General features: G+C 42.3%; 1 protein-coding gene across 7 annotated transcripts; it reads left to right on the plus strand.

The window, feature by feature from the left end:
• The first annotated feature begins 20,596 nt into the window (after positions 1-20,596).
• WASF2 (WASP family member 2) lies at positions 20,597-95,521 on the plus strand. Of its 7 annotated transcripts, none has more exons than XM_074217983.1 (10): positions 20,597-20,694; positions 33,666-33,793; positions 71,968-72,140; positions 76,954-77,088; positions 77,597-77,750; positions 80,822-80,939; positions 81,815-81,945; positions 85,301-85,456; positions 89,795-90,309; positions 91,397-95,521. In XM_074217983.1, exons 3-10 carry the CDS (start codon positions 72,011-72,013, stop codon positions 91,552-91,554), a joined length of 1,497 nt encoding a protein of 498 aa, XP_074074084.1. In that variant the 5' UTR covers positions 20,597-20,694; positions 33,666-33,793; positions 71,968-72,010; the 3' UTR covers positions 91,555-95,521. The 7 variants fall into 7 exon arrangements, with proteins under 7 accessions (XP_074074084.1, XP_074074088.1, XP_074074089.1 ...); XM_074217987.1 differs by having other exon boundaries at positions 33,666-33,710; XM_074217982.1 differs by having other exon boundaries at positions 20,604-20,694; positions 22,041-33,793.
• The last annotated feature ends 34,992 nt before the right edge of the window (positions 95,522-130,513 follow it).

A 130,513-nucleotide genomic window follows, 5' to 3' on the forward strand; every position in this document is an offset into this window, starting at 1 on the left:
GGGGCTTCCTTAGCTCCTTGGGCCAAGGGACCCAGCTCGAGGGCCCCTCCCAGTCAGGCTCAGCATTCTCCCTGCACCACTTGGCTCCAAGAAAGAAAGGCCTGAGTCAGGAGTGGGAAGGCCAGGGAGGCCTCCGGGGAGAAGCTGGCAGGGTGTGGCTGCCAGAGAAATCCAAGAGACTCGAGAATTAGATAAACTTCCAAGGCCCCTCCCAGTTCTGACATCCCAAAAGTTCTAAGGGCCCTCCCAGCTAAGAGCCCTCCCAGCTCTGTCATTCTGGGTTCTAGGGATCCTCTCAGCTCTGACATTCTATGTTCTAAGGACCTCCCCAGCTTTGACATTCATGTTCTAAGGACCCTCCTACTTCTGACATTCTGTGTTCTAAGAACCCTCCCAGCTCTGGCATTCTGTGTTTTAGGGACCCTCCCAGCTCTGACATCCTGTGTTCTAAAAGTCCTCCCACTTCTGACATCATCTTTTCTTTGGACCCTTCCAGTACTGACATCCTATATTCTAAGGGCCCCCCCCCCAACTCTGATATTCTATAGTATAAAGTCCCCTCTTGGCTCTGACATTCCATGTTCTAAAATCTCCAAACTATGACATTCCATGTTCTAAGGACCCTTCCATGTTTCCAGTGTTGACGTCAAATTCAATGTGCTAAGGTCTCTTGCTATTATAACAGTATCAGTCAATTGGGTTCCCCCCTCTTGCTTCTACAGGGCCAGATCAAGGGACCTCAGATTCGGAGCTTTTAGAGACCTCAGACTAGCTTGACTAGCTGAGTGACTCTGGACAAGTCATTTTCTACCATTTAAGCCCACTTACCTCATCTGTGAAAGGAGAATAACATCACTGGTAGCTCACAGTTGTTGAGAACAGTAAATGAAACTATGCTTAGAAAACATTTTGTAAACTTTGAGGAGCTAGACAAATGTCAGCTGTTAACATCAGCATTTCAGGGCAGCTAGGTGGCGCAGTGGATAGAGCACCGGCCTTGGAGTCAGGAGGACCTGAGTTCAAATCCGACCTCAGACACTTAATACCTAGCTGTGTGATCTTGGGCAAGCCACTTAACTCCATTTTGCCTTGCAAAAACCTAAAAAAACCCAAAAAACCAAACATCAGCATCCGTTCCTCTTGCAAGGAAGGACTAGAGCCCAGAGAGAGGACCATGAAAGATGGACCTGTGGGAGATCCAGCAAGTAGAAAGCAACAGAGGTGGGATTTGAATTCAGGTTCCTGTGAGGGCTCTCTGTTCATATATTACATAGACCTGATCATACATCCCCTTACCTCACCACACTCCTATCCCCCAAGTCAGAGCTCATTGAAAGGAAGAAAACAAAGACATTTATTAATCATCTACTATATGCACTTTTTACTTTGATCTTTATAAAAACCCTGGGAGGTAGGTGCTATTATGATTCCATTTTACAGTTGAGGAAACTGAGGTAGGCATAGGTAAAGTGACTTTCTCATGATCACACAACTAGGACATATCTGAGGCTGGATTTGAACTTGGGTCTTTCATACTTCAGGTCCAGAACTCTTATTTTCTAAACTATCTAGCTGCCTCCAGCTGTAACTTCCTAGATCATAAATTTAGAACTAGAATTTTTTTTTGGGGGGGGGATTATAATGCAATGGGGTTAAGTGCTTGCCCAAGGTCAAACAGCTAGGTAAATATTATGTGTCTGAGGCCAAATTTGAACTCAGTTCCTCCTAATTCCAGGACCGGTGCTCTATCCATTGTACTGCCTAGCTGCCCCTAGAACTAGAATCTTTAAGGCCATATATTCCAGTTCCCTCATTTTACAGAGTTAGGTAGCTAGATGGTAACTTCACCCTGTTTGCCTCAATTTCCTCATCTGTAAAATGAGCTGGAGAAGGAAATGGCAAACACTACAATATTTCTGTTAAGAAAACCCCAAATGGAGTCATAGAGAGTTGGAAACAACCCCCCACACACACACACTTTCAGGCAAAGAAACGACCCCGCCATGAAGATTAAGTGACTTGCTTAAGGTCATATAGATAATAAATGACAACATCAGGATATAGCCCCAGGTCCTCCACCTCCTTCCACTCCAGTCTTCCCAGATTCCCTGACCAGATCATGAGTTGTTTGAGGACAAGAGATTATGGTTTCACCTTCATTGTTACCTTCTTCCTCCCCTCTCCCCACCCCAACTCCTGGCAAAAGGCCATGCACCAAGGAGAAGTTTGGCATCTGTTGATTTTTTTTTTCTGAGTACCTTTCTGGATAGGCTAGATTAGTAAGCAACTTGTGCCCACTTGCTGTCTTGGAAGAAAAACACCATGGTCAAGGCAAAAAGGTCACTATTGGAAAAGGCAAAGTGGCCCTGAGTGCAGATATCCACCCCTGGCTCACTCTGCTCTGGGACTTTCAGGCAAGTCACTGATGTTTCTGTTCCTCAATTTTTTCATCCATAAAAATAAGGGGGAGGAACTGAATGAGCAGGAGGGTCTCTCATAATCGTCAGCACATAGTGTTAAATGGACAACTCATTACTGAACCCAGTTTTTGGTGCCATTCAGCCATGCCCAACTCTTTGTCATCCCTTTTGTGGTTTTCTTGGCAAAGACACTGGAGTGATTTGCTATTTCCTTCTCCTGTTCATTTAGGAAATTGAGCCCCCTAGGCCTGTATTAAAATAATAGTGGCTCACACTTCTGAAGCTTTAGGGTTAATAAGACATATTCTTCCAAATAACCTTGTGAAGTAATTTGGGCAAGGATTATTAGCCCCATTTCACAGATAAAGAAACTGATTCTCAGAAAGGTTAAAAATCTCACGCATGTTAACACCATGAAGAGACACTGGCACCAAGATTCAAACCCAGATCTCTCCTGATTAAGAACTCCACTGTTCTTCCTCCTACACTGTACTTTCTCTACATGACTCAAAACCAATTTCTCACCTGTTTAACTGGGTTTTCATGACAACCCCTATGTGTTCATTAATAATAATAGCTAGCATTTTTATATTACTTTAAGGTTTACAAAGCTCTTTACAAATATGATGTCATTTATCTTCACAACCCTAGTAGGTAGGTGCTATTATTATCACTTTTGCAGATGGGGAAACTGAGACAAAGGTTAAAGTGACTTGTCCAGGATCATACAGCTAGGCTGGATTTGAACCCAGATCTTGGCTATTCATTCTATTCGAGTTACCCACTTGTTTCATTAGTGCCTCATTCTAAAGATGAGAAAACTGAGGGTCAAAAAGAGGGAAGTGACTTTGCTGAGGTCATACAGAAGTTTTGGGATTTCCAACTCTTAAGTCCCAGTAGTCTTTAGGAAGAGCCTCCTAGGGACTGGAGCCCTTGGGTACTCCTGAGAGGATAAGGCAGGTGTCACTTGGTACTTGGAATGGCCTTATGGGTCTAGGAGGCCAAAGATCCATTGTGGCACCAAGTGGATGGTGTGGAAGGGGTCCAGGCTCTGGTAAAGGAAGGTTACCATGATGGAGTTCCACCAAGAGTGAAACCAGGTGAGCCTTGTCCCTGGGATAGGTGAAGCAGGCCCTCCTGGGCAGGCAGGCAGGCCAGCCAGGGCAACATTCTTCTGCCATTGGAACTAGTACAGGCCTGTCACTAGGGTTGGGGCACTTTCTTTTGTCTGGGGAGAAAACCATGTGGTTGAATGGAGATTATGCAATCATCTGGCCAGGCACATTGGGTATGGGGCTCCAAAGGTTCTCCCCCTCCCCAAATCCCTGCATTCACACTCATCCAATAGCCCAGCTCTGGGGCTCAGCTTCTCAGAGGAAAGCAAGGCTCTTGACACCAGTGGTGCATGCATGGGGGAGGGAGGAGGGAAACTCAGTGAGCGAAGGCAGCCAGCTTCCTCCCTCCTTCCCCTTTTTTCCTTGTTCACCCAGGGAAGTGATGGCCCCTGGGGGATCAAGGAACAGAAACCAGTTTGCCTTTGGGTCCTTGGAGTTGGCCAAAGCTAAAGCCATATTCTGGGCTTTTTATCCACCAGCCTGTCTGTTGTTCCTCCCACCCACACCTGAAACTTCTCCCCCTTTCCTTCCCACCCCCCCCCAGCTTCAGTTTAATGAGGATGCTCTGGGTCACAGAGCCTTGAAATGGTGGCCTTGAAAAGGCATAGAATGTCAGAGCTGGGAGGGGCCTTGGAATATAAAACCTTGTAGCTGTCAATATCTTCCTTAGAATGAAGATTGCTGAGATTCTCCTAAACTGTAGTGCTAATGCTACCCCCTCCCTAGGAGTAGAGCTCATTTATATGTCATTATATGTCGTATATATGTCGTTCCCATGTTGTCTCTCCCATTAGACAGAGAAGGCTGTCTGTTCCTGCCTTCCTTTGTATCTCTTGTGCTTAACACAATGTGTAGGTCCTTAAGAAATGATTCTTCACCCACTGATTATTAGAACCTAGAATGTCATATCTAGAAGGTTACCTTATTAATATAGTATGGTAGAGCAGAGACATCAAGGTGGAAGGGAATCTTAGAACATAAAATGTGAATGTCAGAATCAGGAGGGGTTTTAGAATATAGAATGGCAGAATGTATAGGGCCCATTATACAGAAAGTTAGATATGGAAAGAAGTCTATAATTGGGAATATTAAGAATTGGGAGGGACCTGAGAATATGGAATATTAGAATTGGAGGGTACCTTAGTCCAGCTGCCCATTATATAGATAAGGAAAATGGGGTTCAAGAGGTCATGAGACTTTGCTGAGCTCTCCTAGACCAGAAGCTCCCTTAGGAATTTTCTGGTGACATCTAGCTTTTTTCCTTTCCTTCCTTCACATTGACTTGTTTTTCCATTTCTTGAACAGCCGCCTGCCTTCTGCAAAAGCCTCTGGGTGCAAGTACAGAAACATTTCTTCTTAAGAAAAAAAAAAGGAGAGAGGGGAGGAGAGGGAGAGAGAGAAGAGCATGAGTGAGAGAGAGAGAGAGAGAGAGAGAGAGAGAGAGAGAGAGAGAGAAGAGTGTGTATGTGTGAGTCGTGGGGGGGGGGAGAGAGAAAGAGAGAGCGTGAGAGAGAAACACAACCCCATTTGGCTGGAATCTACCAACTCCCTAATCACAGCCCTTCTAACCTCTGGCTCTCTGAGTCCTTCAGCCTGGGAGAAGGGATAAGCTTTGCCATGCGCCCCTGAGGTCCATTGACTCAGAGAGCTAGGGAGGAAGAAAGCTTTAGGGACAGAAGGGGTCTGTGCTTAGCTCTCCCCCAGTCCCCCCCCTCCTTCCCACCCCCTGCCTTAAGCTCCCTTCAGGGCCCAGCTCAGGATTCTGGGAGGAGCAGCTTTTGGCTCGTGTCTCTGCAGAGCCCAGCAGGGTGATAGGCTGTTGGATAACGGGGATGAGAGCCTTCATTATCATTCCAGATTTGCCAGGAGCTCACAGCACACAGACGAGAAGCTGTTGGCTCTCATTCTCGCAGTTTGCCTGCTAAGGAGACAAGATGGACAGCTCTCCCCTCCCCCCTCTCTCCTGGATCCCCCATTTTATCTCCAAGACCATCATGCCTCTTTCCCAGCCAGTTCCTAGGAGACACTGGTCCCTGGGATCCCACTCCTTGTGGCTTAGGGGAAAACTAGTAATGGTTTTCTGGGAAAAAGGAGTTTGGGGTTTTTTTGAGTTTATTGGTTTTGTTTTAATTTGGGAGTCAGACTTACAGACAGGTTCTAAGTACTGTCCCACTAGGGCCTTGCACAATCAGTCAGTATGGTATCATGGAAAGAACATTCCACTTGGCTTCAGAGGAACTAAGTGGGTATAAAAGACTCTATGACCTTACACAAGTCATCTGATCTCTCTAAGCCTCAGGTTATTCATCTATAAAATAAGGGGAACTTGGACAAGGTGACTTTAAAGTTCCTTCCCAGCTCAAAATCCAGGCTAATCTGATAGACTCTAGGACTGGACTTTGGATCAGCTAAGAATTTCCCTTGCCTGTGCAATCTCAACTCAAAGCCTCCCCTTGCATAGAATTTGGGAATTCAGGAAAATGGGACTATTTGCCTGAGGTACCTGCCTCTGAGTCTCTTTGCTTTTGTTATATTTATAAACAGTTTGTTGGGGATGTGGGTAGAAAGGATTCATTTTTAGGTGAAGATTGAGTCAGATGCCCTTTGAAATCCCTTCCAAGCCTGAGATTCTATGATTCTAATGTCCACTCTGTCTCGGCTTGTCAAAATCCTAGCATCCTGGGGTAATTAGGTGGCACAGTGGTTAGGGCACCAGTCCTGGAGTCTGGAGGACCTGAGTTCAAATCCAGCCTCAGAGACACTTAATAATTACCTAGCTGTGTGGCCTTAGGCAAGTCATTTAACCTATCATCCTTCAAAATCCTCAAATGCCATCTCTTCCAGGATTCCCTAGGATTCCCAAGGATTCCCACAAATGATCTCTCTCTCTCTCTCTCTCTCTCTCTCTCTCTCTCTCTCTCTCTCTTTCTGAATTTACTGTTACACTACATGTTTATATTATTCTATCCATAGGTTTGTTTATAAGATTTAAAGATAGGAGGTTCAGAGCTGGCAATGACCTCAAGATAGCAGCTGGTTCAACTCCTTTATTTCACAGATAAGGAGACTAAGGCCCTCTGAGGGGAAATAACAGTGTCAATAGCTAATATTTATATAGGATTTTATAGTTTACAAAGTACTTAGCATTTTGTATTTTATTCGTTTCTTACAACAGTTTTGCAAAATAGATAGACAGTTCAGGTATTACAGTCCCATTTTACAGATGAGGAAAGTGAGTAAAAGTAGAAGTATTATTGTTTCTATTTTACAGATGGAGAAACTGAGGAAAGTCATATATAAGTATTACTGTTTCTATTTGACAGATGAGGAAATTGAGAGAAACTATACTATTGTTTCTATTTTACAGATGAGCAAACCTATAAGTATTACTGTTTCTATTTTACAGATGAGGAAACTATAAGCATTATTGTTTCTATTTTACAGATGAAGAAACTGAGGGAAATGCTAAGTATTATTGTTTCTATTTTACGAATGAGGAAACAATTCTAGAGAAGTGACATTATTTGCCCAGGGACATCCCAGTTCTCCTTCAGAGCTTCAGCACCCTTCTGATGGACTATTGCAATAGCTTCCTAACAAATCCCTCTAATTCTGTCTTTCCTGTCATTCATTCATTCATTCATTCATTCATTCAACAAGCATTTTATTAAGAACCTATTAAGAGGTCCTGTTCTAGGGGCTGAACATACAAATATGAATACCTGCTCTCATGACATTTGCATTTTATTGCAGGGAAACAATATGCATACATATAGGTAAATACAAAATTTATAAACAGCAGCTAGGTGACACCATATTAAATGGAGGGCTAGGCCTGGAGTCAGGAAGGCTCATCTTCCCTGAATTCAAATCCAGCTTCACACACTTACTAGCTGTGTGACCCTGGACAAGTCACTTCACTACAACTGCCTCAGTTTTCTCATCTATAAAATGAAATGGAGAAGGAAATGGTAAACTATTCTGGTATCTTTGCCAAGAAAACCCCAAATGGGGTCACAAAAAAAATTGAACAACAACAAATGCACTAATTATGGGGAGGGCAAAAACAGGTGGTGGATGTGTAGGGGTGAATTAAGAAAAACCTTGAATTAGCAGGTGACACACTTGAGCTGAGGGGTTTGAAGAGTCCCAGATGAGGACAGAAAGCATTACAGGTGAGGGGGATGGCCCTGGCACAAATAGGAGATGGTCTGGAATAGAGCCAGCATGAAGGGAAGTAAACAACTCAGAAACAAAGGCTGGAGCCAGAGTGGGAAGAATTTATATTTCATACTCAAGGCAATAGGAAGCCCCTCTGGTTTCTAAAGCAAAGGTATGATACATTTAGACCTGTGCATTTGGAGGATCCACTCAATCTTATTTATTTATTTATTTGTTTGTTTGTTTGTTTGCCTACTAATTAATTTATTTATTTATTTATTTATTTATGGCAATGGGGTTAAGTAACTTTCCCAAGGTCACACAACTAGTCAATTATTATGGGTCTGAGGTCACATTTGAACTCAGGTCCTCCTGACTCCAGGACCAGTGCTCTATCCACTGCACCATCTAGCTGCCCTGATCTACTCACTTATAATGGCCCTGTGTGAAATATGGGCTGCAATGGGCAGACTCAGGGCAGGGAGACCAATGAACCTGTTATTATAATTGCCCAGGTGAGAGGCTTGAATTTGGGCAACGTTGGTGAGTGGAGAGGAGACAAGTGTGAGAAGTGGGTTCCACTTCATTTTACAGTTGAAGAATCTGAGGCAGAGTGGAAATGACTTGCCCAAGGTCATATAATTAGTAAATATTTGAGGATGGATCTGAATTCAGGTCTTCCTGACTCCAGGCCACTGGGTCTTTTAGCCGCACATGTGTCCTAGAAGCTTTGGTTCCCAGTAGTTAGCTGTGTCCCCCTTTAGGTTTCCAAGGATGGTGGGGTTTTGTTGTTATTGTTGTTTCTTGTACTAGAAGATCAGTACATCAGGGAGGCGATGTCATGACAAGGACATGAATTGGATTTGAATGAGGGGGGGCTGTGCTAAGGTCACTAGTCTCACTTTCTCCTCTGGATCCAGTGGCCAGATAGGAATCAGGACAACTAAAGATAGTCTTGTATTTGAGGCAATCAGAGTGAAGTTGAGAGGCAAAGAAGTTCTCCTGATGCTAACAGCTCAAGCTCCCATTCTAGTGTGTGTACTCCCAGTGTCAATCTTAGGGATTATTACCCCAATAACATAACAGAGTAGTCTGTAATACCCAGGCCCCCTGATGGAGAGACAAGAGTCAGAATGGACCTGTTAAGTTAATTTCCTGTCTCTGATAGATACAGCCTAAGAATCTTGGAAATAGCAGCTCCCCCAAACCACCAGTCCTCCTTTCATAACAGCCCCCACAGTCCTCAATGGAGACATCCTTGTGTAGAAGAGACCCACTTTCCTCATCACTACCTAACTGCAAAGATTGCTGACCACCAACAGGAGGCTTTGAACAAGAACCTGGGAGTGGGGGGAGGCAGCACCCTTCAGGTAACAGAGTTGGCTTCCAGACTAGCACTTGAAGTGATTTTCCAAGGAAGCAACTCCTGTGGAGGGAGTAGAGGCCAGCCATCCCTAACACCTGCCAAGGCAAGTCAAACCACCACACTACCAATTTGCCTGCCATCTTACCCAGGGAGACAACCTAGTCCCTTGAACCTAAGAACTTAGGGGAACAGCAGTGCTTCCAAGCTCAGCCCCTGCAGTCATCATCCTGAGGAGCCACCTCTGTACAGAAGCAGCCTGGATTGTCCTTGCCACAGCCACAGCTACTGAAGACCCAGAAAAGAAAGTTCTTATTATCAAAGTCCTTGACTTTCTCAAATATTTGACATTAGAAGCTGATAGGATTTTATCAGTGGAAAGGATGGTTAAAGGAGCACCATTACAATCTGCTTTGCCACTGTACCCTAAGGATCATGGAACTTTTTCATCCAGTTTGCTGCTGAAACTTTCTAGTTATTTGTTCTCCCCCATTTAGAATGTGCAATCCTGGAGAACAGGGGTTGTCCTAATCTTTTATTCATATCAACTTTAGCACAGAATAGTGCTTAATACATGTTTTATTTATCCATTTTTTCATCTAGTCAATAGCAATTAGTTTTTGCAAAGGAATATTGATGGTAGCGATACAGCAAGAACCAAAATACAAGAAATATCTACTGAGAACCAGGATAAACTTTTTTTGCTAATGCTTTGATCACTGGGGAGAGTGGGCTCCAACTTAACATGTTGGTTACAAAAAACCTGGCCCACCAATTTTCCTTCTGGGTATAGCATAGATGAAGGATGACACTCTCCCTTGAGCCACTGTTGGGTTGGATCTACAAGCCAGCTTCATAGGGAAGATTCTTTCCCAGGTATAGCTATATTTCTCTGGAGACTTACAAGGAGCAAAAAGATGGTGGCTCTAGTTCACTTGGTTGGGGGATAAGACAAACCCCTTTTCCCAGAGCTCAAATCTCACGTCCAATGGCAAGGAAACGGAACTTTCATTGAGGTTTTGTGTTCACTCTATGCAGTCAACCCAAAGGCCCATTCCTTACCATGCAATAAATAAATAAATAGTTAATAGTCACAGAATACCTGTGCATCCTAGGGATCTTGTCAGGGCCCCTCTGTTTGAAATGATCGGTTTCAGAATCAGCTTCATCCCTTGGTGCACACTCTCAGGACTAGGTCCTTCTTGGGTCAGTTCCATTTTATACTGAATTTGAAAAGAACAAATATATAAAAATATATAAATATATAAAACTAAAAGACAATTTGTGAAGGATGACATAGCTAAAGGTGGTGGCTGAGCTTTGCCCTGAAGAAAAAGACTATCTTTGAGGTGGAAGGGGGGAAAAGGTATAATCCAAGAAAGGGGATGACCAGTCCAAAGACACAAGAAAGGAGACAGAATGTGAGGAACAGAGAGAAGGCCCATCTGGCTGGATCACAGTGTGCAAGAAGGCAAGTGATGTCCAATGGGGCCAGGTCTGGTTGGGCTTTACAGGCTAAACTGAAGGGTTTAAAGCTGATTGAGTAGGGGAGTGACTCAGACAGATCTTCACTTAAGGAAAATTACTTTGGCAACCGTGTGTGGGATGGAATTAGGAAAATAATCTTCCTAAAGCTCAGGGCTGACCATGTCACTCCCCAGCTCAGAGAGCTGCAGCAGAAAGGGTGGGATCAGATCAGTAGCTGCTCCAAACTTTTTGTACAATAGAAGGGACCTCTTTTTTTTTTTAACTTTAAACATTTCACAGAACCTCACAATGGTTGCTGTATTCTTGATATATATATATATATATATATATATATGATAATTTAGAAAATACATGACTAAATGAGCTAGGCCACTTTGCAGTAATTTCCAAGGTCCCTTCCAGAGCTGACATCTTCTGTTCTGAGGTCCATTCCAACTCTAATGGTCTATGATTATAATAATATCCATCTCAAGCTCTATGCTTGCAGAGGGAAGACTGGAGGGACTAGGCAACCAGAGGCAGGCGTGATTAGGCTGGAAAGACCTTCTCCAGGAGGTAAGCCTTTCAGCAGGCTCTGGAGTGGGGGCCCAGACAGTGGGGAGTTGGAGAGCACAAAAGCAGTGGGAAGGCAAGGAGAGAATTGGTATCATGGGAAAGGTAGGGCTGGAGCTGGGGTGGAAAGAGGCGAATCACAATTCCCTGTCCTTTGGGAAGGCTTTTATTTCATTCCTACCTCTCCCGAGCAGGTGCAAACCATTACAGAGAGCTCTTCACATCTCCACCCGGCCTTCTTTCTCTCTTCAGGGAATGGAGGAGTGTAGTTAGGAGAGTGTGTGTTTGGGGAGGGGGCACTGAGGGAAGAAGGAAGAGAGCCATTTCAGGTCCTCCCTCACTTAAGCCCTGAAGAAGGAGGGAGAGCGTTCCGGGTGAAAGAAATGGCCACAAAAGAGACTTTGAAGTCAGAGTCAGGTCAGGTATGGAGGAGGGGAAGCTGGTTTATTTGGCTGCAACTGAGATTCGAAGCCCCCTGAGATAACATGCTGGATAAGACCTTAGAATCACACAACTGTAGAATGTGAAAGCTGGAAAGGGATTGGTAAAGAGGATATCAGAACTGGACAGGCCCTTGGAACACAGAATATCAGAGTTGGGTGGGTCCTTAGAACAGAGGATATCAGAGCTGAGAGGGTTCTTAGTACACAAGATGTCAGAGCTGGGAGGGCCCTTAGAACACAAGATGTCAGCTGGGAGGAACTTTAAAACACAGGATGTCAGAGCTGGGAGGGCCCTTAGTACACAAGATATCAGGGGTGGGAAGGGCCTTAGAATACAAAATGCCAGACCTGGAAGGACCCTTGGATCAGAGAATGTTAGAGCTAGGAGGGACCTTAGAACATAAGATGTCAGAGGTGGGGGAACTTAAAACACTGAATGGTAGAGCTGGGAGGGCCCTTGGATCTTAAAATGTCAGAGTTGAGAAGACCCTTAGAACATAGAATGCCAGACCTGGGAGGGCTCTTAAAATACAAATTATCAAAACTGGGAGGGGTCTTAGAACAGAGAATGTCAGAGTTGAGAGGGTTCTCAGAACACAGAATGTCTGAGCTGCAAGGGACCTTAGAATACAAAATGTCAGAACTGGAAAAAGTCTTAGAATACAGAATATCAGAGCTGGAAGGGCCCTTGGTACATAGAATCTCAGAGGTAGGAGGGCCCTTAGAACACAGAATATAAGACCTCAGAAGGCCCTTAGAACACAGGGAGTCAGTCTAAAGCCCTAAGGAGGGCCCTTAGAAGACAGAATGCCAGAACTGGGAGGGGTCTTAGAATAGGGAATGCCAGACCTGGAAGGGTACTTAGAACAAAGGATGCCAGAGCTGGGAGGGCCTTGAAATATAGAATGTCAGAGCTTGGAAAGATCTCAGAGCAAAGACTACAGAAACTGAAAGGGACCTTCAAAGTATCTCTGTCTAGATAGGAAAGAGAGTTTGGAATCAGAGGGAGAGCTGGAAATAGAGGGGAGTAAAAACTTTACATTTCTGTGCTCTTGTGCTCTAAAAAGTTTTATCTGCTTTGGGGTGGGTGGTGAGAGGGGAAAGGTAAGAGGTGGGCGGTAGCTTCAAGGTTGGGAGATTCCTCTTGGAAGTGTCTCTGACCTGTATCCTCCCACTCCCTGCCTTCACCAGGCTCCCTGCCACACCAGTTATTTTTATGCCAAAGACTTAGAAGTTTGTCCCAACTTTCTAATCAGGAGGAAGATTATGTGTATTAAACTGCTACTGTATTCTGCAGAAATGGGGAAGGAGATCTGTATGATAGGCAGCAGAGGGACCAACTGGGGAAGCCAATGAAACTTGGGGAATAAGATTCTTTGACCCATAGCTCTTTCAGGTGGTGAGAATAACATCTTGGATTTATGTGGTCTCTCTTACAGGTAAGAAAAGGGGAGTAGATTGTAACACCTCCCCCCCTTCCCTGAGGGGTTCATTAGCCTTTCAGAAAAGAAGACTTCTTCAAGGTTAGAGGCTGATTATGGTGGATTATGGTGTCAGGGGCCATTATCCAAAAAGAACCCTGGAGTTCTCTGTCCTAGTCCAGAATCTATAGGTAGTCACCTCTCTTGTGACTTTCTTTGAGGTAAGTGCTTAGGTCTGGGGAATTCAATATCCTTGTACTCTTTTACAGGATTAGACAGCATCTAGTCTCAACCTCTTCATTTTACATATGGGGAAGCAGAGGCCTATGGGGAAAGTGTAACAACTTCAAGGTTAAGCTAAGACTGGAATCCAAATCTCCTGACTCCAGTGTTGATCTAGAAATCATCACCTGAAGAACTAATAAGCAAAATGACTGACAGAAAGGCTGTCCAGTATCTTCCAGCTCCTGTGAGGGTTTCCTTTCTTTCTCTGATCTTAGGAGAGATGTTTAGCCTTTTAATAGTCTAGCAAGGAGAACCCTAACTAAAAATTTTGGAGCCATCCAAGATAAATATAAAATCAACTTTTAAAGACAAATTCAATAAAGCATATGGGGGGATGAAGGTGGAGAGTCCCTAAAGATATAAGACCATTTGGAGAAAGTGTTATCAATGCCCTCTAAATTTTGAAACTCTGGGAAAAAACCCAGGTGACACCATCCTAGATGCAGCTATTCTAGGGGATCTATTCTGACTTTGAGTCCTGGTCTGACTAGCTGGATATCTGGATCCAGATCTGTTGTCTGGAAAACCTAAGGTACATCTGACTTGCTCCCATTCCTGTTTCCCACTGGTCCTCTGAAATATTGGGGCAAGGATGTGCCCCCTTGTCAATAAAAAACTGATCATATCACTTCTTTACTCTAATTTTCATAAATTTCCACTATCTACTGAAAAGTATCAATTTCTGATCTTGGCATTCATGACCTTACACCTCCTGGCTTATGGCTCCTTATCTCAGACTGTGGTTCCTTCATATATACTGCATTCTAGCCTAACTAGATCATTCTATGTCTCTGTTCTCACCATATGCAGAACTATCCTGCTTGCTTGGAATGGACTCCTCTCTCCCTAAATCTCTATCTTTTCCAAGATCCTGTCTTCTACAAAGACCCAACTTAGGGGGTCTCTTCCCTCCTGCCCCTAAAAAACACTTTATCTGGACCTTTCCTTTGTACTTATTCCAGTTTTCAATTCAACAAATATTTACTTGTTATGATATCATTAATAGAAGGTTCTCTGGAGTCAGGAAGACCTAGGTTCAGGTCATTCCTCTGAAAACAATTTCATCTTTCCTCCCCTTTCTCCTCTGTCACTGCCACCCTTCTAGGGTAACCCTTGTTACCTCAGGCTATTGCAGCAGATGGTAATGGGTCAGTCAGCCTCAGGTCTCTCCCTACTCCAATCCATTCTCCATTCAATCCCTAAAATGATTTTTTCTGAAGCTCAGGTATGATCATGTCACTGCCCTATTCAATAAACCCCAGTGGCTCCCTATTATCTCTAGGATCAAATACAAGATCCTCTGGCATTCCACATCCTTCATAACCTAGTCCCCTCCTACCTTTCCAGTCTTCTTACACTTTGCTCCCCTAACCACATACCCTTCGATCCAATGATGCTGATCTCCTGGCTATGTCTTGAACAAAAGCCTCCATTTCTCAGCTCTGGGGCATTTTCCTCTGGCTGTCTCCCATGTCTGCAATGCTCTCCCCATCCTTATCTCCAGTCATCCTGATCCATATCTAATCACTGGACCCAGATGGCTCCAGAGGAGAAAGTGAGGCTGGTGACTTAGCACAGCTCCCCCTCACTCAAATTAATTCACTTGCATCGCCTCTCTGATGTCATGGTCTTCTTCAAGAATGAAGGACAAATATCAATCAGTTTACCTGGCTTCCTTTAAATCTCAACTAAATTTTTTTTTCTACACAGAGACATCAAATAGAGAGGCAAATAGGTCCATAACACTCTTGAAAAACCAGATTAAGATGTATGGGGGGGGGATAAGGGGAGTGAGGGAGGAAGGGATAGAATTTGAAACTCAAAGCTTTAAAACATTGTTAAAAATTGTTCTATATGTAATTGGGAAAATATTAAGAATTTAGTTGAGAAATATTTAACAAAGTAACAAAAATACAATGGAACACAGATAATGTTAATATGTGGTTTTCTAAGTCAACATAGGAATCTCTTATGTATGATTCAGTGGCCCTGTTTCTATTTGAGTCTGACACTGCTGTTCTACAGGAAGCCTTTCCTACCCCCTTTTAATTCTAGTGCCTCTTTTTTTCTGAATTGTTTCCCTTTTTTATCTTGTGATGCTGTTTGTTCTTTGTTCTCAAAGAAAAAAATGAAATCAGGGAGGTGATACCATGCCACGCAAGTGAATTGGATTTGAGTGAGGGGGTGCTATGCTAAGTCACCAGTCTTACTTGCTCCTCCAGAGCCATTTGGGTTCAGTGGATAGATATGGATCAGGACAACTGGGGAGGACCCTAGATGCCAGAGATTCAGGGCTAAGGGACTTGCTCAAGGTCACACAGCTAATAAGTGTCAAATGTCTGCGGTCATATTTGAACTCTGGTCCAACTGACCCCAAGGTGGTGTCCTATTCACGATACCCTATCCTCTCTCTCTATATATATCTTATATATTTGTTTGCCAATAAACTGCCCTTGGTAGATTATGAGCTCCTTGAGGGTAGGGACTTTCTTTTGCCTCTTATGGATGCTTCCTAATTCTTTATTGACTGACACTAGCCTGTCACCCTGGGAAAATCATTCAGTGCCTCAGGCTGGCAGAGCAGATGCTAATCAGTGTTGTCAGGGGGAGTCCTTCCCTAGTAACTCCCCAAACTGATGAAACTGTCAGATAAAAAAAAAAATTCAGGCACTGAGGCTATAAAGACAAAACAAAAAAGAGACAGTCCCTGTCTTAAAGAAGCTTCCATTCTACAGAGAGAACACATCCTATCATATGCACAGATAAATGTCTTAAATTTGTTGGAATGGAGGACAATGAGCACTAAAGGTGTCTAGTGTTCTTCCTTGTTCTTCCTCCTTCCGTTGCCAGTTATGTCACTGTGTGATGTCTTGATTTTCAAATGAATTGCATTTCAGGGTGGCAGACAGGCACAAAGTCATCAGTTTCACTTTCTCTTTTCCAGGGTCAGTGATGGCCCAGGATGCAGAGGATGACCTTGGTGACTTTGATGTCTGACTGAGTTCTAAGCCCCCCACAGCCTGCTCCAGCTGCCTTCAAGGTCCTTGGAACAAATTGTTCTCATCTGCCCATTCTTCTGGGGAAGTCTTCACATACATGGGATGGACATCCTAATAACTCATCATCAGTTTGAGGTCATCAGTTATCCTCATCCTGGTTTATCCCAACCGCCAAGACAGTTTGTGACCACTGCTCATACTACAGCTTCTTGGGGCCACAGGTAAGAGGCAGGAGAAGATGGTGAATAAACAATCTTGAAAAGGGCTTGACTTGACACTTGAACACCCTATAAATCAATGATAGGGTAGTTAGGTGGCACAGTGGATAGATCACTGGGCTTGGAATCAGGAAGACTCATCTGAGTTCAAATCTAGCTTTAGTCACTGACTAGGGCAAGTCCTTGAACCTTGTTTACCTCAGTTTCCTCATCTGTAAAATGAGCTGCAAAAGGAAATGGTAAACCACTGCAGTAACTTTGCCAAGAAAACCTCAAATGGGGTCACAGAGAGTCATACAGGACTAAAACGACAGAACACCACCAAAAAAACAGAAAAACACAAAGTCAAAAATGAAAATCTTTCCCCTCAAGGAGATTAGAATTCTTTCTTCCTGAGAGAAATTATGAAAGGTTTAATAGGAGGTAATATCTGTGCTGAGCCTTGAAGGGACAGAGGTTGGGAGGTATTCCCAAGGGGCTAAGGCACAAGTCAAATAATTTATTAAGTACTTAACTATATGCTATATATATATGTATATGTATATAATGACTTGCCCAAGGTCACACAGCTAATAAGTGTCAAATGTCTGAGGCTACATTGCACTCTGGTCCTACTGACCCCAAGGTGGTGTCCTATTCATGACACCACATGGCTCCCCCTATCTTCTTGATATTATATATATATATATATATATATATATATATATATATATATATGCGCCAGACTCTGCTAAAGTGCTAGAAATAGAAATAAAAGTAGAAGTAGAACACTTAGCCTGGAGTCAGGAAGACCAATCCAGTCTCAGACTGTATGAGTCCAGCTGTATGATCCTGGGCAAGTTCACTTCCATTTGCCTCAGTTTCTTCATCTATAAAATGCGGACAATAACAGCCCCTACCTCCTGGGGTTGATGGGAGGCTCAAATGAAATGCTTATGCCTACAATAAAATAAACGCTTATATGTCAGTCATTATTATCACCAGAAGGAAAGACAGTGGTAAGAGTGGAGAAAAGGGGAGGAAATGAAGACAGAGATATGAAGTGGAATGTGATATCCCTGGAATCATGTAGGCCATTTTCAACATGTATAAAGTCCCTACTGTGTGCCACTGGGCTAAACCCCAGTGATACAAAGAAAGGGGGAACCCCCTCATCTAATATATTTCCTTGCATATCCAAACCTTTTCAACAGTACTCGTAGACAGTAGATGCTTAATAAATGTTTTGACTTCAGACAGCCTGCAATTCTGGAATAAGTATGGACAGGACAAACTGGAGGTAATCTCAGAAGGAGGAGTGAAGTAATGATTAATCAGCTTCAGGAGAAGCAGGTGGGAATCAGCCTGGGAAGGGCTTTAAATGCCAAAGCAGTCTGTCATATCCCAGACTTCTCTCTACAGTGTCCTAAGGTCAATTCAGTCCTGTAGCTTACCTTCCACTTGGGGGACCCCGTCTTGAAATGTAGAGTGGAGGGTGAAGGGAACCTTCCAGAACCTCTGTTTAAGCATGTCTAGGCCCCCCTCATCCTCATTTCATTTCTATGGGCGCATGCACGTGTGTGTGTGTTCTATTAGCATGTGAGGGACCTAGACCCACTACATCCTCATTTCATTTCTCATTCTGTTAGAATGTGAGGGGCCTAGACCTGCTACATCCTCATTTTATTTCTCATGTGTATGTGTGTGTGTCACTGTGAGTTCCCTGTGTGTGTATGTCAGACTGTGAGCACCCTGTGTGTGTGTTGTTAGACTGTGAGCTCCCTGTGTATCAGACTGTGAGGTCCCTGTGTGTTAGACTGTGAACTCTGTGTTGTGTGTGTTAGACTGTGAGCTCTGTGTGTGGTGTGTGACTGTGAGCTCCCTGTGTGTTGTGTGTCAGGCTGTGAGCTCCTTGTGTGTTGTGTGTCAGACTGTGAGCTCCCTGTATGTTGTGTGTATGTAAGACTGTGAGCTCCCTGTGTGTTGTGTGTCAGGCTGTGAGCTCCATGTGTGGTGTGTGTGTGTCAGGCTGTGAGCTCCCTGTATGTTGTGTGTGTGTCAGACTGTGAGCTCCCTGTGTGTTGTGTGTCAGACTGTGAGCTCCGTGTGTGGTGTGTGCATGTCAGATTGTGAGCTCCCTGTGTGTTGTATGTCAGGCTGTGAGCTCCCTGTGTGTTGTGTGTCAGACTGTGAGCTCCCTGTGTGTTGTGTGTCAGGCTGTGAGCTCCCTGTGTGTTGTGTGTCAGGCTGTGAGCTCTGTGTGTGGTGTGTACATGTCAGGCTGTGAGCTCCCTGTATGTTGTGTGTGTGTCACACTGTGAGCTCCCTGTGTGTTGTATGTCAGGCTGTGAGCTCCCTGTGTGTTGTGTGTCAGGCTGTGAGCTCCGTGTGTTGTGTGTCAGGCTGTGAGCTCCGTGCGTGGTGTGTGCATGTCAGACTGTGAGCTCCCTGTGTGTTGTGTGTCAGGCTGTGAGCTCTGTGCGTGGTGTGTGTGTGTCAGACTGTGAGCTCCATGCGTGGTGTGTGTGTGTCAGACTGTGAGCTCCATGCGTGGTGTGTGTCAGGCTGTGAGCTCCCTGAGTGTTGTGTGTCAGACTGTGAGCTCCCTGTGTGTTGTGTGTCAGGCTGTGAGCTCCGTGCATGGTGTGTGTGTGTCAGACTGTGAGCTCCCTGTGTGTTGTGTGTCAGACTGTGAGCTCCCTGTGTGTTGTGTGTCAGGCTGTGAGCTCCGTGCGTGGTGTGTGTGTGTCAGACTGTGAGCTCCATGCGTGGTGTGTGTCAGACTGTGAGCTCCCTGTGTGTTGTGTGTCAGGCTGTGAGCTCCCTGTGTGTTGTGTGTCAGGCTGTGAGCTCCGTGCGTGGTGTGTGTGTCAGACTGTGAGCTCCATGCGTGAGCTCCGTGTGTGGTGTGTGCATGTCAGATTGTGAGCTCCCTGTGTGTTATGTGTCAGGCTGTGAGCTCCATGTGTGTTGTGTGTCAGGCTGTGAGCTCCCTGTGTGTTGTGTGTCAGGCTGTGAGCTCCTGTGTGTTGTGTGTCAGGCTGTGAGCTCCATGTGTGGTGTGTGTCAGGCTGTGAGCTCCGTGCGTGGTGTGTGTGTGTCGTCAGACTGTGAGCTCCCTGTGTGTTGTGTGTCAGACTGTGAGCTCCCTGTGTGTTGTGTGTCAGGCTGTGAGCTCCATGCGTGGTGTGTGTCAGGCTGTGAGCTCCCTGTGTGGTGTGTGTCAGGCTGTGAGCTCCCTGTGTGGTGTGTGTCAGGCTGTGAGCTCCCTGTGTGTTGTGTGTCAGGCTGTGAGCTCCCTGCAGGCAGGCGCTGCCTCTCCGGCTGCACCCCCCCCACACACTGTCACCTGCCCGCTGCCCCTTTCCCTGCAGCGGGCCAGGCTCCAGCGCATGCGCGCCCTCCTCCTGGGGGGGGGCGGGCACTTTGGGGTGTCCCTTTCCGAGCCCCGGACCCAACAGGGGAAACTTCATCAGACTCCACCGAATTGACGCGGACGGGCCGAGGGGGCCCGGGGGCCCGGCGCATGTGGGGAGGTGGCAGCCCGCTCCCCGCCACGTGGGCCCGGCCCGGCCCGCCCTTGGGCGTGCCGCACTCCGGCCCGGGACCCAGTCAATGACTCAACTTTCCAGGTGCCGCCAGCCCCGTCGGAAGCCGGGGGGAGGACCTGGGGCGAAACCAACTGCAGCCGGAGGGCTCCCAAGAGGAAGCTCCCGGGCTCAGCTCGCTCTTTCGCTTCCTCCGCCCCTCTTTCCAGAAGTTTCTCCAAGAGGCCGCGGCCCGGAGGCTTCTGCCCGGCAGTTGCCCTGTCAGGGCGGTACTTTCCGCCTTTCATTTACTTGGTTGACTTTCTCGGCCCCCGCCGGCAACTTTGCTTGGTCTCCTCTGCCCTGTTTACTCCATTTGCGGAAGTCTTTCGGGTGGAGCTCCCGGGGCAGTGCCTGCGGAGTACGGCTTTTGCGGATCAGCTTGACGGGCGCTCCACGAGGGCCAATGGGAGGGCAGGAAGCGCCGGGCGGGCGGGGCCGGGAGCCAATCAGCTCCGGCGTCGGGGTGGGGCTACGTCTCCGGGAGGGGAGCGCGTAATGGCGGACGCGGTTCTGGCGAGCGCGGCCGGGGGCGTAGCGAGCTGAGGGAGGGGCCGCCGGCGGGAGCGGCGGCGGCGGCCGGGGGGCGAGGCGACCCCGCGCACCGGGGCAGCGGCGGAGAGGGGCCCCGGGCCCGCCGCGGCGGCCTTGTGGCGAGGCCAGGTGAGCAACAAGTCCCGCCGCCCCGGCGCGGCCCGGCCCGGCCCTGCCGGCGGCCCGGGGTCCGACGACTCCCCCGGGTCCCAGGCCGCTGCGCGGGGAGCGAGCCGAGGGGCGTGAGCGGGGGGTCCCGGGCGGCCCCGCCGGGGAGTGGGCGGGAAGTGCCAGGAGGTGGCTCGGGGGGCTGGACAGGGCGGGGGTTCCGTCCTGCAGGACAGGGGCCGTCCCAGGCCGGCCCCGGGCAGTGAGCCGGCCCGGCTGCCCGCCGCAGCGGCCCGGGCGGCCCGAGCGTAGTCCGGGCCCCCGGCCCGTGTCCGGGCAGTGCCCGGGCGGCTGTGGGGCAGTGAGCAGGGTAACGGAGGGGCCCGGGGCCGCCCCACGGGGAGTAGCCGCGAGGGAAAGTGAGCCAGGGGCGCCCATCGTGGAGTTAGCAGGAGTCCCGGGCCGGGCTGCCCCGGAGGAGGGTGCAGAGGGTGGACCTTCCTTGTGGAAGCGGAGAGGCCGGTACCGGGCCTGGCCCCTAAGGGAACCGAAGAGCCTGGGCCTCTTTAAATGTGAAAAGGAGTGCTCGGGGTGTTCCACAGAGAGAAACGAATTTTGGAGGGCACTAGGTCTCTACAGTCAGACGAAGGTGGGTCTACATGGGATGGGTGGGTGCCCGGGCCATAGAGAAGCACACAGGAGTCCGACCCTGGCCACCTTAAAGACTGACATATACGGGGAAGTGCAAGGTTGGTCCTACAGCTAGGTAACAGTTCCCAAGGCCACCTCATAGGGAAATGAGGGCTTATCAGGGCTGCCCCAGACTAATGGGGTAGTGGAGTACTTGGGCCAACCCATAAAATAATGGGCGTGGGCACACTGCAGCCACCCCATGGGGAAGTGAGTAGTATATATCCGGAGGAGGCTACAGGGACCAGGCAAACACTTATGGGGGGAGGAGGAAGACAAGGATTGTCCCGTTCTCAGGTGGATGGGGGGAGTAACAAGGCCTGCCCTCAGTTGAGAATGAGGGGTGGTAGATGAAACAGGGATTGCCCACAGAGGAAGTGAGATGAAGTGATGCATTGTAAAGACTAACTCATAGAGAGACCGGCCTGGGGAAAACAAGGGATAGTCCATAAAAGAGGTAGGTAGGGGGAGTAATAATAAGATTAACCCATAGGGAAGTGAGAATGGAATGAGGGGTCCAAGGGCTGCCCCAAAGTGATATATAAGATGATGGTGTTGACAATGTCAGTTGTAGCCAAAAAAAAGTAAATATGGGAGAATCCAAGGCGGCCCCATTTACAGATGTAGGGGTGTGTGTGTGTTGTTCTGTTCATGTGTATGTGTTCGTGTTTTCCAAGGCTGTCCTATGCAAAGGGAAATGAAAGAATAGAGACTACCAAGATGGGTCCTTGGAGAAGTGTGCATCTGGGAGTGTCCAAGGCTTTTCCATAAGGAGGTGAGAGTTGGGTGGAGCTAGGCTAGTTACTCTTAATGGGGATGTGGAAAGTTCTAGGTCCTGACCCATAGTTAAGTGGAAGGAATACATGTATGTGAAAGGAGTACTCCATAATTCAAAAGTCATCTTTCACTCAGGGACTTTGGGGATGGTGGAATAAAACCAGATGCTCCATTGAAAGGTGGGAAATTGGACCATCGTGTTTGGAGGCGTGTGAGAGGTTCCAATTCCAGTTCCCCATAGGTAGGGAAGTAAGAGTTAGTAGTATAACAAAATGTTATAGAAAGATGTGGGATTGAGTGGGACAGATTGTCAGTTCTGTCTGATAGGGAGGTAAGGCAGGGTTATCAGGGCTGTCCAATGAGAGAAGAATGTGTAAGGAGTCGTGTGGCTCCTTAGGGATCTAAGAAAGCCTGAAACTGCAGGTGCTTCCAAGTCTTTATGCAAAGAGGTGGGTGGGGGATTTACTGTATTAACCCAAAAGCAGGTGAGGGACAGCACCCCTCCTGGAGTAATGGGGCTGTGGGACAGTATGGTGACCATCTCTCTCATGGGAGAGGATTGAGACATAGGGTCTCCAGGGCTACCTTGCATGTGAAGGGGTAAAGGATGGGAGGGTGATAAGGCCTGCCTTAGCAGTACTATACTATCACTCAGTGAGACTGCCTGTAAGAGTGATAAAGGGGCTCAAAGGAAACCTTGGAGACGCTTGGGTCAGTGTGACTCTGACCTGGCGGAGGATGATTGCCTTGGAGGGAACCTGGAGGAAAGGTGCTCTGAAGGACTTGGAAGGAGGTGATGGGGCTCACTTGAGACTGAAACAGAGTACTGTGTGTTTTCTGTTCAGTTTTATTAGCAAATGCTCATTAAGTATTTTCCATACACAAGACATTGAGGATATATTGAAGCCACACTTGTAGCCCTGTAAGTTGACCACATGTTATCTGTCTGGATAGCTCTCTTCCTCAGATAGTGTCCCTCACCTTATCATCCTGTGCAAGTGTGGCCTCCTGTTAGTCCCGGGTGGGGGCTTTTTCATCAATTCATAGATCTGGGGGTCCTGGGGACTGACTCTGGCTCGTGTTTTTCCACCAGAGTACTTTATGAAACTAGTTCTCTCCTTTAATGCTTAATAGCAACTGAGGGAAGTGGGTGGTGGTGTTATTTACACCATTTGTGACTGAGGACTAGACTGTAATAAAAGGGACTGCCCAAGGTCATGCAGTTGGTAAATGTGATCAGAGTCTAATTTAGTGTGCCTTTTGATTCTAAATCCATTTTCCTTTTTACTGTACTTTTTTGCCTGTAGATCCCCCCCCTGCACATACATGCCATTTCACTCATTGATTTCACATACATTTTCTAATGGGAAGATGTTGTCTTAGTAAGAAAAAAAACATTAAGGAGAGTGTCACCTACTTCTTGGACCTAGTCGGGGTCCTGAGGAGGGCTTGTTCTCTGGCACTTCTGGCTGCCCCTGACTTAAAATCAGGTACACAGAGTTGCTAGGTAGCCATTTGGTGATTAGGGACTGGGGAAGTTTGGGAGGACAGGGTCCTGGCTTTGGGGGCTAGATCCCATCATTTAGGCCTGTTGGTATCTCCTGACTTGTAATAAATACCAGTTCACAACTCCTAAGTTCTAGAGCCTGCAACTTCAGCTATGGTTAGGGGAGTTGCCATTAATTAGGAAAGAGTTATTCCAACTATGGAAGTGAAGGCTTCCTGTCCTGCAGCTTTCTTTTCTCCCTCCCCATGGCTGCATTTTACTGGTGTTGAGTCCCAATGAAACTTCTCTGTTTATACAGTTTGGAGTCCTTGGGATGAAAGCCTATCTATAAGCCAGAGTGTTTTTTTGTGCTCTGGTATCTGACTTTCAGAAGGTTGAGTGCCTTCTCAGGGATCAGTTTGGCCTCATAATCTGCAACTTTCCTTCTCTAGATCTCAGAACTTCTGATTAATCTAGGCAGATTGACAGTACTAGTCTGGGGAGGGTTCTCATGTTAGTTTGGGGTGGGAAGGAGGCCCTTTTGGAGAAGGGGCAAGAAAGAAGGAAACTGCTGAGAAAGGGAATGCCTATTAGTAAGAGCTACCACATTTTTCTTTGTTTGAAAAACCAGAAAAAGAAGCTGATAGCTAAAAGAGGAAGGAAAGCATGTGAAACTTATTCCTGTTTAAATGTCTTCTGAGTTGTCCCTGTCAGAGACTGCTGTCATGGAAAAAGTCAATTGTAATTTGTTCAGTGGAAATTACATTATAAGATCAAATAATTTTTTTCCTAAGCCCCCAAGACAATTAAAAAAAACAATTCAGAATATTTCATTGTACAGGTGATTTATCAGTAAGATAACTCTTTCTCTTGACATAATTACCAAGTCAGTCTTGTAGTATGTTTTAACTCTGATTCTAGTTAGTGGTTTCAACTTCAGAGGAATTAATCTTGATCTAAATCCAGGATAGGGCAAAAAGCACTTTACAGTTGAACAACACTATAATGTGTTCAATTTATGTCTGTTGTCAAAAGAAATTGCTTATTTTATATTTTATGTTATATAGTGACTTTTGGTAAGTGAAAGAATTGCTCAGCATTCATTTGCCTGTTCGTATTGGAGGAAAGCTTAATTCTTGAATTCTCAAGAGCAAAACCAGGAGATCCCTGGATTTTTTAGAATTTTTAGAGTTGATTTGCAAATAAAATGGGTCTTTAGTTATAATTTCATTACTCCTGTCATTCTGTATGTGAAATTTGTTTTAGAAAGTTGCTTAAATCTATCTTCTGGTAGAGCCTAAGATGAGAGTTTTACAGCCAGAAGGAACCTTGGAGGCTAACCTTTCCTTGTTTTATACATAGGAAATTGAGATCCAGAGAAGTGGCTTATCCTAAGTGTAAAAGGCCTCTTCATCATCCTTACTTAGACCCTTTTTAATTTGATGGGACCTGCCATAGCTTGTACCCTACAGTTTTAACCTTTAGGAACTCAGGGTCTCCTTCACATCTCTGATGAGGCTCTAGAGAAGAATGTGCTAAAATGTGGAAGAAAAATTATGCTATAATATATTTTTAATTTAAAGTATTGAGGTACTTTTTTTTTTTGGCAAAGCAATGGGGTTAAAGTGGCTTGCCCAAGGCCACACAGTTAGGTAATTAAGTGTCTGAGGCTGCATTTGAACTCAGGTACTCCTGACTCCAGGGCCAGTGCTCTATCCACTGCTCCACCTAGCTGCCCCAGTACTTCATTCTTATATGGACCTAATATGAAAATCTAGATTTACAAAACATAAATTAAGGAGAATTATTTGCTTTGCAAAAGAATTCACTGCCTAATTTATTTAAATTGAAAAATCTCCTATAGGCTTGGTGTTTACTAAAGTTCAATTTATAGTCATTCATTCAGCAAGCATTTGTTAAATAGTTACTATGGATCAAGTACAGTGCTTGGCACACAGAGGTAAAAATGAAATGTTCCCGCCCTTCAAATAATCAGATAAGTAAATATAAAATTTATACAAAGTGATTTCTAGGGAGGGATTAGGAAATGCTTCTTGTAAGATCTGACAAATGGGGCTGAGAAGAAAAAGGATTTTGGTGACATTCTATCCCCCATGTCCCCTCACTTTGCTCAGGGACAGCCCCAGCAAAGTTGTGGAGACAGGAAATGAAATATCCTCTAGGATATTTCCTGTAGGAGGAACAGCAAAGTAGAACATTTTGGCTGGAATGGAGATTTGCATGAAGAGTGATGTTCAGTCAACCTGGAATGGTAGGGTAGAGCTATATTAAGTGCCCCACAGGGGAATTGCTGTTTTATCCTAGAGATACTTTTCCAAGGGCACACAAAGTTTATAAAGTGAATTCCACCTGTATCACTAGAACTCAAAAGATTACTTAGCTAAAGCCATATCAATGGATCAAGTCCCATAAAATCCTGTCTTTAGTGCCTACATACCACGTGGTCAGTTTTTATTATTTTTACTATTATGAGAAACTTTTTTTGAGTACTGAAATCTGTCCCACCACTTGAATTGCCCTAAAGCATCCAAAAAGGTATTTGTACCCTTTTTCTCTTCCTTTATAGGAGTAGGTCTTGATTAAACTATCCCAGACTTCTCTACTCCTTCCCAACACATTTCTAATATTTAAGAAATGTTATTCAGAGGTAGAATTGGTCAGGAATATCATTTTAGCCTGACTATAAATTTGTATCTTGTACAATTATGTATCTTATGAACGGAATGTTCAAGCTATCCCCGGGATGAGCAAGTTCTGTCTTTTCTTTTTTATCCAATAATATTTGACATCAAGTATTGGCTGATTTGTTACTGTTCTTTAATGTGTGGGGTAGAATGAGTAAAAGAAATCTAAGTTTATTATGAGGTGGTAGAACTGTCTTTGTGTTGCAGTTCATTCTTAGAATTGGCATGGTATTTCACTTGATAACTGCTTTTGGAGACCTAGTTCATTACCAGAAGAAAACTGTCAAATTGAGATCTGTTAAAGCCTTTAGTTTAAAATAGCCAGTCTCCCATTGCATCCAAGGCCATCACCAGTTTTCCTCATCTATACCTTGCCACTGTACCCAGATGACTCGAGAAAAAAGTGAGACTGGTGATTCTGTATAACCCTCCCTTACCTAAATCAATTCACTTCCATGTTACAGCATCATCTCTCTGTTGTGGTCCGCTTTCCACTTTAGCCTTTTGACCAATGGTCTAAGACAAATTAAGAGGATAGTACATAGATGCAGAATCATAGAGCAGTGAAAGAGGTTATCTAGGTTAACCCATTTGTTTTATTTTTGATTTTCTTTGAAATTTAAAAAATTGTATTCTAAACTTAAAACACTCCCCAAAAGGAAAATTCATACATACTACAGAACACAAAAACGTACCCTTTATGAAACTGTGAATCTCCCCTGCTCACTTTTGTTTTGGTTTTTGTTCTTTTTGCAAGGCAGTGAATGGGGTTAAGTGACTTGTTCACGGTCACACAGCTAGGTGATTATTAAGTGTCTGAGGTCAGATTTGAACTCCAGGGCTAGTGCTGTATCCACAGAACCACCTAACTGCTTTCTCATGTTTCTTTTCTTTTTTTGAAATAGAAACTTCTTTTATTATTTTATTTTATTTTTTGAGTTTTGCAAGGCAGTGGGGTTAAGTGACCTGTCCAAAGTCACACAGCTAGGTAATTATTAAGTGTCTGAGCCTGGATTTGAACTCAGCTCCTCCTGACTCCAGGGGCAGTGCTCTATCCACTGTGCCATCCAGCTGTCCCTGTCATGTTTCTTTTAAAACCTACTTACTTCTCTGTGCTTTCTTTTGAACTTTGGTTCACTTTTGTGCATTTAAAAAATGTTTGAATTGCCCTCTTTTTAAAATCCCTGTTGCTAATCTTTCGTCCATTAAAAACTGAGAGAAAGAGGAGAAAAACATACTTTAATAAATAAACACTTAAAAAAATTACTCAGTGATCATGTACAAACTATAAGTTTTTGCACCTTGTGCTCATCACCTTTCTCTCAGGAGGAGGTAACATGCTTCATCATAGTTAGCAATGATCAGAATTCTTAAGTCTTCCAGAGTTGTTGTTTTTTTAATAACCTTGCTATCTTTATATAAGTTGTTCTCCTGGTTTTGTTTATTTTACTCAGCATCAGTTCATATTACTCAGGATCCTGTGAAATTGTCTTTCATCATTTCTTATGGTAAAGCAATATTCTATTACATCACATACCATAATTTGTCCAGCTATTCCTCAGTTGTCTAAGAGACATTTAGCTCTTTTCTTTTTCTTTCTTCTTTTTTTTTAATCCCCACTTCAGGAACCAGAAGTTTTGTTTGCAGTTATGCTCTCCTGGTATTATGCTCCCTCTTAACTCATTCCCCTTCCCTATGTCTACTCATTTCCTTTTGAGTTTATGAATCTTTGCATGAAACTGTTATATGTTTATGTTCAAACCTCCTTTTCCCATTTAAGATAAATGAGATTTATTTGATATCCCAATTCTTCCACCCTTTCCTCTGTATTTGGATATATATTTCTTTTTTTGTCCTCCTTTCCCACTTAAACTTTCTAAAGATTCAATCTATCCCTAGTACCTCTGTTTTTCCTATTTAACTCCCTCAGGACATTCTGAAATCTTTAAGGTTCTGTTTCTTTTCCCTTCAAGAATGTTAGTGTCACATCTTTATATAACTCTTTCCAGTTGGTCAGATAACTTTACCCCTTTAGGTTTCTCTGGATTCTTATATTTGTATTTTAGAGTTCCTTCTACTTTTTGCATCAGAAATGCTTGAAAGTCTCTATTCTGTTAAAGGTCAAATTGTTTCCCTATGGGATTATACTCAGCTTTGCTGGGTAAGCTATTCTTGGTTATAAGCCTGTCTATCTCTCTCTTTTGCCTTTTGTAGTATTTTTTTTTCCAAGATCTTCTCTCAGTTATAGTAGAGATTACTAGATCTTGTATTATCCTTAATCCCTTGATATTTGAACTGCTTTCTGGATTATTGCAGTCTTTTTCCTTTGATTTGGAAGCTCTGGAGTTTGACTTTGATATTCCTGGAACTTTTGGAGTGTTTTTTTCCCCAAGTAAATCCTTTTTTAACATTTTTAATAAGTTTTTACTTATTCTTTTGTTTTTATTAGATTGCCATAATTCCCCCGAATATCCCTCTTCTCACAGTCTTCCCATATAGCAGTATTTTTTTGAGTTAAGAAAAGGTAAAAATCAGTGTAATTGATCAATACATTAAAAAAAGGAAATATTTGCAATGTACAACACTTGTGAAATTCTTACCTCTACAGAGGAAGAGGAAGGAGTGTTGTCTAAAGTCTCTGCTTTTGAGTATATTTTTTCTGTATGATTTTGCAACATTCACTTTTGATTTTTTTTGTGGTTTTATTATTTCCATTGTTAAAGTCATTGTATATGCTGTTTTCTTTACTCAGTCTCACTCTGCATTGGTTCATATAGATCTTTCTACATGAATTTATCTCATTTGTCACTTCTTAAACACAATAATAGTCATACTTTATGTACTATATTTTGTTTAGCCATTTGCTTAAGTAATCTAATTCTTTGTGATCACAAGTGGTATTGCTATGTATGAGAACTTTTTCCTTATCAATGAACTACTTGGGGAGTCACATTATTTTGCATAATTCCAAATTTCTTTCCAAAATAGTTATACTTCTGTAATCTCATCAACACTGAATATTCTCATCCTTTGTTATCTTTCCTAATTTATGGGGTTCAAGGTGTAATTTTAGAGTTTTTTTAATTTGTAATTCTCTTAGTGGTGATTTGAAGCATTCTTTCATATAGTTATTAATAACTGACAATTCTTTTGAGAACTGTTTGCTCATTGCCTTTGTCCATTTTTATATGAGGAATAGTGTTTGATCTTTTATATCTATATCTGTATCTGTTTTAATTATTTGTATATCTTGTATAACAAACTTTTTTTAGAGGTTTCTCTGTTATAGGGAAATTCTTGGATTCTCCCTATCTTTACTTTACCCTCTGGTTCAGGACTGTCTGGGCTATTTTTGTTTGTGGTTTCTTGAAATTTCATAGTTTTCAGGCAGTTTACACATTCTTAAGTGATCTTACTTTAACCTATTTTCCAGGTCAATTATGTTATATTTTCTTATATTTTTTCAATCTTGATTTTATTTCTTATCATTTTATAGTTATTAATTTCTGTCTATTATGGTTTTCTGGGAATTGGTAAAGATTAAATACTTTCTCTACTAAATTTCCCATTCTCAATTCCTTTCCTCTAAAGTTTTTATTTTATTATTTATCTCTTGCATTCTTTTTTCTAGATATTCATTTAATTCTCGTGGAAAATCCTTTTTTCCTATTGAGTCTCTACTTTCAGTTGTTGTAGGCACTTTTCTCCCATCGAGGAATCTTTAGATTTGTAATAATTTTTGATTTTAATGCTTTCTTTATATACTTTTTTCCAGTTTTAGTGAAGGACAAGGATCATGCTTTTCCCCCACTACTCCATTTTTTGGGGGAGGAATGGGAAGGTTGACTCTACTTGGTCTTCCCCTGTCTTTCCTGGCTTCTTCCACTGATCTCTACCTCCCAGGATTAGACTCCCCTGAATTTTTGAGACTGAGTGCTGGATTTTTAGAACCCATTCTGGCCATCTTAGGACAGAATATTAATGACCTAAAATCCTATTGTTTGGGCTGTTCCTGGTCTGAGAGATTTGTAACAATATGCTGGTAGCTGATCTTTGTCCCCTTTTCCCTGGAACTTCCAATATCCTTACTCTGGAGTTTTCTGATGATGCCCCCTCATCCCCTAACTCCCTTTGTGCAGTGGGTAGAGTGCCAGGCCTGAAATCAGGAAGACTTGGCCTCCCACACTTAACTAATTGTGTGATCCTGGGCAAGTCACTTTACCTTCTTGCCTCAGTTTCCTCATCTGTAAGAGGAACTGGAGAAGGAAATGACAAACCATATTCCACTATTTCTGCCAAGAAAATCCCAAATAGATCATGAAGTGTCAGTAAAACTGAAACGACTGAACAACTACCACCCCCTGCAGGATTCTGTTTCCTGTGGGCTTCTGGTTGACTGTTTTTACCCAGTTCTGGGGTGGAAGATGTCTTTTATTGTCATTTCTCATCGGAGTTCTTCCTTTTTTTTTTTATTGAAATTTTATTTTATTTTTCCAATTACATGCATTGGTAGTTTTTCAGCATTCATCCATTTGCAAATTTATGAGTTCCACATTTTTTTTACCATCCTCCCTTTCCTCCTCTATCCCTTTGGTGACAAGCAATCTGGTAAGAGTTGTACATTCATGTTTAATATATTTATATATTACTTATGTTATGAAAGAGGAATTAGAACTAAGGGAAAGGAAAAAAACCATGAGAAAGAAAGGAAAATCATAAAAAGTTTTTTCAAAGTGAACATAGTATGCTTTGCTCTGCATTCTGACTCCATAGTTTTTTCTTCTGGATGTGGATGGCATTGTCTATAGCAGGTCTCTAAAGGGTGTCCATATTGGATTTCCTGACCACAGTTCACATTGGTTTATATTGGGCTGTTTTGTTGAAGTGGGTATGCCAGGAGGGTTTGCCTCTTGATCAGACAGCCACATTCACCTTCACATTTGACAAATGGGAAATCTGAAGCCTAGTTTGCCTAGTTTGCCACCAGTCACACTGAAGAGGACAGGAAGAAGCAGAACAGGAGACAAAGGAAGGATTGAAAGAGTCTGGGACAGAGGAAATGGTGCAGAATTTAGGGTGGGACCATTGGAAATTCGTGCTTTGCAGGGTCTGAACTTGTGACAGCATTGTAATTAAGCTCTGACCCCTGCATACTCTCTTATGGCTTTGTACAAAGTATATACTTTACAAGGTTGCTTGAAATATTTGTTGAATGCTTTATAAGCCTATGTAAATGGGAGTTATTATAATTATGGTGACTCATTCTCTTTCTTGTTCCATGACTCCTGTTTTAGTTACCTTTTTTCCTCTTCTCTATGTTAGGACTGAGATAGTTGGATTAAGTTGGGGGGAAGAGGTCAGTAAAAAGCAATAAATGCAGACTCAGCAATGTAGTGTAGTAGAAAGACTTTTGAATTTTGTAGTTGGGAGCTCAGTCTAATAAGCATTTATTCAATGTTTACTGTATATATATAAGATACTGAGCTAAGTTTCAGAAAATGGCAAAAAAAGAATCCTTAGTCTTTGCCTTTAAGAAATGGACAGTATAATGAGACTGATAATATGTGTATAAAATTGAGTCCATAGAAGATGTTTACAGGATAGATAATGTTAGATTCTGAAGGGCTAGGGGGTGGTTTCCAAATGCCAGCTATCAACTCCAATCATTATCAGTTCATTATGGTCCATACTGACCCAAGGGCCACTGCCACTTCCTTTGACTAGTTTCACCTACGGTGAAAAATGTGAAGATTATGAAACATGCCTATTAAATAAATAAACTTTACAGAGTTATAAAGTATCTGGATAGAGTGCCATCACAATAGTAAAATATTTTACCAAATAATCTCAGAATAGAAATTAGCAAGGAAGCAACCTTTTAACCAAAACTCAATTAACAGCTGCTCTCCAGGCACTGATGTTTTTAGCTAAGAATATGAGGACAGATAGATAATCTGGAAAGCAAAGAGGGGGTACATTAGTGCAACTGAAAATGGTATTGGGGAAAGGCCTCCTAGGGAGGACTGAGTTCTCAAGGAAGTCAAGACACTGAGGTGAGAGAGAGCCCAGTCTGGAGATAGATGGATGAGGGAGGGGCATGTTGGGAGAGTTAACAGTGGGCCAATACAGCAAAATAACAGGGTGCGGGAAAGACTTGAATTCCAGTTTTGGCTCAAGTATTGGCTTTGTAACTTGGGCAAACTCTTAATGTTTCTAAGTCTTAGGTTCCTCATCAGTAAAATGGGAATAATATTTATATTACCTATCTCACAGCTTTCTTTTGTGAGGAAAGTTCTTTATAAGCCATAAAGAGCTATATAAATGTCAGTTGTTATCCAAGTGTTCAGGATAGAGTCTTTCCTCTCTTGTTCTTTCCTGCCATATTTGGATCTGTTTGGTAGGGAGAATAGGGGTAAAAGGAAGAAATCAAGATATGACAACTTTAAAGATAGCCAAGTTATTTTTATTCAGTTTAAATTTTATTTTATTAAGTTTTTATTAAGTTTAAATGTATGAGAGAAGCATAGACAATTGAATAATTTATGCAGATCTGTGTAAATTCAATTTCTACCACTGATTAAAACTAGATAGGAGTAAAGAACTACTATTTCCTTAAATTTATATTCCCTCCCAAGAGCTCATATTCTTAGCTAAAAAAAATCATTTCCTAGAGAGCAGCTGTTATTGAGTTTTGGTTAAAAGGTTGTTTCTTTGCTAATTTCTATTCTGAGATTATTTGGTAAAATATTTTACTATTGTGATGGCACTCTATCCAGATACTTTATAACTCTGTAAAACCTATTTATTTAATAGGCATGTTTCATAATCTTCACATTTTTCACCGTAGGTGAAATTGGTCAAAGGAAGTGGCAGTGGCCCTTGGGTCAGTATGGACCATAATGAACTGATAATGATTGGAGTTGATAGCTGGCATTTGGAGACCACCCCCTAGCCCTTCAGAATCTAACATTATAATCATTTATGTGTTAGTCACCATTAAAGTGAAACTGAATGAGTATTTTTTTCCTGCTCCATTTGAAGTATGAATGATACTCTAGAGAATTTAAATGTATAGTTATGAATGGTAAAGCCCACCCCCTTATCTCAGAATAGTTACCATTTATGCAAATGAAACACACTTCTTAACTTAGAAACCAAACAGAATTGAATGAGAAAAGAGTAGAATAGATACTAAAATTATTGGATTCGTAAGAGGAATTCTCAGACATGGAAGTCTCTATGAGAAATTTGCTTTTCATACTTATTTCTACATTCCAATAAGGGCTAAATGTTGAGAATAGTGATTAACTTTTTTCTTTTCTTTTTGCTTTCAGAACTCCAGACCTCTTCTGTACAGTTAAACTATGAAGGACTTTAAGGCAGGTTCTTCTAGTTACTGGATTATCTTCAATGTAGCCCAGGATCCTTCTTTTTAGTACAGTTGCTCTGGGCCAAGGATATAGTAAGTACTTAACAAATGCTTTCATTTGATTTTTTCAGGAAACAGAACTAGTAGAAATAGTTGATGTGGGATTTCTATTTGAAAAATAGGGATACAGACCTTAACTCATCTCAAAACACATTGGATAAAGTTCTGGCATCAGAGGTGGGAAAGTTTTGACAGAAGACCTGTCTCTACCATGCACTGTCTGCAATGAGCTTTTGAGAAGGTCAGCCACTGGTTATAGAAAGGTGAAAGACAGTTCTGAAGGAGTTCTCAAGGCACTAATGTAGAATCGGGGGAGACAATTCATAAATACCTAAAGCCATAGAAGATAAGTTGAGCTAGATTCATGGAAGGCATAAGCAACCAAGGGCCCCAGAAAGGGAGGTTGGAGCTGAGCCATGAAGGCTGACAGAGACATGAAGAGCTAGCAATGAGGAAGTAGAGCATTTTTAGGCACAGGATTAGCCAGTGTCTCAGACAGCTTTTTAAGAGCACAAGTTGTAGAACAGTGCATTGGGTGCATTGATAGTAAAAGTTTCTTCACCTGCACTTCTTTATACCAAAGCATTCAGACCTAGACAAAAAAAAAATGGAACCGTAAATCTTATGAGAATATTTCTCACTCTTCATTTCTAGTTTTTGAGATAATATATATTCTAGAGAATAAAACAAAGAGAGACGAATTACATTTAGTATTGTACCTTGTTTCTAAGTTGTTTTCCTAACTTTGATAGAATTTTGATGGTCTTCAGAGGGTAATGCCCACTGTCACAGAGAACTGGGAAGGAACCACCAGTAAAATTCCTCTGTTGGGTTTTAAACTGTACAGGCTTTTGCTTTGACATCTGTGTTTAACTTTTCTTTCTTCAATTAGAACATAAAATGCTAGTTCTGTAAGGTACTTGGATAGTATTATCTGTTCCTGCCCCTTTGTTGTACTTGTACCAAGGAGAAACTAAAGTTCTGAGAATTTGACTTGGCCATGGTCAGACCCCTGACTGGTGACAGAATCTGTATTAGAAGCCAAACTTTCTGGTCTTAGTATTCTTCCTACTCTGTGTCTTCCTTCTTTTCATGGGACTTTAATTTCCACGTGATTGTATGACTTCTTTAGCCACAGTTGATCCTTTATCTTGAACATCTTGAAAACTACCTACTTTTCCAGCTCTAGACAACTATACTTTATCATTGAGAATCATGTCAGGTGATTTGGGCCTGTCTTCCAAATTTTTCTTGGGTAATTACTGTGTTATTAGTTTAAGTGTCTGAGACTGTATTTGAACCCAGGTACTCCTGACTCCAGGGCCGGTGCTTTATCCACTGCGCCACTTAGCCGCCCCTATCTGCTTATATCATAAGAACATAAATGTCAGACTAGGTCAAGCCCATGGTCCTTCTAGGTCAGTATTTTGCCACAAACATTTATCATTTGTCTTAAATTAACAACCTCAGTAGGCTAGCTGCTCAACATACCTCCTTTCCTCCTAATGATATTTATATCATCCTTTTTTTTAAAAGAAAATCAGCACTGATTTCATTGGTATAGGGAACACGGCCTGAACTATCCCTTGTGATAATCAGTTGTACAAATTTGCCACACATTTTAGTGAGCAAAGTCCTTTTTATTTGTCCTATAGTGTGTAGCTTCTGGGACTTGGGAATCAACTCTGCATTTGCCCTCACCACTCTTACTTGAGAGCAACTGGGGCACAGTAGAAAGAGTGCTGGGCCCTGAGTTCACATCTAGCCTCAGACCCTGTGTGATCCTGAGCAAGTCATTTAGCCTCTGTGCCTCAGTTTCCACATCTGTAAAGTAGGAATAATAACATATTAACCTCCCAGAGTTATTAGAAAATAAGCACCTAACAGCACCTGCCCCATCAATCTGAGCTATTATCATTATTAGTAGTTTATCACATCCATTGTTTCCTGTGCTTTCCCACTTGAAGATATTTTGATAATTGTTTTCTGTACTTTTCTTTTGGAAATGGAATGACTGACACTGCCCAGACACTATGCCATGTCTGCAGAGGCTTTAGTTTTGTGCCCGGGTAGGATAGTATACTCTAGTTTTCTGGTTGAGGTTGCTGTGGTGCCTGGCTCAGGAGGCCTGAGAGAGACAGCCTTGCAGGAGAGGCCTGCCTTCTTACTCTGGCACTCCTCTGTCTCTTCTATCAGAACACTCATCCTGTCTCAGTGTCCCCATGCATGGTCAGAGTTGGCACTGCCCCCCTCTAGGCTATAGTGAAGAAAGCCCTTTGCTGATGACTCCAGGCCTGAGTCATAGCTTAGAATTGGAACTGTAACTTTTTAAATATAGCTTAGATATTTTTTTCTTAAATGCTCCAATCTGACATTTGCCCCATGGATGATCTTTTGCCACTTTTCTACTCAGTTGCCTACCTTTGCAATATCTTAATTAACATTTTATTCCTGTCACTTTAGCATTTCATTGGGGAGGTAGCTAACAAGCATTTATTAAGTGCTTACTGTGTACCAGGCTCTGTGCTACAGATTAGAGATACAAATACAAACAAAAGAGAGTCCCTGTCCTCAAGGAGTTAACATTCTAATAGGACAAAACACATCAAAGGAGGAATAAAAGGTCCAAGTGTGGGAGCATGATGGCCAAAGTCCTTAGAGTCCAATAGAGAAGAGGGCTGTTCTGGTAGAGTGAGAAAATCCCAGGCTTTGAGGAAAGTTCCAGCTGAATCATTGTAGCAGAGTTCTTAGTCAGAAACCCAACCCAGAGAGTGCACCTGTAATCTTGGGATAGTTCCAGGTCATTTGTGAACATTTTAAATATAATAGTATTTAGTGGCAATCTGTGGAACCCTACGGTTCAAATTGAATTCCTATAAAATTACCTTACTGAACTGTAGGGTACGAAGGACCTTCCAGAGTCACCTAACCTAACTCATACCTGAAGCATAAGTTCCATCTCTAGTCTCTTTCTAGGGGCCATTCACTTGCCACTTTAGCAACAGATCAAAGAACAATTTTGAGCTATTTGTTGCATAGAGCTCTGCTCTGGAGGAGTTACAAACTTGAGATAAGACTTGGACTTTGCCCTCATGGAGCTTTTGGTTTTCTATGACCTGTGTACAGATAACACATGGTGAGTGAAAGAAGTGGAAAACAAAGTTCGATGGAAGATCCAAGGGAGGCAAGATAAGTAACTAGTGTACTAAGAAAGATTTTATGGAGAAGGCAGTGTACGAGTTGATCTTTAATGGATGGGTAGGAATTCAGAAAATGAAGAGGCGAAGGGAAGACATTGCTGGAAGAAAGAATGAACAAAAGAATGAAGGCCAAAAGTACAGGTGTTTTGGGGACCACAATTATCCAATTGGCTAGAAGGTGTCCTACCTCATAGGGAGGATGAGAGAGGTTTAGAAAGTTGGCAAATGTAGATGGCAATGAATACAGTTTTATTGGGTAGTTGGTAGGAGCAATTGGAGATTTTTCAGTAGACAAATAACACTTTACAAATAAAGAACATTAGTCTGGTAAAGGCATGAAGGATGGTTTAGAGGGAGGAGATTGAGGTGGCGAGAACTGTTAAAAAAACTGCTGAGACTATAATAATAAAAATGGATATAATAATTACCACAAAACAATAAAAATTAAATGTTGCAAATTACAGATAACAAGGCAAGTCCTAAGGAAGAGCTATGAAAAGATGCCTCCTCTGTTCCTTTGTGATGTGGGAGGTCCATGGAATTGGAACATTGCGAGTATTTTCAGGTTGTTTTCAATGTATCAATCAGTTATGCTGACTTTTCTCCCCTTTTTTCTTTTAAAAAATTCTTTGTTATATAAGGTTGCTCTTTGGGAAAGAAAAGAGAGGACTAGAGGGGACTGAGTAAAAAATGTAAATGTGATATATAAAAAAATAAAAGATAAATTAAAACTTTCTAAAAAAGGCTTTTGTAATTTTGGGTAATAAATAGAGCCTCTACTTGGGTGTTTTCAGTGAAAAACAGAGAAAAGAAAAGGAATATGACTTGCTAACAAGTTACTTAGTAACTAGTGTTAAGAATGACCATAGGTATATGTACTTCCTTTTCCCTGCCTAAGAAGAAACTGGTACTCTTCTTATCAAACTTCTCTTTATTTGTTTTTTCTTCTTCATGATTGTCCTCCCCACAAAAGGCCCATTCTCCACCCTCTGACAATGGGTTCATGGTTATTTACAATGTTTGTATGAACAGGTAGTCAGTCATCAGCTACAGTCCTTGTTGTAAGTTGGATGACCACTGGGCTTTGTCGTTCTCTGAGCATTGATTGCCATTGCAATCTAAGGACTCCCAGGCCTTGCCCTCTACCCTACAGCTATACTTTTAGGACTATTGCTCTCCTTCATCTGCCCAGGGATTGAACACTTCTATGTATATTATTTCCCCCAATAACAATGTGAGTCCTAGAGAACTGGGACTGGCTTACTTTTTAATATCCCCAATGATTAACACAGTGCTTGATACAGAGTAAGCTTACATGTCTCTTAATTAATTAATTGACTCTGATGTGGGAATCACCTGTTTTCACAAAGCTATGCCAGAGATCCTACCAGAAAGACTTTTGAGGATAGCCTGGTGACAGGCTAATCATTGTGTCCTATGGAGAAATCCATCCAAATTTGGAGAAATAATTTATTTGATAGTCAATAAGGAACTGTAAAAGATTGTTTTTAGTAAATAAATGATGTTTTACATAGTATTAACTGCAAGGTGATGAGTTTTTTGACCACAGTAATATGTTACATAGTAAGATCATAGATATGCATTGGTGGAGGAAATCCTTACACCAAAAAAATCATAGGTCCTTGAAATATGGAAGAGATCTAATTGTTATGAAATCCCTATGTAAAATTGAAATCTGTCTCTCTCTAACTTCTTTTTGTTCGTTGGTCCTACTTTTGCTTTCCGGGTCTAATCTTGATACAGGGTAAAAGAGCATTAGACTGGGAATCAGACACGCATGTTTGATCTGGAACCAGTGCAGCAGCAGTGACTTCTTGAGTAGGACTGCTCTTATGGGCCTCAGTTTCTCCATCTGTAAAAGAAGTGTATTGGACTCATCATTAAGTTCCTGTAGCACTGACATTTTCTGGTTCTAATTTTTGTTTTATTTAGTCCTCCCACCTTGAATTTGAAGACAACAATCTTGTCTCCTCTTTCCTGCCTGCCCTCCAGAGTATTTTCTTCAGACTAACCTCTAATTTCTGTGGCTAGTGGGTCAGCAGCTTCACTATCAATACTATATTTGGCCAAGTCATGTATGAAATGATGTATATTTATGTCTGATGTGACATTCCCTTTTATTGTGTTGTCCTAAAGGGAAGATTTATTCTTTCTGACCCTCTCTAGAGATCTTTTCTTAGATGATGAACATAATCTAGTCCACTGTATTCTACCCTGGTTTTAATGGCAGATCAGCTAATGACATTTTGCCCCCTTGAGACTCCTTTTTTTGTTTTGTGCCCTTTTTGTTTGTGCCCTTTGGGGGAAGAGAATAAAAAGCAGAGAATATTAGAGGTGACTTGGTTGGGTCTGAATCCTTTGGCTGAGATACAGCCTTCATTTGGGTTCAACATAACTCTTAAACTGAAATGGGTTTGCTAGAATAAACTACCATCTCTTAGGTGCTACAGAGAAGTGTAGGGTGACCCATTGAGGTCTCTGCCAGCTTCCTGAAGCAGTCTGTTCCAGAATGGGAGGCTTAGCTGCATTGCTGTTTGTACTATCTATGGGAAAATAGATTTTTTCTACTTTTGTGTTGTTGGATGTATAATCTTAGGAATTTGAATTTAAGTGTTTAAAAAATATGATCTCCATATCAGTAATTTTATAAAACCAAATTGATTACTTTGTACAAAGAAATAAATACAGAACTAAGCTAATAGAATGGGATCAGATCATTTTGCTAGGTTGAGGTCCTTCTATCTGCCTTAATGACTAAGTGATGGAAAGCTAACATTGTGATAAAATCATAATGGCTCACACTACTTTATTTTTTGTTTTTGTTTTGTTTTTTTAGGTTTTTGCAAGGCAAATGGGATTAAGTGGCTTGCCCAAGGCCACACAGCTAGGTAATTATTAAGTGTCTGAGACTGGATTTGAACCCAGGTACTCGTGACTCCAGGGTCTGTGCTTTATCCACTGAGCCACCTAGCCACCCCAATATTCTTATCTTTTATTTTTTTTGTTTTTAGGTATTTTGCAAGGCAAATGGGGTTAAGTGGCTTGCCCAAGGCCACACAGCTAGGTAATTATCAAGTGTCTGAGGCTAGATTTGAACCCAGGTACTCCTGACTCCAGGGCCGGTGCTTTATCCACTGGGCCACCTAGCCGCCCCCCCCCCCCACTACTTTATATAGATCTCCTTTGATTCTTGTAATATAGTCCAAGTATGAGCTCCATTTTATAAATGAGGGTATGGAAACTTTAAAAAGTTCATTGAATTCAGGATTACACAACTGAGAATTGACAGCCGAGGATCTCTGATTGCAGATCCACTGCTCTTTCCAGTATAGTATATCTTGTTGCCTCTTCTATGTCAGCGATTTCTTTCCAAAGTGTAGAATAGAACAGTATAGTGTTTTCCTTCTTCCCTCCCCCAATGAAGATTGTTTATACCATTAATTTTCCAAGTTTCCCCCTGGATGTTGTCTTTACTCTTGGCTTTCCTACTACCTCTCTGAGTGCTCCTTCTCCTTCTCCTTTGCTGTTTAATCTCTCATATTTAGTAACTGTCTTGTTACCTATAAAAACTCTCACAGGACATATACATGAAACTTTCCATATACCCCTCCAGAAATTAGTGCCTTCCCCTTCAAAAAATCTGACATATTTTGTACCTATTTTGTGCATATTTATATGTACATATGTACAGATATATAATTTATGAACAGTGATATTTATTTATATGTTATCCCCCCAGTAGAATGTAAGCTTATAGAGGACCAAGTTATGTTTCATTTTTAGTCTTTGTAACTTGATTGATTAGCACATGGTAGGTACCTGTTAAGTGCTTATTGGTAATATGGAAATGAAATATGACTAAGAATTCATCAGAAAGAATACAAAGGTATACTTGAGCCCCAAAAATCCAAGTTATATTTAAGATTTTTAGAGTCCAAAGTGCTCATATTTGCCACCCAAAAGAGAGGACTTTTAACGAAAAGTACTGGGCAGTATAAAGGAACATTCTCCCATGTATAGTAATTTCTTGCAACTTTAGCCGTAACATATATATTCTTAAAGTCAGAAAAAAATGAAAATGTTTTCTACCAGGTCAATAGCTCTTAATACAGTCCATGCACTTTACCTCAGAGAGGAGGGAGTGTCACCCACACTCTTCTCTAGGCAAATGTGTGTAAAATAGGCTGCAGATTTAGAAGCAGCAGGAAATATGGCCATAGAAGTGACAGCTGGCAGCAGAGGGAAGGGCCAGAAGAACTAAAAAGATTACAGAAGAGTTGTTAAAGCATTGGGGCAGGGGAAAGGTGTGTGTGTGTGGGGGGGGTAGGAGTAAATAACTCCATAAACCTCAATATAGTATAGTCATTTGTTTTTCTAATAATGATCCTGACTTTTCAAGAAAAGTTTAAATTTCATTTACTATGTTCTCTTTAAGAAAGGAACATTTGTAATATGTTTTGAAAATAAGTCTATGAAAAAATGGCTAAAACGAACAGTTTAGCATTTAAAGGGCTAAGTTTGTAGTATCTGGAAAAGACATGTAATTAGAGCAGTTCATTTATCTATGCTTTATGTTCTAAGTATTCAAAACAGTGGAAAGAAAGTTTTCTCAGCTTTGGAGTAAACATTTGGATTAATTTGGGAGGAATTTAATCCGTTAAAAATGTTTTTGTAAAGCATATTTATAGTTTTGTGTTTGATATATACCAAATCAATAAATACAGAACCATGCCAATAATGTTCCCCAGACCTGTTTTGATAGTTAGAGGTCCTTATACCCATTTTAATAAGTAGGTGAGAAAGATAGGCAGTTAACATTAATTATAAGAACTTAAGCGGTGCTCAAGGGTTTGTTTACAAAATGCCTTGTAATTTGTTCCTTGCTACAAAATTTTCAAGGTAGGTAGTAGAAGTTATTCCCATTTTATGAATGAGGAAAGGTATGCAGAGGTTAAATGACTTGTCCAAGGCCACACAGCTGGTTAGTAGCATAGCTGGATCCCTTCTGGTCTGTTTTAGAAGTCTTGAATTCTAGTTCAGTGAGCAAAGTGCTATTCCTTTGAAAATGCATCCAGATATTTGAATATTATTTTGTTGGCAAGTTAGGTCTGCATTGTTCTGAGTAGAGCCTTTTTATTTCTCATAGATTCTCAGCTCCTTTTTAGCCTCTTTACTAAACATCTGTACTATTTGGTGAAGGAGATTCAACCAAATGATTAATGTAAGTTTTCATATTTCTGTAAATTTTAATTTTCTGTACTGTTTTTCTTGCCTCATTATCAGTGTAACCTGATCAATCAATGTGTTTTAAGTTGCTACTCTGTACCAAACACAGAGTGTAAAATACAAGAGGGTCCTTCTCTAAGACCTTGTCCTTAATGAGTTTTCTGACCTTTCTGGTCATAGCTCTCTCAAATAATTTTACTGGCTTCTTTAGGTTGTGTTTTTTCTTACTTGTTCTCTGTTTCTTGTTCTCTTTGTTGAGTAATATGCAGTAATAAGATTTACTTGCTAAGCCACCGACATTTTGTTCCTCGTTTTTTTATTTCCAGAGGAACTGTTTGGTGATTTCTGTCTATATCTTCTAACTAGTTTCCTCCTTTCTGGATCAGTGTACTTTTGCTGGGCAGAACATCAATGACTCCAACACCTTTAAATTTAATCACTGAATACTCGTTAAGAGATGACGCTGATGAAAAATTTGCAAGATTTGAGCCTTATAGCTGTAATGAAAGAACTTAATTATGGTTCATTTTCTCATTGTAGAAGTTTAGGACTGTAGGAGCACAGGATTTACAGCTGAAGGGATCTTGAAGATTGCTGAGTTCTGCCCTTCTATTTTATTTTTTATACAGTAATACTTCAGTAGATCCATGATCTCATTGATGTGAGTGTTTTTCTTCAGGGATACAAACCACAGTCCATCCTTGCCCAGCAAGGATGTGTACTTTCATTATGGAATTTCCATTCCTGTCTTCTCACAAATTTACTATGTGGGGTTCACTCAGTATGTTGAGGGACCTTCTTTTTCTATTAATGGTAGAACATGTGGGCTCTTCATCAGTTCTTTTTTCTTGCTATGTAAGTTGATCTTTTTTTTCTTTCTAGTCACTTTTTTGTTTTGGCATCCTTTATGCCAGTTCTGTGTAATTGATCATTTATTATATGCTATAGTCTACCCAAACTACTCATGTCCACATGTGCTCTTTCATTGCCTTTTGATTTATCCTCCATTTCAATTTTTTGGTGACTAGTATTCCATAACTTACAGTCATATAACATCATTTGAAAATGTTTATATTACAAAGAGGAGCCTTTGTTTCAGGAAAAAGCTTGTAGTCATTAAAAGAAATACTGGAAAATTTCCCCAAAGCATTCTAACCTATCCTTCTGTTTGGTTCTGGGCCCAGCTGTTTGTCTACATTCAATGTTTGTCTCAGGTACATAGACACTGATGGATGAGCTCTATAACTGTACTATGTAGTCTGAATTAGAGGCATTTTTCATTTACTTCATTCTTTCTGTTATAGTTAAAAGTTTGCTCTTTTGGAAGATTATAGATATCATTTAGGAGGCTCTGTAGGATTCCAGATCTTGATTTAATCAAAAATAGTGTCATTTGAAGATAGCAGCTGGGGTACCTCTCTCCATTTAAGGGAAATCAAGGAATCCTTCAGTTGAGACAGTGTTGAACTTCCTTTATGAAAGTGGTGAGCATGTATTTCCCTGTTTTATGCCTTGTTTAATTTAAGTTAGAGGGTCGGCAAATAAGCTAATTTCTATTATTACATTTTTTGAAGTTTCTTATAATTTTGTTGTTTGCATTCGTGACAAAGAATGTTGAAGGAAAGCCTCTAAGATGACATTCTATTCTACCAAATCAAGAGCTTTTTTATAATCAACAAAAAAGGTGCAATGGGATTTTTTTTCAGTCAGTTGTGTGATTGTAAAGATATAATTCGTTGGGGTGGCTAGGTGGCGCAGTGGATAGAGCACAGGCCCTGAAGTCAGGAGTACCTGAGTTTAAATCTGGCCTCAGACACTTAATAATTACCTAGCTGTGTGGCCTTGGGCAAGACACTTAACCTCATTTTGCCTTGCAAAAAACCCTAAAAAATAAAGATATGATTTCTTGTGGAATATTGTTTGTGAAAACCTACCAATTCCAAAGATGTGGGTATATGTGTGTTGATCTCAAAAAATGTTTGTATACAGTGAAAGGTAGGTAGGAAGGGTTGAGAGGTCTTGATATTCCTGGTCACTTAATTCTGTTAATGATAGTGTTTGAGTTTTTTTCCTACATGAAATGTATACCTTGAAAATCAGTCTTTCTGAGCCCTCAAAATTTTTGCCTCCAACTCACACCACTAAACACACTTAATTCAGCTGGTTTCCCCATATTTGTTTTCCTTTTGTCATTTCTACTTCCTCTGGCAAAAATATTAAGGATAGTAATAGTGAGTACAGATATCCTGTATCCTGTTCTCAGAGGTAAAAAGCATGTTATTTTAAAATAATCTTTACAGAGCTTTTCCCATTTTCATTATTTGGTTATTTTTCTAATTTCATCCATAAATGGCCTAAACCTTTGCTTAGTTGGGTCTCCTGCCACACCTTCTTTAAACTTGTTTTTCCCATTCATTACCTCTTGCTGTTTTATGAGGTGATACTGCTCATAATCTTCAATCCTACTTTTTCCAAAAGATTTTTGTAAACAATTTTATATTCTGAACTGGTATTGTTCTTGGCTGCCATGTTTCTCTTTTTGGCAGGGAGATCAAGTGTTTTCTAGCTGTGGTGGTTCTTGGGCTTTTTTGGTCTCCTTATTATGGTAATTGGTTAGAGTTCTTTATTTTTAAAATCAGGTTTTATTGATGCCTCTTGTTTTTAAATCAAAGTTATTTCTGGATCTCACCCACTCCTGAGATTGAATGAGCTCATGTAAAAAATAAAAAAAAGTAAATCTTTGCCATCATCTACAGGTTCCACTTAAATAATTAAGACTCTGAAATGAGTACCTCTGAGGTCATTCCATCACTCTCTGTGCCTTATTGCTCTTTATTCCCATTGCAACCTCTGTCAGTATTGTTTTAAGACAACATATTTGTTGTGACTTCACTCTTATCCTTTTACTTTACTTTCGTATTTCTTATTCACCTGTATTATCACAGCTCATACCTTGCCAGACTATAGCCCTAGATTATTCTCTCCAACCAGTTCTCCTATTTATGTGAACTGGAGAAAGTCACTCAACTTTGCTGACTGTTCCATTTCAAATTTATTATCTAATCTCAACTGGTCCCTCACTACAGCAAGACAATCTTAATTCACTTCTTTGATTGTCTGTCCCACTCACCATAGCAGCTGTTCTAGACTTTCTCTTCTCTCCCCATCTCACAGTGAAGGATCTTATCATGTACTTTATTTTGTCAAGAACTCTTTCTTCTCAACCCTTTTCTACATCTTATAACTTTTTGACATCATCTTTTGTTGTCTCTTCCTTTATTCCAATCTCTGATGAAGAATTGGCCTGTTTTTCTAAACTCCTAATACACTGATTCCTTTCCTGTTGCCTGCCACATGATCTTCACTAGATCCTAATATTTGTTGTTTTAGCTCTCTCCTCCCTTTCTCTTTGAAAAAACCGTGTATACTTGGAGATTCCACCTGTCTTTCCTTTCACTTTTTTTCCAAATCCTTTGTAATCTGGTTCCCAATGTCACTCGATTGAAATCGCTTCTTCCAGAGTTGCCAATGAGCTCTTCATTGCCAAATATAATGGTCTTTTTTTTTTTTTAGGTTTTTGCAAGGCAAATGGGGTTAAGTGGCTTGCCCAAGGCCACACAGCTAGGTAATTATTAAGTGTTTGAGACCGGATTTGAACCCAGGTACTCCTGACTTCAGGGCCGGTGTTTTATCCACTGTGCCACCTAGCCACCCTAATAGTCTTTTTTCAGTTCTCATCTTTTTTGATCTCTCTGCCACTCCCCTTCACCTGAATTCTTTCTCTTATCTGGATTTTTGTAATATGACTTTCTACTTAACCTGACTATCCTCTCAGTCATTGCTAAAACATATTCCCTAACTTGATTGTACCCTAAAACTCTATCCAAGGCCTTCTTCTCTTTTTCCTTAGTAACCTCATGTCATAATTGTCTCAATGGTGATGATTCTCAGCACTATATATCCATTTCTAATCTCTCTCCTGAATTCCAGTCAGGGTTCCTACCAGTTGGCTATTGGATTTCAAACTGGGTGGGTCATAGGCATTTTGGAGTATACATTTCAAAAATATAACTATCTTCCCCCTTCCATCCTTCTTCTGGACTTCACTATTTCTGTGGAACACATTATCATCCTTGCAGTTTTATATAGTCCTTCTTGGAAACTTGATTTTTATTCCATATAACCAGTCAGTTGACAAATCTTGTTTATACTTCCACAATATCCCTTGCATCCATTCCCTTTTCTTCACTCATCCAGCCATAATTTCAATTTAGCTCCTAATTATGTCTTCCTAGATTTTTCCAGTAATTTTCTAATTGGTCTCAAGACTCTTCCCCATTGCAGTCTATTTTCCACATAACCTTTTTCCTAAAATGCAGATCTGCCCATGGTATTCCTCAGCTTCATCAATGCTAGTGCCTTTTTGTTACCTCCATTATCAAATATAAGCTCCTTCATTTAGCAGCTCACACAGCCTGCTTACCCCTTCAGCTACAGTCCAATCACATTGTGTCTCTTTACTGAGATCACCCTTTATATGAATCCTTGTGTTTTCACTTTGGTCTTTGTGTCCTCCAGTACTAAGCCCAATACCAGGTGCATAATAGGAGCATAATAAATATTTGTTGATGGATTGAATTCTGTCATGTGTTGTATTATTTACCTTTTCTTTTTTTCTTCTTTTTTTTTTAGCAAGGCAATGGGGTTAAGTGACTTGCCCAAGATCATACAGCTAGGTAATTAATTGAGGTCAGATTTGAGCTCCGGTCCTCCTGAGTCCAAGGGCTGGTACTCTATCCACTGCACCACCTAACTGCCCCAGTATTTACCTTTTCAAAGAAAACCCATGAGCCAATTTTCCATTTACCAGAAGTTTCCTTTGTTTTCTGGTTTTATTTATTTTTAAAAATCTGTTTTATCATTGTCTTTTGTCTGTACATCAATCATTTCAGGAAGGAGAAAAACTGGCCCTGATGACAGAGTAGCAATGGAGCAAAAATATTCAATTGTGTGAACACATCTCAGATTTGTAGCAAATAAGGTGAAGAAATCTGGGCACATCCCAACAGGTATTCTAGACTTTGAGCAAAGAAGATTTCTAAGGATTCAGAGGAAAGATCAGCCCAGATTTTAGAGATGCCTAAGAATGAAATTATGAAGACATAAAGTGAGACAATTCCTTTGAGGCAGGAAAATGGAATTTTTGTGAAGAGGCTGTTGTGGATTTACAGGGATCTCACCAACTCATGCAGATTTTTAGAAGAAATGTACAGAAGGTGGAAGTGTGGCCCAGTCACAGGATGAATCTAAGTACATGATGCAGCTCTGCAGAAACAGTATCAGGAATGGCAAAGCACAAAGTTTGTGGTGACTGGCAAGGAAATAAAGGGGGCAGTACACAGAGGATCCTTTAGTAAAGCCAGTTTAGGAAGAAAAAGAGAGTCAAAAACTGACACTCTTAAGTGGTGGCTCTTTCTTATTTTGCTTTTGTGTTGTCAAGGAGAATAAGTAACGAGTTGGTACTGAAGATAAGTAATGGAGGCAGGCAAATAAGAGAGCACTTGGAACCTTTGATGAATTCAAGTCACCTGGTCCAGATGAACAACATCCTTGGACATTAAGAAACTGGCAGGTGGGACTACTGAGCCACTGTTAATGATATTTGAAAGATCATGGGCAAAGGGAAAGGTCACACAGGACTGGAGAAGGGCACTTGCCTGGATAAGCAAAAAATAGAAGAAAATGGAGTCTGCAAACTGTAGACCTAGGAAAAAATCCTAGTATAGATTATTAAAGAGATAGTGAACATCTAGAAAACAGTGACCATAGACAGCTGTGACTTTATCAAAAACAGGTCATGCCAGACTAATTTCATTTTTTTTTTGTTGACAGTATTACTAAATTACTGTAGTAGGTGAAGGCAGTATTATGGAGTATTTAGTGTACATAGATTTTAGTAAAGTTTTTGATAAAGAATCTCATTCTTTTGGAGAAGATAAGAATTAGAAAAGAATATGATTAAATGGATTCAGAACTAATTGAGTGGCTGTATTTGGAGTCATTATTAGATATTGTCAAGGTCACAGAAGATCTTGAGTAGAGTGATTCAGGGATCTGTGTTGATTCCTAGATAGTTTATCATTTCTATTGATTACTTGGAAGACAAGGATAAGGCTCATCAGATTGGCAAGAGACATTAAGTTGGGAGGGATAGCCAACACAATGATGACAGGATCCAAAAGGATCTTGACAGGCCAGAGCATTGGACTGCATCCAATAAGAGAAAATCCAGTAGAGATAGAATCAGTTAAATCTTACACTTGGGTGCAAAAAAAATCGACATTACAAATACAAGATAGAAGAGATATGGTTAGATAGCCATTTTGAAAAAGAAAATCAGGTTTTTTTATTGGACTGAAATCTCAGTATGAGTCAACCCTGTGCCAACCGCCAAAAATATCAATGTAAAGATCACAGATTTGGAGCTTAGAAGAGGCTTTAAAGACTTCTGAGTTCAGTTCTTCATTGTATAGATGAAGAAACTGAGGCATAACTTGTTGGTGTCAGTGTAAGGATTTAAATTCACAGCTCCCTGACTCCCATGTCTGTATCCACTGTGGTGTGCTTTACACTGAGACAATCTTGGGCTGCATTAAGAGAGAGAGGTAAATAGTAGCTTTCAGGATTAGGGAAGCAATAATGCCCTTGTAATCTGCCCATTTCTCATCTAGAACTTCAATTCTGGGTATAAGGGGTATGCCATTTAGATAAATGAAGCTGACAGAAAGAGTGTTAGCACCTGAATGTGTTGTTGGCCAGTCCAGCCATTCTTTACTATGATTTGGTTCAGTGCCTCCCAAAGTGTAGTCAGTCAATATATGCCTACTATGCATCAGGTATTGGAGATAGAAAGAAAGGCAAGAGATGGTGCCTGCCCTCAGGGAGCTCCTGATCTAATGGAGGAGACAACATGCAAGTTAGATCCTGGATAAATTGGAAGTAGTCAGCAGGGGGATGGCATTAAAATAAGTAGCCTTTGGGAAAGACTTCCTGTAGAAAAGGTGAAATTTTCACTGGGATTTCAAGAAAACTAGGAGTTAGAGAGATGAGAAGGGAAAGGCATGGGAGAGCAGCCAGGGAAAATATGTAGACTCAGAAGATAGCATGTCTTTTGTAAGGAAGAGCAAAGCCACCAATGCTACTGAATCATGGAGTACCATTAAGTAAGGTACAAGAAGAGTGGAAAGATAAGAGGGGATCTGTGCATGAAGATTATGAAAGACTTTAAATGCCAAGCAGGAGTTTATTTTTGATCTTGGAGATGATAGGTACCAACCAAAGTTTATTAAATAGGGTCATGTAACATGTTCAGATCTGCTTTCTAGGAAGATCATTTTGAATGGAGGATGGACTGTATTGGGTTAAGATTTGGGGCAGGCAGACTTATCAACAGGCTATTGTAATATTCTGACATATTATAATATTTCAATATTGAGTAGCTGTACCAGGGTTGTGACAGATTCAGAAAAGAGAAGGAGGCATATGCAAGAGATGTTACTAATATAAAATCAACAGACCTTGGCAACAGATTGGATATGAAGGGTGGGTTGAGAAATAGTGAGTTGAAGATGACACTTAGGTAGATGACTTGGTGGTGTCCTTGACTGTAATAAGGAAGTTTGGAGAGAAAGATGAGTTTAGCTTTGTATATATTGAGTTTGAGATAACTCCAGAACATCCAGTTCAAGATGTCTAATAGGTAGTTGGAGATAACAGAGATTAGCAGAGAAGTTAGGGCTGGATTAGTAGATTTCAGAACTATCAGTATAGAAATGATGATTGTATCTGTGGGAACTAATTTGAGATTACCATTTGAAATAGTGTAGCAGGAGAACAGAACCCAGGATAATGCATCCCTGTGGAGCACACTATGAGGACTTGATTTGGATGAAGATCTAGTAAAGAAGACTGAGAAGGAGAACTACATGAGCAGAGTATTCTGAAAAACCTTAAGAGAGAGGAGAGTATCAAGGAAGGTGATTGACAATGTCTAAGCCTCCAACAATGAAGATTTAGAAAAGACTAGAATTTGGCATTTAAGAGATAATAACTCTGGAGAGTTGTGATTCTGGTTGAATGATTAGATCAGAAGCCAGACTATGGAGAATTAAGAAGAGGGTATTTAACACAACCATTAGAAGACCTGTTCCTCAAAGAAAGCAAGGAAAGAGCAAAAGGGCCCATATGTGCAAAAAAGCAAAGAACAAAAAAAATTAAATGCTCATCACTTGGAGAAAAGCTGAACAAGTTATGTCAAATATTGTTGTACTTTAAGAATTGATGGAAAGGATCGCTTTGGAGAAACCTGGGAAGACTTGTATGAACTCAGGAAGTGAACAGAAGGAGAATTTATTCAATGGCAACATTGTAAAGACTAACATCTTTTAAAGACTTAAGAACTCTCATCAATACTGTGTATGATTCCAGAAGATCAAAGATGAATCATGTAACCTATTTCCAGGAAGGAAGGTAATGGACTCAGTGCAGAGTGTAAAATTTTGTATTATTTGGACTTGGACAGTGAGAGAATTTATTTTGCTTGAGTGTGCATATTTAATATTAGGGTTTTTTGTGTTGTTTTTTTTTTTAATGAGAGAGAGGGAAGTAACAAAGAGAAAAAAAATAAATTTTTTTCCTGCTAATTGAGAAAGACATTGACAAGCTGGAGAGTACTCACAGGACCACATCCAGGTCTGAAAATCTTACTTTCTTGTCATAAAGAGAAGACTGGGCCAGAGTGAGAGGGTAGAGACAGAACTTCAGATATATCAAAGTATTTGAAGTGTTGTCCTGTGTATAATTACACTTGTTTTTGACCCGGAAAGCAGAATTAGGAACAGAGAGTAGGAGTCACAAAATTGTCGACTGAGTCCTAATAGGTTTTCAGGAAAACCTATTAGTCAACTCTACCCCAAAGTAGAACGGGCTGACTTGTGAGGTTGTAAGTTCTGACTCCATCCAAGTTTTCAAGTAGAGGCTAGATTATAGGAGCTTCTAACTTGGGCTTCTGTTCAGGGTCTATGGATAGATTTCAGAGGGATTGTGAACTTGGATGGGGGAAAAAAATTACATCTTTATTTAGCATTTTATCCAGATATTTAAAGATATTATTTTCAGATAGGATCCACCAGTGGCCCAAGGGATCATGATACAAAAATGGTAAAGAATCCTTGGGCTTGTTGGATGTATTAAAGTGTGGATTCCTTTCAATTGTGTTATGAGTTGGACTAGAAGTCTGCTGAGGTCTCTTCCAGTATACTCAGATGCTGTAATTCAGAATATATTAATTTATTAGTAATAGAACAATGAATTTCACTTGTGAAATTACTACTCATTCAGGTTGGGTTTACATTCAGTATAAAAAATGAATTATTACCATTTCCCTTTTGCCCCCCTTTCTGCCATTTCTCACCCTCACTGTAGAAGTTGAAGGGGGCCATTGAGGTCCATTTTGTTTTTTCTCTGTTCTGTGGGTTACCATGGTCAAAGACTTCATCGGTTAGCCAGTCTCCTTATGATGAGCCTCTATATTCATCTGGATTGCTCCTTGGAACACAGACAAGAGTCTGTTTCTAAGACTATTCTCCAAGCTTTTCTAGTGTGGGGGAAACTTCCAGATGCCACACCTACTGGAATAGCCTTTGAGAACCCAAGGGGGAGGGAGGGAGGGAGGGAGAGAGAGAGAGAGAGAGAAAGAGAGAGAGAGAGAGAGAGAGAGAGAGAGAGAGAGAGAGAGAGAGAGATATGAAAGAACTTCCCCAAGAATATCCAGAATAAGCTGCAGAGCCATTTCATGACATTTGAATGGAGCTGCTTGAGTCCAGGGTTCTTTCCACAGTGCCAGAGATGTCCCTAACTAGCTTATTATGGGATGGCATGTGTTGTCACTCTTATAGCTTGTGGAGTATTTCAGTGCAGTGGGGAAGTACGCCTCTGCTCAAGGACTGTCAGCACACTGTGACTGTAACCATCCCTGATCTCATGGCGGTGGGGGAATAAAAAGCTCTTTCCCTGTTTTAGTCTAGCACTTTCATTTTACTGATGAAGAAACAGATCCAGAAACGTCAGATAATTTCCCTCAAGTTACACAGTGATAGAGCCTGTACTAGAATTCAGTTCAGTGCTTTTCTGCCACACCATTAGGAGTAACCATATCATTTGCTAGCCTTGCAGATACTCTGTAATCCCTACAATTAAGCTGAGCTGGATCCCTATTGGTCTGCTCTTCACTAACCTGTATACTTAGGCATGTACTGTTCTTTAGGAAAGCTGCTACCAGGCTAAGAGAAGACAACAATCCAACTTCCAAAGGAAGTTGATGATTAAAAAGAAACTATAATTTGGTCAGAAATTCTGAGAGGTGGATTGTCTTCATTGTAGAGAAAAGAAAGGAAAAAATAGTGATTGGTGGAAAGGCATGGAAAAAAGCAGAAGAAAGTAAGTGATTTAGGTCGAAAATGGGAACTGCAGTTTGTGATTTAAAATCAGCTTTTGTTTTGGATTTCAAATTTGTTCTAATTGGTGGGATAGACACTTTTTCCCTGCTCTGTCCAGGGCTCCTGGAAGCTCCTTTATTGTTCTCTGACCTGTTTTTCCTCCTACCCTTTGCCAGCATGTTTCTTCTCTCACCTTCAACAGCTGCAGTTATGAGCTTTGAGATGGAGAAGGAAATTAAGGTGACAGGACATATGTGAGTCAGGATAGCCTTAAATTGTAACTTCCTCCTATGTAATATAGGAGTTTTTCTCATTTAAGCTAACACTGCATTCTCACATGCTTTTCCTTCTAGATTTTTTTCCTATTTCCATTTTCCTATTTCTCCCCATTAGAATTTAGCTTCCTTAAAGCTACAGCTATGTCATTTGTCTTTATGTCTTTTCCAGAACTCAGCACAGTGCATTGGGCACCCTGGGTACTAGGTGTGAATAAACATCCCAGGCTGGGCATCTGGTTTCTCTTATTGGACCAAGTACTGTGGAAGGAAGTGTTGATTCTTGACTTGGCCTACTTTTAGGAAACCCCCATTTGGAACTGCCAGGCTGTGTCATACTTTCTGATAACTCCAGAAGTTTACTGCTTCTCACATCCAAAACTCCCTACAATAGGAGTGAGAGTGAGCAAGGCAGAGGACAAAACTACATTTAGTTCCCTGGGTTCTGATCATCCAAGATAAAAGAATACAAAAACAAGTGGTTTTGTGCATCTGTTACAAAATGGTTTATAATTTCTTTAATGTTTAGTACTTTGAAAGATCTATGACTTCAGTACTGTGGCTATTTCCAAGGTACATATCACATACCCATTGATATCTAGTTTTTATGATTTCCTGTGTACAAAAAAATTCATCATTTAGTCAACACAACTGCTTGCTTTCTAGTTTGGTAGGAACTCTCAAGAGCTATTCTCTGTTGAACCTAGGGTTTCTGTGATACCATGAGGCATTGGAGGAGGATGTTAGTTAGGGAAGTGCCACCATCTTAGAGTCACTGGAAGAGACCTCAGAGGCCATCTAGTTTTTTAGAGGAGGAAGTGAAGGCTCAGTAAGGGGAAGTGACTTGTCTGAGGCCACTTGGTAAAGGAGTGATAGGACCAAAATTCAGATTCCCTGATTCTGGTCAAATACTCTTTTTGCTATAGCTTACCACCTGTCTTGAGAATTATTTTTTTTAATTTCTTTTTGTTTATTTATTTGTTTATTTTAGGTTTTTGCAAGGCAAATGGGGTTAAGTGCCTTGCCCAAGGCCACACAGCTAGGTAATTATTAAGTGTCTGAGACTGGATTTGAACCCAGGTACTCCTGACTCCAGGGCTGGTGCTAGCTGCCCCCCGAGAATTATTTTCCATGTTTTATTTCTTTGATATTTTTTTCCATAGTCCCCAGAATTTGGGACCCTTTTTCTTTTCATTTTAAGATGAACCAGCTATGAGGCCCATCTTGTCAAATACCTTCTCCTGTATTGTGGAATGGATGATGTATTTTTTGCTTTTAAGGCATTCGAGAAAGGAAGATTTATATGACCTCTGAAGACTAATGTCAGCTCCCCTGTCGCCACCCCCTCTTATTGTTATTGGGATTCATGCATGCATGGAGAGTGGGAAAGGGAGCTTAATTACTGGGGAGGGGAACTGTAACCCTGCTTGAATGGCTGGTTGAAAGTCCTGGGCCCACCCCTTAGTCTTATTTTAAAAAAAAGATTGTCTTGCATTTGCTGCCAAAGGATAGCAAGAACCCATATAAATACCATCCTTCCTCTAGATGAAGTGAGATACTTCCACTTTTGGTTCCACAAGAGCAAAATGCACTGTGCTTTCCTTTGCCAGGAAAGAGTGAGACCTGTCAATAGTAGATCCATAGGCATTTAGAGATTTGCCTTTATAACTTTCAAGTCCTGACTAATAAGTTTTATTTTGTATGAAAATACCAGTGTTATCACAGTATGAGATTAATTTAAAATTTGAAAGAGATTTAGTTTTAGTTGCCTTGAACCCAGAAATACTGGTTGTTTACCTGTGCAGATGCTTTGTGTTTTGGCTTTGGGTATCACCATCTTTCCCAGAATTATAACTATGACCTAAACATGTTGAACATTTCCCTGGATCTGGTTCTCCTGATAGTCTGTGGTGACTTTTTAGAAACCATAACAGCTCTTGGAGTGAAAGCATTTGTGGTAACCTGGGTCTGCATCTTTTCTCTCAGGAGACTCTGGTTTAGGTGGCCTGGGAAGTTGTCTTTAAGACTTGAACTGCTCCACTGCATTTGGAGACTATGGGATCAAGGGAGTTTTTCTCAGATTTATTCATTTATTTTGAGAAATGATCCTCATTAGTCAGGACTGTTCCTTTGGCTCATTAATATGTTAGCCAAACAAGGTGTAAATCAATTTTAGTAAACCCTTTAAGAGTTGAGATCACATACGTAATACTTGGCTCTTGAATTAGCACTTGGACTCTGGGAGTTGGGAAAGCTGGGTTGTCTTGTTCTGTTCCTGACTAGTTTCATCTCCTATGGCCTAGTCATTTCCCCTCTTGGGGACTCATTCCTCAATTTCTTCTACTGTTAAGTGAGATTTCATCTGTAAAGTCCATTCTAACTCTATCATTCTATTATTCTATGTTGATAATACTTTTGCCCCTAATATTTACTCTTATAACACTTGTGCTTGCCATAGTCACCACCATGGAGCTTGGGGCGATCTGGAACTTGCAAAGAGCTTGGTATGAACATAAGTAGAATTCTAATTATGCCAAATGCAGATTTGGATCTTAAAATAACTCAGTTTGTGTGGGGTTATAAAAACAAGGTTGGCTCTTTTTTAGTTCTTGTGTGTAAGCCTTTTTTCCCTCCCCTTTAATAGGAGTTTTTTAGTTCACAAACCATGGCAGAACATATTTTCAGAGCAGTTCATGGAAATTTAGCCATGCAATTTATTTATCCCTGTACTAACTAAGAAGAGCTGGTCCTTGAGAGCCTGAAGACCAGAGAGGAAGAACAATTCTTTGGGGCATCTCTAATATGTGTGTGCTGATAGTAGAAAGATAGAAATGAAGAGACAAAAAAGTGTAAAATGCCATAGTGGCCCCACATATCTGGGAGATTTAAGTTGAGATATTTTCCCAAGGAAGACCATCTGGTGATGCATGAAATTCTGTAGGGGGAAATTTTTGTGATTCCTTCTCTATAGAGATTCTGACACTTTAGACATTGAAGAAAGATTTTGGACACAAACTAGGTATTACTAGTAGTAGAAAGAATGCTGAATTTGTAGTTGGAAGACTCAGGTTGAAATCTTGACTCTTTGTGGCAAGTTACACAACAGTAATGGGGCTCAGGAGCCTCATGTTTAAGTGAGGGTTAGGATCTGATGAATTTCGGGAGTTCCTTCCAACCCTAGAATCTCAGAGCACAATATATATATGTGAGCTGCTATTGTTATTATTTTGGCAGGTGGTGTTCAATAAAACCTTTTTAGAGTGAGTGGGTTGATATTACCAAAACTGTTTGTGGTTAAAAATCACAACAAAGATCTGTGAAATACTGTTTAACATAAAAAAGACATCACTTCCTCACATTTTTCTAATGTCAAAGGTTAATTTAAAATATTAATGCTGAATAGATTAATTTAAGATATTAAATCTACTAGGCAAGAATACATGTACATATTGTAATTACTTCCTTTTTACAATTAAAGTAATTGGATTATATTTAATGAGCTATTTACAGTTAATAATTAAAAAAGACTTATCTTTTCAGTATTCCCCATGTGCAGAAAGAGATGGGGGAAACTCACTGCACTGATATAATTATCTCAGCTCAAACTAAACTTCAAAAAGCCTCTCTGCTTTTAAGAAAAAGGGTCAGAACAATAGTTTTAAATGCTTGTATTTTCATAAGTAGAGCAGTAGATAACTTGAGCATGGGGGTCAAGAAACCTAATTTAGAATTCTAGCTGGACCCTAAATAAGCTGTGTGTCCTTGGCAAAGTCATTTCATTCCTCTGGGTCTCAGTTTCCCTTTTGGCCAGACTGACAAAACCTATGAACAAACCCCTTCTCAGAATCCTTTTTTAAATTCATGAAATGTGTGGAATTTCAAAAGAAGCCAATTATATTGGAATACATTGATCAGAATATTTTTAAGATGTTGACACTGTAATACACTGGAAATTTCGCATTAACATGTATTTTAGTTCATTTTAATAGTAGGTAACAATATATCACATTTCTGTAGTTTTATGGTTGGTAAAAATGTTGTCCTTCCAACTCTGAGATGTAGGTAGTATAAGTTTTACAGATAAAGAAAATGAGGCATGAAGAAATTATGTGATTCACCTAAGGTCATTCAAATAGATGCTGCAAAGCTAGGCCCTTGATGCCAAATTGTGTTCTTTTCCTGAAACCATACTGCCATTCAGTATTAAAAGACTAGGTACCAAATAAAAAGTCCTTAGTGAAAAGATTTGATGGGTTGAATGGTACACAAGGAATTAAGCTTAAAGCGATTCTCCAGGACACTAGATAAAAGTAGCCCATCAGAAGTGCTAAAAGCTTACATGCCCACCTCTATGAAAACAGTGGTTTATTTTGAAAAGCAGTAGGAGCTGAGCATGTTTTCTGAGGTTGGTGCTTTAAAATGATGAGTGTTTATATTGTTGAAAGCGAAACATTTGAGGTCCCTGAACAGCTGGCTAAAGTTGGGTGCAGAGAGGGAGAAGTAGTGTGTTATTCTCATTAACACCCTTTCGGTTCTGGCATAAATATGTCAGGAAGACTCTTGTGTTAGCTTGCATAGTCTATTTCAAAAAATTAGTCTGCAAAAGGTGGCATCCCTTATAAATATGGGAAGTAAGGGTATACTTATAAATGATCTTCATGGTGGGTTAGTGGTGGTGATGTGTTGTTTTTTTTTTTTAAATCCAACTCACTTGCATGTCATGTCACCTTCCTGATGTCATAGTCTTCTTCAAGAATGAAGGACAAATTACAAGAAGATATCCACAATTTAGATTGCTCATTTAAGAATATTATGCTCTCAAAATACATAGAGTAAAAATGCTGAATTAACAGTGCCAAATAGTAAAAATGCATAAATATCAGAGTTCCAAAGGACTTGTTTTAGAGAGTTTAACTTCCTTTGCAATGAATGCTTCCTTGGTAAAATATTTCCTCTTCCATGGCCTCTTGTTCTGACTGCTGCATTTGTCAAGGTATCATCATTCTGATCCATGCTTTTAACCTTGTAGTCATCTTTGACTACTTCTTCCTCATTACCCTTTTCCTGAATTCCTGACATCTCTGGCCACCAGTCTGTTCTGTTAGCACCCATATAGCCCACAAACCTACTGCCAGCTTAATTTTATAATACTTAACACTTCCATTGGCCTAAACTTTGAGTAGTTTTTTAGTGCATATAGGATGAAGTTAAAATCCTTCCCAATGTGACATTAACTAACCCTCTTTTTAATCTTTTAAATTTTTACTTATTTTATTATTTTCTAGTTACATGTAAAAACATTTTTTAACATTCATTTTTTTGAAACTTGCATGCCAAATTCTCGTTTCCTCCTCCCCCTCTTCCTCCTTGAGAAGGCAAGCAATTTGATTTTGATTATACATGTGAGGTCATGCAAAATATATTTCCTTTTTAGCCATATTGCAAAAACCACACAAACAAAAACAAAAATAAAGAAAAAAAATTTTAAAGTATGCTTTAATTTGCATTTAGAGTTCATCTGTTTTCTCTCTGCAGGTGGACTGCATTTTTCATCAAGGGACCTTTGGAATTGCCTTGGATCATTGTCTTGATCAGAGTAGCTGGTTATCCTTAAAATATTTCTATTATTGTGTAGAGTGGGTTCTTCCCAACTCATTTCACTTTGCATGAGTTCATATAATTCTTCCCAGATTTTTCTGAAAGCATCTTGCTCTTCGTTTGCCTTATAGCACATTAGTATTCCATCACAATCATATACCACAACTTGTTTAATCATTCCCCAATTGATGGATAGTCCCTTGATTTCCTATTCTTTGCTACCACAAAAAGAGCTGCTATAAATATTTTTGTACAAATAAGTCCCTTTTCCCTTTTCTTTGATCTTTTTGGACAACAGACTTAGTATGGTATTGCTGGGTCAAAGGGTTTGCACAGTTTTATAGCCCTTTGGGCATAGTTCCAAATAGTTTTTCAGAATGAATGGAATAGTTCACAATACCACCATTAGTACATCAGTGTCCCAGTTTTTCCATTTTTTTCCTTTTCTGTCATGTTAGCCCATCTGATAGGTGTGAGGTGTTATCTGAGTTATATATATATATATATATATATATATATATATATATATATATATATATATATATTTTAGGGTTTTTTTGCAAGGCAAATGGGGTTAAGTAGCTTGCTCAAGGCCACACAGCTAGGAAATTAAGTGTCTGAGACCAGATTTGAACCCAGGTACTCCTGACTCCAGGGCCAGTACTTTATCCACTATGCCACCTAGCCACCCCTATCTGAGTTATTTTAATTTGCATTTCTTTAATCAGTGATTATTTAGAGTACTAACCCTCTTTCAAACTATAACCGTCACATATATCCTCTGTACTCTAACCAGACTGAACTATCATGGAATCATAGATTTAGCTCTTGAAGGGACCTTAGAGATCATCTAATCCAGCTCCCTGACCTTACAAATGAGAAAATAGAGCTATCCTTTGCTTTTCTACATGTGCTTTTGCTCACATTCTGTATGTTTGGAATCCTTCCCTTCCTCCCTACCCAGTTCAGTCAAACTTCCCCATCTTCCATCCAGTGGAGGACATGAATCTCTTCTGTAACATTCCCAACATATTACCATCCATCCTCTTTAGTCTTAATGCTTAGGACGGTTGGATGTCATCAAGTTGGGTCCTTGGTTCACCCTTTCCCTGCACCCCAATCCTATGTATTTTATGCATCTAAAAACATTCTGAGAATGGTTCCATGGGCTTCCCCTTAGGAGTCTGTTATAAAAAAGATTATGAATTCTTGATTTAATGAATAAGCTTGGATTCTTATTGAACTATGAGCAATTTGACCTCATCTGGAAAACTAACTGATGATGTGGTGGCGAGTAAGGAATTAGAACCCAGATTGGGTTTCTTTTAGGAATCTCCTCTCAGGACATTTCCTTTACAACCTTTTTTTGACTCTGATCTATTATTTCATTAGCATAGGAAACTCATTGTAAAGGAATTCCCTTTACCTATGCATATCAAGCTATATCCTTGTTAAACTGGTTTTCCTTCAAATGTTTATTCATATTAGCCCTGCAAAGCCTGCCCTGAAAGGTGAGAGGGATCTTGTTTCCACCTCTTGACCTCTGTTGAACCAGTAGACAAAGAAGCCCAACTGAGGTTTTTGGGTTTTTTTGGGGGGGGGGCGTGGATGATGTTTATGGTTGTTTAATTTGGATGGTTCTCACATAGATTTGGCAATAGCACAGTCAGAACAAACTTAAGATTCATTTGAACTCATGACTGTTGGTTGAATCTTACCCTATTTTTTATTGAGGATTCGTTGAATCTAGCAACTTTCTTCTTTTGATCGAGTACTGAGAACTTTACCGTGAACACTCTCAATTTCAAGAATTTACCAGTTGATTAAACAGGCTATTCAGTTGCATTTGTTTACTTTTTACAATCTTTTCTGACCTCTTTGCATTTAGAATACTCCCTCCTTATTTAATTTTATGATGCCTTTTCTCCCCCTCAAACACATTATATAATGTTCCCTTATTTTTTTAATGGAAACCACCCCTTTTTTGGTAGGGTAAATAGTATTTTGTTGTTTCCAATTACATGTAAAAGTAGTTTTTGACATTCTTTATAAAAAGTTTTCCCCAATTATAGGTCAAGAAAATTTTTAGCATTCATTTTTATATGATTTTGAGTTCCAAATTTTTCTCTCTCCTTTCCCTCCCCTCTTCCAAAGATGGTAGGCAACTTAATATAGGTTATACATATGCTGTTGTGTAAAACAGTGGGGAAAAAAATGCTTCCATTTGCATTCAGAGCCCATAAATTCTTTATCTGAATAGATGTGGATCACATTTTTTGATGGGAGTCCTTTGTATTTGTCTCAGATCATTGTATTGCTGAGAAGAGCTGAGCCATTCATAGTTGATCAGCACATATGTTTCTGAGACTATGTACAGTGTTTTCCTGGTTCTGTTCTTTTCATTTTGTATCAGTCCATACAAGTCTTTCCAGGTTTTTCTGAAATTTGCCTGTTTATCATTTCTTATTGCACAGTAGTATTCCATTACATTCATATATTACAGTTTGTTTAGCCATTCCCCAAATGATGGACATTCCCTTAAATATTTTTGCACATGTAGGTCCTTTTTGATTTTTTTGGGATACAGACTTGCTGGTTCAAGGGGTATATATAATTTGGTTGCCCTTTGGGTATAGTTCCAAATGGTTGACTCAATTCACAACTCTACCAGCAGTGCATTAGTGTCCTAGTTTTCTCACATCCCTCCAACATTTATCATTTTCCTTTTTTTGTCATGTTAACCAATGGGAAGTGGTACCTCAGAGTGGTTTTAGTTCACATTTCTCAAATCAAGTGATTTGAAGTGATTTGACTTCTTCACATGTCTATAGATAGCTTTGATTTCATTCGAAAACTGCCTGTTCATATCCTTTGACCATTTGTCAATTGGGGAATGGTTTCTATTCTTAAAAATTCCACTCAGTTCTCTACCCATTATGGAAATGAAACTTTTATCAGAAATACTTGCTGTAAAGATTATTTCCCAACTCAACATTCAATTTTTACAAAATGTTGAGTTTCAAATTTTTTCCTCCCTCTATCCCTCCCATGCCCTCCCTTCCCCAAGACAGCAAGCAATCTGATATAGGTTCCTAATTTTTTTTAAGGCAAATTGAAATTAATTTAACTTCAAAAATAACACAGCACCTCTAAATGAGTTAATGACCTGTTGGTGGGCAATTAGTTGTTCAGTAATAGGGGCAGTTTGGTGGTACAGTGGAAAGAGCACTAGCCCTGGAATCAGGAGAACCTGAGGTTCAAATGTGACACTAGCAGTATGACCTTGGGCAAGTCACTTAATTCTTCCTCGAATCCAAGACCATCTCCAGTCATCCTGATCTATATCTGGACCTGTATGACTTGGGAGGAGAAAGTGAGGTTGGTGACTTAGCATATAACCCCCTCACCCAAATCCAATTCACTTGCTTGTCAAGTCATTACATCCCTGATGTCATGTTCTGCTTTGAGAATGAAGGACAAACATCATCAGTGGTATATATGGCAGCCTTGTAAATAATTCTTACCTATTTATGCTAGGCAGCTAGAAAAAGGGCTTATCTCCTTTATTTATTCTTCCCATGGAGTGGATGGACTGGTGAAATTTGGGTACTTTCTTACAGAATTGAATTGCCTCATCATTACCTTACCCCCAACTGTAATACCCTTTCCTCTTCTCATTGTTCTTCTAAATTCTACCCTGCTCAAGACTCTTTCCAAGGAGCTATTTGTTGTATTTGTTCTCCTATTTGTTGTATTGAATCTTTTTATTGATTTATCCTGTTTCCCAATCTAAATTTTAAACCCCTTGAAGGGCATAGCTGATTGATAGGGTCCTACCTACTGGAATTCCTCTTATGGAGTAGTACTATCTCCATCTACAGTCTCTTAGTACTATTCTTATATACTTTTCATATTTTAGTTTGTATTCCATTTATCTGTTTCTGTCTTAAGCTCCTTAAGGATGGGGATGGTGGCTCAGTTATTGTTTATCCCCTTAGCACCAAACACATTGTGTTGACCCTAATGGACTTTTAAAAATTGGTGATTTCACAATTACTGGGGAATAAGTAGTAAATGATAGTAGTCCAGAGTGACTGGCTTTAAACTCCTTAGTAAAAGTTGAGGAGCAGGAAGATGGGGTAGCTTATTTTTCCTTCTGTTTAACAATTGATTCTGATAAATCTCCAGGACTGTGAGTGGAGAATGGGCTTTTGTGGAAGGGAGCATCTGCTCAGCTGACCTTTGTTGTGGACTCTTCCTTAGTTGCTGGAGGACTGGGGCCACTGGTGACCAATGAGTAGAGGACACAGTTTCAGGGAGGAATCCTTGTAATGGCTGGCAGAATAGAATAGAGGATGTAGACTTGCGTGGGGGTTTGCTCTGTAATCTCACTTTCTGTTGCTTGAATGTAGTTGTGATTGCTAGGTCTCTCTCCTTACTTTGGTTGGTGTATGAACAGTCAGATCTCAGATTTCTGTTTCTGACTGCTCCATGGCCACACGGTGTGTTTGTATATTGCCCTGAGCTGTCAGCAAAACATTCTGCTGAATTTTCTTTTTTGTTGTTGCTTTGCAACCTTTTTTTCCCTGGCCTTTTGCAGTTTCATAAAGTCAGTTTCTTTTTTGGCCTTTCCAACCCAGGGAGGGAGCAGATACTGTGGAGAGAAGCTTGAAATGTGAAGGCATCATAGAGATTAAAAGGAACAGTTAGACTGTTGGCAGGATGAAATGAGACTTACTCAGTGGTCTGATGGGAATTTCAGTTCTGATTATCTTCTTCCTTCCTTATTTCTAAAACTACCACTGTTGTCTAAGCCACCAGTGGGTACTCTTCTTAGTTTGTCCATGGAAAGCATAGTGTGTATGTATAGTGCTGAGTTAATGACTCCTTGTTTGTGGGAGAACTCCTGGCCTGTATTACTTCTTTTAGGTGGGTCAGAAATTTTAGTCACCAACAACATCCTGGTGACTGGTTCCTTTTGGCACTAGTTAGAGACATGGAAGGTTGCCTGTGAAACTGAGCAGTGGTTTATTGGTGCTTAAGTATAGTGAAAAACCTTGAGAGGAACCATCAGATAGGTAAACTGGACAAGTTTTTCCTATTAGACTCCCCATGTAGTCCAGATCTAGTAATTCAATGATGATAGTTGACTGAAAAGATAAGATAGTTGTTCAGTCATGTCCAATTCTTATCACTACATTTGGGGTTTTCTTGGAATGGTTTGCCATTTCCTTCTTTATTTTATAGGTGTAGGAATTGAGGCAAACAGGGTTAAGTGTCTTGCCCAGGTTCACACAGCCAGTAAGTATTTGAGGCCAGATTTAAGTCTTCTTGACTCCAGGCCCAGCACTCTATCCAACTTTGTGTGCCTGCTGTCCAAGGGTAAGACAGTAAAAGTTAATGAGTAGGAATTGGGGGGGGGGTTCTGCATTTATGAGTAGAATTGTATTCTAAGTTTGTATTTGATTGTTTAGAGAGAAAAGTAGAAAGGCTTAGCTATATGCTAGTAGGGACATAAACTCTGGCTATCCTCAACCCCCAATTTGGAAGGGCTTCCTGGTCCAGGTTTAAATTCATTAGCAGAAGATTGGCCACCAGGTAATCAATTTGGAGGACATAGCAGCTCATGAAACTATATACTGAAAATATAGATCTTTTGAAATATTGTGACTAATCATTTAATTGTACAAATGTAAGTTAAATGTAAGAATTATTATTAAAGACTGCTTTTTTTAAGTTTTTTGTTTGTTTTTTTTTTAGTTTTTGCAAGACAATGGGGTTAAGTGGCTTGCCCAAGGCCACACATCTAGGTAATTATTAATTGTCTGAGGTTGGATTTGAACTCAGGTACTCCTGACTCCAGGGCCTGTGCTCTATCCACTGCACCACCTAGCTGCCCCTAGGACTACTACTTTCTGAGAGGAATCAAGGAGAGGGTGATATTTGACATAGCCTTAAATGAACATGGTTTCACATAATATTTCTGGGTACTGTAGCCAATTCCTTTGTATTAATGAGAAACAGGATCAGTAAAGTCAATAATGCTTAATAATACTATGTGCCAGGCAAAAAGCTAGTCCTTGTTCTCAAGGAGCTTCCAGTCTAATGCAGGAGAGCCTGTAAATAACTGGGCACAAACAAAATAGGTATAAAAGCAGGGAAAACTGAAGAAAGGCCATAGCATTAAAGGAGAGCAGAAGAATTTTTCATAGGAAATGGAATTTAGTTGGACCTTGAAGGAAGTCTAGGGTTGACGATAAGGGGAGAGTGCTCCAGGTGATGGGGAGCAACTTGTATGAGGAAGGGTAGTTGGGGACAGCTGATTAAGAAGAAGAAAGTGGAAAGGAAAGGGGAACTTTGAATGTCCAACAGGGTTTTACATTGGCCAGACTATCTCAGGAAACAAAGAGGAGAGAAATGAGAGGCAAGGAAGCTTTGGGATCATCTCAACTCTTTCCCCTGCAGAGTTGGGTTTGGGTTTGGGAGCCTGCCTAGATGGTGTCTTCTGCTTCCAAAAGTAAGCTAAGAATAGATGAAGAGTCAGAGCAGATCCAAAGTGAAATGGGCTGTTTTAGAAATAGTGAAGCTGAATGACCACTTGTCAGGGATGCTGTGTAGCCCTTGGCTTTGTTATTTTGTGATGGAGTTTCCATGTACTGATACATATTGCAGTTAATCTATGTTTATGTCTTGATTCTCCTACTAGACTGTAAGCTCTGTGAGGTAGGATATTTGTAGAGTGCTTAATACAGTGCCTATCATACAGTAGACACTAAATAAATGTTACCTGCTGCTGGTGCTACTGATGTTAGGCAGCTTGGTGACACAGTGGGTGGAGTGCTGAGCCTGCAGCCAGGAAAGCCTCAGACATTTACTAACTGGGGGCCCTGGGCAAGTCACAACCTCTGTAAAAGGAGGATCATGATAATCTACCTGGAAGGGTTACTGTGAGCATCAAATGGGCTGATGATTGTAAAATGCTTAGAATAGTATCTGGAACAGAGCAGGTACTGTCCCCTCCCTTCCTTCCCTCCCCCCACCCTCTCTATTTTCTGTTTCACTCCAGAGCCTGAAAGAGCACTTCAGACACAGTAGTGGAAGAGATTCTTGTTTAGATAAAAATTGGACTATATGACCTTGTAGGTAACTTCCAGTTCTTGTGATTCTGTGAATAATTGGTTTCTTCTACTGTGCCTTCCTCGTTTCCAGGAGCTGTCTGCTGACAAAGTAGACCTAGAATCCAGGTCTCCAAGTTCCAGTCTCCTATGCTCTCTTTTTTACAAGAAAACTCTGTTCTAATAAAAAGGAAGGGCTAGTTCTGGCCATGTTTGAGGCAGACTTGATGGAGAAGTAAATATTAGAAGAAACTAATTTTGAAAATAGTAGTGCCGGGCGGTTAGGTGGCGCAGTGGATAGAGCACCTGCCCTGGAGTCAGGAGTACCTGGGTTCAAATCCGGTCTCAGACAATTACCTAGCTGTGTGGCCTTGGGCAAGCCACTTAACCCCATTTGCCTTGCAAAAATCTAAAAAAAAGAAAAATAGTAGTGAGTCTAAGATTTTTTTTTGCTTTGAGTAAAGATAATGTTAGAGGCTGAAGAGTGATAAAATGGAAATAAAAGGTTGATTTTGCCTAAAAGGATAAGAACAAGTTTTGGATCTACAGGTATATGCAATTTCTACTAAATAGTGCATTGAAGCAGTTTAAGAATTGAAGATTAAGATGGCTACTATCCCAAAGAGAAAGTACCTGGGGAGAACCTTATTCAAGTGTAGACCCAAAGTTGCTGGGAACCTTTTTCTGAAATTGGAAAGTTTGACATTTAGGCATCTGCTGTGTTTACAGCAGTATATCAAGCACTGGGATAAACTTAAGGTAAGACATGATAGAATCCTTTCTCTAATGAGGTTTACAGTTTAATAGGTGCTCAGGGAACAAATATTACAGATACTTTTTCCATTTTTTAAAGGATATGTGAATCCATTGGTGCAGGTCTTCCCTGAGATTGAAGATACTGAAGTTCTTCGATGCCTTAGCAAATATTCTGCACAAGTTGTGGCTCAGAAATTTCACCTGTTGGCTAGCCTTTGGTGACAAGTCTGTCAAACTTAATTAGGTTGGTTTTCAGATGATAGATGCATAGCCACCTCAGTGTGGTGGTATGGCCTCCTAAAGCTCCCATTCTACTGGCATAACCTGGGTCTCCATAACTCACTGGAGCTTGGTAGAAGGATTGGTTTTTAAATCTCTAATAAGCTTTTTCCTCTAGTTGCCTAATCAGAGATTTTCTTTGTTCATAAATTCCATCCCAGGAATTCTACTTCAGACTTGCATGCTCATAGGGGACACTTGTGTAGTGACCTAACTGATTTGTCAGTAACTCTTTGTTATGTGTTTTTGGAGAAAGGGACTGGTTATATTTGTATATTCAGCCCCACCCTGCATCTCTACAGGAAGTGGGTGGGTGCTTAAGCCTATAATGAGGCATTCCTGCCTGTGGTTGCTGTCTGGTAGTGAAGACTGCATGCAACAGTAAATTCATCTTTCTTTAAACATTTCAATAGCCAGACTCAATTATTGTAAGCTTGAGTGCCCACCCTCTTTGACTTAAACTGGGAGGGAGGGAGGAATATTTTAGTTGAAATTTCTATAGCCATTTATGATTTTTCCCCCTTGATAAAATGAAATATTTGCTAAAAGTATACCCAAAGAAAAACTAGCCTTAGAAAACAAATCCTCTTTCTCACATACCCCTGCCCAAAATGCTGTCATCTGTAGATTAGACAAAATGCAGAAGTTCTAATTGCCACACATAAGAAACCTCCCACATTCACCCATCTTCTGCCATTGCTAATCAGCATTTTTTGGACTACATTTCAAAGGGGAAATGCTACTGGAGGTTTAGCTCTGGTGGTGATTGTTGCTGTAGCTGTAAATTCCTTGTTTAGGCAGTGTTGCTGTTGAAATTGGTAGGTGTCATCAGGGATGACTTTGGTTTGAGAAAGTTTTATTTTCTTTGGTAAATAGCTTAGACAAAAGCACCATTGTAAGAATACTGGGTACCCATCCTCTTCTCTGACAATAACAAGAATCCAGAGTTTGAGATGAAGATAGCATCCCCCATCCCTCCTCTCTTTATTCTTTTTAGGATCTTGGAACAGGGCAGAGTTTTGCTGGGGAATCAGTAAAACAACCAAAGCTGCCTTGACACTTCATCTGAATAAAGCCAGGGACCTTTATTCTGGAGGTTTCTTCCATGAGGTGACTTAGGGTTTAGGCTCTCATGAAGCTTACAGTTGTATTACAGTTGTCAAGTCTGAACATTGTAAGACTTCAGGGATCTATTAGGCATCTCTGTATGTCTACAAATACCAGACAGGCTCTGATGCTCTTTCATGACCCAGAGGGCTCTGGAGCTAGTTGAGATGAAGACTGGGAAGGCCCTAATGTCTTTTGTTTTTAGCATTTTCCTGCTATGTACTTAAGTGTAAAATAGCCAAGGAATGGGAAAAATGGGGAGAGTATTTGTATCTATAATGGGGGGTAGGGAGGAGAACTGATCAAAAAAAGTAAGAATTTCCTTGGGGAAATCGTTTCAACTTAGCCTAATTATTGGTTTAAAAAAGCAATATCGAACAATTTTGAACCTTTTCTAAAATACTCCTTGTACTATTTTGGACCACCAGTAGGTCCTGGCTTCAGGGACTAGGGAAAGAAAGTTAACCACCTTTAGCTTGGTTTTAAACCAGCGTTTATTAAATTCTTCATGTGTGTGTGTGTGTGTGTGTGTGTGTGTGTGTGTGTGTGTTTAGGGCCTTGGGGATACAAGATGAGAGTTACTGCCCTCAAAAAAGCTCACGGGTAATAGAAAAATGAGACATGCCTACAAATAACTAATTCAAAATAGAAATGGATTGAGTGCCTGAGTGGTCAAACCCAGTGGCTTAATTAATTCAAGGACAGAAGAGAAGGGGCTGGTAAGATCAGGAAGTGGTAACACCTGACCACTCCTGGATGAAAGAGAAGGAAATCCAAAAACAGATGGGGGGGGGGGGCGGGGATGTAGTCTGGACATAGGCTAAGAAATATGGTAGAAGATTAGAAAGAGAGGCTGGAGATGAACCATGGAGGGCCTTGAATGCTAGAGTTTATATTGAACATAATTTGTATCCCATTATTTTCTGGGGAGGCCTAGTGGGGTAACGAAAGAAACAGAAGTGGTCCTTTGGCAGCAGCTTTGTGAAGAGGCAAGGTGCCTTGACCAGGCCTCAGAAGACCCTTTACCTGCTTTCCTGATCGGCCAATGCCTCCTCCAATTCTTCATATTGCTTTGTCAGTAGTTTGTGTTTCCTTTTGTGTCATTGCTTCCTAGAAGATATAAGTTCTTTTTTATTTTTTAAATTTTATTTACTTAAGGCATGGGGTTAAGTGACTTGCCTAAGGTCACACAGCTAGGTAATTATTAAGTGTCTGAGGTGGGATTTGAACTCAGGTCTTCCTAACTCCAGGGCTGGTGCTCTCCATTCACTGTGTCACCTAGCTGCCCCTATATAAGTAAGTTCATTGAGGGCAAAGCCTTGTTTTGGTTTTGTCTTTAGATTCCTAGGACTTTAAATAGTACTTGGCACAATCAGAGGTGATTAATTAATACGTATTGATTGATTGTTGATGAATAAGGAAATTGATGCCTAGGAGAAGTACGTGACTTAGTCTGGATCTTCTATCTACATTTTGCAGAGTAGGGATACTCTCACATTCTATGACTTTACCTGGGCTTCCTGGTGGCCAATACAGTATTCTTACTGTTGTATCACACATCAAAGATTCCAATGCTGCTCTGTACCAAGTTTAATCATGTTTATCTATGGCCTAGTCCAGATCCTATAAGCATCATCTGAACATTAGAATTCGTGACCTGGATTTTTGTTATAGTTGCCACATGGGTCATTTGTTCTGATGTGAATAATATAAAAGAATAGATAAAACAAATCATTTCTGTTTGGCTTTGGGAATGTATAGCATCATTTTTATTTTGTAGCAGGGAATTTTCCTTAGAGAAGAAATTGTTTTGCTTAAGTGAAAATTAAAATATTTAATTCCCCATGTATATGCACATTCCAACTGATTATCAGGAAGGCTGATTTTTTTTGGGGGGGGGGGGCTAGTCATGGGCAGACCAGCAATCTAATTTGTAATAATTCACACCCAGAAGCCCAGGTCTCTCTGAATGAATGAATTCTCATGCAGATCATTTACCACCTTTTGAGTTTTAGTTCCTTGGGTAGGTAGAATAACAGCCCAAAGTAAAGTATTTGTGCCACACTGCCTGGTTCTGCAAAGTTGCTGCCCACCAGACGTTTGCCCAGACAGTCTGGAATCCACGTTCCTAAACAGGTATCCAGAGGGAAAGTCTGGAATGAATGTGGTGCCAGTGGCCATGCTCATCTTCACCACATTCCCAGAATTTCCAAGCTGTCTGGGCCATTGGGAGAGGCCAGGACAGCTTCTCAAGTGACATACTGATGTGGTGACTGAGTTATCCCTGGCCCACCCTTGCATGTCTGGTTCAGCTGGAAAAGTAAGAGATCATGAAAGCCCCCAGGGAGAAGACTCTTATTTGTATCCCCTACTCTTCCACCAGTCATAGTAGATGACATTAGGATAATGCTTTATGATTTATAGATGTTCTCATTTGATTCCCACAACCCTGTTCCCGTTTTCAGTTCTCACCTATTTGGTTATGGAAACCCAGAAAGCTGGTGATCCTTACTGAGAGCTCATGTTTCACATTCCTTGTGTCCTGGTGGTTCAGGGAGGTGATCAACTTAAGGGAGAAGCCTGAGATTCCTGTAAGAAAGGGCTTGAATTTGGAGAAGATCTTAGCAGAGGAGCATTCAGGAAACACCTCTGCACCCCAAAGATAGGCACAGCTGCCATGAAATGACTATTAAAGGGAGGTTCAAAGTGATGAGCGAGCAGCTGATTCTCTTGGTTCTTGAGCTGTTGCTGTTGGTGACAGGAAATCTTGTTCCCCAAGCTGTTGGCTTCCTGTTTTATTTTTACTCAGAGCAGATCAGAATGTCCATAACAAGGAGCAGTCTGTTCCAAAGGGTACTGCTCCCCCTTTGAGCCTGAAGGGCTTCATTTTACTTTTTTCTGAGTCAGTATCTTGGTTAGCTTTTCAGATCTATGATGATCAACTTGGTTAAAGTATTTTGTAGCTGGGGCCAATCTTTTGGTGATTGAATTCATTTTCCCTCTCTGAATACTTTTTGTGGAAGGAAGCTTCTGCCTTTGCCTTTTAGAGGAATCATAACAGTGGGGACTGGGATAAACTGCTGTGTACCTTGACTTTTCACCATTTCTCTAGTACAGAGGCTATTAGACATTGTTAAATTTCTTCAGTTTTGTAGAATGTGAAGATAGAACCCAGCCATTGTAATGTAACTATAAGTCAAATCCTTTTGGTTGAGAATAAAGTTCCCTCCTCCCCTGGTAAAGCTAGGATCTTGTTAAATGAAGTCTAAAACAATGGCTCTGGAGGGGGAGGGGGTGGGAATTTCCTAGGGAAAGGGCTCATCCAACCGGATAAGAAACTGGCTGGAAGGTTTCCGTGTTGGCAGGAGCTGCTTCCTGCTGTCTCCAGAGCCTTTTGACCCAGGTGTATTGTACCTAGATCAGAGGGAGGAAAAGAGATATTGGGGTAGGAGGGGGGCAGGATTGGGAAGCTCACAGTACATTTTGCACAACGTTGTGTTTGGCATATTGAACAGGCGGATTTTCTTTGACGTTCTTTCATTCTGTCAATTTACAGACTAAACTTTAGTGGTGTTAGTAGAGTCTGGCAGCAAGTACTTAGTTGCACATTTAACAGTCACCCATCAAGGCAGAACTGGAAAGGTTATGTCCTGACGTATATCAGTGGAAGGGAAAAATCACTATTGGCAGCTTGATTTCATCATGGGGATAGAGATGACAGAAGCCCTTTTTTGATCCTGTACAGTTGGTGGCCTGGAATCTAATCTGTCCTAGTTACCATCCCTGTGAGGATGGTGTCTGTGCCATCCCATGGCTGCTGAATGGGCTTTTCTCTAATCCCACCCCCACCCCACCCTTGCCTGCTGAGACAATATTTGGCCAGGGAAATTCTTGCTTGTCTAAGGTGGGTAGGCTTCCAGTGCTGCTCTATATGCCAGCAAGCCTTCTAACAGCTAAACCAACCCCCCTACCCCCTTTAAATATAGAAGAGGAGTCTGCTTTGTAAAAGATGGGTCAGGGAAGGGAGAATTCTAGAAGCTGTTTCAGATCAGAGCAAAGGGAAAAAATATCACACAACCCTTGTGGGCCTGGAATTTGTGGTTGAGTAATACTTTCCTGTTATTTCTTTTTTAGGTTGTTTTTCATCATTCAGAACATTGCCTGAAGCAGGTCCACCATGCCGTTAGTAACGAGGAACATCGAGCCAAGGCACCTGTGCCGTCAGACGTTGCCTAGCGTTGCAAGCGAGCTGGAATGCAAGACCAACATCTCCCTGGCAAATGTCATTCGACAGCTGGGCAGCCTGAGTGAGTACCGCAGAGAGCCTGTGCTCTGCCCTCAGGGGTCGTTGGGGCTCTTTATTTAGTTCCCCTTTCCTCCCATGTTCCTATTTCTCCCCCATCTGCCTTCCCTAGGTAATGCGGAAATATATTTATTTATTTTCCCCCCAAACAGTTCCTTTTGAGTACAGATTTCTTCCCTTCAGTCCTCTCCTCACTGCCACCCCCTTCCCTTCTCTTTCTGCCTTTCTCCCCCCGCCCCCCCCACCAGCCCCCAACCCTCCTCACCCCACCTGCTTCAGAAGACATTCGTGGGAAGGGTGGTAGGAAGGGCTGCAGCAGGATTGCAGATGGAATGACAGAGCAGAATTCTGTGTAGAAAGTGGGAGGTTCACAGAGTGGCATCTTGGGTCGGAGAGTGTGCCTGGGATTGCGAGAGCTGTTTGATGGAGCCTGACTATTGAAGCCTCAAATGTTCCCATCGTCCTCATCTCTTTGTTTCCTTTCCCCTCCCTTTCACAAAGGTAGACAGCTTGTGTGTGAGCTAGCTCTCTCTTTCTCTGTCTTTCCCTCTCCCTCATTCTTCCTCCCTCCTCTCTCCTTTTCCTTCCCCCACCCCCTTACATACACAGATTTGTCCTGTCTTAGCCACCCTGTGTCACAGACCCTAAGGTCTGAAAGTTCAAGGTATCAATGACTTCTGCAGTCTCTGGGGAATGTTAAGAGTTTTACAAGCTCTATATGTGTGGTAATGCAGATTGTCACAACAGCTAGTCAGTCCTCTCTGATCTGGGACTAGGGGAAAACTACCTGGATAGTCACTTTTATTTCATTTTCTTAATTGATAGAAATGAAGGAATCTTACCCTGGGTGGAGTACATGCATGCATGTGATTCAGATTTCATTCTAAATGGATTTTGTTTGTTTGATGCCTTGCTCTGGGAGTGGCAGATGTTTTGATAGGCTTTGCAGTTGTCTGGTACCACTGTTGCTCCCATGAATACCTCAGCTGAAATGCCATTTTGGTGATCTCCCTTAGCAAACACATCTTCATGAATCACTGCAGATACCCCTCCTACTGCATCAGGGCCCTGAGTGAAGGGACTGGAATATCACTAAAGCCTATGTTCCCCCAGATAGTAATAGGTCCTGCCTTTCAAATAGCAGGCTGCAGAGACCCTGCTCTGTGGTCAGGTGATCTATGAGCTCTGAGATTCCTAAGCTGTCATCCAGCCCAGGGGTGATTTCAGTTGATGGAGGGCTTAGGAAACTATGGGTGGGGCCTAGGAAAGATACAAAACCTTGACTCCTGGCTTTACACAAAGGAATCTTGCCAGGAGGAACAAAATGCTTGTTTAGAGGAGCTTGTTCCAAAGCAGCAGAGCAATTTACCTGGTCTTTAAGGCATCTGTTCTGCCTTGATAGCATTAGGAAGTCTGAACCTATACTGCACTTGGGGAATTCAAAAACCTGGGTTTGGTTCTGGTCACCCCTGGCTCTACTGTTGTGTCCTGCTGCATACTGAAGACTTTGCTCCATGCAAGCTATCCTGGGGAGCCGTGGACTGAGTGACTCTCCCTTGGAATAAAAGATTATTATACCTGCAAGGAACCTTTGAGACCATCTGGTCCAGTCTTCTCATTTGCAGGCGGGTTCATAGTGTGAGAGGCAGAACTGGCCCACAAATTCCAGTCCCTGATCCCTGGCCTCCTGCTTCTTTCACTGCACTAGGCTGCTCCACTGAAAGCAAATACCACATGTGCTTTGCATTTGTTTTCCCATTGGTGTGGGGATGGCTGGGTTACACTGAGCCATCCATACTTGCTCGCCCCCTCCCCCTTGTGACCAGCAGTATGCATTTATGAGACTTGGCCAGGCAAAGGATGGAGTCTTGGCCCTGAATAATGTTTTTCTTCAGTGTGAAGCTAAATGGCCTACACAAGAATCAAATCCATGAGTTTGGCCTCAGTATGCACTGAGCTCTCTAATGAGAGCTGCTGCATCTGATAGAGACATTTTAATTGGGTTAACTGTTAAAGAACAGGACTCCAGATTCCATTATCTGGTTTCTGTACCTGACCCACAGAACCTACTATCTGCCCCATATGTGTGTTATGCTCAGCAGTCTTTAGAAGTTAGTTGTACTATTTTGAATGCCTATGGAAATTGGGGTTACTTTTCTAATAACATCTTTGTGACAAAACCCAATACCCTTTAGATCCTAAAATTTAGGAGGTATTGTAGAAGACTGTCAACTGGAGGAGATTCAGATACGCTCTTTTGTGTAGGGCCTGATTGAATCATCTAGCCTGGTCACGGAATGAATGAATGAGGGAATAAATGTAGGGATGAATAAATTGCTCATTTTAATGTAGCTTTTCTCTTCATTTACTAAGTATCAGCATTTTGTTTTTGAAGGTTAGTCTTTAAGGGACAAAAGAGTTAAATTATTGGTGGTTGTAGTTACCATTTGAAAACTCTCTCAAGCCTTAAGTCTTTAATAATTTGCTTTCCTCTCCAGATATGCCGGTATTGGATTCTGATTTTGAGTCTCTTCCAGTTACCTTCTGTACCAGTCTTAGATGTAAATGCCACAACATAGTAGTATTCTCTTCCTCCTCCACCATCTCCCCAACCTCCAACCACCTTTTTGAGAGTTGAAATTCTCTCTGACCCCAGGAATCCACATTGGCTCAAGAAGTCAGTCAGTAAGCATTTAGTAAGCATCTACTGCATACACTGTACTGAGCTCTGGGGACACAACTAAAGTCCAAAAAAGAAGCCCCTCTTTCCAAGAGCAAACCATCTAGAGACTGGAGAAGGGGGCAGCTAGGTGGCACAGTGGATAGAGCACCAGTCCTGGAGTCAGGAGGACTGGGTTCAAATCCAGCCTCAGCCATCTAATAATTGCCTAGCTTGGGCAAGTCACTTAACCCCATTGCCTTAAATAAAAATAAAATAAATTGTTAAATAGAGACAGGAGAAGTTGGAGATCCTCAGTAGAGCCAAGGCATGGATATTCAGAGACATCAGGAAAAGTTTCTTGGAGAAGGGGCTATTTTTGCTGGGACTTGAAGGCAGTGAAGGAGTCCAGAAGATGAGGGTGAGGAGAGGGAGAATTCCAGGCCTAGAGGGCAGCTAGTGAAAATACTCAGAAATGGGAAACAGGAGAGTCCAGAAGATGAGGGTGAGGAGAGGGAGAATTCCAGGCCCAGAGGGCAGCTAGTGAAAATACTCAGAAATGGGAAACAGGAAGGGTTCATGCTTGGAACAGGGTACCTGCATCTCAGAGTTCATGGGGCCAAGGGGAAGGTAGTTTTGAAGGTCTCAGAACATCAGAGGGTTCTCTGGTTGAGCCTCGAGGTGGGAGGGGTCTTATTGGAGAAGAAGGCAGACCTGCTTGACCTCGGAGGAGGGAGCCTGAAGTAAGAAAAGCCTTGAACTGGGAGACCCTCCAGTGGGCAGGAAGCCATGAGCTCAGCTCCTGAGCACACAGGCCTTTAGATTCCAGGGGTTAATGTGGGAGGTGTTTCAGGGCTTTGTTCTTGTTTTTTAATTTTTAATTTTTTTGTTGAGGGCAGAGTTTGAACAGTTGGATGGATAACAGCTATGGACATGAACTATTTTCCATTCAGTTACTCATTTCTGTGCTTTAGCCTTCTTTTTACAATTTTCCATTACCTGAAAGAGCTCATACAATGTGGGTTTTATGGAACTTGGCCATTTTATGGGCAGGGATCAGGCACAGTCCTTAACCCTACAGTTTGCTTTGCAGAAATACAGACTGTTAGCCTGATCTTTGAACCCAGAAGCTCACCATGGTTGTTTAGACCCCCTGAAGCATTCAGTGTACAAGAATTGGTTCTTTCCTTGATTAGAAACCCCTTATTGAATTGAGTTCCCCAGCAGTTCTGAAGTTGGGGTTGATTAGTCCCCTTGTCCTTTAGGTAAAATGAGCTACAGTTCTCCTAAAGATACAGTTTAGCTTTTTAACTAATTTTCTGCTAGACTTTGAACTTGTATAGAGTATCATGTAAAAGCTAAGAATTGGAACTTGTACTTTGGACAGTTCTCAAAGTGATTATCACTTTCATTTGTATCTGGTCACTTTTGTTACCACCTGAGTAATAAAGATATTCATGACTTTGACTCCTTTACTTCTCATCCCCTAATAAGGAAGAGAGAGGTATCTGTGTCTGTGTGCATGTGCATATGCCTTATTTTTAAGGGGGAAAGGGAAAAAAACAGAACAACACTGGTGTGCTGTTTTTAGGGAACAAAACTTTTCTTTAATTCCTTGGGATACATATTTGAAGGGATGCTCTTCAGTATGCTAAATTTTAAAATCTAAATTTCACCTGTTAAGAGGAAATTATGTTTTGGATCAGGTTGGTATATAGAAATGTTTCAAAGACATCACAATTTGAGCCTGTATTGATGTATTTTTGAGGGTTATTGAATAAGTGACTTCAGTTTTGTGTGATTCTTGTAAGCACCAAGAAGAGGACCCCTCAATAACTGTTTCCCTCAAACTTTCCTCTTTAGGTAGCAACATCAAGGTGGTAAGAATCCAGTAGAATGTGCTGGCATGCAGTTGGTTCTCAGGTCTTTCAGTGTCAACTCTTTCTATTCCCTTAATTCTTTAGAGTTTATTCAGTATGCTTTGAGTTTCATGACTTGCCCAGAAGGCTCCGTTAGTTTTAGAACATCTGCTTTGCTGCCCACTTGGTGGGGGTGATCTTGGTCTACCCTGATCCATCTTCCTAAGCAGTATTGTGATAGATAGCTACATGGAGAATGGGCTTGTTTATCTGTGACCTGATTCCTCTGCTGTTTCCAGGTAAATCTGCAGAGGACATTTTTGGAGAACTCTTTACTCAGGCAAATACTTTTGCCATCCGGATGAGCTCTCTAGCTGAGAGGGTCGACCGCCTACAAGTTAAAGTCACTCAGCTGGATCCCAAGGAGGAAGAAGGTAAGAAAGCTGAGCTCAGCACTTGCAGGCCCAGTTGAAGAGTGCCATGCCAAGCTTTTTTCTTTTTCTGATTTCTAGAAAGATGGAGACAAAAGAAAGTTCCAAAAATTTGTGACATTTTATTTTGAAATGACACTGTGGCCAGTCAAGGGTACAGAGACCTCTTTATTTCAGCTAATCCCTGCTCCAGCCTCATCCTCCTCTCCCCATGATCCACTTCTCTAAAGAGACTTTGCAGGTTCAGATAGAGTGACTCTTGAGGAAGACCCTGCTGGAGCCAGCCATGTTGCAGACCTCTGTGTTGTCTCATTTTGTTCAGTTGTGAAATGGCCGGGCTGCAGACAGGCTTGTGGAGCTTCCCAAGAGGGCCTAGGAAGAAGCACCTGGCTCTAATCAGCTGCTGCAGAGAAATGTAGCCGATCGGTCTTCACTGACTGGCATGACTCAGTCAGGGTTTGCTTCACTGGAGTGCTTCCATTTTCTAATGGCTTCCTTCTATTTTCTCTAGTGTCACTGCAAGGGATTAACACCAGAAAGGCCTTCAAAAGCTCCACCACTCAAGACCAGAAGCTTTTCGACAGGGCCTCACTCCCAGTGCCTGTCCTGGAAACATATCACACTTGTAATGCTCCTCCACCCCTCAACAATCTGTCCCCATACAGGTAACAGCTTCTTGATCAGTAGCCTTGTGGTAGCCCAACCAAGAATTAGCTGTGGGGCAGCTAGGTGGCGCAGTAGGGCGGCTAGGTGGTGCAGTGGATAAAGCACCGGCCCTGGAGTCAGGAGTACCTGGGTTCAAATCCGGTCTCAGACACTTAATAATTACCTAGCTGTGTGGCCTTGGGCAAGCCACTTAACCCCATTTGCCTTGCAAAAACCTAAAAAAAAGAATTAGCTGTGGAGAAAGTCTCCAGGACTTGATTAACTCCAGAGAGTAAAAGATCATTCACCACTGGAGAAGAGCAGAGACAGCTAGAACTGTCTAAGTAGAATTACTTCTTTTGTAGTTTCACTTTTAAAAAAATTTCTTATAATAATAATTTGGGCTTATTTAGCACTTTACAGCATCTGATGCCTTGTTGAAGCATCATGGAATAACGTTTTGAAAGTTGGCTTTGTGACCTTGGATAAGTCACATGACCTTTAATGGTGCTGGTTAACTTTCTAGAGGTTTGAGTTACAGAGCTGTACTGACCTGCAAGGAGCATTCTTGCCTCAGATCACTGGGATGACAGGGCCAGTGATGGGTTGTAGCCCTTTATAATTTAGAAAGCATTTTCCTCACCACAGCCATGGGAGATAGGATTATTTTTCCCTTTTTTGACTTAGGAAATTGGGTCTTGGAGAGATAAAGCTGACTGACTTGTCCATGATAATGCAGCTAATAAGAGTTAGATCTAGAATTCAAGTCTAGGTTACCTCTCTACCTTTCATTGCTTTCCTTTTTCTAGGTTTATATGCTAAAATCTTGCTCTGATTTCAGGTTAAGTAGATTCAGGTATAAATAAGACAATGCTATCTTGGGCCACACTCAGAGTGTCCTCTTCTCTCCTCTTCCTTCTTCTCCTCTTTTCATTTATGTTATACTTTGAGGTTTGAAACTCCCTTTTATCTTAACAGCATTGTGGGGATGGTTAGCTACTCATTGGGTCCTACTGTGGGAATTGGTTGCAGGTTTCTCTGAGAGGTACCTGCTAGAAGTCAGGGAATAAGTGCAACCAGATTGGTTTTTGAGCGTCTTGTTTAGAGTATCTCCTCTAAGTATGTCTGCTCTTAGGGGTGGGACTTGAAATGGAAGACAGCTCTATAGTCAGCATAAAGCCTTTCCCTTCCATTGGTCTCATAATGTTGGCATCTTGCAGGAAGACACCAGAACAGGGGGAAGAATACGAATATTTATCTTGCCCACATCCATAAATATCTTTTGAACAGGTAAAAAGTAATTACAGATAGCTGGAGGCAGATGTCTTCCGTGAGACATGGATGTACTGCAAAGCAGCAGTGTGTGTATGTACTTGTAAAACTCAAGGACACTGGCCTGATTTAGGGAGCCTGGAGTTAGGGACATTATAGTTTCTCAAACAGTAAAGGATTACTCCAGGTTATCATGTGCTACTCTCAGTTTAGTCCCCATTAGCCAGTTGGTTAGGTTTGGGAGGAGACAGGCTACCTGCTTTTTGATACCCCAGCATACTCTTGAAGGTTTAGGCAAAGGAGGAAGTCCAGAGAACTTTTTAAAATGCAATTTTATATTTTAATATGCATAACTCTAAGTAGTTATAGCCAGCTCTTCCTTATTTACACATATAGTACTACAAATGTCTATTGAGTGCTTTATAGTTTGTACCTGTGCTGAAATTATTTCTTTTGATCCTTTCAACAACTTTGTGAAGTTGACAAGGCAGGTATTGTTATATCTACAGTTTATGGAGGTGGAAATTGAAGTACAGAAAGAGGTTAGATGATTACCCAAATTACTGTAGCTAGTAAGTTGTAAGTCAAAGAACCAAGACTAGAATTCATCTTGTGTCCTCTGATGATGCACAATACATGCCTGAGAGAAGATCAGTCCAAATAGAAAAAAATATAAAACTAATTGTTTGACTTTGCAATTTGTAATGTATTTAGACTTTTTTTCCTCCTCTGGTAATATTATGGAGTTGAAAGGGACCTCAGAGAGTTCATACCTGAAAGAAAACCTCACTGAAACAAGTGATCATGTAGCTTCTTGAAATCATCCAAGGAGAAGGAAACCATCACTTCCACAGGCAGCTCAGTCCACTTTTTTTTTGATATCTCTAATTGTTAGAAATATCCTTTCTAATTCTATTTGAGCTAAACTAATGGTAGAATGGGTTTCTTTTACCTAAATAAACACTGTCAGGGCAGAGTGACCCCAGATTTGTGCCAGAGCAAGGGAAGACAGCCTGGTGTAGAAGTTTTTCTATAGGTGGTATTGCCTTGGACATTTGGTAATTGGAAGTTAAATTTTGTGGTTAGAAGATTGGTTGTGACACCTCCTGTTGTCCTTTTGGTGACTAAAAGGATGCTGGTCAGTTATAGAAAAGGATGTGGCCACAGTGGCAGTGAGACTAGAGGATAGATCTAGTGAGGATTGGTTGAAGGAACAAAAAATGTTTAATAGGGAGGGATATGGGGCAGCTAGGTGGCGCAGTGGAAAGAGCACCGGCCCTGGAGTCAGGAGTACCCGAATTCAAATCTGGCCTCAGACACTTAATAATTACCTAGCTGTATGGCCTTGGACAAGTCACATAACCCCATTTTCCTTGCAAAAACCTTAAATAAAAGGTACATCATCTTGATTTTTATGTGTCAAAATCCAAGATGTTGCTTTTGATACTACTTCAGTAGTAATGCTAGACTACTAGGTCTTGAAAGTGAAGATAGGGGGCAGCTAGGTGGCGCAGTGGATAAAGCACCAGCCCTGGAGTCAGGAGTACCTAGGTTCAAATCCGGTCTCAGACACTTAATAATAATTACTTAGCTTTGTGGCCTTGGGCAAGCCACTTAACCCCATTACCTTGCAAAAAAACCTAAAAGAAAAAAAAGAAAAAGAAAGTGAAGATAAAATGTGACAGATAGAGGGCTATCCTCCAGTAGCCACAAGGTAAGAATCCATTCGTTTGAATGACTTGCCTCTAACTTGAAAATGTTGAGAATGTTGAGAGTCTGTCTGTCCAAGGAGAGTCATTTGTCTATATTTCTATCCCAGAGATGATGGCAAAGAAGCCCTCAAATTCTACACAGACCCTTCATACTTCTTTGATCTTTGGAAGGAGAAGATGCTGCAAGACACCAAGGACATTATGAAAGAGAAGAGAAAGCACAGGGTGAGGGAAGGGGCATCTGTTGGTGAGGGGAGGCAGCCTTAGGGGAAGTGATTTTGGCCAGGTGCAACTTTAACCAAGCACAATCCATTTGAAAGTACAAGTAAGTATAACAAGTTTTCCCCCCAGCACTATTAACAAATATGTTTATTCAGACTGACTCTTAGAGTTTTCTCTTTACTGTGTTGTTTTTCCTGACTCTGCTTGACACAGAAGCCTGGACTGACCCATTCACCTTTCACTCTGATAATTCCTTTCTCCAAAAAAAAGCACAAGACCCCCACTATTGATCTGCAGCAGGAGCTGCTTTTATTTCAGAGAAAGGAGTTGCCTTGTCTCAAAGCTGATTCTTGCCCCTACCTCTCTCCAGTCCATTGTTTGTGAGTTGTGTTCTCATGACACCATTAGTGTAACTGCTGGGATGCCTGAGCCCAAGCCCCCTGGCAAGTTTAGCAGGATTGGCTGGTTACATAACCCCAGAGAGTTGCCACAAGCCTGCACCTTGACTCTTCCTATTGGCTGTAGTGGCACAGTTAATCACGAGAGGCTTGTTTTTATTTTTAATTATAACAACTCACATTTCTATAGGACTTGGCACCTTCCTGCTTATGAAGCACGTTCTTCACAACCCTCCATAATACAGATAGTGGAAGTATTAGTCCCATTTTACAGTTACACAGCAGAGTTGGCAGAGCCAGGTTTCTTGACTAGGACCAGATATCAGACAAATGCACCTTTAGTGCATCAATATACTTTGTACATAATGTATCTGTGTCCTGACTATCCATATAATTGGATGTAGACTTGAGTCTCAGTGAGTGTCTAATACTTGGAGTATTCTAAAGCTCTAGGCATTTTCTTTGCTTTTATCATTCCAGAAAGAGAAGAAGGATAATCCAAATAGAGGAAATGTCAACCCACGGAAAATCAAAACCCGAAAGGAGGAATGGGAAAAACTGAAGATGGGACAGGAATTTGTGGAGTCCAAAGAAAAACTGGGGCCTTCTGGGTGAGTCCCAAGATCTTGTGTATTAGTGAAGTTTGACTTTTAGTTGCTGGGGAGTCAGGGTGACTCCACCTCCACTTTGGGTGCGTTAGGGTGGCAGAATGGGGCCCTGCTGAGAGTACTAACATCACCTTTACTGCTGAGGTGGCCTTGCCAGGGAACTTTATTCAGAACCACTTGTAATCCTGTCCTTTAAAGTGAAAATATTTGGTGATTGAAATTTACTAGATTAATCAGGAAGACAAGCAAATTTATCAGTGATGTAACTGGATCAGTTTTGAGAAATCCAGAGATGATAGAGGCATCTTAAGACCCCATACAGTTTGCTTCTGCTGTATCCATGGTTTTGAGGATGACTTATTCTAGTCCTGCATTGCCCCAGAACTGGCACTTGGTGAGAAGTGGGGAGGGCTGCAGGCTGTCAGGGAAGTAGAGATGGACCAGGGAGAGGGGGACTAAATGTTGACCCTGGAGATGGTAGAGGGAAAAGCAGAAGGTTGGACTGACGTGATTCACACTGCATATCCCTGTGAAGAAATGTTGGACAGTGGTCTGTCCCATTCCACAGGATGAGAGAGAGTGAGTGTGTGACAAAGTGCTGTACATTCACAGAGACATACACACACACAAATACATACAGTTTAAAGAACTTTGAAAGCCCAGGCTCTGCATTCTGCTCAGCATCACTATCCTTTGGGTTTTTCCTCTACGTGTGTCACACCCTGGCTGTCAGAGTCATACCAGCTCATACCAGGTGGGTGTCTCAGAGTGACAAAAGGAAAGGCTTGAGTTGTTCTTGCTTCTAGGGATGACTATGCTGTGGAAATCTTGAGTTTTAAAATTGTCACTTCTGACATTTTTCTTCCTGGAATTAAGAGGTTTGTTTTAAAGAGTGATGAGCATGGTGAGAGAAGAAAATTAATTTCTCTGTGGGGGAAATTGGCAGCTAGGTGGCGTGGTGCTGGGCCAGAAGTCAGGAAGATTCATCTTCCTGAGTTCAAATCTGGCCTCAGATATTGACTTGTGTGTGACCTTGGACAAATGACTTAAGCCTGTTTGCCTCAGTTTCCTCATCTATAAAATGAACTGGAGAAGAAAATGGCAAAGCACTCTAGTGTCTGGCCAAGAAAACCCCAAATGGGGTCACAAAGAATTGGACATGACCAAAAATGACTAAAGGTTTGAGGCCTTTAGTGCATTTTCCGTAATACCCCAATGTAGCAACCTATTGTTATTTACTTCTTTCAGTCATTTCCATCTTTTCATTTGGAATTTTCTTGGCAGAGGTACTGCAGCAGTTTGCTATTTCCTTCTTCAGTTCATTTTATAGATGAGGAAAATGAGGCAAAAAAGGTTAAATGACTTGCCCAAGATCACACAGCTAAGTCAGTGTCAAAAGACAGATCTGAATTCTTCCTTACTCCAGGTCCAGCACTCTACCCCTTAACATCACTAACTGCCTAAGAGACCTGGCCCCTGGTTATTTAAGAGTATTTCATCAGGGCTCCAAATTCCTGCAGAGACGTCCAAATTACAGAGATCCGGTAATGAATTGTGTATGTTGACTAAAGCCCAGCCTAATCAAATTCATTATACTCAGACTCAGTATTTGAGTCTTGACCACAAGGTGATGGAATTTTTTGACCACAGAAAGTCTTGACTCGCTGCTAAGATGTGTGTTAATGAGGTTTAACCTGCATCTGTGGAAGATGTGGGGCACAACCTACCTGCTGTGCCCCAAATCATAGCATATTAAGGTATGAGGGCACAATACAGTTTGAACATTGTCATCCTTCCTGTCCTCCTGGCCAACTGAACGCCATTATACTTGTTGATATACTTTGAGATTAACACCTAAGATGTCTGAGTTAGTGTTTTCTCAGGACTTTTCCCAAGTCAGATCTTTGTGATGGTGATGACCTTTTTCTGCCTTCTTCAAGTCTGTGTTTTGACCTAGTCCCAGGCATCCATTGGACAGGGCAGATGAATATTGACTTAGGGCCTCTGACTGGTTGGTTTTCTTCCCAAAAGCCAGTTTACCTGAGACCTAGTATGACATGGGCAGTGTTTCATCTAGTGAATTCAAGTAGATTCTTATTTTAATTGGCAACTTATTTTATTTAATCTTCGATCAGCCAAAAAGCATGTGGATCTGACTACCTCTCAGCAACTCAGGTTCATTCTTTGCTTTTTCCCAATGGAAATCTTTCTTTGACCTTTGATCATTTCAGAAGTTTGCTGACTACAAAATTATGCTGTTTGTCTGTCACATTTTTGTGTGTTCACTGTACTCCATAGCTCAGTTTTTGCCCTTGGCCATGAGACAGGCCTTGGGCCTTAGGCATCTATTTCCCTTAACAGTGAGTACAGGGTTTAACAAAATAGGGTAGTTAAAATAATCCTCATCTGTGCTGTGCATTCAGGTTTGCAGAGCGCTTTTCTGCAAGAACTGTGCAAGGTAGATTATATAAGTGATATTAGTCCCATTTTACAAATGAAAAAGTTTAAGACTTGGAGATGTTAAAGGACTTGGTCTGCTAAAAGTCGAAACAATGATTTAAACCTTCTCAATTCCTCATCCCCAGATGCTCTCTATTAGGTCACATCTCTTAAATTCTAATCCATATTAAGAGCAAAAGTGGAAGAGGATGGGTTTGCTAACTATGTGACCTTGCTGAAATCACTAAACTTCCCTGGGCTTCCATTTCTGCATCTGTAAACTGAAGGCAATGGCAAGATGATCTCTATAAGGTTCTTCCCAGCTCCAAAAATCAATCCTCTGGTGCTGTGATACTTTTAATTATAGTCTTTGAATCCAACAGCAACAAAGCTGAAGTTTCTCTACATACTTGAGGGAGGCAACATGATAAGTACAGTGGAAGAAATATGATCATAGGACTTGGGTTCAAATCCTACCCATGTTGCCAGCTGGGATATTGACCTTCTCTGCACCTCAGGGTCCCCATCTGACAAGGGAAAGAGTTAAGATTTAAACACCTCTGTGGTCCCTTCCAGATCTAGATCTGTGATCCTATAATAAGGTACATGAAACACAGCCAGATTTCCTGCCTGGACTTCCAATCTAGAAAGTAGTGGAGCTCAAGAGAGTTCCCCAGCATCACTCTGTGAGTCACCTGTGCCATGATGGAACATTATACTGTGAGACAAAATTTAGAGGTAGACCTTTGGAGGTCATTTTCATTGAGTTTGGCCCTTGAGCTTTCCTGAGGAGTGAATGTAAAAATGTTCCTAAAACTGCCTACCTGGAGATCAGCTAGAAGTTTCCTTTTGGGAAAGAAGAAAGAAAACATAGTTTGAACCTTGAAAATGACATCTGTGGTGTTGGGTTTCTTTATAGGTATCCATCTAACCTGGTGTACCAGAATGGAAGCATCGGCTCTGTAGAGAGTGTTGACACAAGTAGCTACCCACCTCCACCCCAGTCAGACTCCAATTCTCCAGCCTCTCCCTCCTTCCCTGATGACAGCTTGCCACCGCCACCAGTGGAATTCAGGTAAACTATTTCCCCTCCTTATCCCATATCTATTCCAGGGAAGAGCAAAAAAGAACTCAGTAATTAGATCAGCATCACCCCTCCCCCAGATATATCTCATGCTCAGTTAAGTTTGGCTAGCCCACAAATTTGAAAGGTTCAGTACTTTGCCAATCTTAAAGTGCCAGCTCTGTCTTGATTATTGTTATTGCTTTTGTGGTCATTAAAATGACATTCCTTAATTTTTGACATAAGTAGGGAACCTCCTAGGGCCAGAAACTTAAGTCTTCCCACCTGCTCCAATCAGACACAGAGAGAGAGAGAGACAGAGAAGGAGGAAGAGGAGGAGGATGGGCCAAGGAAGGGGACACAGGTTATAGAGGTATCTGGTCCCTATATATTTTCCTATAAGTGAATGGGCCACATGTGTTTAGTTGCCTCTTTGAGTCTTATATAGACTTTATAGGATGCCATAGTAGATAGAGCGCTGAACTTGGAGCCAGGAATGCCGGTGGTCCCATGCAGCCTGATAGGGGACTATGTTACCAAGCCTGCTACTGGCTGACTGTGTTACCACAGGACAGCTGCAGTCTCTCTGAGCCTTGGTCCACATCTCTGTTAGGAACTGGAGTACTTCTGAGGCCCAAATTTAAAAATGTATGGAAAGTACTTTGAAAACTTTTCAAGTACTATGTAAATATCATATTTCATGTTTTTATAATGCTTAAAGGTTTGCAAAGCACTTTCTTCCCCTGCCCCATGAAGTAGTAGTCTTAAGTGTTATTATGCCCATTTTTCTAGCTGAGGACATTGAGGTTCAGAGAAAAGTGACTTACCCAAGGTCTTATGACTCAGACCTGTGCTCAAATCTTGTCAAAGAAATTTTGAGCAGTTTACCAGTTAACCCAATGTAGTTTATGTGTGATCCAGATCCCTCACTTTTTCACCTTCTCTTAAGGCCTGTTAGCATTTCTAACAGAAATCGGGACATGAAAGGGACGCTCCAAATCTATTTATTGGCCATTCTGGCAAAGATTTGTGGAGGAGGAGGTTTGAAAGTGATGGTATAAATGGTGTTAGAGATTCTGTGGATTTACTCCATGTACCACATTCCCTTCTTCCCTAGGAACTTTTGGCTCATCACTTAGAGCATATGAGAGATACGTTTTCTCCTTGAATCTTGTTTGATAGGACATTAGCATGCATTGAAGGCTCCAGTCCTAGTGTTTTGAAAAACCACAGTTTTTTAAATCCTTTGGTCCCCTTGTCAGACCCTACGTTCCTTGCTCTCTGACTCACTAATCCCAAATCACTTTGCTTTATGGAAATAACATCTCTTTTGCCAGCTCCTGATGGAGCTCAGGCCCTCAAGATGTCAGAGAATTTATGTGGCCAACCCAGAGCCCAAATGCATGCTTCACTAAGGAATGTCTGAACAGAAATGATGCCAAAAGGAAAGTCTTTATAAATAAGAGTGTGGCTCAGAGCTTTGCAGTAGGGCCACAGACATCCCCTGAATCAGTCTCATTTCAGGAATCATATCCCTTACCATCACTCTGAACCAGAGTCAGTTTCTGTCTTTTGGGTTGAAACACTCCACTGATGCTGCTGGGGTTCAGAGTCCTCCAGTTCTGCTATTGTTTGCTTTAGAGGTTCTTATTAAATGGACACTTAAGTACTCATTATGTAGAGAGCAGTATGCTTTGTACCTGAATCTATGCCCTCAAGGAGCTTACTCTCTGATAATGGAATAAAGCAATGCTTCCCAGGCTAATTTGACCATGGTATATTTTGGTACTTGAACTGTATTGATAGAATGCATTCATATTGGTCTTGGAAATCTGGCACTGTGGAGCTCAGGTAAAATGTAGAGCATAGTGAATGAAATTAAGCCTATTTTTTCCCCTTCCAGAATTGTTTGTACAAGAATTGTGATACAACAATCTCTTTCATATTTCAGAAGGGGGAAAATATCCCCATGTAGACATTTTTGCAAGTAACCCCTGTGCATACCGCATGAAACATCTGGGTTCTTTAGAACAGGGTTTAGGAAATGCCCACTCACATCTGGCTAATCTGACTTGTCCTTCAGGCCCCATCAGTGTTGCAGTGAATGTGAGTGATTTTAATTAAGGACAGACTGTGTCCAAGGCATGGGGAGGATTTGTATTTTCAATCAGATTCTTTCTTGCCTCATCCTTGTGGGAAAACTAGCCTTATCAAAGGACTGTGTGTTTCCATCTCATTTTTTAGTCGTTTCTTTATATGTACCACCATATAAATTGAAAAGGGTTAGGTATTAAAAGGGGCAGCCCCAGTCCTCGGTGAATAACCTGAACATTAAACTCAATTTTTGCTCTTCAAGTGATATGGTGATCAAGGGTTGTACATTCTCTCCTTTTGAGGGCATTTTTTTCCCAGATAACTAGCAAATGGTGAGGTACTCCATACTTCCACTCTCCTGTGGGTAGATTTTCCAAGAGCACTTTTTTTTAGGGATTGCAAATTGACTAGTTTTGGTAAATGAGTACAGTTTTCTAGTGCATTGATCCCCTTGCTTTCGTGGTGGCTTCAATATCTACACTCCTTCCCCTGAGATTGATATTGCTTGCTTGCTCTTGCTCTTACTCTCCTTCCCTCCCCCTTTTCCTCCTCTTTCCTCTCCTCCCCCTTCCCCCTAATCTTCTCTCCTTGCTGCCACCACTTCCTCACTGCCCAGTCAGTTATTCCTGAACCCCATAAGCATTGGCTTTGGCCCCCAAGGTCATCAACAGTCTCTTTATCTGCCAGTGATAACAAAGAGCTTAGCTCTATCTTGATTTTCCTTAAACCACTTATGACAGTTGAGACTGTGGACTATCTCCTTTTGGCTTTCTTGGAGGCCGCCTCTTGTACTTCTGTTTCATTTGTTGGTTCTTAAATGTTCCTTTGGCCCTTTAAATGTTGGCATCCTCTATGGATCCAGCCTTAATCATCTTCTCTTCTGTCTTTACACCCCTAGCTTCTCTTCAGAAGTGTAATCCCTTATTTCCAGTGACCCTCCCACCTGAATGATGGCAGAGTCAGGTCTAAAGTTGAACTCAGCTTTTCTCCCAAACCTGCCCTGCTGCCTAACTTTTTTATGTCTTCATGACAGTCCATTTCAGTCGTTTGACCCCTCTGTATCATCTAACAAATCCAATCCATTGAATACTATCAACATTTACTAAAAGTTTCCACACTCTAGAATATCTAGAATATGTCTGTTCTTTCTCTCAAATCCCTGGACAGTCTTTTTGGGCTTTGTCCTTATCTTTTCTTCCTGAGATTATTGTGACAGTGCCCTATTTAATCTTCCTGCTTTCATTCTAAACTCTTTTCTCATAGTTCATTCAACTCAGAAAACTTCAGAGATTCCTCATTGCTGTAGGATAAAATGCCAGATTCTGGCATTCAAAGCCTCTCCAATCTGGCCCCTTCTTTTTTCAGCCTTCATATACAACTCCTCTTCATATATTCTATGTTCCAGCCAAACTACATTTTCCTTTATCCTCCTTTCTCATCTTGTTCCCCTTGTTTCTCTCCCTTTGCCTTTGTTCACGCTGTTTCCCATACCTGGAATAGATTTTCCTTCCCATTTCCCTCTGTTGAAATCTCACTTTTCCTTCACTGCTCACTGCTGCTTCCATTCCTCCATGCTTTGCTTGAACTCTCTTCCCCTACCCCATCTCAGGTGAAATGGATACCTCTCTCCCTTGGATTTCTCATAATATTTTACCTGAACCTGTCATTTAGACTAAATAAACTCCTCTTATATTATGATCACTTGTGGACATATCTTTTTACCTATATAAGGTATAAATTCTTTGGGAACAGGGGCTTTATTATTTCTGTATTTGTTTAGAACAGTTCCTTGCAAACAGGCATTTAATTTTTGTTACTGATTGAATGAATGATATTTATCTTTAGCCTTTGTGTAACTGTTCTTCCTACTTAATCATAAACAGGTTTTCTACAAGGTTGAAAGCCTATTAAAGGGGCGGCTAGGTGGCGCAGTGAATAGAGCACCAGCCCTGGAGTCAGGAGTACCTGAGTTCAAATCCGGCCTCAGACACTTAATAATTACCTAGCTGTGAGGCCTTGGGCAAGCCACTTAACCCCATTATGGCCTTGCAAAAACAAAAACCAAAAAAAAAAGCCTATTAAGAGCTTGTAGATCTAAAGTAGCAGAGGGGCAGAGGATGATTACTAAAGATATCCTTTTCTTGGGAATGAAATTGTGTAATCTCCCCAAATGAACTCAGATTGAAGATAGTGTAATGGTAGTCTTCTCCAATTCCATCTCATGGTGATGATGTCTTTGTTTTCTTTCTTCCACAGCTATCCAGCAGACAATCAAAGAGGGTCTGGTTCAGCTGGACCTAAAAGATCCAGTCTTGTCAGTCCAAGCCACCCCCCACCAGCTCCTCCTCTTGGCTCCCCACCTGGCCCCAGACCAGGGTTTGCTCCTCCTGCTCCTCCACCTCCACCACCAATGACGGGAGTCCCACCACCACCGCCACCTGTTGGATTTGCATCTCCAGGGACTCCACCACCTCCTTCTCCTCCATCTTTCCCCCCTCACCCTGATTTTGCTGCCCCTCCTCCCCCACCTCCACCCCCAGCAGCTGACTACCCTTGCCTTCCACCTCCTCCTATAGCTCAACCAACTGGGGGTGCACCCCCACCGCCTCCCCCTCCTCCTCCCCCTGGACCTCCACCCCTCTCTTTCAGCGGCAGCGATGGTCAGCTGGCCCCCCCACCGCCACTTGCGGATAGCTCCACATCCAAACCCAAGTCATCCTTGCCTCCTGTGAATGATGCCCGAAGTGACTTACTTTCAGCCATTCGTCAAGGTAAACCCCTTCCATTTTCGGGGCCACGGTGGCTTGTCTGTCTGTAGCATCTCTTTAAACTCCACTCTAGAAAAGGTACAACCCACAGCCCAGCCTTCTTCAAAAGCTGGGACCCTTAAGTCTTGTCTAGGGGGATCAGGTTTGTGCTTCTTAGTTCCAAGGACAAGACCAGAAACAAGGGGCACAAGTCAAAGGGAGGCTAATTTCACCAGAGTCTAAGGGAAAATTGGTTGTTATTCAGACCTGGGTCAAACCAGAATGGGCTGCCTCAGTAAGCAGGATGTCCCTTGTGTCAAAGGACTGCTTCCCAGGGAGAGGGGAGTGGATCCCTTTGAGATCTACAGGCTCCTTTTACTTCTGGGATTTTCAGAGGGTAGAAATAGACATGGCTGAATTCTTCCACTTGAATTTCTTTCCACTGTGGCCTTAAGGAAGGCCCTATGGCAAGACTGGTTAGCAGTGTCATCTCACCATCAAGGAGCCATGGGAAGTGGGTTACCATCCATGTACCAGAAGTAGATGATTCTCTGCTGTCAAGAAACTTAGGGCTTGGCAAGGACAGAAGGAAGGCCCACACAGTCCTTGATGCAGAGATTGATGGGCCTCAGACAGTCTTCTTCTACAAGATCACAAATGACCTTCAGTTTTACCCAATATGATTGCTGTTTTCTAAGAAATTGAGGGTCAGTCTTTCCAAATGTGGGGTCTAGGAAAGGAGGAATTCGTGGTAGACTGAGGTGCGTTTCTCTTGGCACCAGGGGTTTTGAGGGGTGCTGAGGGTGCTCTTGCAATATTGTTTACTTCGTTGTTTTTCTACACTTTTGTCCCACTTGCCCCTCCTTTTCTCCCTTTTTCCTGCTCCCCCTTTCTCTCCCTTTATTTCCCTCCCCCCTGCCCCTGTCCTTTTCTTTCTCCCTGTTCCCCCCACCCCCACTCTCTGCCTGTGCCTTAGACCTGCAGGGGCCTCCCCTGGCATTGCTCAACCCTGCTGGGGCCCCTCAGGGCTAATGAGGTTTTCGTGCCCTGGGCCAAAACTGTCCCAGCTCTGGAATGATTCCCTCTGCTCTGCGTTTTTCTCTTGGACCAGGCTTCCAACTTCGTAAGGTAGAGGAGCAGCAAGAGCAGGAGAAACGGGATGTTGTGGGCAACGATGTGGCCACCATCCTGGCCAGGCGGATTGCGGTCGAGTACAGCGATTCTGAGGATGACTCCTCCGAGTTTGACGAGGATGAATGGTTCGATTAGCAGTGCCCTTCAGCAGCAGCTCCACCTTCTGCTCTGAGCCCACCCATCAGAGCCCAAACAGAGCCATTGACTTCTTCCTTCCCCTTAGTAACCAAAGATGCACCCAAGTGCTTTCTGTACACCCCTAGTGTGTGTTTTTCCCAACTCACTTCTTAGGTTAGAAGTCACCAAGAACATCCTAACTGGTCTTCCTCATCTGGTCTGGAAAGACCGGGCAGCAAGGAGACCAAAGTCCCATTCTCCATTCTCTTGCTAAGTTGCTTCTTAGCCCCATTCTCAGATTATGGTTTCTTTTGTAGGCAGGGGAAAGTGCCTTTCATTGGGCATCCTAGGGATATCCTTTGCCTCCTGGGTTTAAGTCTCACTTTAGCCCCTATGCAGGTGCAAGGCAGGTAGTACTGATCCAAGCTCCCCCATCTATCTCCTGGCCTGGAATCAAATCCTCTCAGGAGCCAACCAGGTGCTCATTCCTTGGCCATGGTGGTCATATAAAGAATGGGATGAGATCTTGGTAGACAAGTAAGGGTCTTCCCTTTTAGGCTGGACCAAGAATCATCCATTCTAGAGTCCCCATTGGTAGCCTTCCAATTCCATTATTCTCATAGAGTGGTGTGGAGGCCCAACTTGATGCCAATGAAATTGTTCTGTATTTTGGTAGGCATCTCCCTATGGAGCATCACCTTTATTTTTTCTTTGTCATGAAGGAGGAAAGGACGTCCTGCATCTTGGACATCTTGGAACAAGTCCTTTCCAAAAGTCCTCCTCCAGGCCCACAGAGCTCAAGAAGTCATTGACTCAGTGAGAATGATGCCAGACTGGCAGAGCTGGCTGATTAGGTACTCTCTGTGTGACACCAAGGAGACTAGAGAATTAGAGAACTAGCCCTTTTGGCTAAGGAGGAGGATTTGCCCCAGGTTCTAGATAGCAGAGCTGGGCCTAGCCCCCTCTCTCTTTTCTAGCAGGTTTGCCTGCACTATTCACACACTGAGTTTTAGACTTGCTTCGAGCCTATCACAGTCCTTTCACCTTCAAATTAGAAAAGAAATCCTGGGTCTTGGGGACTTGTCCATGGTTCCACAGGATCTAGCCAAGACTGGAATTCAGATCTTGAGTCTCACTTTAGGAATCATTCAATTACTAAATGCTCCCTCTAGAGAGGGGTAAGAATTTCATTCTGACCTGTTCAGTCCCAGGCTTTATGCTAAATAGAAAAGATTCTTAGGGGGTGTATGCACCAGTCTACAATATTAAACAGTCTGGAGCCACCTGCCCTGATCAATAGACCTCTCTCCATGCATCCTAGACATTGTCCCACTCCAAATTAATTTTTGATGTTTTTTGTAGTTCTCACTTTATACCTGTTTGTGTCCCCCAAATTCAGGAAGGAGTCTACCAGTTACAGATCATAGTCCCTGCTGCCTTAAGGGGTCTGTCAGTGGTAGAGATTAAGGGAATATGAAAGGATAGAGGTCTTCTGTCCTTGTCCCCAAGCTCTATTTGGTAGCTGGAGTGGGTAGCACATCTTACTCTCTGCCACCTTCATCCCCTTCCGCAAGATGAACACATTAGGTGCTAGTACGCAGAACTGGTCCAATAGGAGCCCCCCCCCCCCACCTAACTAGCCCCAGAATCATGCCTCTCCTGTTGTCAGAGCCCTGAAACAAAGAAAAGCAGGCTGCCTCTCTCTCCAGTAGAGTCAATAGTTGCAGTGATTGCCAAAGCCCACAGAAACCCCTCTGGCTAGATGAGGGGATGTATAATCACTGGGAGATTGTGCCTGTCTTCCCCTAGTGCTTCTCCTGGATTTCCTTTTCTTTGAACCCCAAGAAGGAGAGGTGGAGATGGAGCTGAGGAATGGCAGGCCAGCTCATCTTATGCCCCCTCCCCCACAAGATCAAGGGTCTTCAGCTTGGGTCTCACCCTGTTTATCAGGCTTGGTGGCCACTTCCCAGCCTTTTTCCCAGCCTGCATCTGGGAAGCCTTAGAATGGGTATTTGTCTCAGACCTCAGATGGTTTGGCCATGGAGCCAGCCGCCCAGCTGTCAGGAAAAGAACAGCATTTCTGCTGCAGAGCCGGGCCTTTAACAGGGCTGGGGGGGTGGGGGCGGCATCTCTGGTCACCGGAGCCAGAGTGAGACTGACCGGCTTGGTGTTGACTCCCACTCCCCCCCCCCCAAGGGGAGCCAACCCCTCCCTGCATGGTTGTGACCTTGAGAAGGGGCCATGTTCTCTGGGTTTCAGAATCCACACATCACGTCCGTGTGCAAGCCCACAGTGGGGGGGGGGGGGAGGGGGCTGGCTGCCGAAGGTAGGATTAGATCATTAGCTCAGTGACCTCCTAGGGTTTCGCTGTGCTGCGTTCTCCTTCTACAGCTGGCTTGGTAATGATCTGCAAGTCCCGGAGTGCAACTGCACAGCTCTGCCCAACGCTCTCATTAAAATCTGTGCAACCAACCTCGGGGCTTTGTACCAGCAACCGCCCAGCTTAAGCCACCCTGGCTTGTGGGGCTCCCGGGCCCAGGCAGCAGAAAGGTCCTCGGGGCTCTGCCTATGCAAATGTGCCCCAGGAAAGAGAACAACAACAAAAAAAATCATGCTTTTTATTCTAAAAACTTACTGTTCCTTTAAGAAAGGATGCTATGCAATTAACCATGTGTCTGTGAATCCTCTAACTGCACAATGCAAAGTTTAGTGATTATTTTAGAGGGCGGGAGGGGGGGGTGACCCAGGCCCAGCTGAAGCCATCCCTGTTGGCCTGGGCTCAACTCCCGGTCTTCGCCGGCAGGTCATGGTAGATTCACGTTCACTTGTGAAATGAACACATTCCAAGGGAGCATCCCCAAGGTGACTCCCAAATCTGAAACTCTGAAACAGCTGGTGGGGGATCTTGTCCTCCTTGAGAACCTGCCTGGTCTCCCAGGAATGATCTTGTCCAGTGACACTGGGGAGCCCAAGCTGGTTGTCAGGGCTAATGGGAAAGTGCACCTGGTTCTGCACTGTATCCCCAAGCCCTCAGCACTGCGGTGACGGCTTGTCCAAATTAAGAGCTCCCCTGGCTCTGGTGACCCTGCTTTAGCATTCTCCCTGTGTCTTCACCTAGGCTGCTAGTCTACCTCCTGCTGCAGCACCCCCGCTGGCCCCAAGGCAGCTCTTGTCACAGCTGTGCAAGGGCTCATCATCACCTAGGGTTGGCCCCAAATCCAGGAACGACCTTTACTCAGGAACTGAATATCTGGAGAGGTGGAACACCAATCATAAATGGCCTGGCTGGGGGTGGGGGTGACAGGAAGACATGGGAGTCTTGGAGCAGGCGCTACAGATGCATGCCTCTCATGTGCCTCATATTAGTTCTTGCGGTGCCTCAAAGCAGGGTAGGGAACAATTTTGTTATTGCATTAACTTTATTCAGTTAATTCACTTGAGAAACTAACCAATTTTTACTTTCTGTCTAGAATGATGTAGACCTAGAAGAGCAAGCTGTAATGCTCCCAGAGTGCCTTATTTTCTCTGATATAAATATATTTATAAGGACAGATATTCCAGTGGTAACTTGGGCTTCTTGGGTGAGTCTGTCATGCTGAGATTTAGGGAGAAATAGGTGTGGGTGGATGTGTGTGTGTTGGGAACGGCACTGTTGCTGTGAGAATCCCTCCATGCCAGGCAGTTGAGCTGGATTGCCAAGTATTTGGTGAAAGATTCCAATCAGTAGAGGCAAGTCAGACCTTGGATATGCACAGAACCAAGGTGCAGCTGAACCCTTGGCCTCTGGCCTCTCTGTTCCTGTTCCTCCCAAGCCTTGAGAAAGGCTCTCGGTTTTCTGGAGCAGACCACAGCTACGTGTCTGGTCTCATCCGCTTGTTAATCGCAGCCCCGTGCCCCCCCAGAAGCCCCATGGCAACATGTTCACGTATAAATACTTGCAATGTAAACATTTTTAAAAATTTGATAAAGCCTTTCTAGCCAATCAGCCATTGCTTTTGGTCTTTTTCTCCAAGGGAGCAACAGGAATGTTTACTGTGTTGGGTGGCAGGTGGTGGGCTCGTGGCTGGGCCCTGAAGAAAGCCCACTGAGGGCAAAGGTGGCGTGGGGTTTGGGCATCACACACCGTCAAGTCATTGGTCCGGGGAGAGGTGGGTGAGCTGTGTGAGTGGAGACACGCCAAAGGCCAGGAGCAAGGTCCTGGGGCCGTGCTCCGTCATGGGGGTGTCCTCCTGAGGCTCGTGTGGAAGGAAGGTAGAGCTGAAGAGAGGGCTGCCTGGCTGGGGTCGTGCAGCTGGTCCAGAGCGGGCCCCGAAGGCTGTCCGAGGGAATGGGGGGCAGCTTCCTACTTCCCAAGGAGGGGGACGTCTCCAACCCTGGCTGGGGCGGACATGCTGGCAGGAATGCGAGACGAAAGCTGATGCAGACGCCAGCATCTGGCCCGCATCTTTGCTGATTCTCCGACCAGAGCGACTTACCTTAAATAGAACCCTTTCCGGTGGAATCTGAGAAGAGCCTCTGGCCTCTGCCCCCTCCCCCAAGCTCCTAGGGTTCGGGGAGGAGATGGGGGGCAAGTTTCGTGTTCTGACCCTGAGAATGACCTGTTACTAGAGAGACACGGAATGGCTGTTCCAGGCAGCTGCCGCCTGTGCTGACTGACCCTGGGGAAAGGGGAGGCGGGGGGCGATTTATGAGCAGGGGCCTGCGGGAGGGGTGGGCACTCCTCCGGTCATGCCCGGCGAGGCCCCGCGGCCCAGCTGTGCCGGAGTCACCCACCGGCGTCCCGGGAGACCGGGGCCAGAAGTTTCTAATTGTCAGCAACTGCTGCGTCAGCCGCTCTGAGCTCATCGGGGAGGTGGGGACCGGGAGGAGGGAGCGAGCGGGGACTGGGGGAGCCGGGCCCCCTCCGCCCCCGGCCCCCGCCGGGGACATGCCGCTGTTTAGTCAGCACTCGGCTTCCTGCGGCCACCGCTGACTGATGGAGGGAGACGCCGGGGAGCCGCGGGACAAAGTGCTGTCAGAGACCGCCCTGTCGGAGGGGGCGGGAGGTGGCGGCAGAGACTGGGCCTGGCTGGGCCGCTTTGGAGTAGAATCTCTCCACCGCTGGCCTGGGGGAGCCCAGGCCGGCCGCACGGCAGATCTGGAGGGGGCAGAGGAGATCCGGATTGTGTGCGTGCCTGCACACACACACACGGACACACACGCACATGCATGCACGCACATGCACGGACACGCACACACATGCATGCACGCACACGCACGGACACACACACACACACACACACACACACACACACACACAAACACACACACACTGATGTGGGCCAAGGCTCTACCACTAACCAGTATGCAACCTTGAAAGAGTAACTTTCTCTGGGCTTCATTTTCCTTCTCTGTCAGAGAAGATCAGACCAGATGTTATTTAAGGTCTATTCCAGCTCTGACGTATTCTTAAGCCCTTTCCAGCTCTGACAGTCTGTGTTCTGATAGTCTGTGTATTCCAAGGACCCTCCCAGCTCTGACCTCTTGTGTTCTAAGGACCCTCCTATCTCTAATATTCCATGTTCTAAGGAGCCTCCCAGCTCTGACATCCCATGTTCTAAGGACCCTCCCAGCTCTGACATCCTGGGTTCTAAAGACCCTCCCAACTCTGACATCCCATGTTCTAAGGGTCCTCCTGGTTCTGATGTCTGTGTTCTAAGGACTCTCCTGGCTCTGACATCCTGGGTTCTAAGAATCCTCCTGGATTCCAAGAATTCTCCTGGCTCTGACATTCTGGGTTCTAAGGGCTCTGAAATTCTGTGTTCCAATGTCCCTCTTAGTTCTAAAATTATTCAAATTTTTCAACATTTGAGGGCAGGAAATATTCCTGGGAGCCAAAGGTGGTTTCTGTTCCAGGTGCCCATAGGGACCTCCTGAAGGTTTGAAGGATTTGAAGAATTCATTTGTCAAGGTGAGGCCCAGTCCAACTCCCCCTTAGGTGACATCTCAAACACCCCATTCTTTAGGATCAGCCCCCCCCCCCCCCCCCCCCGCCATATCTGTCCACCAAAATATCCTGGAGTCATGAAAAGAGGCTTCACTAGGAGGAAGGAGGCCCGAGTCCCCTGGTCTTGCAATCACTGACTAGCTGGGTGACTTTGTCTTCGGGTCCTCTTATGCAGGAGTCCTATCTGGAATGTTCTGGAGAAGAGGACCTGCAGCCTCTGCTAGAATAGGCTTCCAGTGACAGCAAACCCTCCCCCCATTCCCAGGGCTGCCCCTTCTCTTTTGAGATGTTTTTGTTGAAAAATTTTAGTAACAAGCTTCCCTTTGCAACTGACCCAGCCCCCATCCCCAGGGTTCCCTTCAGGAACCAAACAAATAAATCCCCCCTTCCTCAAACCAGAAGGGTTTAACCCTTTAATCTCCAGTCACTCCTCTGAGTCTTATCCCAAAGTCATGATAATGATGACAAGCCAGCATCTGCAAAATGCCTCCTCTGGGTCAGATCTTGTGCTGACTGTTTTACAAACACTGCCATGCCTGCTCTGGCCATCTCCAGATTCCCCCCAGCCACTTTGGGCTGTTCTCCTTCCCCACTTTCCATTTCTGAAGCAGTTGATCAGATAGATCCTGAATCTAGAATCAGTGAGACCTACAATTCAAATCTGACCTTGGATACATAACAGTGTGACCCTGGGGAAATCATTTAAGTTTCTGTGCCTCAGTTTCCTCAACTGTAAAGTGGGTGTAATAACCATACCTACCTTACAAGGGTATTGAGAATTTGTAAAGCACTTTGCATGTTGCCTGGCACTATATAAATGCTTTTGTTTGTTGTTCAGTCATGTCCCTCTGTGACCCTGTGCATCTCTGACATAGGGTCTTCTTGGCAAAGATACCGGAGGGGTTACGTTTCCTTTTCTAGTGAACAGAGCTTAAGTGACTTACCCAAGGTCACCGCTAGGAAGTTTCTGAGGCTTGCTTTGAACTGAGGTCTTTCTGCTGACTCCAAGCCTAGCACTCTCCAAAGAAGAGTGCTGCCTAGCTGCCTCCTAGAAACGTTTGCTATTATGAATAGTTCTGGAACCATGATCAAATCAACTCTGCCTCTGTTTCTGGGTGGAGTGGATCAAGCTACTTACTCCCTGTAAATTCACTCACCATCCCCATGACTTTTAGGAATCAAACTCCCTTTCCTTGTCATCATTCTATTTATTGAATGTGTATATTCTTCTAGTAGAATATTAGCTCCTTGAGGGGCAGAGAATGTTTCATCTCATTAGATTTTACTCATGATTTCAACCTTCCCCACTTCCATCCTTTTGTAAATTAAATAAGCATGCCTTTCTATAAGTATGGGCTTCTGCCCCAACTCTCACCACAATATAATCACAGAAACCTGGATTAAATCTATTACAAATATAAATTAGGTGTATATTGCTAATCAGTGTGTTGGGAATTATAGTTTTGGACATTGTATGTAAGGCAGATGATATCTCACCTTGGGATATATATATATATATATATATATATATATATATATATATATAGTGACCCATGAACCATAGTCTAGTGATGGGAGGAGTCTATTGGTGTGGGGGGGGCAAAAGAGGGAGAAGAGCTAGTTTCTAGCATCACCCTCTGTAACATCAAGGGATTGGACTTCAGAATTGGAAGGTTACTTTCCTTGTTGACATTCTGTGGTTGTATAAAATATTATCTCCTCCCAATATGTGCTTCAGTGCATCCCCTTGGGGGATGTCTGCTGTGGAGATGGTCAGGGTGGGGTCTTTGGAGCCTGGAGAGGCCCTTGGTAGACAGAGTCCCAGAGAATTTGGACTTTGGCCCAAGACGTTTTGGAGTGGAGGCCCTTGGGAACATTGAGCGAGCAGTCTCAGCTCCTAAGAAGCTTCATCGTTAATGAAACCTAGACAATGTGCAGAGTGTGAGAACATGTGAGTGTGTGTCTGCCCATGTGTGAAAATAAGAGCCATCCATCTACACTGCAGTCCTGGGTGGGGACACGTGTGTGGGCACATACGTGTGAGAGACTTTGGTGTCAATACATACGTGATATATACAGATGCATGTGTGTATATTTGGTCATGCTGCAGGTCTGTGCTGCCTTCCTAGATCAAAGAATATTCAAGTCAAAAGGGACCCCAGAGACTATTCATACAAGCCTCTCCTTTTGTGCATGAGGAAACTGAAGCCCCGAGAGGGAACGGGGGTCTGTGCCAACCTCAGCCAATGACTGGCAGAACAGGGCTTTGCCTGGTTAGGTCTTTGCAACATTTTCCTCCACCTTTACAGAGCTTATCTGTGTATGAATCCATAGGTGTCTATAAACATGGGTCATGGACATGAATGCAAGGATGGCTGCCTTCATACACGTGTGTGGGACCAGGTCCATGTGTGCAGGTGGAGAGGCACTGGAGATGTGACTGCTTGGCATAGCCATGTTGGAAAGCCTTCCTGGGCAAGCATGCCTGGGTTTGCTGATGTGGGCCAGGTTTCCTGTGTTGGTGCATTGCCCCCCCCCCGCCCCTCCAGCTCCCCCCGCTGCGCTGCAGATGCTATTCCCCAGGCCCAGACTGCTCGGCCAATTTGCAGCCTCTTGCTCCCAGCTCCTGAGAAGGCCTCCAGCAAAGTCAGAGGGTTGGTGGCCAATTAGTGAGAGGGGTTAATGGGGGGCCTGGGACCTTGGGTGGGGGTGGGGGGCTCTGGCAACCCCGAGGCCTACCTGGGAAGGAATCCTTGATGGTTGTATCTCGGCCATGTCAGAGAGAGAGAGAGAAAGGGGGTGAGGGGGAGTCTGTGGATCTTAGGTGCCTGGCTACTGCCCTCTGCCATATCTGCCCAGATATGTCTCTACAGGCGTGTCACACGTGTGTCCTGCTTGTCAGGGCCTTGGGCCTGTTCTGTGCAAGAGTCAGTCTGCATAAGTGTGTCCATGTACAGATACATCTATTATGCTTACACATCTCGGGAATGAGCATGTACCCCACGGCTGAGAATGTGCGGGTAGATCTGTGGTCAGAATCATCGGAGCCCCAAGGGACCTTTGAGCCCGACAAGATCTGTGTCTCTAGTAGTATGTATGACAGGAATGTAGATTTAGAGCCGGACAGACCTCACGAAACATCTAGTCCAGCCCCCCCTTATTTTACAAATGGGGAAACTGAGGCCTAGGGAGGTGAAGTGATCTCTCAAAGGTCACACGGCAAAGGGAAAAGAGTGAGCATTTACATGCTAAATATTATTATGATTTTAGGGAAATATTATTTTACAATTGGGTAAACTGAGGAAAACTGGTTAAGTAATTTGCCTAGCTACCCAGCTAGGCAATGCTCAAGGCTAGATTCCCCTCAGAGCTGGGATTCAAATGTAGGTGGTGTGATTCAGACTCCATCAGACTCTCCACAGGGTCCAAAGGCTTGTCTCTGTGTGAGCCCCTGTGCAAACATGCCTGTGTTGGGGGGTGCACAGTCTGGGTACAAGAGTAGGTGAGTGTGTGTGCTTTGGGGCATGGATGTGTTTAGGCATGGGGAAGGGGAGGGGGAGTGGGAGAGAGAGGGGGAGGCTGTCTTGGTCTCTGGAGGAGAGTATGACAGACAAGCGCCTCTCTGCTCAGCTCACCGTCTCCAGTGGGCCGTTCTTTTTGCAGAAGCTCTGAGCCTGGGCAGCATCTTTCTCACATGGCTAGAAGCTGTTTTCCTCTTGCTTATTAGGAGGAGATGGGCCTTGGCCCCAGCTTTGGGGAAGTGTGGGTGGGTTATGATTGCTCTGCTGAGTCTGAGTCCCCACACCCAGCCTCGGGGTGCCACTTCCAGGCCCGGCTACAGCCTGGGGTCCCAGGCAGCAGCTGAACCCTTGGGGAGGAGGCTGCAGGACCCCTGCATCCATTCCAAGCAGCGTCCCCATCCTTGAGCTCAGACCTAAGACCAAACTAAGCTAGAAGCTGTGGCTAGCAGCTCAGACTGCATTACCGCAACGCTGTGTTCTCCACAGGTAACAGCAGATGGTACTGTTTCGCCCAGGTCACTGTAGCACAATGGATCGTGAGCTGGTTAGCTTCTTGGGAGGGTCCTGAACTCCCCCAGCCACCCCAGGGAAGAATGCAGCAGGGCTGTCAGTCCTGGCCCCGGCCAGAAATTCACTGGACACTCAGAAACAGCCCGCAGAAGTAGGGCAAGGGAAAGGGAGGCAGCTTCTGCCTAGTAATCTCCATTTCCAATCAAACAAGGAGGGTGTTTCCAGCCACCTCCGCCAAGGGGCCAGGATTAAAAAGCAGGCTTATACCACCTTGCTGTTTGCCCCCTTAGAGTTCATTGCTTTGGGCAGCTAGATGGCACAGTGGATAGAACACTGGCCCTGGAGTATGGAGGAACTGAGTTCAAATCCAGTCTCAGACAATTGACCCTAGATGTGTGACTCTGGGCAAGTCATATAACCCCATTTGCCTGGCCAAAAAAAAAAAAAAAAGATTTCTCTTCTTCCAATTTCCCCCTAGGCATGGACTTGAGGAGGGGAGCTGCCAAATTCCTGTCCCAAAATTGCTCTGTCATTGTTGCTATCATCATACCCCTAAGGCTGAATGTTGCTTTGGCTTGGGGAAACCACTGGCCACCACCTCCCTCCTTTCTCTGTGCTTTCTCCTCTTCTTTTCACAGAATCTCCTTTTAATCCTGCCCAGGAGCCAACTCATGTGATATTTCCTTGCTTCAGGAGATGAAGAAAAAAATTTCCAATCCCAGAAGTCTCTACAGGTTCCAGATCATTCCTCCCCCGACTAGAGGAAGCATTATAACATTCTTCCCTGGGGTTTGGAAGTTTTAGTCCCTTATAAAAGCAGTTTCGAGAGATGTGGCATCTACAATTATGCAAGGTAGGATGGAATGTTTATCAGTCCATAATAGAACAAAGGTGATGAACCCAGAATCCCAAGTAATCATCACAATTCTCAGAATGGCAAACAAACGTTAACAATGAACACAACAGATGTGGCACATTGCAAAAAAAAGCATCCTTTGGGGGCAGCAAGGTAGCGCAGTGGATAGAGCACCAGCCCTGGAGTCAGGAGGATCTGAGTTCAAATCCTGCCTCAGACACTTAATAATTACCTAGCTATGTGGTCTTGGGCAAGCCACTTGACCCCACTGCCTTGCCAAAAACAACCAAACCATAAAAAAAAAAAAGCATCCTTTGATGGCTGCTTCCATTCCTACAGGTCAGAGTTCCAGGCAGAATACAACCTATGACCATTGTGCTGCCTCAGGGTCATATCCACAGAACAAAAGCAAGTCCAGCAGCAGTAGCAGCAGCAGCAGCAGGTCTCATGAATAGCAGGCTAGGCCAAATGGCAAAAAAATGCATCCAACAGTGACCTATAGGTGGAACCACACAACATGCATGATAAGACAGAGTAAAAATATAATATATAATAAGCAGAGGCATACTTAAACAACATGTTTAACAATGAAATTAGATTGTGAGCTTTTTCAGGACAGGGATTATTTTTTTATCTTTTTCTTTGTAACCTCCCCAAGTGTTTAGCACAGTGTCTGACTACACTAGGAACATAATAAATGTTTGTTGAATTGCTGACCTATATAATTCCATTCAAGGAGGGTCACCGTTGGTATCATCATCTGGCTACATGTATAGTCATTTTTCCAGTAACTTTGGGATATTATAGCTGGTCTGGTAATTGGATGGATGATCCTAATCTTCCAGGGACTTGTTATCCTTATGCTAGTGGATAGCATTAGCCAATCATCAGAACAATGATCTTGTTTACCTAAATCTCATCCTGTAAGGCAGGGGCATGGAAATGGGTCCCTGTCTGCTAAAACATATTGACTTCAAAAACGACAAAAGAACATGATCTCTATTGTATTGTACTTTTATTCATCTTGTTAAACACTTCCCAGGGATATTGGAAGTGAGGGGAGACTGGGGAGTTTTGCTGGCCCAAGCTTAATGCTTCTTCTCTAAGGAACCCAGGTTGGTTTGCAGTGTTGCTATGGCCTGGGTCTAGGGGATAGGTCTTTACCCTAGGGGATTCTTTGGTTGAATTACTAGGCAGAAGTCACCTTGGGATGCAATCCTCTCCTATTATTTGAACTGGTTATTGGAATATAGTCTTCTTTTTTTGAAAAATCTGTATCGCATTCACTGTCTGTGACAGTCTTTGCATGATTGGCAGGTGAACTCATTTCCTTATGGTCCAATCAGGTGAGGATGATGTCTATGAGTCCTGACCTGCTCATTCAGGAGACCAAATGGCTCACTGATTGTCAATAACTCATTGCTGTGAATTGTCTTTGCAGGTTGTCTGTTTTATAAACAGGCAAGTTGCCTAATCTCTTCTCGGAGAGATATGGGGTAGATTTCCTTCAGTCTGTTCACTTGTGTGTCCCACAAACATCAAGATTTCTTAGCAGAACTGTCACTTCATCAAAGGTCTTGACAAGCACAAACATCATATCACTATTTATTTCAGCATAATTCCTAACTAAACACATACTTAGGTGCTAAGTTTCTTTCAGCTTTTCTCGACCTCAATACATACTGGTTTTAAGTGTCTGCAATCTCTCCTTCCTCAGGGTCTCCAAAAGTCTAGGCAGGGGTGGCTCATGCCCACTCAAACAAGGAGGGCGTAAACCAGGTGAAATTCTTGGTGGCTTTATACATATAGACGAGAAAAGTCCCAAAATTTTTGTTCTAGTCTCAGTAGTCCCCAACACATGAATCCAAGTGCATTTGAGACATTCTGGTTGCTGTTAGGGTGGACCACTGGAATCAGGAATTTGTTGTAGTCCAGGTGTTCAAGTCACATTTGACTCTTCAAGCCCAGTGCTCCCTCTAGTGCACCATCTAGCTGCCCAGGAATCAAAAAGACCTGAATTCAAATCTAGCCTCCGACACTTAAGCTAGATGACCTTGGGCAAGCTGCTTAATTCTGTGTGCCTCAGTTTCCTCATCTCCAAAATGAAATAATATTGGTACCTACCTGCCAGGATTGTTGTGAGGCTCAAATGAGATAATAATTTTAAAAGTGCTTTGCTAATCCAAAAGTGATTAGATACATGCTAGCTGTCATTCTGGGGTCTTGGTCCCCCTGAAGGCAGAAAAATGATATCTAGTTATCCTGATCTCAGCCAAAGTCAATCTCTCTTTGAGCAGCATGCTTCCAAAGTCTCGACCTTGCTCTTTAGCGTTCCTGGAAGGAAGTCCACACATAGAAATACCTTTCCCACAATCAACTGAGGCAACTTCCCGGGTCCTGGTTGGGCTTGTTCCTTTCTACCTAGAAAAATAGTCCATAATCACCAAGAATTGACTGGTTTTTCTTATTATCTCTTTCCAGAGATAAGAAGTCAAAGCAGATAAATTTCAAAGGTTTGTTGGTCCTTAGAGTTTTCAAATATATAGCATATGTTGGTAGTATTTTTCTTTGCACACAGTGCTTGCAGATCTCCCAGGTCTTGGTAATATCTTGAACCAGAATGGTCTATCTCTTACTAGCTCTGAGGGATTGGATTCATATGTCTGAAGTCATCATGCAGAGTTTTCATGCCCAAGGAACAATACATGTTCCTGGTGGGATTACTCACAGTTCAAGACGTTGCTCTGATGATACCACTTCAATGTCTGCCATTGCCACAACAGTAAAGTGCCTTCAGAAGACTGGTATTTGAGGCTTTCGCCATCATCTTCTTGCTTCTTGCTTCATAATTCATGCCATCCTTCACCAAGAATCTGCTCTTTTTGCCAGTCATCTATGAAAAACTGAGGCATGGAAGGTTGGTTCACTGAAATAAGATTCAGATGTGCTGCAGGTATGTGATCTGGGAGAAGACCCAAACTTTCAACTGTACTGCCACCTGCTTGCAGTCCAGTTCTTTGGTTGTTGTCTATTGTTTTTATACCTCCTTTAGATATCACTGATTTGATGTCCTGTGGTCATCTAGACGAGACAACTATATTTACGTTAGTCTTTTCTGGTCTGTAACTGGAAAGTTGGGTCCCCAGAGAAAGCTGTTAGATCTTCCCTCAGGATTCTAGATGGTAAACTTGGAGATATAGTTTCCTAATGCAATAACTCAACGAGACCCTTCCTCCCCTTTGATTATCAGTTGAGATCAATTAGTCAGGCAATTTCATACAATTAGCTTTTAGAAAGGGATATTGACAAAAGTATTAGAGTAGTGAATAGTATTAGCCAATCATAATCCTTGTCAGAATTGTAGTCTTGTCCACCTTTATAAACCAAACCCCAACAGACTCGCACAAAGATGGTTCAAAATATCCCCTCAAAATCTATGATACTGTTGGGATGGCTAGGTGGTGCAAGTGAATAGAGCACCAGCCCTGGAGTCAGGAGTACCTGAGTTCAAATCCGGCCTCAGACACTTAATAAGTACCTAGCTGTGTGGCCTTGGGCAAGCCACTTAACCCCATTGCCCTGCAAAAAAAAAAACTTAATAAAAAAATTAAAAAAATATCCATGATACTGTCCTATCAGGTCACTCAAAATCCAGGAACAAGTGTTCTCAGGCTTAAAGAGATTATTGTGGCAGAGAGATGATCCACAAATCCTGGATGTTTTCCTTTATGGAGAATTTCTTGGGCATCATATAGTTTTCTACTGGGCTCTTTCAGAACCTTTCCTCAGCTTACCTAGATTGTCTTTGGCTCCCATTGCAGTCACTTTTACTACCATAGAGCCACTGCTGCCTTAGAGTACTACCAATATGCCAGTGAGTAGTCCAAATTCTCTTGCCCTCAAATACCAACATTCTTACTATTTTATATAAAACCTGCAAGGTGTTACTGTGCTTATTGTCTTTGATGGATCAATTTGATTCAATAGAGATGATCTCACTGTTAATTGTATCTAAAGGTAGCTACTTTAAGTGGGGTGGAGTGATGACTCAGTTACCTTCCCCTCATCCTTACAGCTCCCCCCAGGTCAATATTTGCCATGTCCAACAAATCCACCAGAGTGTGTTTGTCATATCTGTTGTTCCAAATCCTGGATAGCTCTCTGGTGACTGGGGGGGTGGGGTTCTATATTATCCATTCTAACTGCCTTCTTCAGCACCTTGTGTTAGAGTTTCAAGAAAAGTCTGTGAGGCCAGATTGTAATAAAATCTGTCAATTCATGTTCTCTCATACTTCCAAATATGTGGTGATAAATTTAACAAACAAACCATTTTTAACAACGTTTGAAGAGGTTATCACCTGCCTTGCTTTGCCTTCCCTAAGCCCAAAACAACAATGAAAAGAAAAAGAATAGAAATTCAAGCCTTCTCTCTTGGAGGAAAGTCTGGTCCCTTATGGAGACCCCTGAATACATGAGGTTCTTTCCATAGAATTGACTGGAAGTCACCCCTATGTTCTGATGGAAATCCACACCAATTTTATTGGCACTTGTGGATTGACCCTATCCACTAACTCCATGGGTAAGAAGGTCTACCATTCTTCTCCTATCTTTGAGTGAGGGTCCCTCTACTCTGAACCTACATACATAGCCTGGGTTAAATCACTAGGCTGACTTGAAAAAGAAAGAAAAATCAAGCTTTTTTTTTTTTTCAGAAAGAAAACTTAGTCCCTACATAGATTCCAGAGCATGCAGAGAATAGGATTCAGAAGTTGGCTGAAAGTGACTTTCTCAACTTTGAATGAACAACCAAAAACTCTTCAAGGATTCTTGTAGCACATTAGGTCATCTATGTGGGTCTGGATCAAGGAATTTTGGAGTTTATGAACAGAGAAGTGGAACACTTATGAGCGATGTCAAGATCAAGGAAGAAATGACCATCTCTATGTGTAGCTGAGGCGAACTGGATAAGTAAGTCATATAAAATGAGTAGATTGAGAAATTAGACTATTTGAAGGAACATAAATATGTATGTTGATGACAAAATTTCTAGGTATCCCATGCTATATGAGGTAAATCTAAATTTGTCTGGGAGACTCTGTGCTAAAAGTAATTCCTTGTGAGGTCTTGGTGAATTTCCTCTGAGTCTCTCCATCAACATTTCTTCCAATGGATCCCTTCTAATTCGAGGGCAATCCAAATGGACTTTCTAACTCACCACTCATCAGGTCAATTTTTTTTTGTTTTGTTTTTGTAAGGCAATTGGGTTAAGTGACTTGCCCAAGGTCACACAGCTAGGTAATTATTAATTTGTCTGGATTTGAGCTCAGGTCCTCCTGAGTCCAGAGCCGGTGCTCTATCCACTGGCCATCAGCTACCCCTAAATGGGCAGATTAATTTAAAGAAAACATACTCAAAGAGGTGCAAAACTCCCCAAAGGAATGAGACACTTAGAATTGGTTACTCAGAGTTTCTAGGCCAATAGATAAACCTTATCCTATGGACCTGTAGCCCATTAGGATCTCAGACACGCTGTCTGGACTCATATCACAGTCTAGGACTGCTTCAAAATAAATAGAAAAACATATGAACATTTATGAGCTATCCTAACATGCTCTAGGCAAACTTCTAGATACCAGCATTTGACAGATGCAAAATCTATACTTCTCATATTAGCCGTAATACTCAGACTAGCTACAGAAATATAACAGATATCAGTAAATCAGCATTCAAAAATAAATCAGCAAACAAAAATGATTTCAAAACAAAACCATGTCTGACATGAGGAAATACACTGGAAAAACTGACTGCTCTATAGTTATAGTCTAAACTGAAAAAAAGCAAATAATGTTAAATTTTTCTCTAGTAGGTCACCAACACTATTGAAACCCACTAAGAGAATCCTGAGTGGAAATTTTTCTAGTAACTTGGGGGTATGAGGGAAAGTCTAACCAGTGCTGGAAAGATTGGTGAAATTTTCATGAGGAGGGATCCAGATCTCAGGGAGTGCCAGAAGATGACAGGTGTGATGAAGGATGTATGCCCATGGGCCTGTTCAAGAAAAGTGTAGAGGGCTGGGCCTGGAGTCAGGAAGTTATTGAATCATTTCGGTTGCAATCCCATTTGGGGTTTTCTTGGCAAAGATGCTGGAGTGGTTTGCCATTTCCTTCTCCAGCTCATTTTACAGATGAGGAAACTAAGGCAAATAAAGTTAAGTGACTTATCCAGGGTTACATAGCTAGTAAGTGTCTGAGGCTGGATTGGAACTAGGGAAGATGAATTTTCCTGACTCTAAGCCCAACAATCTACAAACTATGGTACATGTCACACCTGACCTTTTCCATCTTGCTTTCTACTTCTCTCGCTGAAGATAGGGGTTTCTCCTCCCTCTCTGGTTCTCCTTATCTCCTTTTAAAGTCCCAGCCCAAAGGCAGCTCCTATACCATTGGGTATAGGATAATGGGTCTGCTCATTGCTGCTCCAACTCTGCTGCCTGTGAATTTGAGTCAATAATGTAAGCAATGGGCCAAGCCTAGGTAATGAGGGCCCAGAACAAAGCAAGTTCACACCTTGTTAAAGTTCAGAGTATTTCCCACCTTGTGGAGGATTCTCAAGAGGGACCTAGGGCTTACCTGACTACCCTGAGACCTAGCTGCATCACACACACACACACACACACACACACACACACACACACACACACAATGACCCCTACCACTCATACTCAAATACTCAAGCAGCAGACAGACTGACCAGACAGGACATTTGGGTTCTCTTCTCCCAGGTTAGAGATCCAGGAATGATGGATTACTTAGATATGAGCTAGCACAGGAAAAAATGACTACCTTTCCTCAACCCTCTGACTCAAGGCAAAGGGCAATAATCATCTTTGGACCCAAGTGAAACTGAGAACTCTCTCCTGACCTGAGGTAAGCACAGGTGATTAGCTTTCAACTAAGCAACTTGTTGGGCAGAGGCAATGAGAAAATAGTCTCTCTTCCAGGGAGTCACCCAAGATCAGGGAAATAGAGAGGGGCCTCTCACTTATGTCTGGTCCTCCACGAGTCAAGAACGAACACACACACACACACACACACACACACACACACACACACACACACACACTATTTTGCCACAGGATCACATTCCACAAATGATGCCACTCCCCTTCCCCACTTCTCTTTACTGCCCTTGAAATAAACTTGGGTTCTAGATACAGTGGAGGACTTTTATTTGGAGCAATCTACCCCTAATTGGCCAAATGTAACAAAATGCAAAGGATCTTTTGAGAACTATTTACTAATCTACCACATTATTGCCCAGACAAGGAGGATCTAAGCATTTCAGTATCTAGCAGAACTGCTCAGGAAGAACTCCTTAGAAGCAGGGCCTCCTCAGGTTTTAAAACAGTTTTTTTTTACACCATTAAAGGACACAGATCTGAAATGATGGTGAGTGAATCAAATGCCGTCTCCCTTCTGGGGTTACTGCACTCCTACAAGAATGCATCTGTAAGTTACAGTAGGACCCTGAGTGGGGACTCAGGCAACAAGGGGAAAATATGGGTTTGGCTTCTTCACATCCTACCCTTTGGCACCTGATGATGCCCCAAGACTCCTTTTATTTCACCCCTATCAGGAGAAATGGATCTTCTTGCTATAATTGCTGTCCTCCAGCAGATGGTGATATTTACCTTAAAAAAAAAAAAAGCACCAGTTCTTTGCTATGGAATGATGACACAGAACCTCAGCTGAGTGCTACAGCTCTTTCCTGATTCCAGGACATTAACTGGTTGCCGAGAGGCAGATTTTGGCTTGTCCTAGCAATTATAGTCATCCCAAAAGTGGAAAGGCCTTCCTGGGGAGCTTGATGATGACAAGATAAGGAAAGCAAAATTAGGTTCATCTAAAAGATACGGACATTTTAGAGGACTGCAGGTTCAGTATGATTCAAGAATGCGGCATGGTAGCCAAGAAAGCTATTGCTGTCTTTTCCTATTCTGAACATAACACATATATATGAACTTACAAACAAAACCAAAGCATGATCATTTCCACATATAAATTGGAATACAAAATGAGCTTATTTGTGAAACAGTAGATTTCTATTACCTTGTGCTTGTTTTTTAATAGATAATAAATTCAACTAGTTATGTACAAAATTGTCTAACTTATGTGTTTCCTCTTGAAAATCCTTCTTTTCATTGTATACTATTAAAAATATTTTAATGGTCCTCCTCTCTTTTTTTCTTTCTTTGGGACAAGGAGAAGAAATCACAGTCTTACCACCCACACACACCCTCTACCTTCTCAATGAAAAAAAAACAGAAAAAAATAAACCCTTATAATAAATAAACGGTCAGGCAAAACAAAACCACATGGTGGCCATGACTAAAAATGTCTGTATTTTCAAATCTTGAGTCTATCCCCTCACTGACAGAAGATGGGTAACATGCTTCATGCCTAAAAGGCAGCTCCAAGACAATATAATCTCAACCTGCATAAAGAAAGGGCATTGTGTGCAGAACTAGAGATGAAATAATACCACCCTGTTTTCCCTGATTCCTTTGGAACTTTAAAGAGGGTATTCACAGAAGAGACCAGCCATTCTATGCTGAAAGTAATGTCTTTATTTGTACCATTTAAGGGAAGACTGAAACTTGACTATAGATACTACAAGTTAAGAACAGCATGGGGAGAAAGGTAGGACAGGAAAAAGATGAGCCTGGCACTTACTACCCAGCTGACAGAGTAGCCAGTATCTCCATATCTAAAGTCACAACTTTCTCTCAGACAGGGGCAACTGGTCACACTTCAGTAATGGGATCAGAAAAGACAAAGAAAGATACAACCAAGGATAGCAGCAAAGCCTCAAGTCAAAGGAGGTAGGAGTCCACAATGGACTAGATATGCCCCTTGAACTTGATCCATCTTTCCACTAACCCCTTTCTAGTCTTCAATTCAGCAGTTGGAAATCCTAGGTAAATCAAGCACCAAGAATTTATTAAGCAACTACCTGGGTCAATTATTTAGTTAGCTGTTAGGCATACAAAGAAAAAAAAGAAAGTCATTCTTGTCAAGGAAGATCTCTCTCTCTCTGATACACACATACACATACACACACACACACACACACACTTGCATATTCCTATAGATAATACAAATGTATGTGTATTAATACACATGCATTTGTGTATATATATATATATATATATATATATATATATATATATATATGGAACCACATGTTCTCATGGCCCCAGAGAGTAAAACAAGAAGTAGAAGGGTTTTGTTGGTGCTGATTTTAGTGGGAGAGGTTCAAACCCATGATTTCATGAGTCTGGGGAACCTCCCCGTATGTAAACATCCTTCACTAAGGCAGATCAACAATTCATCTGCAGTTGATAGTCCTATAAAGTTGCTTGGGGCACTGAGAAGGGAAGTCAGTTACCAGGATATCTCCAAGGCAAGATGCCAGGTCTTCCTGATTTCAAGGCTTGCCAAATGGAAGTTTCAAAGAGGCAAATTTAGTGTTGATTTAATAAATAACTTCCTAATAAATAGCATGATCCAAAAGTGACCTGGGCTGCCTTGGATAGAGGCACTTTCAGTGAATGCTGGATGATATATTGTAAAGGAGATTTTCATCTAAGTACAAGATGCCACCATGGTCTCTTTCAATTCTGTGATTGTGACTCAGTCTGACATTGAGGAAACAGCTGAATCTGTATCTAGATTTAGACACTCACCTGAACAGCCCATATGTGGAATCTTAAACATGATCACACACTGACCCATAAATTCTACCACAACCTGAGCCCTAACACTGGCAACAGATTCACGGAATCTCAGAGCCCTCTGTCTAACCCTTAACTAAATGAGAATTCACTCTCCAAGGTGGTCATCCAGGCTTCATTAGTACTCCAAGAAACCCACTTTGATACTGGACTATGGTTACAAAAATATTTTCCTTTTCTTAAGTTCAAATTCCACTCATTGCTTATAGCTACTCCTCTTTCATATAACAGTCCTCCAGATGCATGAAGATAGCAATAATATCTACGCTGAATCTTCTCCAAGCTAAACTTTTTCCAGGTGATGATCCTATATGATGATCCCTACTGGTCCCCTTCCTCTGGACACCTCTTAGTTCATTTATATCCTTCCTAAAATGTGGTGCCCGGAGTTGATCAAGATAGTCTAGATGAGATCAGACCAGGGAGCAAAGGTCTGATGTCCTGTAGTCTGAGACATCATTGGCATTGTTGGCTGCCATATCACACCAATAATTTACATTGAACTTGCCATTTACTAAAGCCCCTAGATATTACTCATATCTTTTTTAACTCTTGATTTCACTCTCCAGATTTTTCTTGCCCCTTATCTTCCTTGGAGAAACCTCTGCCCAAAGGGCCCGCTCCTCTGACTAGTGTCTGAGCAACCATTTCAGGAGGGTCTTCAGCATGCTGGCACCCTTCCTTTCCTCACCCATTGCTAGGAATCCTTCATGGGTTGCCTTCTCTCATTGCAATGTAAGTTTCATAAGGAAAATATTATCTTATTTGTATTTATATTCCTATCATTTAACATGGTGTCCAGCACACAGAAGACGTATAATAAACATATGCTTTATCATCTACTTATCTGCCTTTCTTGTGTCTGTGTATCTATCTATCCCTGTATCCATATGAGTTATATTTCCTCTCCTCCCTTATTGCACTTATAAAGTACATTTTGTGAACCCAAATGTAGAACTTTGCATTTATCTCCATTAATTTTCATCTTGTTAGATTTGGCCCAATGTTTTAGTCTATACGTTTTTTTTTTTTTAATCCCTATTCTGTCATTCCAACATACTAGCTATCCCTTTGAGCTTTGTGTCATTTGCAAACTTGACAAGCATACCATCTGTGCCTGTATCCAAGTCATTGATAAAAATGTCAGATATTCTGGAGGCTAGGACAGCTCCCTGGGGCACTCCACTAAAGATATCTATTCCATTTACATCATTATATTGATGACTGTTCTTTGGGACGTTCTGAATCCAGCTACCTATACTATCACCTAATCCCTATTTCTCTGCTTTGTCCAAAAAGGACAGTATGAGGGACTTTGTCAAGTTATTTAATAAAATATAGGTATACTTGTATCTGTAGCATTCCTTGATTTGCCATTTTAGTAACCCTGCCAAAAAAAGGAAATGAGATTAGTCTAGCATGACCTGTACTTGATAAAGGCATGATGGCTCTTCACCCCTTCCATTTCTGGGTGCTTACAAGTCATCTTTTTGTGGCTCTGGGACACTGGTTCCTTCCTTAAACCTATATGAAGGGGCTGCTAGGTGACACAGTGGATAGAGCACCAACCTTGGAGTCAGGAGGATGTGAGTTCAAATCTGACCTCAGACACTTAATACTTACTTAGCTGTGTGACTTTGGACAAGTCACTTAATCCATTGCCTTGCCAAAAAAAAAAACCCATAAAAGCAAAACCTATATGAAGATAGTGTCATTGCAAGGTAGTGCAATATGAGTTGACTGCCAGGTAGTGCTCTATTTGAGCCTACCTATTCGTGATCTTGCCAGTTTCTCTATGACACGTGTATGGGGCAGCCAGTAGCATCCTTACTGGTGACCTGATGACCTTCAGTTTGCCAACATCTGGACTAGTACTCTTCCCTAGCCCTCAACTACGCCCCACCCAGTTTGAGCAGATCTAAAGTCATTCCAGAGCAGGGACAGGGAATGTTTGGTCCCCCAAAATAATTTGGTCTGGCACAAGCATGGCAGCCACAAGTAAGACTCAAAATTCAATTTTTAGGGGTGAATTAATTAAATGTTTAATCAAATATATCAGGCAAATGATGTTATAAATATCCAAACGTCCCTTGGCAAGAAAAGCATTCCCTACTTCTGTTCTAGGGGATGAAATGGAATATTGCTCAAAATATTAAAATAGGAAACCTACCACTTTTTTTTGAATGTTGGGGTTAAATGACTTGCCCAGGGTGACACAACTTGTAAGTGTTTGATGTCAGATTTGAACTCAGATCCTCTTGACTCCAGAGATGGTGTGCTATTCACTGCACCACCTAGCTGCCCCCACTGCTTGTCATTAACTAATGAATCCCTACTTTCTCTAGGTTCTTCCCTCCTGGATCTGAGGGCCATGCATTCACAGAACTCAGAGACAAACAATTTGTTGTATATAACATAAAATTGAAAGGAAATGGATTAAGTGTTCCCATATGGAGACCTCACCCCCAGTCATCTCCTGAACTTCCTCCCAGTAACCCTCCAACATCTTTATGTGTAGCTCATTGGGATTCCTACCACACATATTTTTGTGGTTTATGGGAAAAGAATAAAATTTTTTGGGAAAAGGTGTCTACTCCCCATCTCAGTTTCATAGACTAAAAACTTCTCCCTTACATTATTACAGAGGTAATATAAAGAGGAGGACTTGGATTGAAGTCAGGGCTATCCCAATTACTACCCAGGTGACCTCAGGAAAGCCACCTAACTTAGTCACTATGTCTAAGTTTTCTCTTCTGTAAAGTGAATTAGATAATTCCTAAGGTCTCTTCCAATTTTAAATATATTATTCTATGCTGCCGTCATAGATTTATAAGCTCACAGGGGTCCCATTCCCACTCATACTGATGAGTCAGTTCCCAGATGACTGGTAAGCAGCATCTCTTCATCAGGGTTCAAGGGGTATCTCTGAGGAGCAACAGGCTATTTTCTAAAGCTCCAAGTCCTTATTCTAATATGTTTTCCCCAACTCAAACACTAGTATGAGTTAGCATTTTTCATTGGCTAGTCCAGTGATTAGTGACCCAGTTATTGGTTTGGGGTTTTGCAGTTATTGTTTAATATTAATTAGTTTTTATAGGAGAATATTTGAGAAAACATAGGAAAAAAAAAAGCACAAGAGAGTTCTCCTCCTACCCAAACTAGGGCTATATTCTCTTCTCTATGACCTCCTTCCTTGAGGAGACTGGGTTCAACCTTAAAGTGGTTTCTACAAAGCATTTACCCCCACCAAATTCTCTTCTGATTATAGCACATCTGCTGAACCAGATAAGTCCTTGCTGCACTGCTCAGGGAGAAATCTAACAAGTCATTCCTGGGGCTTCTGTGATGCCTCAAAAAACCTGGTTTGACTACTGACTAATCCTGGGGTTCATTCCAGTCTCTGACCTCTAGCAGTTCATTCTTCTGACCTTGTGAAGTTCATGACATCTAGCCTCCTTTGACTCTCCTAGGAGCAGGAAAGACAAGATCCACAATAGAAAGAGAAAACGGGAAGGCCAGGAGCCAGGGGCTCAGGGGCTCATGGCCCCCTACCCAGAGGCCCAAGCAGTTTCTCTCCAAGGGCCACCAGGGAAGGAAAAGGGTCAAGTTGCTCCTCTGGAAGGCTGTTGTCTGCACATTCAGTTGTGACTCAGAAGCCAATTAAGAGGCCCTTCATCACCACACAGTGGAGAGGCAGGAAGCCAGGCACAAAATACCTGGGCATGCTGTGAGTAAAGAAGCAGGGCCCTCTGTTACAGGCCATCTCACACTACCGGAAGAACACACACACACACACACACACACACACACACACACCAGCAGGCAGATTCTGCAGTGCATGCTGTGAGGCCAGGGGGCCAGCCAGACCCCCATTACACTATGATGAGAGGAAAGACAGTGAGGGAAATTTTCTCCCCCAGATCCCTAGACCCGTAGAATTTTCCATAGCTGGCAGGCTCAGCAGAGCAGACTTTCCTCTCCTTGGGGCTTCTGGTATCCATCTTTGCTCCAGCATCAGGACTTCTCTGGTAGGGCAGGCCCCTGAGGAGGGGGTCTTGCTTTGAAGGGGCCACACTTTCAGGACAGCCCCCATGCTTTCTCATGGGCAGCACCAGCTGCTGCACTACTCCCATCTTCCTCATGAAAGCTCATAAGTCCAAGTCCCAGGTCAGCACAAATAAGACAGGCATTGAATACTGAATGTCTGCAGATAACACCGTTCCCCCTCCACTCTCTCTCTCTCTCTCTCTCTCTCTCTCTCTCTCTCTCTCTCTCTCTCTCTCTCTCTCTCTCCCCTCCCTTCAATTTCAGGACTTTATTTTTCTGCATCAAAAAAGAATTCACCGAGACCCAGCATGCCTCCCATAGGAGGACAGGCAAGCAGCCTGGATCATCTTGCCAGGATCATCAGAAACCATTTTGCTAGTCTCTTTTTCTTTCAATCCCTGTCTCCCCCCTATCTCTCATCTCACGTTCAGGATCAACAATAATTCAGAGAGGAGGGCAAAATAGGGGTATAAGTTATACCTTTAATAACATGCCCTAAAATGTCACCAGGAATTAGAGTTAATAAACTTCCCCAGTTCCCAGATTCCACTATCTTCTTTCTTTTTGTGTGGAAAAATCAGACCTTTGGCCCTTCTCTAATCCTCTGGCACCTGTACCATTTTCCATGGTATTTCAAAGATTATTTTCAAAGACAATGGCTCAGTAATCACAACCACCATTTCTTTCATCACATAAGGATGTAGTTTATCTCTGTGTGTCTCCTTTCCTCTCTCTCTCTCTCTCCCTCCCTCCCTCCCTCCCTTTTCTCTCTCATACTCCTCTTTCTGAGTCTCTTCTTTTATCTCTCCTCTTTCCCTTTTTCTCTTTCCCGTTTGCTCTTTTTTCCTTTCTCTCCCCTCTTTCCCAATCTATTCTCTTCTCTCTCTCTCTCTCTCTCTCTCTCTCTCTCTCTCTCTCTCTCTCTCTCTCTCTCTCTCTCTCTCTCTCTCTCTCTCTCTCTCTCTCTCTCTCTCTCCCTCTCCCTCTCCCTCTCCTTCCCTCTCTCTTTTCTGTCTCTTTTTTTCTCTCTTCCTTTAAAATCTTTTATTGATTTTTCCTCGTTCTCCCCCCCCCCTTTCTGATGCTTTCTGATGACTCTTCCCCAGCCCCCTAGAACCTTCCCTTGGAACAAATAAAAAGAGTCAAACAAATATCAACACATTTGGCCAGATCTAAAAATGTCTGCCTCCATATCCATATCCATAGGACACCATATTCCCCTCCCCCTTTCCTGAATTACCTTCAGTTTTTACCTCCCCATTTGCTTTTTTTGGTTCTGGTTTAACTGAGCCTTCACCTTGGCCACAGCCTGAGGTTCTGAATCCTCCAAAACCTGAGTCATTATTCTGACTCAGTTCTGCAGCAGACTGACCCTCTCCATTCAGTCACTCCCAGAGCCCTAATCTCTGCCAACAATCAATCGACAATTTAAATCAATTGTTGGACTCTAAGCCTTTATGAAGCACCTATTATGTGTCTCTACTTCAAAAAATTAAGAAAAAATCCCTGCTCTCAAGAAGCTTACACTCTAATGAGGCAAATATATATTAAAACAGAGAAGGCCTAAATATAAAGTGAATAAATTACAAATACAAAAGCTACAATGTAATTTGGGAGGGTGAAGCTTAAGAAAAGCTTCAGGCAGAAGATAGTTCCAGAGTTACTGGATCTTAAAGGGGGAAGAGAAGGATGCTAAGAGGCCGCAGATTACTCCTAGAGAATGATGACATGCTGGCTTGCCCTACCCCATTCCAGGCTGATCCGAGTCAAGCCAGAGGCTGACTCCCTAAATCTGGCCCCAGACTGAGCCCTAACGCTAGCCACAGATGGACCACCTGACCTAACCATGCATAAAGCCCTGGAGAGTGAGCCAAGTTCCCCATCACAGCCTGGGCTCTAAACCCAACTTGAGATTGAGCCTTAAATTTGAAGATGGTTAAGCATCCTACCTGTGGCCCTCAGTTGCGCCCTCCTAAATCAGTCTGCTGACCGACCGATGATCACTTGAAGTGTTATCTGGTCATGTAATCTGCTTAGAGGCTGATTTCTGATGGAAGCCACAAATGGATCCTTGATGCATGTCCTAGACTGACCCCTTAAATTATCTGTAGATTGAACCTCTAAGAACTGGACCCAAACTGAATCCTAACTGAGGCCCCATGCCGAGTCCTAGCCCCAGCCAGAGTCTGGCCCCTGAATCTGGCCCAGATTCACCCCTCATTAAAATTCTTGCCAGTGCCTGACCCCCTAACTCTGGCTGCAGATCAAGCCTTCCCTCCAGGTCCTACCTTCCCTGAAACTCATCCAAAAACTGAGTCCTAATCCGGCTCTTCAACCATAAACTGACTGACCACTAGGCCTGATCCCTTGCTGTTGCTATATGCTGATTTGAAATCCTGACCATAGAATGACATCCTTCCTAAATCTGGTCCAAATTCCAACTCTAGGCTATCTTAACCCTCCAAACCCCACCTATTATAAGATCATGAGCTCTTTTAGGGGAGGGACTATTTTTTGCCTTTTTTTTTTTTTTGGTGAGTATTACAGTACATTGCACACAGTAGGCATTTTATAGATTTTTTGTTTTATGGGGTTTTTAAAGGTTTTTTTTTTTTTGCAAGGCAATGGGGTTACGTGGCTTGCCCAAGGCCACACCGCTAGGTAATTATTAAGTGTCTGAGGCTGCATTTGAACTCAGGTCCTCCTGACTCCAGGGCCGGTGCTTTATCCACTGCACCACCTAGCCACCCTGACTTTATAGATTTTTACTGACGGCTAGACAATACTAGACGGCTTTGTCAAGCTTTCTACAGTTAGAGCCTTTCTTAGGACTACAGATCCCTGACCTTAGCCACAGACTGCCACTTAACCCCAACTCTTGACCTTTAATAAGGCTTCACATTCCAATCTGATTGTCTGTCCTTCAGGCTCCTTGCCATTCACCCTACTGAGGTCCCACTCAATCACCAGACCTCCTGAGACCCTAGGTTAATGTGGTCAAGCTCAGATAGAAACGGGGGCAGCAATCTGTCCATAAAGATCCCTGCAGCTGCATATTGACTTTGTTTCAAAATGCATCATTTATGTTTTATTGTATTTTCATTATTTTGTTAAATCTTTTCCAATTGCATTTAATCCAGTTAGTGGGCATTTGACACCTCTGGTCTAGGTAAGAAATTCACTCAGCTTTGGAACCCCTGAGGCAGAGGTGTCCTCACTCACTGGTGAATCAGCCATGGTGATTTATATAGCCCACTATATCTAGCAGCCCCAGCCCCCAGATCATGCTTCCAATCTCATTTCATCTTCCACCCCAACCATCTCCTTGGCATCTGTTAAGCTATTGCTGTGTTATCATTACCATCATCACCACTACCATCACCATCATCACTATCATCACTATTACATCTACATCATCATCATCACCACTATAATCATTATGATCATCATCATCATCACTACTACCACCATCATTTCTATCATCATCATCATCATCATCCTCACCCTCATTGCCACCATCATCATCACCACCACTACTATTACTATTACATTATCATCATCTTCATCACCACCACCATCAGCATTACATTATTGTCATCACCACCATAATCATCATCATCATCATCACCATCACAAACACCACTATCATCAACATTACCATCACCATCACCCTCACCTATAATAGTTATACAGTCCTTTAAGGGTTATGCTCACTGGGCAGAGAACCAGACTCAAAGCCAGAATGACCTGGATTCAAGATCACTTCTGACCCATTCTGGATATGGGATCCTGCATAAGTCACTCACCCTTTCAGTGACCTAGGTTACTCTCTAAAATTATAAGTTGCATCCAAGATTCTGACCTGCACTGGCAGAGGGAGTTTTTTCATGTAGGAGTTCTCTATCCCAATGAGTTTCTTCATGTAGGAGTTCTCCATCCCAATGAGATCCCAAGTCCAGCCTCTATTCCTTAAAGATTTGCAAAGTCCTTTATAACTATGATTTATTCATTTGATCTCATGATAACACTGTGGCTGTCAGAGGAATACTATATTTAGGTACTAATAACCCCATTTTAGAGATGTCAAAATGGAGTGTCAGAGAACATCAATGACTTGCCCAAGGTTACAACAGCTTATGTCATAATGGTATTGGAATCCTAGACTCTTCTACTTTCAGATCAAATCTTTTCACTAAAAGGAGGTGGGGAAGCAGGGAATCAGCCTTTGTGTAGTGCTTACCTTTGTCAGGCTACAATTTTTTGTAGTCTGTACAAATATTGTCCCATTTGATCTTCACAAATGGGACAGGGAGGCAGGTGATGTTAGCTATTCACATTTGACAGTTGAAGAAATTGAGGCAGACAGACACAAAGTAACTTGCTCAGTCATACAGCTAGTAAGTGTCTAAGGTCACATTTGAACTCAGGTCTTGCTCACTCCAGATCCAGTGATTGTGCTCCATGGAGCCACCTGGCTACCCCATTGTATCCTTCATGCTGCCTCTCACTAATTTACCCTTAACCCAAGACATAGATGAGACCTGATTCAAGCATCTCCTAAGACAAAAAGCATCTAGACCATAGATTGACTCCCCCCCACAAAAATCAAGCTATAGATTGACCCCCAACTATCCAGCCCACCCCTTATTTCAACCATAAACTGAAACTTTAATCCTAGCTGCGGATTGAATCCTAATCCCTGCTAAACATTAAACCAAAACCCTGGCCACAAATGAACTTTCTGTGTCCATGGTTCCTAATTTTTTTTCCTTCCACAAACCCCTTTGAATTAAAAAATAATGTGTTATCAATTTATAATATTCTTTTAGATTAATTCATTAAGTGCTTACAATAACTACAATGATAACTTTTGCCCTCAAGTAGTTCCAAATTAAAATATATGTTATAAAATTATAATTAGAAAACATAAAATTTTATTCTTTCTATAATTATGAAAACTCTAAATATATAATTATGAATATCATATTTGGGACATTCCATAAAAATTGAAATTAATCCAGTAAGATTTCATATGCTTAGAATTATCTGAAAGATTTCACATTAAATTTCTTTATTTTACAAATTTAATTAAATATATATATAGTATTTTTAATAGAACAAATTATGACTTGGAAGATGTTTAACATAATAACCATATCATGTAATATTATAAAATACAGACATGTACTAAATCATATAGAAACCTAATTTTGTTGTTGATTTTATTTGAACAAAAACATGAAATATTTGGTTACCATCAGATAAAATAGTTTTGTATCTGCTTGTGCATAAATTTGCATAAATGTATTTTGATTCTTTGGCAAAAAATAAAATGAAAATGTTTGCTCATATAAATAGGTGGTTTTTGTTGTTGTTGTTCGGTTGTTTTGGGCCTGTCAGATTCGTTGTGACCCTATCTGGAATTATCTTGGCAAAGATACTGGAATGGTTTGCCATTTCCTTCTCCAGCTCTTTTTACAGCTGAGGAGACTGAGGTAAACAGGGTTAAGTGACTTGTCCAGGTAGTAAAGACCTCAATCTTACTGACTCTAAGCCCAGTTTTCTACCCACTGTGCCACCTAGCTGTCCAGTAAATATATTTAGTAGGACATGAAAGAATTGCCAGTAGGGAAAATTCATTAAAAAAAATGTTTGGCCACCTAACTAATCAACAAAATTAATAACTGATGATGATATAAAATATTTAATGATAATAATGATAGCTAGCATTTATATAGCATTTTGCAAATATTATCTCATTTTATCCTCACAACAACCTTAGGAAGAAGGTGATATTATGATCCCCATTTTACAATTAAGGAAACAGACAGGCAGTGGTGAAGTGAATTTCCCAGAATCACACAGCTAATAAGGCTCTGAAGACAGATTTGAACTCATATCTCCCTGACTCTTGATCTAGTCCTCTACTCAATGTGCCACCAATCAGACCCTCAATCTCTCAGCATGTTTGTGAGATCAGCTAAAAAAATTGGTTTTGATCCTAGAAACAATAGGTAACTTACTGGAGTTCATTGAGGAGAGTGCCCTAGTCAAACCTGTGCTTTAGGAATATTCCTTTGGTGTCTGTGTGGAGGATGGATTAAGGACAGAGATTTGAGGCAAGCAAACCAGAATCTCAAAATTTGACTTTTTTTTCTTCCTCTTCTTCCTCCTCCTATTCCTCTTCCCTTTCCTCCTTTTTCTCATCCAGCCTTCGCCTAAAGACCTCTAAGTCGGGGCGGCTAGGTGGTGCAGTGGATAGAGCACCGACCCTTGATTCAGGAGTACCTGGGTTCAAATCCAGCCTCAGACACTTAATAATTACCTAGCTGTGTGGCCTTGGGCAAGCCACTTAACCCCATTGCCTTGCAAAAATCTAAAAAAATTAAAAAAATAAAAGACCTCTAAGTCAGAGAACCAACTACTTCTTAAGACATTCCAGAGAACTTTTGGAAAGTTCTCATTGTTAGGAAGTTTGCACAGGTGTCACATCTGAATTTTCTTCTTTGTAATTTCTACAAATTTCTTGAGTTCTGTGCTTTGGGACCAAACAGAACAAGCCTAATCCTTCATCACCTGACAGCCCTTGAAATATTTGAAGATGACTACTTGAATACTTGATGGCCCTCAGTTTTGACCCCTTGAGTCTTCCCTTTTCTGGTCCAAGAACCTGTCTTCATATGTCATTGACTTCAGTCCCTTCAGTCACTGCCTTCCTCTAAATATTTGCTCGCTTTTCAAAGACCTTTTAAAATCATGATACCTAGAACTGGCCACAATACTCTAGATGAGGCTAGAGTATAGTAAGACAATCACCTTCCTATTCCTGGAAGCTATGCTTGCCTTAATGCAGCCCAAGATCCCAGTAATATTTTTGACTGCCATATCATACAGCTGACTCATTTAGAACTGGTGGTCCACTAAAACTCCCAGATTTTTTTCCAGAAGAACCGCTGTCTGTCCTAATGTCCTCCATCCTATATTTGTGAAATTAATTTTTGCACCCCAAAGAAAGATTTGTCGCTACTGAATTCTCTCTTAATAGATTTAACCCAGTGTTCTAGTCTATCGACATCCTTTTGTTTTTAAGTTAAATTTTTTTTAAAATTTCACTTTTCCATCCCACCTCCCCCCCTGCCTACTTTGAGAAAGAAAAACAAAAATGCTATTACAAGCATCTATAATCAAACAAGCACTGACCAAGTTCCCAAAACACATCTCAATATGTCCCAGAGGGGCAGATCTAGACTTGGAAGTCTAGAAGTTCCTTTCTCTTAGGAGGTGAATAGCATATTCATTCTGAGTCCTCTGCAGTCATGATTGGCCATCATTTTGGATCTTGACTGGCATCCAGTGTATTAGTTATCCCTTATATTTTGCATCAATTAGGACAGAATTGACTATTGTGTCAATTAGGAAAAAGGCAATGAGGGCACAAAAGAGGCTGTAGGCATTTGTGGGGAACATAGGTGATAAAGCTGAGAAATGCGGTGGTCGAATGAACAAGATTTGGCAACTGACAAGTTAGGAAAGGTGAGGGAGTGTTAGCTAAAGGATTGTTTTTGAGGGAGAAGGAAGAATCCCAGATGACAATTTGAGGTTGGGAACGTGGGCCACCAGAAGCCTGGTTCATACCTTCAATAGAAATGCAGACTTAACCCCAAACACAAAAGTGGGCATACTTTGTCATCCTGGCCACCGTCCCATCACCTTGGATAAGTCTAGATTGACCCTGAAGCATGGTCCTAGCCTGATTCCCTTCACCTGGTGATTCACTTCACTGGGACTGAAACCACAGTCTAACTATTACCTGTCTCCATTCTGATCCGGATAGCCTGTCTTCGAACCCCTCCCATAGGGCTAACACATTTTGTCTGACACAGAACTGAAAACTGGCTGTGAACATTAGTTCGACATAAGACTTACCTGAATCTTGGCAATAGACTGACCTCCTAAAAGGAGCCAAGAGATTAAACCCTAACTCTGGCCATAGACTGATTCTATCCTTCCATCCATGAATGGGTCAGCTAAATTGCCTATAGACTGATCTCTGAAGCCAGTCACAGCCAGTAGCCCAATACTGGTCTTGGACTGAGTCCTTTCCAAGTCACTGATGGATTCCAAGCTCTACCAAGAGATTGGTTACCTAAAATGGTCCCACTGTCCTCTGCCCTGATTGGTCTTCAGCTCAAACACTGCTTTTAGCTCTAGGAACCACAGTTTAAAAAAGAGAAGGATGAGCAGCACAGTATCCAGAGGAACAGGATTAGGAAAGAGCCTTGAGGCCATCCTGTGAGGATTGGTTGAATAATAGTAGCTAACTTGTATATAGAGCTTATATGTGGCGGTGCTGAACACTTGCAGACAGAACTTCATTTGATCCTCACGGCAACCCAAGGCGATAGGAGTTATTATTATCCCAATTTTACAGTTGAGATAACTGAGGCATTTAAATGACTTGCCCAGGATTACACAGCTAGTAAGTGTCTGAGATCAGATTTGAACTCAGGTCTCCCTGACTCAAGTGCTCTATCCATTAGACCTCCTTTCTTGGAACAAAACAGAACAAGCCTGATCCTTCTTGTACAAAGCAGCCCAGGTTCTGTTTCCTTCCAAGAGTAGTGGGATAAAGTTTCAGAAACAGGATTTGAATTCAGGTCTCCCAAGACTCTAACTCTAGAATGAGACACCATTTTTTTCTCTCTCCCATCTCTGAAGTCATTGGAGAGGGGCAATTTGAGCCCTAAGTCTAACCATCTCAAAGAGGCACATGTAGGTTTGATGCCAGGCAAAGCTTTCTAACAATTGGTGTTATCAAAAGGTGATAGGCTGCCTCAAGAGGAGCGAGTCTCCCTATCCCCTGGAGGTGTCCAAAGTAGGAGGGGCTCTCCTGGAGAAGTGGGGGACATGTACTACTGGAGATTCCTTTCATAGGTGGGTTAGACTCCCCGGCTCCTCATTTACCTTCCACCTTTTCAATTCTGTGATGCAGATTCAGATTCTGTGATTCCAAGACAACAGACTAAAGCCAACCCAGGCCTGAAATTGAGTCCTGATCACTGACAGACCCCAAATTTGCTAAGAGTTGAGCTCATAGTTTCCCCTAAAATTGGCCAGAGATTCACCTCTGACCTCAGCCACACTCTAGAGCCCTCACCTGATTACTGAGAGTCCTTATCCTGGTCATTGACTGACACCCCTCCTCCCAGAAAAACAAAAACCAAATACCTGACCACAGACAATCCAGGCTGCAGATTCATACATCCCCAGCAAAGAAGCTAAACACTAGAGCCTAAGCCTAACCCCGAACTGAACCCCCTAAGCCTCGTCAAAAATGTCTCCCTTCACACCAGCCCTCACCAATCACCTAATTCCTTCAGACTGAGCTGCTAATCCTGAAGTCAGATCAGATCTCTATAATTGACCTTCCATTAAACCTAAAATTTGGTCAAAGATTCAGTTAATCATAATGATATTAATAACCAAAATTTCTATAACACTTTGAGTTTCCAGCATTTAATTATGTGATCTCTCATGTAATTAAACTTCCAGATGACCCAGCCACATGGGCACTATAAGGCAATTTTCTCAACAGACCCCTGAGTTTATTAGTGAAAGGGTCTCCCAGTATGGGCACTTTCTCCAGTGGTGCAGATAGCCATTTATCTGTAATGTAGGACCATAGGCTCATGGGATTTGGATTAGAAGCAATTGTTTTAGAGGAGGAAATTGAAGTCCTGACACTGACTTGTCCAAGGTCATGTAGATAAGAAGGGGGCAAAGACAGGGTCTGAATCCACATTGTCTGACTCTTTTGTACTTCATCATAGGGTCTTAGGATTCAGAGTTAAAAGGAACCTTAGATATCATCTTTTTTTTTAAGCTTTTTTTTTTTTGTAAGGCAAATGGGGTTAAGTGGCTTGTCCACACAGCTAGGTAATTATTAAGTGTCTGAGGTCTGATTTGAACTCAGGTACTCCTGATTCTAGGGCCGGTGCTCTATCCACTGCACCACCTAGCCGCCCCTTTAGATATCATCTTGACAATTGCCTAGGACTCTGAGAAGGGAGATAACTATTTAGGGTCACATGGCTCATATGAATCAGTGGTAGGACCAGAACTCAGGTCTTCCTAATTCCAGCTCTAGCCCTGCATCCAGCTTAGACATTTCCTAGCTGTGTGACTCTGGCAAAGTAACTTAACCTTCTTAGTTTCCTCATCTGTAAAATGAGGATAATTATAACCCCCACCTCTTCTAGAGTTATTGTGTGAGTCAAATGAGATGATAATTGTAAAGCCAGAATACTTGGCACAGGACCACCCAGCATGGCGTCCCCGTGTCAGAGAGGGTGCTGTGCTCTAGGAGCAAAGCAAAACGGAAGCAGTATAGAATACCCACCCCAGGTGTCCACATGGACTATTTGTGCCCAACCAGTGGTAGAACATTCCGAGCTAATATTGATCTGAACAGACATGGTCAGACACACCGAGGCTTGTCTCTAACATAGTGATGTCATTTTGGTCTTCTTGGATAACAAAGGACAAGAACCAGCTAATCAGCCAAAGCATTTCTTTCCTTGGAAGCTTTAGAGGCAAGATTTGAGCTTAGATCTCTCTGGACTCTTAAGTCCAATGCTATTGCCCTCCTGTGGAATCCTCCTCTAGACTAAGCCTGGCAATATCAGCTCCCTAAAATTGTCTTCGAACTGACCACCCAAACAACTCCATCCTTGGACCATAGACTGACACCTTGATCCAGACTGCCCAGAGACTCTCCATTAAAAGCACCCTGAGCTTGAGCCCTGCCTTGGATTGGCCTCTCCTAACAGGACAGGCCACAAACTGACCCTTACCCCTGGCGATGGGCTCACTCCAGGTCTTGCCACACTTAAAGTGGTTCCGTGGATGTTGAGCATGGTGGCATTAGGGAGACCTGGATTCAAATCTGCCTCAGCTATTTACTGGCTCTGTGATCCTGGGTAAGTCACTTAACCTCTGTCTCGGTTTCCTCAGCTGTCAAACAGGGATAATAGTAACATCTACCTTCCAGGATTACTGTAGGGATCAAATCAGATCTATGTAAAGCACTTCACATAGTGGCTGGTATATAGTAGGCACTTAGTAAAGCTCCCTTCCTTCCTCCCTCCCTTTCTTTTTTCCTTTCTCTCTTCCTTCTTTTCTCTCCCCTTCTCTCTTCCCCACCTTCCTTCTTCCTTCCCTTTCCTCCCTCCCTATTTCCCCCCTTGCTCTCTCTCTCTCTCTCTGCCTGCTTTCCTTCCTCCATCCCTCCCTTCTTTCCTTCTTCTTTCCCTTCCTCCCTCTTCTTTCCTTTCTTCCTTCCTCTCTCTCCCTTCTCTCTTCTTTCCTTCCTCCTACCTGTCCCTTCCTTTTCTTTCTTCCTTCCCTTTCCTTCCTTCCATTCTTCCCTCTCTTCCTTCCTACCTCCCTTCCTCCATCCCTCCCTTCCTTCTTCCTCCTTCCCTTCCTTACTCCATCTTACCCTTCCTTCTTTTTTCCTCCCTCCCTTCTTCTTTCCTTTCTTCTTTTTTTTCCTTCTAAAGACTGAGCCTTAATCCATATACATTTACTGTCTAGTTCAAGGGGTCTCGGGAGGCCCACCGAGACCCATCACAGACTCCACCCAATCTGAATCACAGAAACCTGACTTGCCCCCTCCCCAAGTTAAAATTGACCCAGATAACTCTAATGCCAGACCAGTAGCCTAAAATTAAGCCCATACCTTAAATCCCAGGCTAAGATCTGAAATCACTCACAGCCTGAGCCCCAGCTATAGAGAGAGGTCATCTCCACATTTATTGTAACATGAAGTCTCCTCCTAATTAATCCTAACCAGGATATGGAATCTTGGGTTCAAATCCTTGGTTCTTCCACCTCCTGCCAGCATGATCTTGAACAAATCATTGCCTTTCCTGAGGCTCTACTTTTTTCATATGTAAAATGAGGTGACTGAACTATCAATCTCTGAGGTTCCTTAGCCAAAAGGCTGAAACCTATCAACCAACCCAATCAGGGCCATAAAATAAAGCCTAACCCTGACAATGCTCACTAGATGGCGCCATACGGCATTGAGTCAGGAACACTCCCAAGTTCAAATGTGAGCTCAGACATTTGCTAGTTGTATGACCCTGGGTGAGTCACTTTATTCTGTTTGCCTCAGTTTCCTCATCTATAAAATGAGCTGGAGAAGGAAATGGAAAGCCATTCTAGTATCTTTGCCAAAAAAAAAAGTCCAAATGGGGTCAGGAAGAGTCTGCCGTGACAAACATACCCCAACCATGGACTGACACCCTAAAACTGGCTACCCCTGTGTTAAAGAGATTGAGTTTTAGCTCTAGTCCATAGTGGGTTAGTGATAGCAGTTGGATAGAGCAGGGGGCTCACAGTCAGGAAGACCCCAGCTCAAATTCTGCTCTAGATACTTCCTAGTTATATGACAGGTCACTTAGCTTCTCGCTGCCTCAGTTTCCTCATCTGCAAAATAAGGATGGTAAAAGAATCTACTTGAAGAGAATTTGTAAAGTGTATTTGCAAATCTTAAAAGTTCTTTGTAAATGCTGGATATTATTAGTAAAGACATCAATAATTAAGCTGTCATTTGAATGATGCTTTTAAAGGTTTTCCAAACCTCTCAGAGTAACTTTATTAAAGCTTTAAGCTTTAATTAACTCACTTATTCCTCACTACAATCCTTTGAGGTAGCTGCTACAATTGGTTTGCTCACAATTATACAGATAAGAAAATACTGGCTTAGGGCGTGGGTCATCACCCACTTGCTCATCTTTTTTCTTTTAAATATTTAAAAAAAATTTTATTCATTTGGGGTAGCTAGGTGGCTCAGTGGATAGAACACCAGCCCTGGAGTCAGGAGTACTTGAGTTCATATCTGACCTCAGACACTTAATAATTACCTAGCTGTGTGGCCTTGGGCAAGCCACTTAACCCCATTTGCCTTGCAAAAAAGAACAACCTAAAATTTTTATTTATTTAAGGCAATGAGATTAAATGACTTGCCCAAGGTCACACAGCCAGGAAATTATTAAATGTCTGTCTGAGATCAAATTTAAACTCAGGTCCTCCTGACTCCAGGGCTAGTGCCACCTAGCTGCCCCTCCTTCTTATCTTTAGGAAGCCTCCCATAACTTCAGATCTAACATGAACCATGAAGCCACATTGCTCTGACCCTCTCCACCCTGACCCCAGGTCCCAAGCCAGATTTAACAACTTCTAAAACTGAACTAGGGCTGAGGTGTAATGCTGTCACCTAGCCCCTTGGAGATCAAGCTCTTATCCTGACTGCAGATAGAATCAGTCCCGTCCCCTAAAGGTGATCCCAGATTGAGGCCTAACTTCAACAGGTCATCTTTTTTTTTTTTTTTTTTTAGGTTTTTGCAAGGCAAATGGGGTTAAGTGGCTTGCCCAAGGCCACACAGCTAGGTAATTATTAAGTGTCTGAGACCGGATTTGAACCCAGGTACTCCTGACTCCAAGGCTGGTGCTTTATCCACTATGCCACCTAGCCACCCCCCTCAACAGGTCATCTTGCAATAGGGGTCATTGGTCATAAGGAGACCCAGGATGACCAGGTCTTATGGCCAACACCTTTCAAAGCAAAGTTCTCTAGACTCAAACTCCCACTGGGGTTGGGATCCATCTGGGTATAGTAGCCAGCTGACAAGGCAAGAGCTAACCCCAGCATCAGAACAGCTCAAGGCCTTTCCTTCCTTCCCTATAGAGAAGATGGTCTCCTGGAAAGTCCAGAGGATAGGCTGTGGGCAATGACTAGAGGGCAGACCAGATGAGCAATGGAACAGCTGAAAATGATAACAAGGATTAGGTGTTGTCCACTACCTAGGCCCGGTTTTTCAGCAGGCCCCATCCTGCTCTGAACTCACCCCCCTCAGCTTCTGCATCTGGATCCTCATATTTCTGCTGGATTTCCCCCTATTTAACCATCCCCTTGGGGTTATCTCAGTTTTCCACGGATTCTCCTCCTCCTCCTCCCCTTCAAGTATTTACTACCAGGCAGACAGGCACAAACACAAGCATTTCTTATCACAAAGTTATTTTTTTATTTTGAGTCTGGGTCAGGGAAAGGGAAGGGGGAGGGGCTGGACTGGGTAGGTGGCACTGGGAAGGGGGAACTCTACCCAAGGTGAAAGGAGTGAGGAGTGGAGATATGGTATCCCATGCCCACCCTCCCCTGGGTGAAAGAGTGGATCCCCCACCCCCAAGGCCATGGTTGT

This window comes from Macrotis lagotis, chromosome 1 (genome assembly GCF_037893015.1).
Source record: "Macrotis lagotis isolate mMagLag1 chromosome 1, bilby.v1.9.chrom.fasta, whole genome shotgun sequence".
Classification (NCBI taxonomy): Eukaryota; Metazoa; Chordata; class Mammalia; order Peramelemorphia; family Peramelidae; genus Macrotis; species Macrotis lagotis.

Bases quoted from the DNA above. Each gene is read 5' to 3' on its own strand.
- WASF2 (XM_074217983.1), top strand. From the start codon at position 72,011: ATGCCGTTAGTAACGAGGAACATCGAGCCAAGGCACCTGTGCCGTCAG. The intron at 72,141-76,953 runs GTGAGTACCGCA...TGCTGTTTCCAG, and splicing joins TCGACAGCTGGGCAGCCTGA to GTAAATCTGCAGAGGACATT. The intron at 77,751-80,821 runs GTAACAGCTTCT...TTTCTATCCCAG, and splicing joins AACAATCTGTCCCCATACAG to AGATGATGGCAAAGAAGCCC.